Source organism: Adiantum capillus-veneris, chromosome 17, assembly GCF_014529385.1.
Source record: "Adiantum capillus-veneris isolate H3 chromosome 17, ASM1452938v2, whole genome shotgun sequence".
In the NCBI taxonomy this organism is placed as follows: Eukaryota; Viridiplantae; Streptophyta; class Polypodiopsida; order Polypodiales; family Pteridaceae; genus Adiantum; species Adiantum capillus-veneris.
The window spans coordinates 98,229,114-98,373,292 of NC_140947.1; the positions used below are offsets into that span (position 1 = coordinate 98,229,114).

Consider the following 144,179-nt stretch of genomic DNA (forward strand, 5'->3'; position numbering starts at 1 on the left):
AAGCTAGATGGGCAGAAATTCTTCAAAATTTGATTGTAATCTACGATATTGCAAGGGGTGATATAATGTAGTAGCAAATGCACTAAGTCGGATACCTCAGACTAATTCATGTGCTTTCACGAAAATAAAGAGTGGATTTTTGGAGTATTACGTGGCAAGTGTGTACAAGATCAATCATATGTGTGGAGTGCAGTTTTAAAAAGGGACCCCTCACACTCACATGTCTCTGTACAGCCAGATCAACATGTCTCTACACATGCAGATAAAAACTCCAACACACAGAGCTCCATCCCCACTCAGGAAAAGCTTAAGCAATGGAAGAATTTTTCCATTGATGATGGCTACTTACTCCACAAGGGTAGAGTATGTGTGCCAAATGACTGAGACACTAGGTGCCAAATCTTATTTGAGTGTCACGATAGTCCAAGTTCTAGTCATCCAGGTATTCATAAGACGTATGCCTTAGTTCGACGGCAATTTTATTGCCCGGGCTTACATCATGATGTTCAAGAGTACGTACTAAACTTCCAACAGTGCCAAGTTAATAAGGCAGAGCGCCTCAAGGTAGGTGGCCTTTTACATCCTTTAGAGATTCCACAAGGTAAGTGGGAGAGCATCTCTATGGATTTTATAGTAGGACTATCTACTACAAATCGTGGCCATGATGCCATATGGGTAATTGTAGACCGTCTCACAAAGATGGGTCAATTCATTCCCACTAAGACTACAGTTAAGACATTGGAATTAGCACGGCTATTTGCAGAGCATATATATAGACTCTACGGTCTTCCAGCTAGTATCATTAGTGACAGAGATCGAAAGTTTGATAATCACTTCTAGAGAGCTGTGTTTCAAAAGTTGGAAACTAAACTTAATCTAAGTACGGCTGATCATCCAAAAACAGATGGTCGAATCGAAATAGTTAATCGAGTACTAGAGGATATGCTACGAGCGTACGTTAGCAAGAAGCAACCCAATTGGGAAGACTACTTACCTATATTGGAATTTGCTTATAATAATTCAAAGCATGTGACTACAGGGTTTAGTCCATTTATGCTTTTATATGGATTTCAACCGAGATCACCCGTTACAGTGGGGTTGGCTAAGGAGAAGATACAACAAACAAAGGATTTTCTCCAAGACCATTTTGACATTCTTCGAGTTGCTTGACAAAATGTTAAGCAAGCATGCAGATTAGCATCATCGTCTTGCTACTTTTGACGAAGGAGACAAGGTTTTCCTCAAAGTTTCGGAGCATTCAGAAAGTCTGAAGACGTAAAAGGTTGCTAAACTTTCATCACGCTATTGTGGACCATTTACCATTCTAACGTATAGGTCAAGTGGCCTATAGGTTAGCTCTTCTAGAGCACTCACAAGTTCATCCAGTTTTTCATGTTAGTCGTTTACAAAAACAGCTAGGACAGAATGATAATGTGATTGACATAGGTGTGCTAGTTGACCTTATCGAACCGCCAAGCATTCCTCATGAGCCCGAAAGGATTTTGGATTCTCATGAGCTTCGCACCAGACATCATGTTAGACGACAGGTGTTGGTAAAATGGCTAGATAGACCTGAAGAAGGTTCTACATGGGAGAATGTCTCCGCACTTACGAAACATTTTCCTACGTTTTTTTTCGAGGACGAAAACGATTCTCCAAGGGGGGGGGGGGGGGGGGGGCAATTTAAGGACATGGGTCCTACGAGCAAGGCTAACGGCACGGTGTCGAGAAATTTGCGGTCTTGCCAGGAAAGCACCGGGCTTATGGCTGTGAGAGTTTGTGAGAGAACTCAACAAAAACTATATGAAGGAGTTAAACCATGGATGCCATGAAGACTAGGGTTTGGAAAGAAGTGCAATCAAAGAAGACTCACTCTTTCTCTCTTGCACTCACACACACACAAAGAAAGAACGCAAAAGAGAATGTCAAAACAATACGAAGATGAAAACATCAAGGCTATGGTCATATCGTATCATGGGTAATATGAAAGGGTTAATGGATGAGTTAATGGCATTCAATCTTGGCTGACCAAATAGGCTACGAATTGTTCTTTGGAATTGTAGTTTTGTGCTTACCATAATATATATATTTTGCCTAGTGATTGGGATTAATTGTGTGTACAAATCCTCTTGGTTCATAGCAAGATAACTACGCTCACATCAAAAGAAAAATTATAGTCTATGAGAGGTAGTATGATGGGATCCGGTGATAGAAGTATTTCATTGAGCCTTTCATGGCCGAAGAGAAACACTATACGTTGTTGAAAGTGTATTTTACGGCTAATCCATACGTTAATTCTAATAGATCATACAGAGTGAAAGCGATAGAAATGATCATCATATGGGTTATTCATCTAGGATAGTATGTGAGAAATGTAGATACGAGAGAAGTGAAGAGATGAGAAGTTTCCCTCCCAAGCCCTATTCTTGCCCGTAGGCAATAAGGATACTGCGGGGAGAGATGTACCTGTAGCAAAGTGAACCTAGAGAGGATGAATTACTAAGAATGAGAGAGATAGGTTTGGTTAAGGAGATGAGATTAGATACATATATATATGTTGGATTAGAGATGAAAATGAAAACAACAAGAAATCAAGAAAACATCAATGTAGAACACATCTTACTTGAAACCCTTCTGCACCATTATTGATGGGAGAGAGAAGAAGAGGGGAGAATTCAACGTTGATTGATACGCCAAGTACAACACCTTCTTTGATTAGAGTTGATCCTCCAAGGATGGCGTACAAGAATGGCTAGTTTTCCTCTAGGAGAAAGTGTAGGCTTGGGCTTATGTTAATGGGGCTAAGTACAATTAGGCATTACTACTCACTCCCTCAAGAATTCCTCTCATCAATGGCTTGAATGCTTGAGTTTCTTCCAAGGAAGAAGAGGTCCCCTTTTATAGGTGAAGGGAACCCACAAGGGTTTACACAAGAAGAGAGGAGCCAGTGTGAACAGGAATTGGAAAAGTTGGAAATGAGCTGTCCCTGCATGATGTGGGCAGACTGGGGTCCAGTATTTTGATCATATCTCCTCAACCGTAGCTCCAAATAAAAAAGTAAAAATATGGGCAGAAACTTCAGCTCATTAGCTACGATTTTTATTTTAAAATCATTCTCCAATTCGGATTGGAACCTTGTGTAAAAAATTCATCAAAATAGGGTCCATTTCTGGTAGCAAAAGTCTTCATGTGGTCCCCTTAGCCTAAACTTTCATTTGATTCCAAAGGACACCTCATGCCATATGAAATCATGACATTGCTCCTTGACAAAGTTTTGTAATCATGCTTGCAATAATGCATTAAAATAAGTGTATCTTTGAAATCATGCCACCTAGTGTCCCACTAGGATTTGATTCTCTCCTAGTAGCTATTTAAAAAGAAATATAAGAAAAGTATAAAAAATACATAGAATATATATATATTGGAGTTTACCCTAGATATAGGATCTAGCTAGGGTGTGAGATGATAATGAAATAGTAAAAATAAAGAATCAATGCTTTTTTTTCCCAAGTTAAAGAGGCGGATCTATTGACACTTTTCCCATAGTATTTTTTTGATGGTAAAGTAAGAATACATTACCCTTGAGATAAATAATAAGATGAGATAGAAAGCTTATTTTTATACTTGCATATGCATATGTACATTATAGGAAATATAATTATGTATCTAAAAAATTACAAGATAACTCTTGTAGCATGCGTTCCCACTATGTACGTGTCACAACACAACATCCACCCCCTCTAAACCTGCACATCCTCCGGCATGTGCCAACCTCATGGTAACTTGTGAAAGCAATTGTATCCCCTGTCCTCCCATGACCTCCTCCAGGATCATATGGGTAACTCAAAAACTTATATTGTACTAAGCATTGAGATTCTCCGCATCTTTTAATTGCTCTCAGATCAGAAGAAATTGTTATATACATCTGTCTCCAAAACATCTATAACAAATCTCCATTATGCGCAAAATCTTCATGACGTAGAGACATAAGTTCCTCATCCTCCTCTTCAAAAAACACTTCCAGGCTTCCTGTAATATACTTGAAAGATTTTTGAAACTGCACTTCAACCTTCTGACCAACCTGTAAACCCATATGTACCTCTTTCGCATAGAAGTGTGAATCTGCATCTTCATTCTCAAAAGAATCCTCTAGATATCCTTTCTCAACATCGAGAGAAACCTCAGAAATGTGCATGGTAAACCTCTCATCAATTTTCTCACCTTTTACCAAATATCTCTCCAGCTTTATAGCATAAAACTTTGCATACCTCTCAAATATGGTGTCTAATTCCCTTTCCAAATCATCCTGGTAGGTATGCTCCCGGTCACTTGTAACCGACTGCTCAAAAACCTCCTTGGAGTTAGTCTCTGACACAATATCTTCACCCCTTCTTCGTTTTTGACTCATCGCTAAATTATCTTCAATTGAATCATGTCTCCACTCATCTAGGGAGAACCCTTCTTCATTACATGACTCTGGTGTCAGCGTAGAGCTAGCATCCTCTTCTTGCTTCAAGGAATCACCATGTATACCCTTCCTATCCATAGCAGATAGATGCTCACAAACCTGCTTGCAATTTATACCCTGTGACACAAGACCTAAATCCCTTTTATACCTCAGATATTGTTTGCATACCTGCAGGCAACCCTGTATAGTAGGCACTTTATGGCAAGCATCTTTATTTGCATCTTCACACAGATAAGAAATATCACCCCAATCACAGACCATATCCCAAAAGGTTTCTTGCTCTTCTACTCTATCCTCTGATGTCACTTCAACCTGTATAGCATTCCCAAACACTTCTCTATCTTTGATTTGTGAATCTTGAAAATTCATAGCTTCATCTGCAGAACCCCAATCCTCATGCAGAGAATGTGCATCTGTCATTCCTTTTGTTGGCTCTTTCTTCTTTCCTATTGTAGACTCCTCCATGAGTACTTCAGGTGGAGATGCTCCTTTTGTTGAGGGTGTTTGAGAAGGCATTGAGTCGCTTCTTCCCCCACTTCTAGAAGCTCTTTTTGATGGTCCTTCATCAACATTCTCACGTCTACGCTTCTCTTCTACAATTGCCTCATTTTGTTGGCATTTTGTAATGTAGGCATGCACTGACAATGAGTCCGCTGGATCATTCCATCCTGTTTCTAGATGTATGCAATCACCTGCTTCATGTAGAATCTCTTTTGTAAGCTTTCCCTTTCTAGCTAATTGCATGACATTTGGCCAAATTTGACCATGATGGTCACTCACCTCTTCATCACAAAAATGTTCAATTTTTACTCCATAAGTAGCTGCCTCAACTGAAGAGGTGGCATGCTTGGTTGCCATATCTTCAACTAAGGTTTGCATTCCCCCCTTCCCAAAGTTAGTTCTCAAGGGTAGACCTGTCTCTCTTAAGTGGATTTTACCATCCTTAAAAAAGACAACATCTTTTGACAAAGCATCACTAAAATCATCACAATCCCTTCTTACATGGTTTGTACTATCACACCAAATACATCTATTAACAAACCCTTCTTTGGGTTGTTGTCTTTGCCTAGGAAGTGGCCCTGATGGTTGGCCTTTTTCTTCAAGCTTTGCAAACTTCACCTTCAAGTCACGCATCCCTTTCACAAGCTCATCTAGCATGGACTCATCAAACTTAGGAGCGATAAAAGTAGGCTTTACCATTTTGTCAGAAGTTGAGGTGGAAGGACTTGTAGTGTTTACTACCATCTTGTCCCTTCTTCTTTGTCGTTTGGCAAGCAGTGAAACAGCACCTTCAACCTCATTCCAGTCGGTCTTTAGTCCTTGCTCAGCATCTTTATCTTCAAGAAGAAGCTCCAAATTTTCTTGAAACTCTTTACCTGCAGCTTGTAAGAAAAGATCTGTCTTCTCTGCATTTAGTGTGGCCCTTTCTGTCCTAGTGAGTTGTGCATAGCGCCGCTCAAATTCCCTAAGTAGCTCTGTTATTGATAGTCCTTGCTTTGGCTTGACTACCCATTCTAAGAATGTCCTTTTGGTCACTCTCTCCGAGTCCTCCATGAAATATTCCTCCTTTAAAGCTACTTTGAGTTCTTCCCAATTTCTCCCATGCCCATTTTTAATTGCTCTAACATGCTCCCTAATTTCTGGAGCAACAACTAGCTCAAAGCTTTGAATCATCTCACCTTCTGACACGCGATGCAGCTCCATCTCCTTCACATACTCGCGTAAGTACTTGGTTACATCTTTGCCATTGAACTGATCCATTCTGTTGACGACCGCTTGTATGGCCTTTGTTGCTGAAATCTCCCTTCTTTCAGTAGCATGTTGTTGTTGCATGAACATTGCAAATGCTCGAAACATTTGCATTGTTGCTGGGTCAAAATGCATACCCTGTTGCTCAACATGATCACCCATGGTTACCCACAAACTCTCACCCTAGCAGTTTCGCGTCGGGTTCACCAAAAATTATGTCGAGAAATTTGCGGTCTTGCCAGGAAAGCACCGGGCTTATGGCTGTGAGAGTTTGTGAGAGAACTCAACAAAAACTATATGAAGGAGTTAAACCATGGATGCCATGAAGACTAGGGTTTGGAAAGAAGTGCAATCAAAGAAGACTCACTCTTTCTCTCTTGCACTCACACACACACAAAGAAAGAACGCAAAAGAGAATGTCAAAACAATACGAAGATGAAAACATCAAGGCTATGGTCATATCGTATCATGGGTAATATGAAAGGGTTAATGGATGAGTTAATGGCATTCAATCTTGGCTGACCAAATAGGCTACGAATTGTTCTTTGGAATTGTAGTTTTGTGCTTACCATAATATATATATTTTGCCTAGTGATTGGGATTAATTGTGTGTACAAATCCTCTTGGTTCATAGCAAGATAACTACGCTCACATCAAAAGAAAAATTATAGTCTATGAGAGGTAGTATGATGGGATCCGGTGATAGAAGTATTTCATTGAGCCTTTCATGGCCGAAGAGAAACACTATACGTTGTTGAAAGTGTATTTTACGGCTAATCCATACGTTAATTCTAATAGATCGTACAGAGTGAAAGCGATAGAAATGATCATCATATGGGTTATTCATCTAGGATAGTATGTGAGAAATGTAGATACGAGAGAAGTGAAGAGATGAGAAGTTTCCCTCCCAAGCCCTATTCTTGCCCGTAGGCAATAAGGATACTGCGGGGAGAGATGTACCTGTAGCAAAGAGAACCTAGAGAGGATGAATTACTAAGAATGAGAGAGATAGGTTTGGTTAAGGAGATGAGATTAGATACATATATATATGTTGGATTAGAGATGAAAATGAAAACAACAAGAAATCAAGAAAACATCAATGTAGAACACATCTTACTTGAAACCCTTCTGCACCATTATTGATGGGAGAGAGAAGAAGAGGGGAGAATTCAACGTTGATTGATACGCCAAGTACAACACCTTCTTTGATTAGAGTTGATCCTCCAAGGATGGCGTACAAGAATGGCTAGTTTTCCTCTAGGAGAAAGTGTAGGCTTGGGCTTATGTTAATGGGGCTAAGTACAATTAGGCATTACTACTCACTCCCTCAAGAATTCCTCTCATCAATGGCTTGAATGCTTGAGTTTCTTCCAAGGAAGAAGAGGTCCCCTTTTATAGGTGAAGGGAACCCACAAGGGTTTACACAAGAAGAGAGGAGCCAGTGTGAACAGGAATTGGAAAAGTTGGAAATGAGCTGTCCCTGCATGATGTGGGCAGACTGGGGTCCAGTATTTTGATCATATCTCCTCAACCGTAGCTCCAAATAAAAAAGTAAAAATATGGGCAGAAACTTCAGCTCATTAGCTACGATTTTTATTTTAAAATCATTCTCCAATTCGGATTGGAACCTTGTGTAAAAAATTCATCAAAATAGGGTCCATTTCTGGTAGCAAAAGTCTTCATGTGGTCCCCTTAGCCTAAACTTTCATTTGATTCCAAAGGACACCTCATGCCATATGAAATCATGACATTGCTCCTTGACAAAGTTTTGTAATCATGCTTGCAATAATGCATTAAAATAAGTGTATCTTTGAAATCATGCCACCTAGTGTCCCACTAGGATTTGATTCTCTCCTAGTAGCTATTTAAAAAGAAATATAAGAAAAGTATAAAAAATACATAGAATATATATATATTGGAGTTTACCCTAGATATAGGATCTAGCTAGGGTGTGAGATGATAATGAAATAGTAGAAATAAAGAATCAATGCTTTTTTTCCCCAAGTTAAAGAGGCGGATCTATTGACACTTTCCCCATAGTATTTTTTTGATGGTAAAGTAAGAATACATTACCCTTGAGATAAATAATAAGATGAGATAGAAAGCTTATTTTTATACTTGCATATGCATATGTACATTATAGGAAATATAATTATGTATCTAAAAAATTACAAGATAACTCTTGTAGCATGCGTTCCCACTATGTACGTGTCACAACACGACAACGGCCGGACAAAGTGTAAGCTAGGGGGAGGCTATAAGATAGCACTGTCGGGTGGAGACTAGCACACGCATTACCACCGTGCTTTCAAACATGGTTCCAGGCAAATTTTTAGAATTTTTTGTTGATCAAGATCAAGCCAAGCAAGTACGATGCACATACCTTGCAAGTATTTTTTTTGTTTTTGAATACGTTGTATAATTTGACAAGGTTGATTATCTGTGAATGCTCGACAAGGTCGACTTTCTTTAACTATGCCATTGTAAATTGGCAAGACTATCTTTCAGCTATGAGCACCAGAACTCCATGAGTACTTATGTGAAGCAAGGCTTCTCTTTTGGCATTTGGCATCGCGGTTTCCACAGTTTGGAATATGCTATTATCATACGAGCTTGGGGAAACTTGCCAAGATGTCTGCATGTTTTTACATCACATGAGGGCGTATATGATATATACGCTAACTTACTCGAGTAGTGCATATGGCTATGAGCCAAATTCAAGCAAATTACCAAAAACTTGGCCACAAGTGGGCAACAAGTTTAGTAAATTCCAAGTTATACTTGTTTCTTTGGTGATTTAACCTTTTATTGAAAAAGATTTTTCAATTGTGCAAGGCAAAGTGCTTTGCTAGACTTCATGCAAAGCAAGGCTTCTCTTATGTGCCAAGGTATTATCGATTGACTTCAGATCAACAATAATGGCACACATCTTTGGCACTACCTGGATATAAGCTCACAGTTTAAGCAACGATGCAATGTGATGTATCCATGCCAGTGTAATCGTGCAAGGCACGTATACCAGGGGCTCACATGAATGTCATTGAAGCCAAGGGCTTATTACTCCATTTTTTGGTATGTATGCATTGTGTACTAGTACAATTCCATTGTACGACACCCCATCATTGTATATGCTTTCACTATAGCACTAGGTACTCTGTCAGGGACAAGGTCGGTTATTGATGTCTTAAAACATTTTTTTATTTATGTTTATTCATAGGCAAAGTGCCATACTTACGTCACCCTGATACAATCATGATCACATACAAGGTAGGTGGGTCAAGATGTGACTTATGGTACCTCTCTCTACGAGAGCGTTGTGCAAGCACATTGTTGTACACTTATGGGATAAGCTACCACACAACCATTGTCTGCACTAAGGTAGATGCAGGGGGCATATAGTACAATAGTTCCTTAGCCTAGCATTCTCTCTCTCTCTTTCTTACGGGAAAGGTGAATTTAGATATGATTTTACTAAAAACTTTCTAGGTTGATATGGTAACAGGAAGGGCTAAGAGCCATCTGTTTTTGGAAGGGCTAAGAGCCATCTGTTTTTGAAGGACTAAGAGCCACCTATTTTGGAATGGCTAAGAGCCATTTGTTTGTAATCCATCAGTGATTGCTTTCAAGATCAAACAATTCCATCCATTTGAGTACCCCCATCGATTCTAATGGACAAGCAAGAGTCTTGCCATTACTGATTTTTTGGGTGTTATTTTAGCACTACACACCTTAAGTGTGAAGATCACGTCGAATTTTTGAAAGTCCTAAACTCGTAAAACATTGTAGGCAACTATATGAGAAACCAAATGCTGAAAAATGCCATTTCATGGTTCATTGTCATGTATGTCCTCTTCTTTTACTATCGAGGATGTATGCGGTGGGCTCAAAAGGTCGGCCACTCACAAAGCGGGAGATCTTCAAGGTATCAAGCCAGAAATGATTTAATGGAAGGGGAATTTTATACATGATTGGATATATGATATGTTCAACCTTGCACTTCAACATGGTATGCCTTATGATTGGAGTACTAATTGGGTGAAGCCTTTGCATAAAGGAGGGGATGTAAAGAATGTAAATAACTATCAAAGTATAATGATTGGGTCTCTTATGGCAAAGTTGTTTGGGTGCATAAAGGAGATAAAATTGAGTGATTGGGCTAAAGAGAATGGCAAGCGTACAAAAGGACAAGCGGGTTTTTGTCAACGTCATAGCACCATTGTCAACGTCATAGCACCATTGATCATCTTGTCACTCTTTGTATTCTCATGGAGGAAAGTTGATTGAAAGTCAAGTGATTGTATTGTTGCTTTGTGGACTTTAAGAAAGCCTTTGATATGATTCCACCTAACAATTTGTGAAGAAGGATGGAAGAACTCCAAGTGCAAGTGAATTTATACTTGCATTTTCTTGAATCTCTGAGAAGGTGATGTGTCAATTGTGCATGGGAAGAGGAATATCAAAAAAAATTGCAAGCACTATTGGGGTTAAACAAGGATGTCCATCGCCACCAACTCTCTTTGGTCTATGCATCGATCAATGGGAACAAATGATACTTGACTTTATGCAAGAAGAAGGCATTTGAAGAGGTCACTATTTGCAATGCCATAATCATGCTTTTGTTGTGTGCAGATGATGTAGTGCTTCTAGCACACACTTTAGAGGATGCACAAAAGCTTATGGTTGTCCTTGAGAACTTTTGCTTGCATAGTGGGTTGATTGTGAATGAATCCAAAAAGGTTATGCTTGTGAAAACCAACCATAAGGAGAAGCCATGCATTGTGTATAGATGAAGCAAGCATTTTAGACAGCATGGTTGTTCACAAATACCGAAGATTATGGATTTTTAAGTCTAGAAAAGATCCAATTGTGAAATATGATTCCAACTTCAGTGGATCTCCTATTTTATCTATAGCACTAAGAGTGGCTATACAAGTACATTTTTGGGATAAGACCCAGCTTGTGATTACTAAATCACTTATTAAGTATTGATGGTCAATTCTTGAAACCTTCACACTTGCACTTTCAACAAAAGAAGTCCACAAGCTGCCAAGGGGTAGTGGATAATTTCAACGATTAAAGTTGACTTCAAGTGCTATTTAAGCAATTTCTCTGCAAATTTTAACCAAGGGATTTGACAATATAGATTTTAACCAAGGAGTTTGGATTGCAAAGGCAACACCCAGGCTTACATGTGCAATAATACTTGAATTTCACTAAATTTCAATAGTGTTTCTAGGCCTTTATTATAGGCGAGAAATTTGGGCAGGTGCCTTTGACTACAGGTAAGCGAACACTATGTTCAACCTCCAGGTACGCATCTGATTTGGTTTTGTTTCTTTTCTGAATATGTTTTTACTTTTCCAAACAGGATGTATAAACTTATATGTTTTCATCCATTTTCTCTTCAAGAGACATGAAAAGTCATGTAAGCGTGAAGTATTTTGGACCATAGTGTCCACTACACATTCCTGTATTATGTAATTTTGGCACATGTTGTCAAATAGATACAACATGTTCAATTTAGCCAGTGTGGAGCAAGGCTAATGAGGGTCCCTCTCACTCCCGTCGTAGAGTCTTTGCAGTTACCTCCACACACCAGTACATCTCGTACTTGAACGATGTTCTTTTTTTAGACATCCTTAGTTGAGACATATTCCATATGTGGAGAATACGAGTCTCTGAGATTGACACTGGCGCCAGCTATTTCAATTATTTGTCGTGATGAAGTTCCTAGGTGCTGGTTGAATCCGTTATATATACCATTTTCAACACGTCGTATCCGGAACAATTTCAGTGGCAAAAAATTGTTGGATACTCAGAACGACTTGTTAAGGTTACAAGTGTTGTCAAACAACATTAACAGATGGTTGTTTATGCATATAGCAAGGCTATGTGTTGTTAATGAAAAAGTTTCATTGTTTGTACCTAGAAGTGACTTATGTTTCACCTTCTATTATGGTTCAAACGTTTCAGCAAGGATTGCAAATGATTACAATAGAAAGTATTTAATTTATTTTCAAAACTATTTACACTCCCTTTTCATGTGTGCTAGGAGCATCACATTCCCAATAAGCATTGGCAATTATGATCATGAATATGTAGGTTTCACTACAAGACGTGCTTAATAGTAGCGACGCTCGTAGTGCGACACTCAAAAATGAAAAAGCACGACGTCGTTATAGGCGTCGCTATGAGCGTCGCTCATAGCGACGCCTATAGCGACGTCGCTAGGGCTAAAAAAATAAATCGAGAGCGTCCGAAAACTCGGATCTCAGATCTGAGTTTTCGACGTGCGCTCAAGCAAGCAAGGTAACGCTCTCCCTCTCTCTCTTTCTTTCTTCTCCCCACACATACACACACACACACACACACGAGGAGAGGAAGGAGAGCCAGGTATGCTCCTTCCCTCTCCTCACTCTCATGTTCCCTTCCCCTCTTTCTCTCTCCCTCTCTCTCTCTCTCTCTCTCTCTCTCACACACACAAACACACACACACACACACGAGGAGAGGAAGGCGAGCCAGGTATGCTCCTTCCCTCTCCTCACTCTCATGGTCCCTTCCCCTCTTTCTCTCTCTCTCTCCCTCTCTCTCTCTCTCTCTCTCACACACACACACAGTACACACACATTGTGTTTTTGAGAGAGAGAGAGAGAGATAGAACGAGAGAGAGAGAGAGAGAGAGAGCACAAGCAAAAACAAAAAACGCACACACACATGCATAAACAAAGAAAGCACACACATTGAGAGAGGAAAAGAGAGAGAGAGAGAGCGCGCACACACATGTATAATCAAAGAATGCACACACACACATTTAGAGAGAAAGAGAGAGAGAGAGAGAGAGAGAGAGAGAGAGAGAGAGAAAAGAAGACGAAGAAGAGAGTCTTAACATCGTAGGAAACTATCCCAAGAGACCTTAAAGATCTAGTTAACAGGAGTTGAACTCAAGACATGTTATTCATAAGGGAAATGGCATAACCAATCTATCACACTTCGGCGATAGAAAAGTTATACCATTTTTCTCCTTTTTTTATTGGCGTGCACACACACCCACACACACACACCCGAGAAGAAGAGAGTTTAATTTAACGTCGTAGGAAACTAATTAAAGAGACCTAAAAATCTAGCCGACGAGGAGTTGAACTCAAGACTTGTTATTCAAGAGGAAAATGGCATAACCGATCTACCACACTTGGGTGATAGAAAGGTTATACCATTTTTCTTTTTTTATTAGCACACACACACACACACAAGAAGAAGAGAGTTTTAACGTTGTAGGAAACTATCCCAAAAGACGTTAAAGATTAGGTTAGATGTAGATTTACGTTAAATTAGATTTAGGTTTATTTAAGTTAAATTAGATTAGATTTAGGTTTATTTTTAGTTAAATTTACGTTTGATTAAATTTATGTTTATTTATGTTAAATTTAGATTTACGTTATATTAGATTAGATTTAGGTTTATTTATGTTATATTAGATTAGATTTAGGTTATTTAAGGTTAGAAGAAATGGCGAGAAAATTTCCTGCGCTCACAGCCTCGACAGTCCATGCGGACAAGCAATTCCACCTGCATGTTCGACTGCTACTACCATACAATAAGCCGTCATGTTCAGCTGATGGAAGAGCAAATTGAGCCTACATAGAAATTAGTGATGCTAGATGACGATTCCAAGGGTCACACACACACACACACACACACACACACACACAACATCCCGTCAAATCTAGAGTAAGAATTAAGTGCCTTGAGCGGACATCAGCTACATTGCAAGAATGGCGTACTTGCATGCTACAAACAAAGATCTACTGTGAAAAGATGTTAAGATGTTGTGAAATGCTACAGCTAGAGAAGAGGCAAAGGGTTTTTGTCCACTACATGCAGTATCATGTAGACGTGGGTGTGTAGATTTCTTGCCCTAGCATCATGGCATGAGGAGAATAAATCGTCGGATGGTGTGCTACGGATTCCTGCAGATTGTGCAGCCTGCAAACATATAGATGGAACATGGTCGGATTTTTCCAGGGAAGCTCGAAATTTGCACTTAGGCCTGGCTATGGATGGCGTAAATCCATTTGGTCAAAGATCAACATCTTACAGTGTATGGCCCGTTGTCATCGTCAACTACAACATTCCCCCGTGGTTGACTACAAAGAAGGGGCACCTATGGCTAAGCTTGATTGTGCTAGGGCAATATAAAGTGAAGAATATGGATGTGTATCTTCGTCCATTATTGGAAGAGCTACAACAATTGTGGATTGGCATAGAGGTGGTGGATATGAGCCGACACACAGGTCGACGGAATGCTTTGATCAGAGGCATTCTAATGTGGACCATGCATGACTATCCCGGACTAACAGAATGCTCAGGTGATCTATTTACACTCCTCACTAAGACACTGTAAATCTTGATTTTTCTCAAGCTGATCTATTATCATGTGTATACATGTAGGGCTTCAAACAAGCGGATACAGAGCATGTGTCACATGTGGACCTAGACTGAATGCATGTAGGGCGCCCTCACTGAAGAAGCAAATCTACGAAGGTCATCAAGCGTATCTTCCAGAGAATCATGTGTTACGTGATGGCTTTTTGGGAAGACCTAGACTGAATGCATGTAGGGCGCCCTCACTGAAGAAGCAAATCTACGAAGGTCATCAAGCGTATCTTCCAGAGAATCATGTGTTACGTGATGGCTTTTTGGGAAGAGAGCCACCGAGGATGTCTGCACAAGCATGGTTAGAGCAGAAGGAGATGTGTGATGACGGATTGCCCCCAGGGATGAAGAGACTATCTCTATGGTACGAGTTACCATACTGGCCCCGACTCATGATCAATCACTTGCTCGATCCAATGCACATATTCAAGAATGTGGGTAATCTAATATGGGACCATCTGACCGGCAAGAAAGATACTTTGGGAGCCAGAGTTGACCTTAGAAATGTGGATCGTATGGAGCAATATTGGCCGCAAACAATGTTCGATGGATCGTAAAACTCCCTAAAGCACCGTGGATTTTCACAGGAGCCCAAGAACACAAAGTAAAAGAGACCATTCGATCTTTGTGGACCCCCACTGGCGTAATGCACTCGCTCCGAACGTGTTTTACTAACGAAGGAAAGCTTACCGGTTTGAAGTCACACGACTGGCATAAAATATGTCAGGTATGTTCATAGTGGAGTATATCATTGTGAGAATTGTATAACAAATTTGTGTGTGGACTTTAATATCATTGCTGCACGTGTTTTGCAGTTTATTTTACCGGTTTCCATTGAGGGATGTTTGTCTCTTGACGTCCGTAACACAATCTACAAACTTGCGAAGTTGGTGCAATAGATCTCACAAAAGGAGATCAACATAGACTCCATACCATTTGCCAAACTAAAGGCTGCGGAGGTTGTGTGCATGTTTGAGAAATATTTTCCTACTACCATGCTAACCATTCAGGTGCATCTTCTTGTTCACATAGTTGATGAGGTGGAAATAGCTGGCACAGTACATTCCAGATGGATGTTTCTTTTAGAACGTTTCATGAAAACGCTCAAGGGATATGTGCGTCAGAAGGCACGTTTGGAGGGTAGACGGATTTGATAAAGCCCGGGACACGCTATGGCAAACCATAGATGATGAACACATATCTGAAATTGTCATGTGCAATCTCGGTGTTGAGAAGAAGATGACGGAAGATCTAGAGGCTAAAATCAACCGATTTTGCATGCTTCACAATCCAGTCATGCAGAAGTGGATTTCACAATATGAGGATGCAAAGCAAGAGCGACAAAGGGCAAGAATCGAGTGGAGACGGGGAAGACGACCACCGATGCACTATTCGACGGGTCTGGAGAGCCTACCAACATTCATGAGCTTAAGATGGTTGCACAACCAATTGAAAAGAGCACAACACGGCAGTGAAGAAGTGACTGAGGAAGAGTGGGAGTACTCTAGGGGTTGCGCGACCAAGGTAAGTTTGCAATGTACGACTAGTAACTTTCTAGATGTTTGAACGGCCACTCATAATCTTTGTTGGTTGTAGTATAAGTCAAACACAGCAGCATGGTGTAAAGGTCGACATTTTAGGGTGGAACGGATCGACAAAAAACGTTTTACTCAAGATTGTGGAATCATGGCAAAATTTGAACAATCTAGTCGACGACGGTCCTCTGATGCAGATCCTATGGTGGCAGAACTCACTTACTTCGGCACGCTACAAGAGATTTTGAGGATCGATTATAGAGTATTTTTTGTCGACTTGTTCAACGTGCAATGGTTCAAGATAATCATGGAGGGTCGCAACGCTACTGTGCGTAGAGGAGAGTCTGGTTTTCTTGAGATGGATTCAACTAAGAAATGGACTAACCTAAGAGACACTTTCATACTACCCAAGCATTGTGAACAAGTAAGTATCTAAATAGTTAAAGTCCCATTTTAGAATTTATGTGCTTGGAAGCTCTCATGTAAGTTATGTGTCTCTAGCAGGTGATATTTCATCCCACAAAGTCTGCATCAAACTGGTGGTACGTCATAGAGGTAGCCCCTCATAGGGCACGGATGGCTATCATGTGCCAATCACAGCGGCATCAATGGAGGAGATCGAAGAAGATGCTCAGTCAGAAGTCGTGGAGGTGGTGCCAGACGAACATCAAGCTGCTACTCTCTATGGGGTGCATGTAGAGGATCTACATGTAGAGGATCTACAAAATGAAACAGAGGACATCTATTTAAACGGAGAGCTCTATATAGATATAGGAAGTTATGCTGAGCTATGCGAGGATGAGCGAGAGATCTCTTAAAGCCATAAATATTGTATTTGAACAATTTTGCTCCGTTTTGTAAATTCAGAGTTATCCACTTGCCTCTTCCATCACTCAAGTTGAATAGAAGAAGAACGCTTTCTGTTGTTGCTAGCCTTTGAACATTCCAAAGCTACAAGCACATTCAAGTTCTTGTACGATTCTCCGGCTCTTTAAGTATTTGCGTCATTACGTCATTGTATTTATATGCATCATTCCATCATTGTATTTAATGGTCTTTGCGTCCACTCCAGGTACGTATGCTCTAGGTATGTTTCATAAGCAGAGACGACGAGCACCTCCTCTCTCTCTCTCTCTCTCTCTCTCTCTCTCTCTCTCTCTCTACTTGTTCATGTTTTCTACTCCATTCATTCAATATTAAGTTTAAATATTCGTGTGTTTAATGTAGGTATGGATGATGAGGAGTTTCTTTTTTCTTTGTCACCCCAGCAGAGACAGTGGTACGTGGAGCATCATCGCTCTGGCGCACCATCGCGCGTTTCTACTCCATCCGCATCTCCCTCTATTTCGGAGTCCTCAGCGCTCCGAAGCTTCGGTGTCGACGAGACGATCTTCACACTCGTCTAGGCACTGGCGCTCTAGTAGTGGCGGTGGCGGTTGTTGTTGGGGTGGCGCCACCTATGCCTCGACACCGCCTCGTAGCTCTTTGCCCTCCCCTTCTTTGCCCGTCCCGACACCAGCCACGACATCGCCATCGACACTAGGTTTTGCGCGGCTGACTGTCGTTCCCCGCAGCTACACACCACTAGCTACTCCTCCAGGAGTCACTCCAGTGGACACTCCTCGCTTCGGGGCTCAGACTCAAGTGGAGACACTTGGCGTCCGTACCCCCGTTGACACGCCGCTAGAGACCCCTGCCGAGACACCCAGGTTCAAGCGTCAGCGGAGAGAGGGCTTGTCTTACTCCGTCGACTTCAGCGGCGGCATCATCTTGGAGCAAGAAGGTGATTTCGCGCATGCGCGGTCTTTGCTCTCAAGTGTTTAGACACTACATACTAAACACTTGGAGTGAAGTACCGAATGAATTAAAAGACAGAGTCATCAACATACTTCATGACGAGTTTCCTGTTCCAACACGGGATGACCACTTCAATGAAGATGTGATGAAGGTTTGAATGCGCGAATACTGCAAGCATAAGCGTTCCGAAGTGCAAAAAGCAATCAAGCATGGGTGGAGCAGACCAGATTGGCTGGCCAAAGAAGATTGGAAGCATGCAAAGAAAGAAGCGCGCGAGAATCCCGACAAGTGGAAGCAACAAAAGGAGGCAGCCAGAGCGCGAGTAGAGGCAGGGAGCTCGCACCACTTGGGGAGCGGCGAGTGGGCATCATTTGAGGCTGATTTTGTAAGTGTTTTCGCATCTATGTTCGATAGTTTAGGGTTTATGGGATTTGAAATTCTAACATAATGGATTCTTTGTATGTTTTGACAGTGGTCGTTTACAGCACGTGATCCCACACCGTACGACCGTGAGTACGCAGGCAAGAAGGGCTTAAACGCCCTTATAGACATCCTGACTTCTCGCGGTGGCATGGTTAGTATTAGGGTTTATTCTTTTCTATTTATTGTATTGTTTTATAAACGTCGCTATATGTTTATACTCACAAAAAGCTATCTTATTGTTTTTTTTACAGAATCCGACAGATACGGTGCTTCGACGCGATGAGACGACGTCAGTTTAGCCATAGCTAGATAGCATTAGTTTCTTTTTGTCATAGATTATGTATCATGAGACGACTTTTATACGTCTTTTTGAAAACCATGTATATTTTTTAAATAATGACAATGGTTTGTAACTATTACATTTGCAATGATTAACAATCAAGTGATTTTGCTGCTGTGTACAATTGTCATTGATTTACTTTCATCAATTCACGCTTGTCATTTTTGTATCTTTATTTTGCAAACAATACGTATTATGGATGATGGAGTTAATGATTATATTGTCTTGTGGGTGACTATTTTGGGTCTATATTTACCTTTGCACTTTTTTTCAAAGGTAAATAGACAAATGAAACATTCAATATGGTTGATGGGTGGAAGGGCATTCAATGCCCTGCCACCAATTTTTTTTAATCTCGGGCGTCACTATATTAGGTTTTGCAGCGTCGCTATTGATGGCCCTGCAGCGTCGCTATATTCGTCGCTATAAACGTTGCTATATGGCGACGCCTATAGCGATGCTTATAGCGACTGCCATAGCGATGCATATAGCGACATTTCCGTATCGACGCTAATAGCGACGCTCTTAGTGACGCCGGGGGTTATAAAAACCCAGTGTATTTCCGTCGCCAAAAGCGTCAGCAGAGCACACAACCTCTTGTAGTGTTTGGATCTGTTTTTGCTAAATGCATGCACACTAAGTGTTCTAAGCCCTAGTGTTTAGCAAAGGCTGATTTGGAGCGGCATGCATATTCATCACATTAGTTGCTTATGAAGCATTTTGCACTCTATGTGCAATATCTCTATGAGATTACTTTTGGGTCTACCAGTCACCAATAGAGGTCATGGATTGGTTTGGGTGCTTGTGGATCTTTCAAGTTAACCAAGATGGTCATTTAGGACATTGTTGATTCCTCAGCAATGATGTACGACATTGTGATCCCCGTTTACTAATCATTTTGGGTGAGTGTCTGTAAACCGTAGAGAAACAAACCTCAGTACTGACTGTTATCCAAAAAGGATAGGTAGCTTATAAGTGTAATTTTGTGCTAAAGGATATGCAAAGAGCGTAACGTTAGCACCAAACAATCCAATTAGCAAGCATGTATCGCTCTAGTTGGAGGTTTTTTATCATAAGGTAAGTCATGTTTGTGACTAAGTTTAGTCTCTTCATGTTTAAGTCAGGTTCTCAACCTTGAACACTAGTTATGGTGCGGTTGTTTACCGATGCAATAAGATAACAAGTCAAGGAATTATACTTTGCTGATCAGTTAGTCAGCCAGTTACTTTCATGGAAAGTGAAAAGAGGTACTCTTTTGGGTACATCTTCGTTGTGATAACTCGTTTAGCATACTCAAGTGAGTTCTACATGGAGTCTATAAGCTATGTTAAATATAGGCCGGTTACACAAGACGGTTGCAAAGGGACTATTGCACCTCCTCTTGAACTGTGTTCCGGTACAACGAACAACTGGATCCATGCAGGATGCCACTATGGAAACCATTATTGTTCTTAGGAAGATAAAACCACTTTTGGTTTTGAAGACAAAAACGCTTCTCCAAGGGGGGAGTAAAGTCTGGCCAAGGATAAGACTGGGCAGCAGGCCAAGGGACAAGATGAACATGCAGTACAAGGGGGTTCCTACATTTAGCAAGGCAAGGCCTATATAGGGCATGGTTCGGTGGAAGGTGGCATACTCCAGTCCCCTCAGTCTTAGATGGTTCTAGCCAAACACAATGTAGAGAGAGAGAGAGAGAGAGAGAGAGAGAGAGAGAGAGAGAGAGAGAGAGCTCTTGCAAACACACACACACACACACACACACACACACACACACACACACAGATGGAGGCAAAACCATGTTCTTCTTCTTCTTCACAAACTCAAGTTAAGAGGTCTACATAGCATAAAGAACGATAACAACATAAAAGGAAGCCAATACAATGGTGTAGTATGGATCGCTAGTGGAGTGAGGTGAATGGATAAGTGTGCCATCACTTTGGTAGGTAGACCAACTCAGTGTAGTACAATTATAGTATCACTGGCAAAGATGTGTGTATCCACCAAGGAGTGCAAGTGATGATGATTGTTGATGATAGTCATCTAGGAGTCATACACGTTGAGCTTGACATCTCAATCTCAACACCATCTCCCATATCCCAAGCATCACTCAAAATTGTTGTAGCTTCTCCACTCCAAGGGCATTTGTGAAGATATTTGCAACCTGCTCATTCGTCGCCACGTAATCAAGGTCGATGTTTAAAGACCCTCTCTCTAATGAAGTGATAATGCACCTCAATGTGCTTTGTTCTAGCATGAAACAACGGGTTTTGTGCCAATTGTATGATGTTGAGGTTGTCACAATAGATGACAACCAGCCTCTGTACATGTACTCTAAAGTCTTGAAGTAGTAATCCCAACAATGCTACCTCACATGCTGCCACCACTTCAACACCCCTGTACTTTGCCTCTATACTCAAAAGAGCAAGAATAGCTTGCTTCTTATTGCTCCATGTGATAGCAACACTCCCAAGTGAAAACATGAATCCGATGGTAGACTTGCGATCATATGTGCTACCAACCTAATCTGCATTTGTGTAACCATAAAACTTCAACTCTAGATCAGTCCTATAAAAGAGTGCATCATCCAAGATAGCACTCTCATAGTGCAATGTGCACCTCACTGTATCCAAGTGTGGTTTCATGGAGACTGCATAAATTGACTCACCAATCCAACTATGTAACTCAAGTCGAGACGTGAGACACTCAAGTAGATCAAGCTACCCACAATCTTCTAGTACATGGTAGCATTTTTAAGTACTTGACCTACATCATTTTCCAAGGGCATCGTGATTGACTTACAATCATCCATACGATACTTTTTCAACATGTCCAAAGCATATTGTCTTTGTGACAGCCATACACCCTCTTATGTGCAAACAATTTCAATGCCCAAGAAATACCACAAATCTCCCAAGTCGTTCATCTCAAACTCTTGCATAAGTAGAGAGTGTGCATCCTCTACCTCAGCCACATTATCACCTCCAACAACCAAGCCATCCACATAGATGCATATCACCACAATTCTTGCCTCATTCCTCTGCACATAGAATGAATGATTTGCATCAGATATTTAAAGCCCAATGAAATGAGGAATGCTACAATCCTCTCATACCAGGCTCTAAGTGCTTGCTCCAGCCCATACAATGATTTCTTTAACCTACATACAAGGTCACATAGCCTCATATTTGCATAACCTTGTGGCTACTCCATATACACGACTTTCCCCAAGTCTCCATTAAAAAAGGCTCTCTTTACATCCATTTGTTTCAACGCCCATTTTTAAGATGCAACCACTACAATAAACACATGAATGGTATCCATCTTGGCTATGGGGTGAATGTCTCCTCATAATCAATCCCATAAGTCTGTGCATAACCTTTGGCCACAAGCCTAAACTTGTACCTGCTCACACTACCATCAACATTATGCTTTATTTTGCAAACCCACTTACATCCAATTTCCTTCTTTCCCTTTGGTAATGGTACTAACTCCCATGCTCCATTTGCATCAAGGGAATCCATCTCTTCATCCATAACTTGCCGCCATTTTTCATCTTTAACGACATTCTCAAAACACGTGGGTTCCGTCTCCTTTGTAATTTGCCATATATGCACAATGACGAGCTACATAACTATCATAAGTCAATCTTTGCACATAATTTCTTAGCCTTTTAGATTTTCATACTTGTATCCTCCTTGCACCCCGAGTCTTCACGGAGGGTATGCCAAACTCCTCATCTAAACTCTGCTCGAGACCATTGCTATCGCCATCATCATAGACATCACGCAAATTTGGCAGCTTAGGGGCATCATCCACTTTTTCCTTCCCTTTCCTTGATACATTTGAAGAGTTAGCATGACTCACTCTTTCGTCCAACCTGCCACTGCATGGCTTCTCACCATGACCTGCACTAGTTGACCCTTGCGGCCCAATCAAGACCTATGATTGTGCACTTGTATTTTCTGTAGTCACATTCTCTCTGACATTAGCCCCTAAATCATCTTTCACATCAACATACCAACTTGCCATTTCATTAAAAAAAAACATCTTTGCTCACCCTCACTTTACACGTGACAAGATTGTAACACTTGTACCCTTTTTGCTCACGAGAATAGCCAATGAACACACATTTTTTTCTGCTTTCACATCAAGCTTACTTCTTAGCTCATCCGGCACATGCACATAAGCAATACATCCGAACACTTTAAAATGTGACACATCCAATTTTTCACCACAAAACTTCTCTTTCAGTGTCATATCATGTACTGCAGCAGTAGCAGTGTCTTGTCACTTTGCAGGCACAAGATGAAAGACGAGAATTTGTATGTATTTTTGAGTTTTGGCAATCTTATGACCAATGAAAAATTTTGTTATGACTGGAATGTATGCTAATTGTGAGTTCTGGGGCCATTAAATAAGATTTGATGCATGTAGGCCAAGACGTTGAGGTGTTGGCAAAACGTAATTTAGTGGTCCAAAAGCATAGTGCTCGGCACGCTCTCCATGCGTGCCTTTATAGCTCGTCAATCAGAGTTCGGATGCAGAAGCTATGGGCAATTTGAAAATTTTAAGGGGTCGGATCAAGAGTCTTAAGACCAAACTTGAGATACATGCTTGAGTGATCTGCTTCAACTTCATAGGGTTCTAGGTGATAGCATCTAGCATGGCCTAGAGCATGTGCTTTACAGGGCTCAAATCTGGCATTGAATACTCAACTTATGGCAAGTTCAGTTCTCTCCATAGTTTTGAACAACTATGAGCAGGGAAAAATTAAGTGGATGCAATTAAAGATGTGCTCAACACTACTTCGATCAAAATCTTGGGTGCTTGGAAATGTTTGCATCAATATGCAAGCTAAATGCTATGCCTGGTGGTGTTTGGGCTTGATATGTATGCTAAGTGTGGTGCTCTTACAAAAGCACGAGCAAATTTAAAGGGCTTCTCATCCTAACTTGTCATCACTTGGAATGCATTGATTGAGGATATGCCTAATGTAGTTGTGGTATGGAAGCTAAGAGTTGTTCTACCAAATGCAAAGGAAATATATTTCTTCAAATGATCTCGTCTATGCTTGCACCTTAAAGGCAAGTGGCCTCATGCAAATCATTGACGTGGTGTAGAGAATTCACCGTGTGAATGCTAGTTAGGGGGTTGTTGGAGAAAGATGCCATGCTTGGCAGTGCTTTAGCTGAATTGGAATGTCGATCATCTAATGGAGAAACAACGATGTGATTGGTGATACTTTAAAGGCATTTATGCTAAATGGGGTGGGGAGGAAAATGAGGTGACCGCCCAAAAAGCAAAGGGTTGGCCGCCCAATTAATTAGAAGGGGGGGGGGGGGGGGGGGGGGGGGGGGGGGGGGAGACTCGCTATGGAGTGCAATAGTGGGATGGAGAGAAAGGGGGAAGGGGATGAGCATAGACTGTGGGTGGAGCTCTAGAGAGTGGACACTCTCTATTCTCCTTATTGCTCTATATAAGCAAACAATGTAGATGGGTAGTCGGCCATTGCCTGGCGGCCACTTGGCCTAAAACCCAACAATCTTCCACTTGAAGGCCAATGTGGCCCAAGTGGCTAAATAATGTAGGGTCTATTATGTACAACTATACAAAAACATGAAGCATGACTGTAGCTTCACCCTATGCCCATCATCTCTATGCAATGCGCGAGCCGCTCTGAGGCTAAGCTCTTTGTTAGAGCATCCGTTGGGTTTTCATCCGTGTGAACTTTGACTAACTCAATGCATTTGCAAGACAAAATATCCCATACCACATGATACTTGACCTCTATGTGTTTTGACTTGGAGTGAAACATGGGGTTCTTTGCTAACGCAATCACACTCTGACTACACAATGTAGCAATGGAGTCTGGTGTATACCAAGGTCTCCCACTAGATGAGATAACCACACAGCTTCCTTACTGGAACTAGAAACTTCAAGATACTCTGTCTCAGTGGTGGAAGATGAAGTGCAGTTCTAGATACATAATCTCCAAGAAACTCCTGCGAGCAAGAAAATATAGCCAATGTGGATCGCCTAAGTGTCCACACAACCCGCGTAATCCAAATCAGTGTATCCAACTATAGATGCATCATGGTTCCCAATGCATAAGCACTTGCTAGTTGAGTCCTTGATGTATCTCAAGATGCGCTTCACTGTTTCCCAATGCTTTTTAAAGGATAACTTGTTGCACTCCTCTAAAACACATATCTCCCACCCGATCGTCGTCGTCTATGAATTACATGTGCACTTTAAGTAGGGTAGTTTATGGTAAAGTTTACCATTGGGCTTCTTACACACTCAGTCTTCCCACAATTGTGTGATTTCTTCATATAGGTGTGTTCCTGATGAGCATTCTTCACGTCCATCTCTCATATATATCGCTGCAAAGTTGTCTAGCATTTCATAGGGCTATATACAAAATCAGAGAATTTTAAATACCTAACAATAGTAAATAGTACTTAAAAGGTTATATAGCACTTGGAAGATATAAGCTCTAATAAAGCATTGTTTTAGGCAAATACTTTAAATATAATTGTGATAGATTGTATACAGGTCTATGTAGTAGCTCACAACTACATCTAGTACTTCACATTATTAGAAGTTTCTAAAGAAAGGACTCATGAAAAGTACATAAAGTGCTTTGTAGGCATAAATAGTGCTTTTTCCACCCAATCAGCATTTTAGTAATGTCAAATGCAATATGTAGAAGTAAACAATTCTATATAGTGCTAAACATTACTCTACTGATTTGAAAAAGAGTTTTACTCCAAGGGTAATTACACCACTATATGGTTCATGAATGATGAATGCAGGAAACCAACAAGAAGAGAATAAGAAGCAATATTCTAATGTAACAAATCTATGAGATATATACAACATAAAACACTAGAGCACTATATAAAACACAAATCATGAGTACCCACGATCAAATATAGAAAAAAAGATTTATACAATGATTATGTCCATCATAATAGAGTAGTATAAAGGAGATCATAGGAATATAGACAAATAATTCAAATAGATATACTAAATAGTGATAGTATATGACACAACAACATGTCTATAATTACAAAATTCTGCGTAAATAGAGTAACATTATCTCTAAGAGGCAAAAGTTCTACATGTAGAGTACTACAATTATGCTAGTTAAGACTAATCAATATTACATAGTCTCATTGACTGATATATAGCAATACAAAGGAGAAAGAAGGAATAGAACAAAAGATTCCAGTAAGCAAAACAAATGTTGACAACACAAGTACCACTTTCTAAACTCTAATTACACAATAGATTTGAGACTTCTAGTGAAAAGTGCAAAAAGAAAATATGTTGCCATTATTGCAAGGCTAATGATCACTTAATTAAGCAGTGTCCTATATTGAAGGCAAAGGAAGCCAAGAAGAAAGAAGTTGGTTCCGCTACAAATGCAGCTCTTATAGAGTCTTCAGTGAAAGGAGATTGTGATGCTGATGTAGATGCACAGTGGGCATTTAGTGCAGAGTAAACTGATGATCCTTCTGTCCATGATGCATGTATGTTAGTTGTTGCAGATTCTCATGTGTGGTACTTTGACAGTGGTGCTACAAAAGCACATTATCTCTCATTGTGACTTGTTTACCTCTCTCGAGGATGTCCCTCACGGGAATATAGCCACCTGTGCCAACAATGCCTCTTATATGGTCAAGGGAGTTGGAAAGATTGTGCTGATTGCCTGCGAGTGGCAACCCTTTCATGCTTGTTTTTATGTACCTGGGATCAAGAAGAATCGTTTGTATGTATATGTACTTGCTAGATTTGTTTTAGTTGTGAAATTTGTGGATGACAGATGTACAATTCATGATCTCAGTTTTGGTGATGAATTTGTTGCATCTGGCATTTTATGATGTGGACTCACTTTGTATGACAAATGTGGGAAAAATTTGGCAAATGCAGTTGTGGATTCAAAGGCTATTTCAGATGAAAAACTTTGGCGTGCACGTTTTGGGCATCTAAATTTTGCCAACTTGTTGCGTTTGCAAAAATTGTTTGATATTGTTTCTTCTTTGCCACCTCTTGAAGCACTTGTGAAGCATGTTTGTGAAGGCTGTGTTTTGGGTAAGATGTAGTGTTCAAAGTTTCCAAAGGATGGTTTAGTTAGGGCTACATTCAAATTGCAGTTGGTGCATAGTGATGTTTGTAGGCCCATGCAAACTCCGTCCTGGGAAAATTACCTTTACTTTGTGATTTTCATTGATGATTACTCCTAGCATGCATGGGTGTATCCGCTTAAAGCTAATTTTGAAGTGTTTACGTACTTCAAGAAATTTTTGACTATGGCTAAAAATGTCTCAAAATGTACTATGGACACCCTCCATTCAGATCGAAGGGGGGAGTATATGTCTCATGCGTTTAATACATTTCTAGCTAGTCGTGGGATAAAACACAAATGTACAATGCCATATACACCTTAACAAAATGGTCTTGCTGAAAGAAAAAATGGGTCGCTTATGGAGATGGCACAATGTATGGTCAACAGTTAAGCTTTAGTACATTCATTTTGGCTTGAGGCCATCATGTGTGCTACTTATGTACTCAACATGTATCCTATGAAAGCTTTGCAGTCTATGACTCCACCTGAAACATGGCATGACTGAAAGCCTTCTATTGATCACATGCACGTTTTTGGTTGTTTAGCTTATGCTTTGGTGCCACAAACACAACACAAAAAATTGGATGATAAGGCTGTTAAATGCATTTTTGTTGACTATGGTACTGAAAGCAAAGGTTATAGGTTGTCCCATCTGCAGAAAAGTGTATCTTGGTTTCACAAGATGTTGTGTTTGTGGAAGATTTTGTTTAGCCTTTGATGTCATGTACTAGAGACAATGATATAAGCGCACATGACATTTATGACAATTTATTACCTCTTTTAAGTGGTGAAAAATTGAGTGTAAATTTGAATAAGGCAAATGTATAGCCTATGAGGTTTCAAAAAATGCTAGGGATCATGCTATTATTGATGCAGATGTACATGATGTACTTGATGTGGAAAGGGCTGAGAATGAGCAGGCTAGAGGTATGCCAAAATGGTGGGTGCATACTTTGTGTGACAGTAAATTGGACGCATCATTGTCTAGTTGTACTCATTCAAGTTCTCACCATGCATCTTATGCATCAGATTTTTATGCTTTGGTTGTCTCTAGTTTATGTGATGCAGAGGAACCTCTGTCTTTTGAGGAACAACATAATTCTGAAAATAAGATTGCTACCATGCAATCAAAATATGATGCACTTATAGAAAATGACACGTGGACTTTATATGATTTTCCTCTTGGTAAAAAAGCAATTGGTATGAAGTGGGTTTACAAATTGAAACGTAAGCCATATGGTGAGATTGACCGCTCTAAGGCTCGACTTGTTGCAAAAGGTTATGCACAACGAAAATACATAGATTATGAAGAGACTTTTGTTCCCGCTTGTTGTATGACTACTGTGCGTTTTCTACGTGCATGGCAACTCATTTTGGATGGGATATACATCAATGAGATATTGTTACCGCTTTCTTGAATGGTGATATATTTGAGGAAGTTTATGTAACGCAACCTCACGATTTTTTCATTAAAGGGCAGGAAGATAAAGTGTGTAAATGTAAAAAATCTTTGTATGGGTTGAAGCAATCTCCTCGTGCGTGGCATGAGAAATTTGACACTCATTTGGTTAAACAAGGCTTTCATAACCATCCAACAAAAAGCGTGAGGGTGTTGTACTTCTCATCGTCGTTCTTTAAGTTAATGATTTGCTGATCACTGGACCCAATCAGACACATATTGCTGAATTTAAGGTTGATTTGAATGCTAGTTTCAAGATGAAAGATTTGGGGCTATTGCATCATTACTTGGGCATACAGTTTAAGCAGTGTGATGGTGGTATTGCCTTGTGTCAAGAAAGTTACATAGAGACATTGCTATGTAAGTTTGGACTTGAGGACTGCAAACCAATTGCTACTCCCATGGAAAGATGTTTGAAAGTGAGTCTTCATGATTTTGGTGATCATGCCGATGTCACTCTTCACCAAGCTGCTGCTGGATGCCTTATTTATGTATGCAATACAAGGTCGAATGTTTAGTTTGCAGTCTCACATGTTAGCAGGTTTATGCATAGCCCAAGGTCTAAGCATTGGTAGGTTGTCGAGAGGATATTTTGCTACTTGAGTGGCACTTTGCATCTTGGCTTGTTTTATCCCAAGGGGGGATCATTGCCGCCGAATTTACATGCTTTTTTGGACTTAAATTGGGCTGGTTCTTTTGGCACAAGAGTGTCCACGAGTGGTTTTTGTTTCATGATCGGTAGTTCATGCATATCATGGTTGAGAAAGAAGCAACTAGCAACCTACTATGGCCACATCTAGTTTGTGAGGCTGAGTACACGGCAGTCTTCACAGCTACGATTGAGTGTGTCTAGCTCAGACGCCTTATGGATGATTTGGGTGTTAGAAAGGACACTACCAACATCATTTATAGTGACAGTCAGAGCCAATTGGTTGTTACCATGTACATGTGGTAGTGATGTGTGTGAACACACTAGGACCGTCGGGACATTTTTTCCCTCTTTAGGAGGTTTTTTCCCCCGTGCATTGCATATACACCCATCACTCTAGGGCTATCTATCTTCCATTGCACACTAAGTTATACACTCTCTATTGTGTGCCTTGAGCTTCCTTCGTCTTCTCCAAGCTGTGTGCGTTTCTCTGCAACCCTAATTCCAACATTGGTAGTTGCGAGGAACCCATATTTTTCATGCTCGCACAAAGCACATTGAGGTGCATTATCACTATGTCAGGGAGAGACTCTCAGCAGGAGAGATCAACTTGGCTTACGTGCCAACACAGGAAAACCATGCAGACCTGTTCACGAAGGCTTGCCTCATGAGAAGTTCAAAGATTTTCACAAAGCTTTGGGCTTACTCCCCTTTGTGGATTGATCATGCACTCAAGGCATGCCACTTCCCTTTAGATTAAGTGCTAGGTCTTGTTCACCGCATCACTCCCAAGGGGGATTTGTTACTATATACATGTGGTAGTAATGTATGAACACACTTAGGACTGCAGGGGAATTTTTTCCCTCATCAGGACGTTTTTTTGTCTCTCATGTTTTATATACACCCTATTTATGGTGTTTGATACCAGAGGTTTGCCCTTTGGGCATCATTTGCGACAATACTTGATTAAGGTTTTGTCCTTTGAACAATGTAAAAGGTGATTGCTTTTCACTGTTGTCATGCTTTTCTTGTTTTTGTTGAAGGGCATTTCTTTCAGTTTCATAGATATTTGGATATGTGGATTGCAATTACCTTTTTGGATTCCTCTTTCAGGATATTATGATGAGCAATGGGAAGTTCCCTCTGCGTACTTTACTTGATCCAATATATATTGTTTAGATATCTACCTCATCTCCACACAAATTTTGAAGATTCTTAGTTTTTTCTATTTTTCGCAGTTTAGGGCACTGCTTCTCTATTGGGCAGGACTGTTATCACTATTACTACTTTTGGACATTTTATCGAATTTTCTTATGTTTTATTCTCAAAAACCATTCAAAAGAAGCAACGTAAATAGAATTCTCCTTTACCTACTATTCTTAAAGTGTAAATGAAAAGCAACCACTTCTATTTTTGGTGCATGCATGATAGAGAAAGAGAATCTTGAAATCGCGTCTTCGTGCACACTGTACTTTTTCAACAGGAATCAAATTCTTGACTCTTCACAAGGTAGACGAGCGCTCCAAGAGCATCTTGAAGATGTGACTTAAAGTTTTACATCCCTCTTGAATAGAGCCATCAAAATCTCCATCAGGACAAAGCTATAGAAGATACACTTTTGTCCTCTTTTATGTTGATTTTCTCTCTTACACATTGTATATACTCTCTTGATTGTGTAGTTCATGCTCTCTTATTTTTCATATATATAATTGTAATTCATGTTCCATGAGATGAATAAAGAGGTGGAAGGCAAATACTCAATCATATTGATTGAAGAGTATGGTGTCTTTTATTTTGATTCTTGTTTATGTTGCTCGTTTTGTGTATTTTATTCAATCAATTGTTTTACTGAATTTATTTTTATATAATGAATCAAAGTTGTGTTGAAAGTGTTGGAAAAATTTTGAAAATCTGTTGGTAGAGCTAACACTTTTATACATTTTAGGAAAAATTACCAAAATACCTCTCAAATTTCAAAAATTCCCAACATACCCTCAATATTTTGTCATAAATTCCCAAAATGCCCCTCAAATTTTTCAAAATTCCCAAAATACCTCTGGTTGTGAGATTAAATTTCTCCAAAGATATTTTTTTTGTAGCTTTTAATAAGAAGACTGATTGTCTTTCAATACAAGATGCTAAAACTAGAATTTGGGTTGATTATGTAGGCTTTGAAGATGGATTGCTTCATTAATTTTAGACATAATTGCCCTTTTTGCAAGATAATTTGTGACAAATTACATGCTAACCACTGAATCTCAATTGTCAAAAGGGAATAAAATTAGAGGGGTATTTTGGTCTACATTTTAATATAGCCGCCGGCTCATGCATATAGCACTGGTGCTTGGGCACGCTTGTAGTGTGTACACCCCTAAATGATAAATCTATTTGGATTATTGGATGGTGACGTGGAGAGCATTCATTGGCAGAGGTACTCCTTTTTTAATGGTACTTGGTTTTCGTTATACTAAATCTTTGTCGCGCGAGCAGTGAACGCCATCGCTCAGGTCGAGCCAACATCGCCTGAAAGCATCTTCTTGCCAAATGATACATCGTATATAGAGAAAAAGCCTGCAGGAACGTATTTGTATATTATTGCAGGATTGGAATGCGCATTTGACGAACGGATCGTAAAATCAAGCAGCCGCAGCAACATGTGCGCTCCTCCTCCCTCCTTCCCTCAGTATCAAGGTGGTTCCTCCTTCCCCGTCTTCACTGCCCAGGTCTCTCTCTCTCTCTCTCTCTCTCTCTCACACACACACACACACACACACACACACACACACACACACACCCACATCCACACATGACCACACGCATAGGCATTTTTTTCTTATTCACCCCAACTCCATTCCACTGTTGCAGGGCAGCAATCCAGCCTTCAATTGCAAAATATTTGGCAAGTCCGTACATAAGGTAGAGAGAGAGAGAGAGAGAGAGAGAGAGAGAGAGAGAGAGAGAGAGAGGAAGAGAGGCTTTTAAACGTTACATGTATCAAATGTAGATGTCGCATGAAGTGTCAAGTAGTGTACTCATGATAATATTTATGGCCAACTTTTCTTAAATATAGGGAGGATTCAGTATATGATGCTGGGGTGATTACTCCCAGATTTTAATTAGATAAAACCCAGTCCTTGAACCTCTGTATTTTGATTCTTAGAAGTGGGCTTGTTATTCGGCAAGGAAAGGACCTTGGACACACAAGTCGCAACCACTTCAGCATTACATTTAAACCCCCCCCCCCCCCCCCCCCCCCCCCTTCCTTTATCCCCTGCCTCACAACTTCAGCACCTTTTTATTCTGAGTTGTGACACTGCAAAGAGCAGCTGCTCGACCATCATTTGTGTGTTGTCCTTGCTATCCTCCACATTATCCTATCTCATAGAAGGCCGATGGGATATGTCACTTTCATAAGCATGGGTGTAGGCCTGGTGGTGTTTCTTTCGAGTTCTCACCGGTCAGTTTTGAAGATCAAGGGCATCGTTCTGGTGCTCATCATCGGCAACTTTCTATTTTGGGGAGACATGAGCCCTGTTCAGGCTTGTTCTTTTTCGGTAGAAATTCCACCGGTTTCTCTTGATCCCACGGGGCTCTTGGAGTTGATGTACCTTCATGTAGTTTTGATTGAGATCATATTCCTTACTGTATTCATGACACAATAGGAGAGTTTTCCACCTCTCAGACATGTTGTAAATTTATTTGTTACAGGATCTCAGAGATTGAGATCTCTTGGACATGCTGTAAATGTATTTGTTATGAGATCTCAGAGGTTGAGAATCAATAAATATTTTGGTCAGTGTTGTACATTTTATGGACTTTGGAATCATACCTATGTGACGATTGGCATTCTATATTTTTTTTGAGGTTGTACCCTGGAGATGCTTATTTTAATAAGAAGATTCTCTCTCTCTCTCTCTCTCTCTCTCTCTCTCTCTCTCTCTCTCTCGCGTGCGCGCTTTATTTACCTCTTCTAATGGCCGAAGTCAGCCTATGAGATAGAGCGATGCAGATGTGTGTGTCCTCTGGGTTTCCAAAAAAAGGGAAGTGTTGAGAGAGAGAGAGAGAGAGAGAGAGAGAGAGAGAGAGAGAGAGAGAGAGAGAGAGAGAAGAATGTATATGTCAGAGATCTAAGAGACTTTCTTTGAAAATCAAGAAATAGTCTTGGTCATTTATTGTACGTTCTATGAACAATTTTTGGGATCATGTCGAGATATCAAGCTCAACGTATGATATGCTTGGATGGCTTCTTGCCTGCATTTCGCAAGAGCTCAAGCTCTCTACTCTTTACATGGTATTAGAGCTTGCGTGTGGCTAAAGAGATGTGAGCGGCAAGTAGGAGCAGAGGAAGAAGCAATTTTTGGTAAGTTTCATTCTCCTCCCTCGCGTGTTGGTACTACTCACCTGACAATCTTGGGAGGTGTTGGTAGAGATCTTCCATTTTGGCACTTCGGTGTTGTAAGAAGCTTGGTTGGTGTGGCAATTTTTACAACTAGTGTATAGTAGTGTGAAACAATGTATTGGGTGTTTATACACATATTGTGGTCAACTGTTGTGACAAATACATGCTATTTTTGATTTCCGTAGGTTTTGAGTAGATTTTACATACTGAGTGAAAAGTTTAACAAGAACAACTTTCATGCTTAAAAGTTCAAAATAACGATTTTCTGATAGGTAAAGGCTATCGGGAGTAAATTGAAGGTGAACGAGAAGAGGTGCTAGTGTTGCTTGAGGAGAATTCTACTACTCAACATGTGGAAGCTTTTGAAGATTGGAATCAGAGAGCACGGAATGTCATGTATTGGTTATTTGTTAATGCGGAGAATATGATGATTGGGTATATACAGGATTCACATTCCCCCAAGAACGCTTTGAAGAATTTGGTCTCACTAGATGTGACCAACAATAAGGCAAGGAAGCTGCATTTGAAGACAGAGCTCAACACTGTCAACGCTTATCAATTAATGATTACGTGTTGAAGATTAAGGACATATACCATGTCGAAGTACTTCTTTCATAAAGTCATACAGTTGAATACTATCAGCCCATCAATATCCCTGAAATCCAAAGGAAAATCGGCGACTTTATTCCATCACTGTAATGTGTGACAAAGGAGCGGAGTAACTCCCCTCTTGTGTAGTCCCGTCTGCACCAGATTCAACCCTGCTGATCCACGGGATCTCTCATCATAGTCGAAACAAGACCAAAAGCCTCAAGGTAAAGTTCCAATATCTGAGGAGTATCTGCTAGGTCCTTCTCTTTCATCCACTTCGCATCCAATGTCGGATAGTTCTTGAATTTCACTAAGAACTGTCGTATCACTTTCCTTTCCTTGTGAGCCAGTATCCATTATGGAACGAGTATCTCCTCACTCTCTACCACTTCAGGTTGCTTGTAAGGTGCAGCGGCAGTGAATGTTGAACTTTGCTCAAGATGAGTACTCCGAACTGTGCTCAAAGTTCCTTTTACTTATGGAAGGGAGTTATGGAAGGGAGAGCCTTCCGTTCCTTTAGTGAGAGAGTGCAATGGACATAAACAAAGTGGCGAACATTGTGAATGAAGGTGTTGAGAGTGAGAGATAGAGAGAAGAATACGACCCCAGAATGTTGTCAAACCCTCCTCCGAAGGCCCCACTCTCAATGGCGAGAGCGGTCTACTATTGATTGCACAAATCTCTACAATGCTTGGACTTGCCGACGACGTCGACGATGATGAGGAGGACGACGAACGGGCTGAAATCTGAAAATGCTAAGGGCTGAAATCTGCAAATCTTTATCTGCTGAATTCTGACTCTATGTCGATGACGACGAGGCGATGACGACGCGCTGCAAACGCAGATGCTGAAATCTGCGTTTTCCGGGCTGAAACTGCAAACTACGCGGGTTTTGACTGTGCGGCGAGGATCAGCTGCGGGAAGGTGAGATCTGCAAGGTTCAAGGGTTCTATTGCGGAAACTGACTGCTGAAAACTGAAAACGTTGAGTCTAGGGCTGATTCAGTCGCGAAGATCTGCAAAAACGCTGAGGTTGATCTGCAAACCAAAAACGTTAGGGCTGAAAATGGGTCCTGCTGCAAACAGGCTATGAATCTGCTGGTGCAAACCACTCACTCTAGTGCTGATTTGTCCTTTGCTGTCGCCAGGCTGATGCAGATGCAAAAACGCTGGCTGATCTTGGTTCTTGTCCAAAAACGCTAGCTCTTCTGCTGTGATGCAAAAACGCTAGTAAAACTTGGGGTCCTGGTGAGAAGTTGCCTGTGAGCAAGTGCTCCTGCTGCCTCTTCTGCCAGAAAGTGCTAGCGCTAGGTTTCTATTTATACAAACTTAACAAAATTACCCTACCTAGTTTCCAACAAAAGTCACTTAAAAATAAGTGAAAAATGTCAAAAATAGGGAAAATAGGTCTATGCATTGTAAAAATGCTCCTGATGGGTTCTAATAGAAATGTGATCATCATGCTGTGTGCAACCAGAGGATATGTATCTACTCTAAGTGTCTGGACATGCACGGTCTGCGAACACACTCACAAAAGTGCGAGATCCTAAGCTAACTGAACTGAACCCATGTCATGAAGTAGCTTGTCCATGTGCACATAGGGTTAGATGTGCTTGTGACATTGCTTCTTAGGGTCCCTGTCGATTGGCACCTCACCCTTGAAAGGTTTCAAGAGACTCACATGAAAAGCAATGTGAATCTTCTAAGTATCAGGCAACTTCAGTGGGAAGGATATATCATTTAACTTCTCTTAAATCTGGAAAGAGCCATGATATCGCATACTTAGCTTTGGAAAAAGCCTTGTCTTTCCCTTTCGTTTTCTCAGGCGTGCCTTCTCAAACTGTAAGAGCAGCCAATCATCTTCCTTCAGCTACAAGTCGTGTTGATGTTTATCGGCTGCCTTCTTATGCCGTGCTTGAGACTTCTCAAGAACCTTGCAAACCTTGGCAAAAGTAGTTTCCAGATCTCTCGTATACTGATCCGCTTTAAAAATCTTATCTTTGGTGCTTAGAAATGGAGGAACCTTCTTAGCACCCTTGATTACTTCAAAGGGCGCCTTCCCTGTCGATGCATGAACTGTGTTGATGTAGGCAAACTCATGCAAGGGCAAGTACTTTTCCCATTGAGTCTACTGGTCCGAAATATAAGACTTCAATAAATCCAAAACCACTAAATTGGCTATCTTAGATTGCCCGTCTGTCTCTGGGTGGAATGAGGACGAGAACTGCAACCGCGTGTCAATGTTCTCCCAGATTGCCCTCCAAAACAAACTAGTGAATCAAGGGTCACTTTTTGAAACAATGGACTCAGGCATGCCATGTAATCGAAAAATCTGTGAAACAAACAGTGTTGCCAAACGATCAGGCTTAACTGTCTTCTTTTTCGGAATGAAATGTGCCTGCTTACTGAATCTGTCGATGACTGTCCAAATGCCATCACGTCCACTTTGAGTCTTGGGAAGATAAAAAATAAAATGCTTTCCCATGGATGGGAGGGGATGGGTAAAGGTTGTAAAAGTTGTAAAAGTCCTGGTGCCTTATGCCTGTCAAATTTGACCTTTTGGCATACTAAACAACTGCAAACAAACTCGTCCACATCCTTTTTGAGCCTCGGCCAATAGAAGTAATGCTCAACACCCTTCAAGGTAGTATCAATGCCGTGGTGGCCCAAAAAAGGTGGACAATGGCACTCAGTCAAAACCTTTTCCCTCAAAGGCTGTGTAACACACAACATCGTTTTCCACATCAAATAGCCGTCCCGTATGGAATAGTCTACAATTGTCTCCCCACTCTGTATCTGGTGAAAGATGTTTGCAAAATCAGGATTGGTGGCGCATTGATCAACCATATCCTCAAAGCTTCGATGATGTATCGTGGAAATAGCCAGAACCAAGGGCTTGCAAGACAACGCATCTGCCACTAAATTCTTCTATCCCTGAGCATGGACTACTACTCTTCTCTCTCTCTCTCTCTCTCTCTCTCTCTCTCTCTTCTCTCTTTAAGTTTAATTGCAGTTTTTGTTACTATTGATTTCTTGCTTGGGTTTCCAACCTTGTTATAGTGGTATCAAAGCTCAAACGATTCTTTTCATGAACTATCAGATTCTTTTTTGTAGCACACATGGGTTCTAGCGATGAATCCGACAGGGAGGACAACATCCCACCGACTACAACATCCCACTAACTACACGTTTTTGGGAACATGAAGAGCGCTCAACTCCCAATGATGAGCTAGAAAAAATTAACAGAGATTCAAATGGGAGCAAACCTCCTTTCAAGGAATTGGAAGAGGTGTAACAGACTTGGACACTCCAAGTCAAGAATCAATCGCGACAGCACCAAATAACCACTTCAAACAATTCACAGATCACAATAGATTTGCACTGGCCCGACGGAGTTCCGTGCCGAGAGATATTGGCCCCAAAGATTGGCGCCCCTTTCGGTATTTCCTTTTGTATTAAAAATCAATGTCAGAGTACAAGAGCGGTTAGGGTTTCACTCTCAGACTCTGCGTCCAGATGCTCTGAGAAGTGAGGCCCTCACCACCAATTTAAAGGTTACAAGGGATGCCCAAAAGCAGAGCCCCAAAAGCTTGAAAGCAAAAGCAGATTCTCTCTCTCTCACTCTATCTCAAGAGAGCCAACAAAAATAAAAGCAAATAGTCTTTTCTCTCTCCGCTTGACCAATAGCATAGAGAAAAAGCATCTGCTGAAAATTCTGCCGCAAAAAGCAGCCAACGCAATTTTCGGGACTGCCGTACTGCCACGTCAGCAGGCCAGCGCATTTTCCGGAATTTTTTTCTCTTGCTGCCCTAGGGTTAGGGTTTGCTGAAAATTAGGGTTTCTGGCAGATTTTAGGGTTTGCAGGAAATTAGGGTTTTCTGGCAGAAGTTAGGGTTTCTGATGCCGGTAGCCACGTGATCACTTTGTGACATACCCCCCTCTTGAAAGCATTGTAATCGCACGATTACGCCTGCAAAACCGACAAAAGCCATAAACCATCTTTGCAGACACTGACTGTTAGTACCTATGTACTAGGAACACACATCTAGCACATGTACCAAATCGATAGACACATCACACGACATCACAAGATATCACCAGACATCACAGGACATCACATGACATTCAACATTCATTCGGATCTTAGACCATGATTTATCGCCAATGTAGCTAGCAATCACATCTAGGTCCAATCGGGACCTCCTCGATGTCCGATTGACTAACCCCTATTGCAACCATGTCTATTCGAGATCAATCAGACCAAAATGGTGCAATCATTTCGTCTATCAGTTCTTGCACTCAAAAGAAGTCAAGAACAAATCAGTATCATAATGAGGAATTCCATTTCATAAAGTCATACAGCAGAATACTGTCAGCTTTCAGTATCCCTGAAGCTCAAAGAGACATAAGTGACTTTAGTATCTAAATCAAGGCATCTGTTCAAAAAGGAGCGGAGCGACTCCCCTCTTGTGCATCCCACTGCACCAAATCTGCGGCCAAGCTGAATTCTGGGTTCCGTTTGGAATAGACTATGCTAAACCAAAAGCATCGAGGTAAAGTTTCACAATCTGAGGAGTATTTGCTAGGTCCTCATCCTCCATCCACTTCGCATCCAATGCAGGATAGTTCTTGAACTTAACCAAGAACCGCCTTCGGACTTTACCTTTATTCTTTGTATCCTTATGTGCCAAAATCTGTTCAGGAACAAGGATCTCCTCGCTTCCGATACAAAGCATCTGCCACCACATTCTTCTGTCCCTGAACATGGACAATTTGGAAGTGAACTGTGACAAGATGTTTGCCCATCGCATCTGCTTTTCCGAAAGGTGCTTCTGTGACAAGAAGTAGCTCAATCTGTTCTCTGAACGTGATCTTCTTGAATGAAGAGGCGGGTAGAAAAGAGCTCCAGAATCTTTCGCAATAAGCATTGATTGTATCTTTCTTGGTCATCCGAAGATGGTTCCAAGCAGCTCGTATATCTCGTTCATATTCTTGCGTCAACCAAGAAGAAATAAAAAGCTTTTTAAATTTCAGCCATTTAATTGACGCAGCCTTGTTTAAAAGAAGCGTGGACCACCAAGTAAGAGCATTCCCCTTAAGGTAAGAGGTAGCTCTTCGAATCTTGAAGTGCTCTGAATAGCGTCCTCCCGCGAAAGCGATGTCAAACTGCTGTACAAAAGACAAAGCCTTCGAAGCATCTGAGTATCCTGAAAAAGTATCAAACTTGATTGAGTGGCCACCTTCCTTAAACTCTCAGACTTTCTTGCTTTTATCTTCGAGAAAGTCATACTGGTTGGCTTTGTAAAAATTCTTCTTGTTCGCATAGAAATTTCCATCATCAGAATCTGAGCTGTTTGTAGACGAGTCCTCAGTAGAACTATAAGGCTCTGAGCAAGATTTAGCCTTCTTTGCCTTTTTCTTGCACTTTCCGAAGCTTTGTTTCTTGCTTCGCTTTTTACCTTTTTTGTCTTCTTCGCTCGAATCTGAAGAGCTAGAAGAACTGTCAGAGGAAGAAGAAGAAGAAGAACTGGGTACTCCTTCAAATCGAACACGCTTCTTTTGTTTCTTTGCCTTGTCAAAAGTCGAATGATGACCCAAATATCCCGGGAAGTCAGTGCTTTTCTTCTGCTTTTTGCCGTGCTTTTTGGCTTTCTTTTGCGTGTCAAAAAGCTGAGCAATCCGTGCATTAACCACCTCTTGTAATTCCTTCTTTGACTACTGTTTGTGATTAGAAGGTTTCTTGAGAGCGGGTTTCAGGGGTGATGTAGCGGTTTTCTGCCACTGTGCATGCACTTCCTGAAAAGAAGTCTCGCTCATATATTTCGCCAATTTCGGATCCTTCGCAAAACTGAGCATCATCTTTGTTGCATCGCCTATCAATTGACGATGCCTCATCTCTCTTTGCTCCACCTGAGTAGGCCGAGGCGGGCCATACTCTCTGCCGGAATCTTCGTTGTGATCCCTGCCCGCATCTCCAGATGGAGAGGGAGTCGACTGATCCTTGCGTGAAGCCATAGGTGCCGCGGAAAAAAATATTTGGGGATCGGATTTCCTGTAGAAGAGAAATCGGCCGTGCTCTGATACCACTGTAACAGACTTGGACACTCCAAGTCAAGAATCAATCGCGACAGCACCAAATAACCTCTTCAAACAAGTCACAGATCACAATAGATTTGCACTGGCCTGGCGGAGTTCCGTGCCTAGAGATATTGGCCCCAAAGACTGGCGCCCCTTTCGGTATTTCTTTTTGTATTAAAAATCAATGTCAGAGTACAAGAGCGGTTAGGGTTTCACTCTCAGATTCTGCATCCAGATGCTCTGAGAAGTGATGCCCTCACCACCAATTTAAAGGTTACAAGGGATGCCCAAAAGCAGAGCCCCAAAAGCTTGAAAGCAAAAGCAGATTCTCTCTCTCTCTCTCTCTCTCTCTATCTCAAGAGAGCCAACAAAAAGAAAAGCAAATAGTTTTTTCTCTCTCCCCTTGACCATTAGCGTAGAGAAAAAGCATTTGCTGAAAATTCTGCCGCAAAAAGCAGCCAGCACAATTTTCGAGACTGCCGTATTGCCACGTCAGCAAGCCAGCGCATTTTCCGGATTTTTTTTTTCCTGCTGCCCTAGGGTTAGGGTTTCCAGGGATTAGGGTTTGCTGAAAATTAGGGTTTTTGGCAGATTTTAGGGTTTGCAGGAAATTAGGTTTTTTGGCAGAAATTAGGGTTTTTGCTGCCGGTAGCCATGTCATCACTTTGTGACAAGAGGAGAATGACAAGTTTTCGATAGGGGATCTCGACAGAGCAATATATGCCAGCTTTAGATCGACACATGTGCCAAGCGCATAATGAAATATTCCATGGACCTGAAAAGTGAACTATGTGAAGTACCTGAAGAATCACCGGCTTGATGAGGTTCACCCCTGATGGTAGAAGTCCATCCACTCTCCTATCAAGTCGGCCATGGACACCAAAGCAAAGTCGGGTGCAGAGAAGTAGAAAGTGTACTCGCAAGTTGTCCCGTGCACATCTAACTATGTGCATGTGGACAAGCTATACCTACTTCTAGGGTTTTGGTAGCCTTGGATGTGTTCTGGCACCCTTGTGAGCCTATACGGGGGATTGCACATGTCCAGGCACTTAAGAGTAGTTGCATACCCTCTGATTGCACAACCCATGATCACTAGCATTATCATCAGTACCCAGCATGAGCATTTTCCACCGCATGAACCCTTTTTTGCCAAAGTGCATATGAAACACCTCTTGCACTTATTATTTAATAAGTGACTTTTGGCTTTTAATTAGTTGTGGTTTCAGACTGATGCTGCTCGACCCAGACTCAAGCACCTATATATGTGACCCATTGGGCGCCATGAAGAAGCAAAAGACATAGGGTAAGAAGACCAAGGAGCACATACAAGCAGTTCACGGTAGGACCCAACACCCTTGCGTTTTCTCATCAGATCTAGCGTTTTGCTAGCAGAGAGTCAGCGTTTTCAGCATCAGCCCTTGGCGTTTTTGCATCAGCAAATCAGCCCTTAGCCTTGCAGCACAGTACCCTTTCCGCACCAGATCGTCCTTGGAAATCAGCCATTGCCATCAGATTCAGCTAGCGTTTTCAGATTTCAGCCACCAGTGTTTTGCATAGCCTCGTCTCGTTGCCGTCGTCGCCGACACATTTGCAAATTCAGCCCTAGAGACCAGTGATCGGTTTTCAGCCAAGCTTCAGCCCTCGCGTTTTTCATTTTCAGCCCTCAGCCTTCGTCATCGTCGTCAACATCATCATCGTCGTCGTCAAGTACCACATCATTTAGAAGCATTGTACCAGACCTTGTGCAATCTAAAGCAAGTACCTTTCTAGCAATAGAGAGGGGGGCTCTTGGAGGGGGTGAGGACCCCATCTGGTGTCGTCTCTTCTCTCTCTCTCTCTCTCTAGCATTGTAAGGTGCAGTGGAAGTGAATGTTGAACTTTGCTCAAGATGAGTGCTCCGAACTGTGCTCAAGGGTTCCTTTTACTTATGGAAGGGAGAGCCTTCCGTTCCTTTAGTGAGAGAGTGCAAATGACCACAGACAAAGTGAATGCCATTGTGAATGAAGGTGCTGAGATTGAGAGATAGAGAGAGAAGAATACGACACCAAATGAGTTGTCAAACCCTCCTCCGAAGGCCCCACTCTCGCTGGCGAGAGCGGTCTATGCTATTGATTGCACATATCTCTACAATGCTTGGACTTGTCGACGATGTTGACGACGATGAGACAAGCTGAAATCTGAAAATGCTAATGGCTGAAATCTGCAAATCTTTATCTGCTGAATTCTGACTCTATGTCAGTGACGATGTCGATGACGACGATTTGACAACGACGCGCTGAAAACGCAGATGCTGAAATCTGCGTTTTTTGGGCTGAAATTGTAAACCTTGATGGATCTCACCGTGCGGCGCGGAGCTGCGAGGTTCGAGACTTTTTCTGTTGTAACTGATTGCTGAAAATTGAAAACGCTGAGTCTAGGGCTGATTCTGTCGCGAAGATCTGCAAAAACGTTGAGGTTGATCTGCAAACCAAAAACGCTAGGGATTGAAATTTGTCTTTGCTGAGGAAACTGCTAATGCTAGGGCTGATCTGCTGTTGCTGGGGAATTCGCTATCGCTAGGGCTGCTTATTGTGTCTTGTGGTCGCCGAGGTTGATTTGCCATGCAAAAACGCCGAGGGCTAAACGCTAGGTCCTTGTTGCCGTGTTGCAAAAACGCTAGGCCTGTTGGGGTCCTGCTGAGAAGGTGCCTGTTGAACTGGAGTTCCTGCTGCCTCTACTGCTGTGAAATGCTTACGCTAGGTTTGCTTATATACTCACTTGGTCAAACTGCCCTACCCAGTTCCCAACAAACGTCACTTAAAAATAATAAGTGAAAACATGTCAAAAATAGGAAAAATAGGTTTTGTGCACTGGAAAATGCTCCTAATGGAAATCTGATGATCATGCTGTGTGCAAGCGGAGGATATGCATCTAATCTAAGTGTCTGGACATGCACGGTCTGCTAACAGACTCACAAAAGTGCCAGATCACATCCTAATCTAACTGAACTGAACCCATGTCATGAAGTAGCTTGTCCACGTACACATAGTGTTAGATGTGCACGTGACATCCCCTCCTTTTCAAAGTGAGATACTGGTACCGAACTGTATGGCGTCGAGGGAGATCGCCAACAATGTCTGGATGAATCCTGGGAAGGACTCTTCGCCGGCCCACTCTGATGCGTGGGTCATGTGATACTTGAACTTCATAAAGGTCTGCAACGCTTGCTTCTTTGGGCCGCTTCGAAAGCGACACAAAGTCATTTGTAGCTCCTTCCATGCTTCAACTTTGTCTAGAGTCATGCGTCTACCGTCTTCAAGAATCTCCGAGGATGAAAATTCCTGAAACCACTTTCAACACAAAACATGAGCATACCCATTCCATGTAAAGTGACTGGAAAAATTCTAGTCTTCCTAAACAACTGTGCATGCAATGTAGATGAATTTATAGACGGAGTGCCAAACCGTTCATCAAACACATGCAAACAATGAGATCGAATCTTTTCTTTTTGATCTAAATCAATCAACTGTGGCAAATCATAATGGAAATGCCGATGCTTGATGCTAAATCCTTCTTGTGCTCTTTCTACGAGTGTTATTCCTTGAATGCAAACATTTCATCTTTTCATGAGTAATTTGCATACATCCGTGCTCATTCATGAGTGAATCGTGCTCAACGTACAATATAGCATGCCTAGGAAAAGGGATCTCATAAGGCGGTGACTAAAATACAAGAAAGCATCACGAATGAAACACTCGAACCATGCGTGCTGACTAATCGTGCGAACACATAAAACTTCTTGGGGAGGTTCTATGGACCTAGGCTCGAGAGCCAAGATCGGTTCTTCGTGATTGATTGTTTCTGCAATGAGGTTGTATCAACTAACACATCATTCTTGTGAACAATCACATCATCTCATGCAAATCATCATGCTTGTCATTATCATGCAATTCATCATGCTTGTCATTATCATTCAAATCATCATGCTTATCATTGTCATTCAAATCATCATGCTTATCATAATCATGCAAATCATGTGTGTCATGCTTGGGTGTCACAAAGTGATGACGTGACTGAAAACCCTAATTTTTGAAAACCCTAATCTGCAGAATCCGAAAAACCCGCAGACATGATGATGTGGCACCGTACGACAGAATCCGAAAAACGCAGCGCGTTTCACCTTGGTTTTTAGGCAGAATTTTCGCTTTTTGCGCTGGGAAGAGCAGTTGGAAGTTCTACGCAATTTTTGGGCAGCTTTTGAACTTTGCTTTAATTTTCAAGCGAGTCTTATGAGACAAATTGCTTTATTTTTAAAAGGATGGCAGCTTTTGGGGCTCTGCTTTTGGCATCCCTTGTAAACAAATAAATAAGTGGTTTGTGCTTCCACTTTGCAGAGCATCTGGACGCAGAGTTTGAGAGTGAGACCCAACCGCACTCTTATACTTTGAACTCAGATTAATACAAAAAGAAATACCGAAAGGGGCGCCAGTCTCTGGGGCCAATACTCTAGGCACGGTCCGCTGTGCCAATGAAAATCAATTGTACACTATGAACTGTTTTGAAGTGGTTATTTGGTGCTGTCGCGGTAGATTTTTGACTTGGAGTGTCCAAGTCTGTTACAGTGGTATCAGAGCATTGCCGATTTCTCTTCTACGAGAAATCCGATCCCAGATTTTTTTTCCGCGGCACCTATGGCTTCACACAAGGATCAGTCGACTCCCTCTGCATCCGAAGATGTGGCAAGGGATCACAACGAAGATTCCGGCAAGAGTATGGCCTGCCTCAGCCTACTCAAGCGGAGCGTCGAGAGATGGAGCGTCGTCAATTGATCGGCGATGCAACAAAGATGATGCTCAATTTTGCGAAGGACCTAAAATTTGCAAAATATATGAGCGAGACTTCTTTTCAAGAAGTGCACGTGCAGTGTGGCAGAAAACCACAACACCACCCCCGAATCCCGCTCTCAAGAAACCTTCTCCTCACAAGAATTATTCAGAGAAGGAATTAGAAGAGGCGGTTGATGCATGGATTGCTTAGCTTTTTGACGCACAAAACAAAGCCCAAAAGCACCGCAAAAAGCAGAAGAAAGGCACTAACTTCCCGGGTTATTTGGGTCGTCAGTCGACATTTGAAAAGGCAAAGAAACAGAAGAAGCGTGTTCGATTTGAAGAAGTACCCAGTTCTTCTTCTTCTTCTTCTTCTGACAGTTCTTCTAGCTCATTTGACTCGAGCGAAGAAGACCGCAAAGGCAAAAAGCGAAGCAAGAAACAACGCTTCAGAAAGGGCAAGAAAAAGGCAAAGAATTCTAAATCTCGCCTAGTGAGTGAATGTTCTACAGAGGACTCGTCTACAGACAGTTCAGACTCTGACGACGGTAACTTTAATGCAAAGAAGAAGAATTTTTATAAAGCCAACCAATATGACTTTCTGGAAGATAAAAGCAAGAAGGTCCGAGAGTTTAAGGAAGGTGGACAATCAATTAAATTTGACACGTTTTTGGGATACAGAGATCAAGGTTGCATCTGTACGTACGTACTTATTTATCCGTACCGTACATCCCTATCGTACGGTTCAATACGTACGGATAGGTTCCGTACACGTTTTTTTTTGTTGTTTTGTTTTGTTTTGTTTTTTGGGTAGCCTTGTGGGTCCTTCAATCCTATTTCAACCGATTTCAGTCATCTTTAGTCCTATTTCAGCCCTGTTTCAGCTGAGTGTGCGGTTTTTAGTGCTTACTAGTTATTAGAGTTGGGACTCCAGACTTCAGTCTTGGATTTATCATTTTCATGATTCATTATGTATTTATTTTGATGCTCTTAATTTTATGTGACCATGATAGCAGACATCTGATACTATTTGTTTGTAGACATTGATCAATGGTTAGCTAATCTCAGCTTTGCCTTTTCATTGTTCAATTAGAGTTGTGGACTCCATTTTTGGTATTTGTAACGGTGTATTTTTGATTTGCTAGTCGTTATTTGAAGCCTTGGTGAATACATAAGTAAATGTACGAAGTACTCTCAGTTTTAGGCTTTGTGGAAAAAAGGACGAATTTTTACGTACCTAAAAACTCAATCTCTGTACTACTTACCTTACGTACCAAATTTGTACCATCTTTTGTACAACAGTTTCACATCGCTTTCGCGGGAGGACGCTACTCAGAGCACTCTAAGATTCGGAGAGCTGCCTCTTACTTTAAAGGGAATGCTCGAACTTGTGGTCCATGCTTCTTTTAAACAAGATTGCGCCAGTTAAATGATTGAAATTTAAGAAGCTTTTTATTTCTTCTTGGCTGACTCAAGAGTATGAACGCGATATACGAGCTGCTTGGAACCATCTTCGGATGACCAAGAAAGATACAGTGGATGCTTATTGCAAGAGATTTTGGAGCTCTTTTCTACCCGCCTCTTCATTTAAGAAGATCTCGTTCAAAGAACAGATTGAGCGGTTTACCTTGGGTCTACATACAGAGATCCGAGATCACTGCTTGGAATAGAAGTCAGCTTCTATTTAGGAGTTGATGAGTCATGCGAAACGGGGTTTTTCCATTCACTCTGGCAGTCTGACCTACCCCACCGATGAGGTCATGACACAACGAGCCGAACAGACTTCAGCAAATGAAAGTAGAAAGAGAAAGAGCAACCCAGAAAAGAAGGACACACGACCCAAGCTTACTCCTCAGGAGAGAGCTCGCTCCATCAGGGAGAGGAAGTGCTTTGGATGCGGGGAACACGGACATATCTCCGCGAAGTGCCCTAAAAAGACACAGAAAGAACAGAATGACAAGGACGACGAAAGGCCTGAGAGTTTGAGAGCAGCCGAGGAACGTGGAATAAAAGGCAAGATGAAAACAGGACTGGTTCCAGATTGTGTGGATACCGATCCCAACACAATGAACGAGAGTACAAAACTTTGCCGAGCTTGGGGCAAAGTGAAAGATCAAGAGGCCTTGATTTTCTTTGATGGAGGAGCCAAGGCAAACTTCATTTCACCGGAATTGGCGGCGCGGCTCAAGATCACTTCACTCCCCATTGGATGGGACCACTTGCGGAGGCAGTTCTAGCGGCACCCGGCAGGGACGTAGCCATTACACCTGTCATTGGCAAACTTCGGTTGCATTGTCAGGGGTATTTGGGGCATGAGGACTTCTTCATAATGCCTTTGGAAGGTTGTGATGTTCTCTTGGGAATTCCGTGGTACCACAAGAACAACGCCGTGGTCGACTATCGGGCGAGGAAAGCGACATTGACTACAGAGAAGGGCAGAACCATTGTACTTGATATTAAACTGAAGGGCGAGTTTGTCCCTATCGTATCGGCTTCGGCCATTTCAAAATTAATGAAATCCAGTCTATTTGTTTACTCGATCTTTATGAAAGAATTGAGTGATGAGGATAGGAGAAATATGTCTAAACTTGATAAAAAACGCCAAGATTTTCTCCACTCTCACGCCGATTGCTTCTCAGAGGGCCTACCAGGCGAGTTACCACCTGCTCATCCTGAAGATCATACCGTTGATCTAATACCTGGAAGCACACCACCGATTTGACCACCTTACCGTGTGAGCCGAGCACAGAATGAAGAGATTATGAACCAAGTGAAAGACCTCTTGGAAAAGGGTCTTGTCTTGTCGAGTCTAGTACTTCGCCGAATTGCTCTCCAGTGTTGTTGGTTGTGAAGAAAGACGGATCCTGGAGAATGTGCATCGATTATAGAGCTCTCAACAAAATCACCATCAAGAACCGACTTCCGATTTCTAGGATCGATGATATACTCGACAAATTACAGGGATCCTCGTGCTTTAGTAGGATTGATTTCAAGAGTGGATATCATCAGATCAGAATCGCGCCGAGAGACGTCTACAAGACAACTTTTCAGAGGACTTTTGGGTTATTTGAGTTTTTGGTGATGCCTTTTTGCTTAACCAATGCTCCTGCGACATTTAACCGGATAATGGACAATATTTTTTGAGAGTACAGGCTATTTGTTAGCACTTTCTTTGACGATATCATTGTTTTCTCCAGAATGAGGCAGAACATAGAGATCATCTGCTTCAGGTCTTTCAGGCATTACGAGATCACAAGTCAGTGATTAATGCGAAAAAAAGTTAATTTTTTCCTACTAGAGATACACTTTTTGAGACACATTGTGTTAGTAGCAGGAGTGCAAATGAATCCGGCCAAGATAGAGACTATCCGTGATTGGCCCAATTTGAAGAACGTCCATGAAGTTAGAAGCTTCTTGGGACTATGTTCGTACTACAGGCGGTTCATTCGAAAGTTTGCAAAGGTTGCTTCCCCTTTGCATAACTCGACACAGAAAGGAGTCCCTTTGTAACAAACTGCTGACGTGTCAAAGCCTAAAGAATGGAGCCAACTTACAGATGCCGACCGAGGTGCCTAAACCCTAAGAAGAACAAGCAACAGAAGAAGTGTCACAGAGTGATGACATGGTTGCCCGAGTGCAAAAAACCCTAACCCTAATTTCTGCCAGAAACCCTAATTGCTGAAACCCTAATTTTGGAAACCCTAATTGCTGAAACCCTAATTCTGGAAACCCTAACTGCTGAAACCCTAATTCCAGAAACCCTAACTGCTGAAACCCTAATTCTGAAAACCCTAACCCTAAAACCTGCAAACCCTAATTTCTGCCAAAAACCCTAACCCTAACCCTAAGGCAAAAGACAAATTCCGAAAATTGCGCTGACATGATGACGTGGTAGGTAGTACGGATTTCCGCGTTTTGCACTAGCTGATGACGTGGCAGGTTGTACGGATTTCGGTAAATTGCCCTGGCAGCTTTTTGGCTTTGCTTTTGAACCAGAAGCTTTTGAGTTTTAAAGGCTTTTTACTATAACTGCTTTTCAGGCCAAGGGCCTTTAAATATGAGGCTAGGGCTCATTCTCCGGCATGCTTCAGTACGAAGGTGCAGAGTCTGGAGTACCGGCTTGTACTGTGTTGATGCAATATAAAGAAATACCGAAAGGGGCGCCAAGGTTTGGGGCCAATACTCTCTGGGGTGGAATTCCGCCACTCCGTGTCGCATGTCGTCTCTCTCTCCATTTCAGTTCAGTTGTTATTTGAAGTGCTTAAAGTTGTTCAGTCTGTTCTTTTCTATTGGCACGTGGTGCCCGCCTTGTGACAGTGGTATCAGAGCATCAGGCGTGTGCTTTTCTAAAAGCATACCGGTCCTACAAAAGAGTAGACAGAGCTATTGGAATTTGATCGGAGGTATCTTCGCCCTCCAACCCCGGACGTATTAGCCACTCCCACCCTTACTTCATCGCGCATCGGGACGCTCCCGTCTTCACCGCAGTGTCTTACAGGGCATAAGCCAATTAAGATCACTTGCAAGAGAAGGATCCAGATTTGTTTCAAGTCACTGTTTTTCTCAGAAGCAGTGCCATGCAGATGTTGATGTCTACAGCTACAAAGCAGCATACTGCAAGTACTTGGCAAGCTTTCAAGAAAATTTTTGCCCGAAGTTATATGGTTTCTGACATCTTCCTTCGGAGTGCAACTTCTGGCAGAGTGGGGTATCCTGAAATGCTTGCCATGGAAACCCTAGCAGATTATAACTTGAAGTTTCTCGACATCTCCCAATAGATGTCTCTTCACGAGCAGATGAACTTGGAGACCGAGTGCGATTGCTATCTTGGGACTACCATCGTCGCCAAAGAAACACTGTTTGTCCAAGAGCTGATGGACCATGCCGTGCTCGGCTACGACCTTATGGAAGAAACCTAACCCTAATTTTTGGTGCAGGTTTTAGGATGGAAAGTCAGTCGACTTTTCGAGCTCGATTGATATGGAGATTGCTTTTTAAGTTTGAGTTCTGTTTGAGCTTGTTTCGTGACCCTGTTTGAAATTTGTTTGAAATGGATGGTATTTGTTTTGAACCTGTTTTGGTGCCGATTTGAATTGTTTGACTCTGGTTTGATACTGGTTTCAATGATTGGTGATTTTACTCCCGGGTGGAGAAGTGAGAAATACTGTTTTGGTATCGTTTGAACCTCGGAACGACGCAGACTGATGCCTGGGGAGCGTTTCGTTGTATGTTTGAAAACCTCCGAACGACGCAGGCCGATGCCTGGGGAGCGTTTGGTTGTATGCTTGTAAAATAATTGTTGTTGTGACTCCCGGCCCGGACCTGGATGGTTATGCGGGAAGAGTATTTAGAAGTCTGAGCAGTGGTTACTCTCAGCACCTCCAAACAACGTAGGCTGCGGTCTGGGGGGCGTTTGGTTGTAAAAGGCCTCTATATCTCCCGGCCCGGACCTTTTTAGGTTATGCGGGAGGAGTGATGAGGGAGTCGTTGAATATCTCCCGGCCCGGACCTTGTTAGGTTATGCGGGAGGAGTGTTCATCGGCGGCTTTATGTTTCTATGTCTTGTAACATGCATATGTGAGTATTTGTGTTGCATTGTGATGTGCCAACTAGTGAATATTCCTAATTGGATGAGATTGCCTGGGTATGTAATTTTAGTGCATCAAGACACCCGAGGAAGATCAATACGGTCTGGGTGTGATGGCTAATTTTATTACGCGGGAATATCAAGAGTTCCGATTTGGACGAAAGGAGAAGCTAACTCCTTGATCAAAACAGCCGATAGGAGCAGCTAACTCCTTGATCAAAAGAGCAGAAAGGAGAAGGTAACTCCTTAATAAAAAGAGCAAATTGATTGTCCCTCGGAATGTCCCTTGGAAATTTTTGAGCTAACTTGAGTTGTTTTGCAGATATGCTGTAATCGCGGACGATTACTCTCTTTCAAGAAGGGGAGATGTAACAAACTGCTGACGTGTCAAAGCCTAAAGAATGGAGCCAACTTACAGATGCCAACCGAGGGGCCTAAACCCTAAGAAGAACAAGCAACAGAAGAAGTGTCACAGAGTGATGACATGGTTGCCCGAGTGCAAAAAACCCTAACCCTAATTTTTGCCAGAAACCCTAATTGCTGAAACCCTAATTTTGGAAACCCTAATTGCTGAAACCCTAATTCTGAAAACCCTAACCCTAAAACTTGCAAACCCTAATTTTTGCCAAAAACCCTAACCCTAACCCTAAGGCAGCAGACAAATTCCGAAAATTGCGCTGACATGATGATATGGCAGGATGTACGGATTTCCGCGTTTTGCGTTGGCTGATGACGTGGCAGGCTGTACGGATTTTCGTAAACTGCGCTGGCAGCTTTTTGGCTTTAATTTTGAACCAGAAGCTTTTGAGTTTTAAAGGCTTTTTACTATAACTGCTTTTCAGGCCAAGGGCCTTTAAATATGAGGCTAGGGCTCATTCTCCGGCATGCTTCAGTACGAAGGTGCAGAGTCTGGAGTACCGGCTTGTACTGTGTTGATGCAATATAAAGAAATACCGAAAGGGGCGCCAAGGTTTGGGGCCAATACTCTCTGGGGTGGAATTCCGCCACTCCGTGTCGCGTGTCGTCTCTCTCTCCATTTCAGTTCAGTTGTTATTTGAAGTGCTTAAAGTTGTTCAGTCTGTTCTTTTCTATTGGCACGTGGTGCCCGCCTTGTGACACCCTTTCTCGTGGGGACCCACGGAGGTGACTGCCTTTCAGACTTTAAAAGAGAAATTGACTACGGGACCAGTCTTGACTCTGCCGGACTTGCAGAAGTCTTTTGAAGTATATTGTGATGCTTGTGGTCGTAGTTTGGGTGCGGTCTTAATGCAAGAAGGCCATGTCATTGCTTACGAGAGCCGACTGTTCTCAAGGCCGGAAATGAAAGCACAGATTTATGAGAGAGCTTTTGGCAGTTATCCATGCTCTTACTCAGTGGCGGCATTAACTACTCGGAGCGGATTTCACTGTCTTCACAGACCATCAGAGTTTGCGCTACTTCTTATCATAGAAGCAGCTATCGGAAAAGCAGATGCGGTGGGCGAACATCTTGTCACAATTTCACTTCCAGATTGTCCATGTGCAGGGAGAGAAGAATGCAGTGGCAGATACTTTGTCTCGAAAGCTGTTGGTTCTGGCTATTTCCGCGATATATCATAGGAGCTTCGAGAATATGGTCGATGAGTATGCCTGAGATACAGATTTTGCAGACGTTTTACACGGATACGGGATGGGGAGATAGTAGCGGTATATTCCATTCGGGATGGCTACTTGATGAGAAAAACCATGTTGTGCGTTACACAGCCGTTGAGGGAAAAGGTTATGACTGAATGCCACTGTCCACCTTTTACGGGTCACCGCGGCATCGCTACCACCATGAAAGGGGTAGAGAGATACTTCTTTTGGCCGAGACTCAAGAAGGATGTGGAAGAGTTTGTGCGCAGTTGCTTGGTATGCCAGAGGTCAAGTTTGACAGGAATAAAGCATAGGGATTGTTACAGCCTTTGCCCATACCCACCCGCCCCTGGGAAAGTATTGCAATGGATTTCATTTTTAATCTCCCGAGAACACAGAGTGGTCACGATGGTATCTGGACTGCTATTGACAGATTTAACAAACAGGCTCATTTCATTTTAGTGAAGAAAACAATCAAGCCGGATCACTTAGCGAGATTGTTTGTGGCCCAGATTTTTAAATTACATGGCATGCCTGAGACGATTGTCTTCGATAGAGATCCCAGATTTACGAGTTTGTTTTGGAAGGCAATTTGGGAGAACATTGGCACGCGGTTGCAATTCTCGTCATCGTTCCACCCGCAGACCGACGGGCAATCTGAGATTGCCAATTCAGTGGTTTTAGATTTATTGAAGTCTTATAATTCGGATCAGAAGACTCAATGGGAAAAGTACTTACCTTTGGTGGAATTTGCCTACAATAACATGATACACTCTTCGACGGGGAATGCGCCATTTGAGATTGTTGAAGGTGTTGCGAAGGTTCCACCCTTCCTAAGTACGAAAGATTAGATTTTTGAAGCAGATGAGTATACGCGCGACTTAGACACGGCTTTTGCCAAGGTTCGCGAGGCTTTGCAGAAATCTCAAGAACTACAAACAAAGGCAGGGGATCGCCATCGTCGCGATTTGAAGCTGAAGAAGGATGATTGGGTGCTCTTATGTTTTGAGAAGGCACGCCTGAGAAAGAAGAAGGGAAAGGAGAGGCTTTTTCCAAAGCTTAGTATGCTACCCTACGGACCTTTCCAGATCTCTGAAAAGATCAATGATGTCTCCTTCTTGAAACTGCCTGACACTTGGAGGATTCACAATGCATTTCATGTGAGTCTCTTGAAACCTTTTAAAGGTGATGTGCCTGATGATGGGGAGCCTGATGAGCAACTTGAAGTGGAAGAAAACGAGGAGATCCTTGTTCCTGAACAGATTTTGGCGCATAAGGATACGGAGAATATAGGTAAAGTCCGAAGGCAGTTCTTGGTTAAGTTCAAGAACTATCTTGCATTGGATGCGAAGTGGATGGAGGAGGAGGACCTAGTAGAATCTCCTCAGATTGTGGAACTTTACCTCGAAGCTTTTGGTTTAGCATAGTCTACTCCAAATGGAATCTAGAATTCAGCTTGGCCAGAGATTTGGTGCAGTGGGATGCACAAGAGGGGAGTTACTCCGCTCCTTTGTCAACAGATGCCTCGATTTTGATATTAGAGTCACTGATGTCTCTTTGAGCTTCAAGGATACTGAGAGCTGACAGTATTCTGCTGTATGACTTTATAAAATGGAATTCCTGAATATGAAACTGATTTGTTCTTGACTTGTTTTTAAGTGCAGGAATTGATAGATGAAATGACTGTAGCATTTTGGTCTACTTGATCTCGAATGGACATGGTTGCATAGGGGTCAGTCAATCGGACATCGATGAGGTCCCGACTGGATCTAGATGCGATTGCTAGCTACATTGCCGATAAATCATGGTCTAAGATCTGAATGAATGTTGAATGTCATGTGATGTCCTGTGATGTCGTGTGATGTGATTGTTGATTGGTACATGTGCTAGAAGTGTGTTCCTAGTACGTAGGTACTAAGAGTCACTGTCTGCTAAGATGGTTTATGGCCTTTGTCTGTTTTGCAGGCGTAATCGAGGGCGATTATAATGCTTTCAAGAGGGGGGTATGTCATAAAGGGATGACGTGGATGAAAACCCTAATTTTTGAAAACCCTAATCTGCAAAATCTCAAAAAACCCGCAGACATGATGACGTGGCACCGTAGGGCAGAATCTGGAAAACGCGGCACGTTTCACGTTGGGCTGTACGGCAGAACTTCCGCTTTTTGCGCTGGGAAAGGCAATTCATCATGCTTATCATTATCATTCAAATCATCATGCTTATCATTGTCATTCAAATCATCATGCTTACCATAATCATGCAAATCATGTGTGTCATGCTTGGGTGTCACAAAGTGATGACGTGACTGAAAACCCTAATTTTTGAAAACCCTAATCTGAAGAATCCCGGAAAACCCGCAGACATGATGACGTGGCACCGTACGGCAGAATCCGAAAAACGCAGCGCGTTTCACCTTGGATTGTACGGCAGAATTTTCGCTTTTTGCGCTGGGAAGAGCAGTTGGAAATTCTACGCAATTTTTGGGTAGCTTTTGAACTTTGCTTTAATTTTCAAGCAAGTCTTATGAGACAAATTGCTTTATTTTTAAAAGGATGGCAGCTTTTGGGGCTCTGCTTTTGGCATCCCTTGTAAACAAATAAATAAGTGGTTTGGGCTCCCACTCTGCAGAGCATCTGGACGCAGAGTTTGAGAGAGACTCAACCGCACTCTTGTACTTTGAACTCAGATTAATACAAAAAGAAATACCAAAAGGGGCGCCAGTCTTTGGGGCCAATATCTCTAGGCACGGAACTTCGCCGGGCCAGTGTAAATCAATTGTGAACTGTGAACTGTTTTGAAGTGGTTATTTGGTGCTGTCGCGGTAGATTCTTGACTTGGAGTGTTCAAGTCTTTTACATTGGGAGAAGAAGAGACTGTAAGAGTCTCCTTTTCCCAATTCTGTGCAAACTGCGCCTGCACAATAGAAAAAAGTTGCCACAACTCTTTTATGTGTTGGTCTCCCTTCTCATGTCTTGCTTTGTTCTCGCGTTCAAATTTTGCTTCTCTTTCATCGCGCTCATGCGCTATGGCTGCCATTCTGTCTTGGTATTTACGCTCTATGGCTTCCATTATTTCATCGCTTTCTAACTTCTTGTCCATCATCATCATGTCGAAAGCTGCCAAAGGATCTGGTGCAATCTTTGGCGTAGATGGAGAAGGGGGAGGGTCGGAAAAACCTCCTGGTGGGGAAAACTCTTCTTCGTCACTCCCATGCTCACCACCTCCATGCGAAGTATCCATTCCGCTTCGGGTAATGACCATCCACTGAAGTCTTGGGTTTTTAAGCTCACGAGGAACTTGGGTTCTTGTGAATCTTAGTTCTTGAGTTCTTGAGGTTCTTGAGGGTCTCGAGGTTCTTGAGGTTTTTCTTTAGCTTGCAATCTCTGTTAGAGAAGGATCTTCTCTTTGCCCGAGTTCTGCTCTTTTCCGCGGGTGCACCCCTTGGCGGCCTTGCGCTCACACCAAGGTTGCTTTTTCCCACCTCACGTCGATTGGCAGGCCGCTAAGTGCACGGTCCGCTCTCAATGAGTGAAAAGAGGCACAAGGGGAAGCTGGACAAGCCCTTTTTTCTTGGGTTACCTGACACTCTTCAAAAACACGATTAGGAATCGACACGCCCAAGAGGACTTGGGTTACGTGCGACTGCAACAAGCAATTTGTTTTTTCTGTGGTTCTTTCCTTTAGTGATACAGAACATTGCCAAAGCTTTGATACCAATGTAAGGTGCAGCGGAAGTGAATGTTGAACTTTGCTCAAGATGAGTGCTCCGAACTGTGCTCAAGGGTTCCTTTTATTTACGGAAGGGAGAGCCTTCCGTTCCTTTAGTGAGGGAGTGCAAATGATCACAAACAAAGTCAATGACACTGTGAATGAAGGTGTTGAGAGTGAGAGATAGAGAGAGAAGAATACGACACCAAACGAGTTGTCAAACCCTCCTCCGAAGGCCCCACTCTCGATGGCGAGAGCGGTCTATGCTATTGATTGCACAAATCTCTACAATGCTTGGAGACTTATTGACGATGAGGACGATGACGAGACGGGCTGAAATTTGAAAATGCTAATGGATGAAATTTGCAAATCTTTATCTGCTGAATTTTGACTCTATGTCGGTGACGATGTCGATGACGACGATGTGACGACGACGCGCTGAAAACGCAGATGCTGAAATCTCAGCATCTGCGTTTTCCGGGCTGAAACTGTAAACCTTGATGGATCTCACCGTGCGGCAGGATCTGCGAGGTTCGGGACTTCTTGTGTTGTAACTGACTGCTGAAAACTGAAAACGCTGAGTCTAGGGCTGATCCCGTCGCGAAGATATGCAAAAACGCTGAGGTTGATTTGCAAACCAAAATCGCTAGGGATTGAAATCTGTCTTTGCTGAGGAAACTGCTAACACTAGGGCTGATCTGCTGTCACTGGGGAATCTGCTATTGCTAGGGCTGATCTGCTGTGTCTTGTGACGTCGCCGAGGCTGATTTGCCATGCAAAAACGCCAAGGGCTGATCTGTGGTTGCAAAACGCTAGGTCCTTGCTGCTGTGTTGCAAAAACGCTAGGCGTGCTGGGGCCCTGCTGAGAATGTGCCTCTTGAACTGGAGTTCTTGCTGCCTCTTCTGCTGTGGAATGCTAGCGCTAGGTTTGCTTATATACTCACTTGGTCAAATTGCCATCAACTTTAGGTTTTACATTATAATATCCCTTTACATAAACATTAGTTTTACATGAACAAGTAATTAAAGCACAAAGTAGATCAAATTTAGGTTTTACATCCCAACAAAAGTCACTTAAAAATAATAAGTGAAAAATGTCAAAAATAGGTAAAATAGGTTCTGTGCACTGAAAAATGCTCCTGATGGGTTCTGATGGAAAATTGATGATCATGCTGTGTGCAACCAGAGGATATGCATCTAATCTAAGTGTCTGGACATGCACGGTCTGCGAACGGACTCATAAAAGTGCCAGATCACTTCCTAATGTAACTGAACTGAACCCATGTCATGAGGTAGCTTGTCCACGTACACATAGGGTTAGATGTGCACGTGACAAGCACTCTCATGCACTTTGCACTCATAGTTTTCCGCTCTCTTGGCTTTGGTCATTTTACATTCTCTCTCTAAGTAAGGAAGGCTCTTCCTTCCGCTAAGTAAAAGGAACCTTGAGCACTCACTGATTACTCATCTTGAGCTTACACCATCATTCACTTCCGCTACACATTACATTGGTATCAGAGCTCTCTGGCAGTGTTCAGTAACATCACTCAAGGAAAGTAGCACAAAGAACCACATAATTTTTTTATGCTTGTTGTGGTCGCACGTACCCCAAGACCACTTGGGCGTGTCGATCCCTAATCTGTGTTTTTGAAGAGTGGCAGGTAACCCAAGAAAGATGGGCTTGTCCAGCTTCCCCTCGTTCCTCTTTTCCTATCATTGAGAGCGGACCTTGCACGTAGCGGCACGCGAGGTGGGAAAAAGCAACCTTGGTGTGAGCTCAAGGCTGCCAAGAGGTGCACACGCAGGAAGGAGTTGAGCTTGGGTAAGAGAAAAGCCTTCTTAAACGGAGATTGCAAGTCAAGAACCTCAAGAACCCAAGAACCTCAAGAACCCAAAAACCTCAAGAACCTCAAGAACTCAAGAACTTCACGACCTTCAAGAACTCAAGAACCTCAAGAACTCAAGAATCCCAAGTACCCAAGAACTCAGTGCATGGTCATCACCTGAAGCGGAATGGATACTTTGCGTGAAGGTGATGAGAGTGGAGTTGGAGAAGACGAAGGTTCTACACCAGGAGGATTGTTCCCTGATCCTCCCCCATCCCCATCTACACCACGGATTGCACCAAACCCTATGGAGGCTTTGGTCAAATGGTTGATGCGGATTACTCCTCGTATGTGTTGGTGAACGAGACATGTATTGTGATTGTATTGCTTCTATGTGGATGATTTGATTGTTGGTGGCATTTATGAGGCTGAGCTAAGCATATGAAGGGCTTACAACCAAGAGTTTGACATGAATGATTTGGGAGCGCTACGTTACTTTTGGGCATTGAGATTATACGAATGGCAGAGGGCATATTGTTGTCACAAAGGCAATCTGCAGTGGATATGTTGTCAAAGTACGGTATGACTGATTGTAAGACATTGCTATACCCTTGGATCAGAATTGAAAGATGCGAGGTGATGTGCTTGAGAATGCCCCACCATGTATAGGAAGATTGTGGGTAGCTTGATTTACTTGACAATTGGGATTGGAGTTACACGGTTGAGTTTGAGAGTCAGTTTATTAGGAAGCCACACTTATATGTAGTGAGGCGTACATTGAGCTATGAAAGTGCCACTTTGGATTATGCACTCTTGTATGAGGTTGGCACGGAGGTGCAACTCTATTGTTACACATGTGCGGATGGTAGTCTATATGATTGGTGATCTACCAACGGGTTTGTGTTTTCACCTTGGGAGTATTGTTGTTACTTGGAGCAGCAAGAAGCAATCCAAGTTGCTTTGTCAAGTACAGAGCCAGAGTATAGGGGTGCTACAGTGGCAGCATGTGAGGTAGCATGGCTAGAGATGCTACTTGGAGAGTTGGGCATACAAGTCTAGAGGCTGGTTTTCATCTACTGCAATAGGTTTAGTAGCATACAGTTGGCGCCGAATCCAACGCTTAATGTGAGGACAAAGCACATTGAGGTGCACTGCCACTTTATCAGAGACAAAGTCTTGGCTAGCGACATCGACGTTAGGTATGTAAGAGACGAATGAGCAGATTGTAGACATCTTCATGAAGGCCCTGGGAGCAGAGAAGACGAGGTGATTTTGAGTTATGTTTGGAGAATGCTATTGTGCCGTTTTGCAGACACGGGGTGAAAGACCGGCATCTGGATGCACTTTAGTGTTTTTGGTTATCTTATGATTATGCCAGAATGTCAGAGCAAGTATGCAAGCCCAATTGCTAGGATTTGATGCTTACAAAAAAAGGGTTTGTATGGGAAAAGCCTCTAATAAAACCACACAAGGCAAGTTGGGTATCTGAAGGCCATACGGTCATTGATAGAGAGGAAAGTGGGCGAGAGACCAACGCTACTGAGTGAGGGAGGCCGAAAAGTGCTATTCTGTAAAATTTTTACCAAACATGTTTTCTGTAAGCCCGTGCCTAGCGGGAGAAGAAAAGGGCTGTTTTGAACACTTTTCCGTCACATGCACATAGGTTAATTCTGCAGGAGTTGGGAGATTTTCAAGTTTTCGTACTCTGCCGTTTTTTGCAAGCCTGCAGGAAGAAAGAGGAGAAGAAGGGGGAAGGCTTTCTCAGGGGTTCTCGCTCCCTCAACGAAGGAGAAGAGCGGAAAAAGAAGGAGAAGGTTTATATGGCTCTCTCAACGAAGGGGAAGAGGGGAAGAGGGGAAGAAGAGGCTTCTCTCAGGGTCGGGTTGAAGTTTGTTGCGGGGTTTTGACTGTTTGGGTGGTGCAACTTTAGCAGAGCTGGATCAAAGAGGATTTGGGGATTGTGTTTAAGGACAGTTGATCGACTATTGGTGATTTCTCCTTGGAGATTGTGTAGTTCGAGTATAAACCGACAGATCGTGTTTATGGCTGTTTGTACTGTTTGGGTGTGTGAAAATCACTAATCGACATTGTTTGTTGGCTTCACTCTTGATCTATATCTTTCAAATTGTGTCTGGTGGGCTCTAGAAGCTTGGTCAATCTCCCCTCAATTATCATTGTCTATTGCTATTAATCATATTTTATTCATTAAATCTTTGTTATCTCTTGCAATTACCCTCTAACGGTACTTATATTATCATATTAACTCTCTAGTATCCTTGCAATACTCAATACACTTATTTGTGTTTCTGCTCCTCTCTCAACTCTCTCCACGCTAGAGGCCCGACCCTTTCCCGGTCAACCTCGGAGAACCGTGCACTCCAACATTGTGAGATGGCGTTGAGCTCGAGGGGATGTATTGAGATATTGAGCTCAACACATGGTACACCTGGATGACTGTTTGCCTACATTTATCATTGGTGCGAGGTGGCGGACACGGGATCATCGTTAGTGGTACTACAACTCGACTTCACCAACATGGTCTACCCACCGAGATTGATGGCCATTTATCTTCCAACTCGCTCACTAGCGGTTTCACATTGATTGTTGTACATGAGTGCAACTCGACTTCACCAACATGATCTACCTACGGAGATTGATGGCCATTTATCAGCCAACTCACTTGTTACCGGTTTCACATTGATTGTTGTACATAGTCTCTTATTTTTCTACTTATGTTTTGTAGACTTTATCATCGTCTTGGTTGGTGAAGAAGAAGAAGAAGCAACTTTCAGCCACCATCTCCAATGTGTGCTTTCTTGGTTGTGCGCGTGTGCTTGCAAGAGCTGAAGCTCCCTCCTCCTCTCTCTCTTTGCAGATCACACCTTTGTGGTGATTGGCCTTTTACATTTATCTTGAGACTGTGCCCTTGAGATGTTTATTTTAATAGAAGATTTTCGAGAGCGTGCATGAGAGAGAGAGAGAGAGAGAGAGAGAGAGAGAGAGAGAGAGAGAGAGAGAGAGAGAGAGAGAGAGAGAGAGAGAGGGGGGGGGGGGGGGGGGGGGGGGAGGGTTGCTTTACCACGATTTATTCTCCACATCTTTTATCTTGTAGGGTCAAGGTTTGGATTTTGAATGCTCTTTAACAGTGCAAACTGCTAGCATTGAGTATTCACCTTAAAAGTTTGACCTGAGTTTGCAGGTTTATGATAAAATGGTGAAAGGGTACATCTATAATTGTTTGGGAGGGATGTCATCCAAAATTCAGTTTCCCAAGGATGAAAAAACAGGTGGCTATCATTTTCTGCTTCTGAAAATTTGTTGGCCTACTGGAAACTGCTTGGCTTTTTTAAAAAAGTGTCACTGAAGCTGCTATTGGCAGGGCTTCAATTGGTACAACCATATTTGGTGCTGCAGATTTTTGTACCCAAAGGTCAACATTTTGCGTTGGAGCTGAGGTAAAGTTACATTTTATGTTTTTCAGACAACCTCTGTGTTTACGGATTGCAGCATCTTCACAGATAAGGGATGTACAGGGCAGCTGATACACAAGGTACAAGGAGAAAAATGTATTTCTCAACATCATTCAGTGAACTAAAAGCCAACCCACTTCATTGCCAAATCCCTTTGTCAATGGTAAGCTGAAAAAGTGTCATTTCCTTATAGCAACATCATATGACACCAGCCTTAGTGCTTTGTTTTGAATATTGGAGGACATACCTGATAGTGATGTATATCAAACTAGCGATTTCACACCAAATGTTTTGGGAAGGATGTATGTTTAAGTTTGTAGAAAAGACATGACTGAGGGGAAGTCAAATTGGCATTTTAAATCCCTGAAGGATGACCATGGAATGTAAACTTATTATCTCAAGACATGTGCTTACTTTCATATCACCTCTGTCGGTCTCTCCTTTCTCATTGTGTTTGTGGAGACACATTTTATTCAAAGCTTTCACATTATCTTGATTTAGTAGTCTATTGTGAGTGGAAAGATCTCCCATTATTGTGTACGTTTGTGCGAGGGGGTCCTTGGTTGTGGTCTGGCCACCCAATGTGGGCACCTCTTTGATGGGGGGTGATCCCTCATCTTCCTCACAGGCATCCCCTTATGTTTTTTGGCTTGAGGATTCTTATATATGCTGTGGGAACTGCCCTTCCTATCTGTAACCCGTAGATATGCAGGTATACACCTAGCTGTAGGTATGTATTGTTAGAGTTTCACCTCCTGTATGGTGGTGGCTTTGATATCTCCCAGGACTAGATAGGGAGTAAAAGCCTTGCCATACGTGATGTAGATTTTTCACTTGAGGCCTGATATGCCATAACCCCTGTTTATGTATGTCGTGCGGTGGCCTATGTTAAAGCCTAAGAGGGGTCCTACACACAGGACCCCTGCCCTCCCCTTTTGTATACATTGCATCTGCTAAATAGGACCAATGTTTGGGTTAATAATTGCATCTTATGGGACACACCTATTGGCATTAGGCAGTGCACACAGCATGGCTATTTTTAATGGTCTCTCATGCTGGCCGGGAACAAACGCACTAACATGCTGGAACATAAATGGGGGGCAAGTACAGTACACTACTTGTGGGCTCAACATGGCTAATACCAGACATTAAGAGCTTTAAGATATTTGGGATCTATTGATGTAGTAGCAGACCAAGCTATTTTGACATTGTGGTTGTATGAGAGAGGCAGTACACTGTGGATATATGAGAGAGGTAGTACCATGTATCCCTAAGTATCCTAGATACCACTCTATAGAGGCCATCTCACATGTTAATGGAAGCTCGGTGCAGGAAAGGCTGCAAAAATTTGACTTGAGCAAGCCATTGGATGAGTGCATGAGAAACCTGGTAAAGGCACATCATATCTCGGCCACTATGCTTTCCCCCATACCCCACTCTCATTCAGACTTCGCCGCTCGTCTGCACCCAGAATGGTTGGTATGATAATGAGTGCAGGAACACCCGCATCAAGCCACGCAAGAAGGTAGATTTGGGCACTCGGACACAGGCACTCGGACACATAGCCAAGCAAGGACACTCTTTAGACGCCTTGTGCGAAAGAAGAAGCAGAACTACTTGGCAAAAATGGAAGTGGAAATTTACCATCTATTCTTAGAGGCCTACACTAAAGCAAACAGGGATTTTTCTTGGGAGATGATCTTACATTGTCTCAACTAGCACACATGAAAGAATGCATGCCCGAGATCCTGGCTGCCAGAGAGAAGGGAAAACTCGCCTTCTATAGAGGAGGCAAGTGTGACAAGCGCACCACATGACGGTGTGAGACCTATGAGACCAACCTAAAGCTTGCGGTATGGAATTGCAACAGCTCGTTACGATTGGATGTTGGAGCCTTCGAGGATTTCTTCAGAGGGAGAGACATCATTTTCTATTTAGAGACACATCAGAGCCCAGAGAGCACACTCCAGAGGGTGACTGGATATAGAGCCTTCGAGGATTTCTTCAGAGGGAGAGACATCATTTTCTATTTAGAGACACATCAGAGCCCAGAGAGCACACTCCAGAGGGTGACTGGATATAGATGGGAGAGCACATATAGACAAGTGGCTCGGAATGAGTACAATAGCATAGGATCAAGAAGAGTAGCAGTGTTTTTAGGGAGGAGTTACATCCTATCATCCAAGTGGCTCGCAGAAATGAGAGTGGCCGTTATATGTGGGTCAGAGTTAGAGCTGAGGAGGGCATAGCTCTTACATTGCCATATTGTACTTCCCTCCTAGCCCATCTCGTTATGCTTCGCCTAAGGGGCATTCACCATACATAATACTAGATGAGATTATTTGGGAGTTTTCGAGGGATGGAGATGTCATCCTACTTGGGGATTTCAATGCTAGGACAACATGTCATCCGGCATCTTTTTTTGACACTTCCGAGGAGATGTTGAGAGAGCTAGACCCCAGAGAGATGGGGCTCTCCAGGACCTAGAGGATGCTGAGGAGTTTATAGAATATGGGCAATATCTGATTGAGATGGGTACAACACATGGATTGGCTATTTTGAATGGCCTTGATAGATACTCCGGTTCAGGCAGCTTCACTTGCTTCCCTCGCAGACATGGTGCTAGCACTGTGGATTATGTTCTAACTCCCACATCACTTATACCATGCATTCAGGACTTATGAGTCTCGCCTAAACTTGTTGGAGTGGCTATAGATTATGCCCAAATATCTTTTGCAGTAGATTTTACTTACACTATTGGTGGATTTCATCATGCAGCACATAGCCATCTGAGATACCACTTCTGCAAAGAGACAGATGGACTGTATGTAGAAGAGATGTATAGTCTTCTATCAGGGGAGAATCCCCATAGACCCTTGTCAGAGCTCACCCAGATATTGACAGAGATGATACACACAGCATCGGTCACAGCTTTTCCCCACTCGCAGCCTAGTGGGAGACCACGGTCTGGGAGAACGCCTCATAATAGTTGGTATGACGATGAATGTCGAAAGACCAGAGCCCGACTACATAGAGAGGTTGCTTTGGGAGAGATCACACATAGGGAGTCAAAGCATACTCTTCTGCCGGCTTGTACGACGAAAGAAGAGATCTTTCTTAGCTCAGCTTGAGAGAGATATTTATCAGATACTCTTGAGCCAGGACTCTAGGGAGGCTTGGCAACTCTTTAGAGAGCAGTCACCCTCTCCAGTCATTACTTCTACAGAGACATGGACACAATATGCATCCTCTCTATACACAGTAGCGGAGCAGATACCATTGCCAGACCCACCGGAGCCGTGTCCTCCCACCTCTACTTTCTTCACGGCAGAGATGGGGAGACGAGCCATTGACAGATTGCACACAGGGAGGGCACATGATCATGATGGTATAGTAGCAGATCATTTCATACATGCTAGGGATCATATTGATGGTTTGTTGGCCTTCATGTTCAACAGGGCCATGTGTGAGGGGTTTCCTGAGACTTGGAGTACATCTACAATTGTGCCACTTCTCAAGTATGGAGATCCAACCCGGCCAACTAACTATCGCACTATCATGATTGGCCACTCATTGGCCAAACTATATGCATCTATACTTGAGCATGAGTTGAGCAGATGGGTAGAGAGAGAGAGAGAGAGTGTGTACGCGCTTCATGGCAGACTGGATTTAGGAGGGGATTCTCTACGATCATATCTTCACGCTTAGAGCGATCATTGAGGAAGGCAGAGCACATGGGAGAAGGATTTATTATAGCTTTGTGGATTTCCGCAAAGCCTTTGACACAGTCTAGAGAGCTAGGTTGATACAATGATTACATGACTTGGGAGTCCCACATGAGCTAGTATGGGATCATGGCACTATATGAGACTGTTATAGGGAGAGTGCGAACAACACAGGGTCTTTCAGACCCTGTTCACTCCACTATTGGGGTGAAGCAGGGATGCCCACTTTCTCCGACTTTGTTTGGATTGTATATTGATGAGATTGCTGACTATATTGAGACTGTAGGGGATAGAGGAGCACAACTGTCAGGTACATGGATACCTCTATTGCTTTATGCTGATGATATTGTGCTTATTTCGGACTCTCCAGAGGGTATGCAAAGACATCTAGATGCTTTATATGCTTATGCACATGATAGTGGGCTCTCCATCAACCTTGTTAAAACCAAGGTGATGGTATTCAATACTACAATGCAGTGGGTCAGGAGATCAACACCTATTTTTACATATGGACAGGAGATGGTAGAGTATGTAAACTTTTATACACATCTTGGTGTTGTATTTAGTGGACCTACTCTCTCTATGAGAGGTGCTGCAAAGGCGAGATTGACGAGGGGATATTCAGCGTTAGGAGGACTAGAGAGGATATGTTCACACATGCAATTTCAGGAGCCATGCACTAAGTTGTGGCTATTTGACACATTGGTCACTTCCACCATGCTTTATGGAGTGCGGATATGGGGGACCTAGCGTGGATCATCATAGTAGATCAGGCTGCACGTATGATGGATGGAGGTCCATGGAGAGACCACTTATATCCATGATCTCTAGGTTGATCCGGGCGAAAGCCTCAGTGCCACATGAGATTATCAGAGCTGAGATGAGCGCACCACCAATTGTAGTGGAGGCTCTTGCTAGATCAGTGTCTTTTATTCATAGCACATGGGAGCTACCATGCAACAGATATGCATGACTAGTGCTAGAGCCATCGCAACAACTTGCCAGTGATGGATACTTTATGTTGGTTTGTGTAACAGACTTGGACACTCCAAGTCGAGAATCTACCGCGACAGCACAAATAAACACTTCAAAACAGTTCACAGTTCACTCTTGATTCGACACTGGCCCGATGGAGTTCCGTGCCTAGAGATATTGGCCCCAAAGACTGGCGCCCCTTTCCGTATTTCCTTTTGTATTAATCTGTGTTCAAAGTACAAGAGTGCGGGCAGGCGCTCACACTCAGACTCTACGTCCAGATGCTATGAGTTGTGAGTGGCCTACCCACTTATTTAAAGAGTACAAGGGATGCCAAAAGCAGAGCCCCAAAAGCTGGTAAACTCAAAAACCCTTTAAAAATAAAGCAGCTTCCAATTTTTTTCCCTCACAAACCATTAGAGGAAATTAAAGTAATGCCCAAAAGCTTAAAAGCTTAGCGTGGGATTTTTCCTGCGTAGACAAAAACAGCCAGCCAAAAAGCAAAAGGAAGCTGCCGTAATTTCCTGCTTTTCTGCTGTGGGCGTTCGTACAACGTGCCACGTGTCAGCTGGGGTGTCCGTACGGCAGACAGTGCCACGTCAGCATTCCGCGTTTTTGCAATTCCCCGGGTGGGCAGAGAGTGTGTGTGTGATGGGCAGCCACGTCATCACAGTCAAGCCAGCCAGCCAAGCAAAAGTGTGTGTACCAGGGGCAGCCATGTATCCAGATTGTGACATACCCCCCTCTTGAAAGCATTGTAATCGCCCTCGAATACGCCTGCAAAACAGATAGAAGCCATAAACTGTCTTAGCAGAGATTGACTGTTAGTACCGACGCACTGGAACACACATCTAGCACATGTACCAATCGACAGTCACATCACACGACATCACAGGACATTACTAGACATCGTAGGATATCACATGACAAATCACATTCAACATTCATTCGGATCTTAGACCATGATTTATCGGCAATGCAGTTATCAATCGCATCTAGATCCACTCAGGACCTCATAGATGCCCGATTGACTAACCCCTATTGCAACCATGTCTATTCAAGATCAGTCAGACCAAAATGCTACAATCATTTCGTCTATCAGTTCGTGCACTTAAAACAAGTCAAGAACAAATCAGTTTCATATTCAGGAATTCCATTTCATAAAGTCATATAGCAGAATACTGTTAGCTCTCAGTATCCTTGAAGCTCAAAGAGACAACAGTGACTCTAGTATTCAAAAATCAAGGCATTTGTTGACAAAGGAGCGGAGTAACTCCCCTCTTGTGCAACCCACTGCACCAGATCTCCGGCCAAGCTGAATTCGGGGTTCGATTTGGAGTAGACTATGCTAAACCAAAAGCTTTAAGGTAAAGGTTCACAATCTGAGGAGTATCTGCTAGGTCCTCCTCCGCCATCCACTTCGCATCCAATGTAGGATAGTTTTTGAATTTAACCAAGAACCGCCTTCTGACTTTACCCTTATTCTTTTTGTCGTTATGTGGCAAGATCTATTCAGGAACAAGGATCTCCTCGTTTTCTTCCACTTCGGGTTGCCCATCAGGCTCCCCATCTTCGGGCACATCACCTTTAAAAGGTTTCAAGAGACTCACATGAAATGCATTGTGAATCCTCCAAGTGTCAGGCAGTTTCAGTCGGAAGGAGACATCGTTGATCTTTTCGAAGATCTGGAAAGGTCCGTAGTATCTCATACTAAGCTTTGGAAAAAGCCTCTCCTTTTCCTTCTTCTTTCTCAGGTGTGCCTTCTCAAAACGTAAGAGCATCCAATCATCCTCCTTCAATTTGAAATCGCGACGATGGCGATCCGCTGCCTTTTTTTGTCTTTCTTGAGATTTTTGCAAATCCTCGCGGACCTTGGCAAAAGCCGTGTCTAAGTCGCGCGTATACTCATCCACTTCAAAAATCTTATCTTTCGTGCTTAGGAAGGGTGGAAATTCCACCAAAGGTAGATACTTTTCCCATTGAGTCTTCTGATCCGAGATATAAGACTTCAATAAATCTAAAACCACTGAATTGGCAATGTCAGATTGCCCGTCAGTCTGCGAGTGGAAAGATGATGAGAACTACAACTGCGTGCCAATGTTCTCCCAAATTGCCTTCCAAAACAAACTCGTAAATTTGGGGTCCCTGTCGGAGACAATCGTCTCAGGCATGCCATGTAATCTGAAAATCCGGCTTGACTTTTTTCTTCACTGGAATGAAATGAGCCTGCTTGCTAAATCTGTCAATAACAGTGTAGATACCATTGTGACCATTGTCTGTTTTCGGGAGATCAAAAATGAAATCCATTGCAATACTTTCCTAGGGGCGGGTGGGTATGGGCAAAGGCTGTAACAATCTCTGTGCTTTATGCCTGTCAAACTTGACCTTCTGGCATACTAAGCAACTACGCACAAACTCGTCAACATCCTTCTTGAGTCTCGGCCAAAAGAAGTATCTCTCTACCCCTTTCATGGTGGTAGCAATGCCGCGGTGACTGGTAAAAGGCGGACAGTGGCATTCAATCATAACCTTTTCCCTCAATGGCTGTGTAACGCACGATATGGTTTTCCTTATCAAGTAGCCATCTCGAATGGAATATCCCGCTGCTGTCTCCCCATCCCGTATCTGTGTGAAAACGTTTGCAAAATCCGGATCTGTGGCATATTGGTCAACCATATCCTCGAAGCTCCTATGATGTATCGCGGAAATAGCCAGAACCAACTGCTTCCGAGACAAAGCATCTGTCACCAAATTCTTCTGTCCCTGCACATGGACAATCTGGAAGTGAAACTGTGACAAGATGTTCGCCCACCGCCTCTGTTTTTCCAATAACAGCTTGTGTGACAAGAAGTAGCGTAAACTCTGATGGTATGTAAAGACAGTAAGATCCTCTCCGAGTAGGTAGTGCCACCACTAAGGAAGAGCATGGATAACTGCCAAAAGCTCTTTCTCATAAATCTGTGCTGTCAATTCCGGCCTTGAGAACAATCGGCTCTCGTAAGCGATGACATGGCCTTCTTGCATTAAAACCGCACCCAGACTACGACCACAAGCATCACAATATACTTCAAATGACTTTTGCAAGTCCGGCAAAGTCAAAACTGGTCCCGTAGTCAATTTCTCTTTCAATGTCTGAAAGGCAATCACCTCTGTGGGTCCCCACGAGAAAGGGACTCCTTTCTGTGTCAAGATATGCAAAGGAGAAGCAACCTCTGCAAAATTTTGAATAAACCCCCTATAGTACGAACACAATCCCAAGAAGCTTCTAACTTCATGGACATTCTTTAAATCGGGCCAATCGCAGATAGTCTCTATCTTGGCCGGATCCATTTGCACTCCTGCTACTGACACAATGTGTCCCAAAAAGTGCATCTCTGGTAAGAAAAATTTACTTTTTTTTTGCATTAATCACTAGTGATCTCTTAATGCCTGAAAGACTTGAAGTAGATGATCTCTATGTTTTGCCTCATCCTTGGAGAATACAATGATATCGTCGAAGAAAGTGCCAAAAAATAGTCTGAACTCTCAAAAAATTATGCCCATCATCCGGTTAGATGTCGCAAGAGCATTGGTTAGGCCAAAAGGCATCACCAAAAACTCAAATAACCCAAAAGTCGTCCGAAAGGCTGTGTTGTAGACGTCTCCCGGCGCGACTCGAATCTGATGATAGCCACTCTTCAAGTCAATCCTACTAAAACACGAGGATCCCTGTAATTTGTCGAGTATATCATCGATCCTAGGAATCGGAAGTCTGTTCTTGATGGTGATTTTGTTGAGAGCTCTATAATCGATGCACATTCTCCAAGATCGGTCTTTCTTCAATACCAACAACACTGGAGAGCAATACGATGAAGTACTTGCTGGACAAGACCCTTTTCCGAGAGGTCTTTCACTTGGTTCATAATCTCTTCGTATGCTCGGCTCACACGGTAATGTGGCCGGTTCGGTGGCGTGCTTCCAGGTATCAGATCAATGGTAGTATGATCTTCAGGACGAGCAGGTGGTAACTCGCTTGGCAGGCCATGAGAGTGGAGAAAATCTTGGCGTTCTTTATCATGTTTAGACACATATGTCTTATCTTCATCACTCAACTCTTTCAAAAAGATCGAGTAAACAAACAGACTGGATTTCATTAACTTTGAAATGGCCGAAGCCGATACAATAGGGACAGACTCGCCCTTAAGTTTAATGTCAAGTACAATGGTTCTGCTCTTCTCTGTGGTCAATGTCGCTTTCCTCTCCCTATAGTCGACCACGACGTTGTCCTTGTGGTACCAGGGAATTCCAAGAGGACATCACAACCTTCCAAAGGCATTATGTAAAAGTCCTCATGCCCTAAATACCCCTGACAATGCAACCGAAGTTTGCCAATGACATGTGTAATGGCTACATCCCTTTTGAGTGCCGCTAGAACAGCCTTCGCAAGTGATCCCATCCGATCGGGAGTAATCTCGAGCCACGCCGCCAATTCCGGTGGCCTTGGCTCCTCCATCAAAGAAGATCAGGGCTTCTTGGTCTTTCACTTTGGCCCAAGCTCGACAAAGTTGCGTACTCTCGTCCAACGTGCTGGGATCGATGCCCACGCAATTTGGAACCAGTCTTGTTTTCATCTTGCCTTTTCTTCCACGTTCCTTAGCTGCTCTCGAACTCTCAAGCCTTTCGTCGTCCTTGTCGTTCTGTTCTTTCTGTGCCTTTTTAGGGCACTTCGCGGAGATATGTCCAGTTTCCCCGCATCCAAAGCACTTCCCTTCCGTGATGTAGCGAGCTCTCTTCTGAGGAGTGAGTTTGGGTCGTGCATCTTTCTTTTCTGGATTGCTCTTCCTCTTTCTACTTTCATTTGTCGAAGTCTGTTCAGCTCTTTGTGTCATGATCTCATCGGTGGGATAGGTCAAACTGCCAGAGTGAATGACAACCTGTTTCGCATGACTCATCAACTCCTGAATGGAAGCGGACTTTTGTTCCAAGCAGTGATCTCGGATCTCTGTAGGTAGACCCAAGGTAAACCGCTCAATCTATTCCTTGAACGAGATCTTCTTAAATGAAGAGGCGGGTAGAAAAGAGCTCCAGAATCTCTCGCAAGAAGCGTCCACTGTATCTTTCTTGGTCATCCGAAGATGGTTCCAAGCAGTTCGTATATTGCGTTCATACTCTCGAGTTAACCAAGATAAAAAGCCTTTTGAATTTCAGCCATTTAACTGGCGCAATCTTGTTTGATAGAAGCGTGGACTACCAAGTTCGAGCATTCCCTTTTAAGTAAGAGGCAGCTCTCCGAATCTTGAGTGCTCTGAGTAACGCCCTCCCGCGAAAGCGATGTCAAACTGCTGTACAAAAGACAAAGCCTTCGAAGCATCTCTATAACTAGAAAACGTATTTTATTGACTGTCGACCTTCCTTAAACTCTCGGACTTTCTTGGTTTTGTCTTCCAGAAAGTCATACTGGTTGGCTTTGTAAAAATTTTTCTTCTTTGCGTAAAAGTTGCAGTCATCAAAGACCGAACTGTCTGTAGACGAGTCCTCTGTAGAACTGTCACTCACGGGGCGAGAATTAGACTACTTTGCCTTTTTCTTGCCTTTTCCGAAGCGTTGCTTTTTGCTTCGCTTTTTGCCTTTTCAGTCTCCTTCGCTCGAGTCAAATGAGCTAGAAGAACTCGAAGAAGAAGAAGAAGAAGAAGAAGAAGAAGAAGAAGAATTGGGTACTCCTTCAAATCGAACACGCTTCTTTTGCTTTCTTGCCTTTTCAAAGATAGACTGACGACCCAAATAATCCGAGAAGTCTGTGCCTTTCTTCTGGTTTTTGTCACAAAGTGATGACGTGGCGGACAACAGAAACCCTAAAATTCGTGCAAACCCTAATTTCTGCGCGAAACCCTAATTTTCAGAAATCGCGGAGGCTTAATGTAAAAATAAAATAAAAAAAATGATGAGCGATGCGAATTTCGCTTTTTACTCTACTCAAGAGAAAAGGAAGAGAATGCTTTTTTTTAACAAAAAAAGGAGAGCTTGAGAGAGAAGAGCTTTAGAGCTCTTATGCTTTTAACTGGAAAGCTTTTGGGGCTCTGCTTTTGGGCATCCCTTGTATCTTTAAATAAGTGGTGAGGGCTTCACTTCTGAGGGCATCTGGACGCAGAGTCTGAGAGTGAAACCCTAGCCACTCTCTTGTACTTTGATGATTGATTAATACAAAAAGAAATACCGAAAGGGGCGCCAGTCTTTGGGGCCAATATCTCTAGGCACGGAACTCCGCCGGGCCAGTGCAAATTTATTGTGATCTGTGAATTGTTTGAAGTGGTTATTTGGTGCTGTCGTGATTGATTCTTGACTTGGAGTGTCCAAGTCTGTTACAGTGGTATTATAGCATGGCCGATTTCTCCTCTACGGGAAATCCGATCTCCAATTTTTTTCCGCGGCACCTATGGCTTCAGGCAATGATCAGTCGACTCCCTCTGCATCTGGAGATGCGGGCAGGGATCACAACGAAGATTCCGGCACGGAGTATGGCCCGCCTAGGCCTACTCAGGCGGAGCAGCAAGAGATGGAGCGTCGTCAATTGATTGGTGATGCAACAAAGATGATGCTCAATTTTGCCAAGGACCCGAAGATGGCAAAATATATGAACCAGACCTCTTTGGAAGAGGTACAGACGGTGTGGGAGAGAACCACAACACCACTCCTGAAACCCACTCTCAAGAAACCTTCTGCCTCCAAGAAATATACGGAGAAGAAACTGGAGAATGTGGTTGATGCTCGGATTGCTCAGCTTTTCGACGTGCAAAAGAAAGACAAAAAGCATGACAAAAAACAGAAGAAAGGCACTGACTTCCCGGGATAATTGGGTTGTCGGTCGACATTGAACAAGGCAAAGAAATTGAAGAAGCGCGTCAAGTTTGAAGGCCTACCCAGTTCTTCTTCTTCTTCTTTTGATAGTTCTTCTAGCTCTTCAGACTCGAGCGAAGAAGATAGGAAAAGCAAAAAGCGAAGCAAGAAACAACGCTTCGGAAAGGGCAATAAAAAGGCAAGAAAGTCTAAGTCTTGCCCAGTGAGTGACACTTCTACAGAGGACTCGTCTACGGACAGTTTAGACTCTGACAAAGGAAACTTTTATGCGAACAAGAAGAATTTTTACAAAGTCAACCAGTATGACTTTCTCGAAGATAAAAGCAAGAAAGTCAGAGAGTTTAAGGAAGGTGGCCAAGCACTTAAGTTTGATACTTTTTCGAGATACTCCGATGCTTCGAAGGCTTTGTCTTTTATACAGTAGTTTGACATTGCTTTTGCGGGAGGATGCTATTCAGAGCACTCCAAGATTCGGAGAGCTGCCTCTTATTTTAAGGGGAATGCTCGCACTTGGTGGTCCACGCTTCTATTAAGCAAGACTGTGCTAGTTACCATAGTCACAAGGGACGCATTCCGGGACGGGGAACAGGGGACGGGGCTCAAATGGATTTTTAGTGTAAAAAAGAGGACAGGACGGCAAGTGGGGACGGGAAGCCCGAAAAAGGGCGTCCCCTGTTACTATGCCAGTTACATGGCTGAAATTCAAGAGGCTTTTTATTTCTTCTTGGTTGACTCAGAGTTTGAGCGAGATATACGAGCTGCTTAGAACCATCTCCGGATGACCAAGAGCGATACAGTGAATTCTTACTGTGAAAGATTCTGGAGCTCTTTTCTACCCGCCTCTTTATTCAAGAAGATCTCATTCAGAGAACAGATTGAGCGGTTTACCTTGGGTCTACCTACAGAGATCCGAGACCACTGCTTGGAACAGAAGTCAGCTTCTATTCAAGAGTTGATGAGTCATGCGAAGCGGGGCTTTGCAATTCACTCTGGCAGTCTGACCTACCCCACAGATGAGGTCACGACACAACGAACCGGACAGACTTCTAGGAATGAAAGTAGAAAAGAAAGAGCAACCCAGAGAAAAAGGACACACGACCCAGGCTTACTCCTCAGGAGCGGACTCGCTTCATCAGGGAGGGGAAGTGCTTTGGATGCGGGGAAACTGGACATATCTCCGCGAAGTGCCCTAAAAAGGCACAGAAAGAACATAATGACAAGGACGACGAAAGGCTTGAGAGTTCGAGAGCAGCTGAGGACCGTGTACGAAAAGGCAAGATGAAAACAGGACTGGTTTCAGATTGTGTGGGTACTGATCCCGACACCATGGATGAGAGTACAGAACTTTGCCGAGCTTGGGGCAAAGTGAAAGATCAAGAGGCCCTGATTTTCTTTGATGGAGGATCCACGGCCAACTTCATTTCACCGAAATTGGCGGCGCGGCTCGAGATTATTCCGGATCGGATGGGACCACTTTGCAGAGGCAGTTCTAGCGGCACCTTGCAGGGACGTAGCCATTACATCTGTCATTGGCAAACTTCGGTTGCATTGTCAGGGGTAGTTGGGGCATGAGGACTTCTTCATAATGCCTCTGGAGGGTTGTGATGTTCTCTTAGGGATTCCTTGGTACCACAAGAACAACGCCGCGGTTGATTATCGGGCGAGAAAAGCGACTTTGACTACAGAGAAGGGCAGAACCATTGTACTTGATATTAAACTAAAGGGCGAGTCTGTCCCTATCGTATCGGCTTCTGCCATTTCAAAATTAATGAAATCCAGTCTGTTTGTTTACTCGATCTTTATGAAAGAGTTGAGTGATGATGATAGGACAAATATGTCTAAACTTGATAAAGAACGCCAAGATTTTCTACACACTCACGTCGATTCCTTCTCAGAAGGCTTGCCAGGAGAGTTACCACCTGCTCGTCCTGAAGATCATACCATTGATCTGATACCTGGTAGTACACCACCGAACCGGCCACCCTACCGTGTGAGCCGAGCACAGAATGAAGAGATTATGAACCAAGTGAAAGACCTCTTCTTGTCCAGCCTAGTACTTCACCGTATTGCTCTCCAGTGTTGTTGGTTTTGAAGAAAGACGGATCTTGGAGAATGTGCATCGATTATAGAGCTCTCAACAAAATCACCATCAAGAACATATTTTCAATTCCTAGCATCGATGATATACTTGGCAGGTTACAGGGATCCTCGTACTTTAGCAGGATTGACTTGAAGAGTGGATATCATCAGATCCGAATTGCGTCGGAAGACGTCTACAACACAGCTTTTCGGACGACTTTTGGGTTATTTGAGTTTTTTTTGGTGATGGCTTTTGGTTTAACCAATGCTCCTACGACATTTAACCGGATGATGGACAAGATTTTTCGAGAGCACAGTCTATTTCTTGGCACTTTCTTTGATGATGTCATTGTTTTCTCCAAGAATGAGGTAGAACACTGAGATCATCTGCTTCAGAGATACACTTTTTGGGACACTTTGTCTCAGCAGCAGGAGTGCAAGTGGATTCGGCCAAGATAGAGACTATACCCGATTGGCCCGATTGGAAGATTGTCCATGAAGTTGGAAGCTTCTTGGGACTGTGTTCGTACTACAGGCGGTTCATACGAAAGTTTGCAGAGGTTGCTTCCCCTTTGCATATCTTGACAGAGAAAGGAGTCCCTTTCTCGTGGGGATCCACAGAAGTGAGTGCCTTTCAGACATTGAAAGAGAAATTGACTACAGGACCAGATTTGACTTTGTCGGACTTGCAGAAGTCATTTGAAGTATTTTGTGATGCTTATGGTCGTAGTCTGGGTGCGGTCTTGATGCAAGAAGGCCATGTCATTGCTTACGAGAGCCAATTGTTCTCTAGGTCGGAGATGACAGTACAGATTTATGAGAAAGAGCTTTTGGGGTGGTTATCCATGCTCTTACTCAGTGGCGGCATTACCTACTCGGAGCGGATTTTACTCTCTTTACAGATCATCAGAGTTTGCTCTACTTCTTGCCACAGAAGCAGCTTTTGGAAAAGCAGATGCGGTGGGCGAACATCTTGTCATAGTTTCACTTCCAGATTGTCCATGTGCAGGGACAGAAGAATGTGGTGGCAAATGCTTTGTCTCAGAAGCCGTTGGTTCTGGCTATTTCCGCAATACATCATAGGAGCTTTGAGGATATGGTCGATCAGTATGCCACAGATAAAGATTTTGCAGATATTTTCACACGGATACGGGATGGGGAGACAGTAGCTGGATACTCCCTTCGGGAAGGCTACTTGATGAGAAAGACTATGTTGTGCGTTACACAGCCGTTGCGGGAAAAGGTTATGACTGAATGCCACTGTCCACCTTTTACGGTCACCGCGGCATTGCTACCACCATGAAGGGGTAGAGAGATACTTCTTTTGGCCGAGACTCAAAAAGGATCTGGAAGAGTTTGTGCGCAGTATGCCAGAAGGTCAAGTTTGACAGGTATAAGGCACAGGAATTGTTACAGCCTTTACCATACCCACCCGCCCCTCGGAAAATATTGAAATGGATTTCATTTTTGATCTCTCGAGAACACAGAATGATCACGATGATTTTCTGATTACATGGCACGTCTGAGACGATTGTGTCCGACAAAGACCCCAGATTTATGAGTTTGTTTTGGAAGGCAATTTGGGAGAACATTGGCACGCGGTTGCAGTTCTCGTCATCGTTCCACTCGCAGACTGACGGGCAATGTGAGATTGCCAATTCAGTGATTTTAGATTTATTGAAGTCTTGTATCTCGGATCAGAAGACTCAATGGGAAAAGAACTTACCTTTGGTGGAATTTGCCTACAATAACACGATACACTCTTCGACCGGGAAGACGCCATTTGAGATTGTTGAAAGTGTTGCGAAGGTTCCATCCTTCCTGAGCACGAAAGATTAGATATTTGAAGCGGATGAATATTTGCGAGATTTGGATACGGCTTTTGCCAAGGTTCGCGAGACTTTGCAGAAGTCTCAAGAACGACAGAAAAAGGCAGCGGATCGCCATCGTCGCGACTTGAAACTGAAGGAGGATGATTGGGTGCTCTTACTCTTTGAGAAGGCACGCCTAAGAAAGAAAAAGGGAACGGAGAGGCTTTTTTTTCCAAAGCTTAGTATGCGATACTACGGACCTTTCCAGATTACTGAAAAGATAAATGATGTCTCCTTCCGATTGAAACTGCTAGATACTTGGAGGATCCACAATGCATTGCATGTGAGTCTCTTGAAACCTGTTAAGGGTGATGTGCTTGATGATGGGGACCCTGATGAGCAACCCGCAGTGGAAGAAAACGAGGAGACCCTTGTTCCTGAACATATTTTGGCACATACGGATACGAAGAAAGGTAAAGTCCGAAGGCGGTTCTTGGTTAAATTCAAGAACTTTCCTGCATTTGATGCGAAGTGGAGCCTCGCAGCCAAACTCTCTCAAATGATCATAAGAGGCAGGTTTGCCAGACCAAACCTCCTGTGGAATGTCATTTTTCAGCGTACTGTTAGGAGAGCGATTGCATACATGAACTGCAGTTTTCAAAGCCTCTCCCCAAAACCCATGAGGGGGATTAGCCGTGAACAACATGCAACGCACTCTCACATAAAGTACGATTATACCTCTCAGCCACACCATTAGAAGATGGATTATAAGGGGCTGTCAACTCCCTTTTAATCCCATATTCTTCACAATAACGCTGAAATTCAGCAGACGTTGTAAGCGGGATGGAAACACACAGAACGCCTCTATAACGATCCGACACACACTCTTGGAATGATACACACACACACTATGGGGCACCACTTGGCTTATACAACTCACCTGGCTGAGACAGGGAACACACCTATGGAGTGAGAGGAGAGAGACTACCCTTTTACCCACTCCACAGAGAGAGAGAGAGAGAGAGAGAGAGAGAGAGAGAGAGAGAGAGAGAGAGAGAGAGAGAGAGAGACACACACACACACACCCAACTCAGCTCAAAAGACGAGAATTTTTGATGTTTAGATACAATAGAGCTTGGGCCAACACCAATGGGGCAAATAGCTCACACAATATGGGTAAAATATACCAGATATAATCACAAACTGGAGCAGAAGCTTCGCTCATAGGAGAACCTTACACAGCAAAAACAGCAGAAAAGGAGTGAGGAATTTGGCAAAATGGACAGCGCCATCGCGTCCGGAACGGCCCAAAACCCGAGTCTACAATGTCAAAGTGCTCAAATCCGACCTCGGATGAGCAGTTTACGGCCAAAACAGGCTCCAAAAACCCCAAAAACACATCTGCGGCTGTTCCTCCTCTCTTCTCCATGTTTTTTCTGGTCTTCTCTCTGTTTTTTCAGTTCCCACACTTAGCTTTATTAGTTGGGCACCCTTGGCCTTTTAGATGACCTCAAACGGACCCCGAACAGGCCAAAAATTGACCTCGCAGTGCATAGTTGTCACCCTGCTGCATCCATGCGCACACCTGGCACTCAGCTTTTCCCAATAATGCATCCCGCAACCACGTGAAGTAGGCCCAAAAAGTGGTCCTCATGATGACCTTTCTGCATAAGTATCACAAGAAAACACCCACGTCGTGTCTGTACTCATCCGCGTGTAAGTATTGACCCCATTCGACGTCCTGACGCCACTAGATGCCATCTGACGCACCTGCTGACCTCATGTCGTCGGCCCGCGGATAGCTTCCTCGAGAAGTTTTACGCACTACCAACTCCTCCTTATTGTAGAAAAAACACGTTGGTACTGGTAATAGTGAAAATCGCTGCACTATGTACACCTTGTCCTACCTGTACACATGTGGGCCCCACTTAACCACCTGGCTCTGGAAAATGGGCAATCCTTTATTCGATGCACCATGCATGGATATGTACATATGCGCAATTCCTTGCTCCAAAAAACTCATGACAACATGTACTCCCCCCCATTGTTAGATCTCAGACATTTAAGCTTACTACCCTTTTGCGTGCTCACAAAAGCATGAAACCTCTTAAATGCATTAAATGTCTCACTCTTATTCTATAACAAATATGCCGAGCATTTCCTAGTGCAATCATCAATGAATGTAACAAAGTATAATGCACCACCAAAAGATTTAACAGGCATTGTACATATATTGGAGTGAATTAAATCAAGAGCATTAGCTTTGCACGAGACACCAAAATAATAAGAAGACTTCTTTTGTTTACCATACAAACAGTCATTACAGAAATCTAACTTGGTGCCCTTTACATCAACCCTCTTCAAAGAGGAGAGCACATCAAGTCCCTTCTGGCTCATATGTCCAAGTCTTTTGTGCCACAACTCCAAATGAGAAGCAACTTCAGCCACTGCAAGAAAATTGCCAGGCAAAACTTTGCCATGTAAATAGTACAATGTACCACTCTTGCATCCCTTAAGCAACTTCCATGGACCCCCAGCAAAAATGGTTGTATAACCCTGTGCATCCATCTGGCCAACAGACAATAGACTCTTCTTGATGCCTGGTACATACCTGACATCTTAAGCATAAACTCTTGGCCATTGTTTAATGCCAAGCGCACAGTGCCCATTCCTTCAATGTCACAAGCATGGTTATCCCCAAGGTAAACCTTGCCATACTTGCGTGCATGATAAGATGCAAAACACTCCACAGATGGAGTCACATGAAATGAGGCACTCGAGTCTACTATCCAAGACTGTGTAAGGCCATCATTTGCACTTAGCAATGCATCAATGCCATCTCTATGTGAGATAAGCATGTCTTCTGCATTTGCTACAACAAAATCTGAGGGGCATGAAGCTGCAACCAAGATCTCTTCACTGTTGGATAACTCTGTGATAACCACACTAGAGGATACATTGACAGTCTCCGAATCCTTGGAGGAGGTACCTGCTGATTTTTCCCCTTTCTTATCCTCTGTCTTCTTCTTCTCCAGTGATTCCTTCTTTCTTTCCTGCTCTTTCTTGAAATACCTACAATCTGGCTTCTTATGGCCTTTTCTGCCACACTGATAACAAGTAACATCCTTATCCCTAGACTTGCTTTTGCTCCTGTTTTGAGTCTTGGTACCTATATTTTGCTTTTGACTTCTGCCTCTCGCATTGTAAGCAAAACTGTCACCTTCCCCACCACTAGACTTGCGTCTAATTTCCTCATTTAAGATGGAGCCTCGCACTCCATCATATGTGAGGTTGGGGCTATTACTCAAAGAAACCACAAGCGTTTCCCAAGAGTCTGGCAAAGTCATCAACAAAAATATGGCTTTCAACTTGTCATCAAAAGGTTGAAGCCCAGTATCATGTAGCTGACTCATAACACTGGTGAAAGCACTTAAGTGCTCAGAAACCGACTTGGCTTCATCAAGCATCATGTTCACCAGTTTGCGCATCAAATGCACCTGATTCACAGGGGTGGCATTCGATTAAGTGGCCTTCAACTTATGCCAAATTGCATGTGCACTGTCCAAGCCCTTTATGTCCACCAGAATGTTATCGGTCACAGCCATTTTGATATAGGCCTTTGCCCTCTTGTTGGGCTTGGCCCAATCCTCATCCGGCATATCCACAAGCTTTACGGCCAAAAGGGTGTCCTCACAATCCTTGAGGAACAAAATCCCCTGCATCCTGTCCTGCCATAGGTCGAAACCTATACCGTCAAATCGCTTGATTTCCATCAAGCTCTTGGCATCAGACGACGAGGAAGTAGAGGCCATTTGCACGGAAAAAAATGCAGCAGAAAGCGTCTACACAAAATCTGAAAATTTCCAGTGATCACAATGTACCACACGTTGCATACAATGTGCTGAAAATTTTAGCAATTAACAAGTATCCCCAATGCGTACTTGCATAAACCCACAAAAGGCGTACATAAACTTCAATTTGTGTACATAAAAACAGTCAAGTTCTGAATTTTCTGCAAATTTACTGTTTTGGCACAGCAATTTGCATCAAATGGACCTGTTTTGAGTGGGAAAAGCAAGGGGCATTCATGGGAATCGATTTAGAACACCTGCATTTTACTGTTTTGACCTGTAATTTTCTGGTTTTTACCTGTTTTGACCTAATTTCAGCCTGATTTAGGTTGTTTTGGGAACCCTAATCACCCTAGGTGACACCGAAAGCAAGGGGCTTCCCGATGAAAGCAGAAATTTGACGTGAGAGAAGCCTTTTGTCTGCTGTCCAACCACCTGCGCAAAGCTTCTGAAACCCTAATCTGGCTCTGATACCAGTTGATGAGCACGCGAAGATGTGCAGGCCTTGAGGCTTGAAGCGGAGACACTGTGCTACAGAAGGGAAGCGCTAGCAGAATGAAGAGGGAGAGAGAGAGAGCTCACGTTTTTGGGAAAAACTCAATAATTGAGTTTTGGGTTTTCCCACTTTTATTATAAGTGACCTTTAAAAAATGTGTCAACCTGGACAAGGTATAAAAATGTACAAAAAGGGGTTATTTAGGCCTATAACCCAACAAGGCCATCTTCCCCCTTCCTCCATAGCTCTCCCTCCCGTGAGCTCTGATACCAATGTTGGACCAAAGGGTAGACAGACATGCGAATAACCACCCAACCATCCTATATATAGGCCCTTGGCCCTCTTCCATATAACGACCCCTTTACTGCATGTGTGTCCGGCACTTTGCCAGGGCCGTGTCCGCCTAGTCCTACCCTTGGCATGACATTTCGGCTTTGTTCTGTGTGTCAAAAAGCTGAGCAATTCTTACATCAACCACCTCTTCTAATTCTTTCTCTATATACTTCTTGGGAGTAGGCGGTTTCTTGAGAGTGGGTTTGGGGGGTGGTTTTGTGGTCTTCTGTCACTGCGTGTGCACCTCTTCGAAAGAAGTCTTGCTCATATATTTAGTCAATTTCGGGTCCTTGGCAAAATTAAGCATCATCTTTGTTGCATCGCCGATCAATTGTCGGTGTTCCATCTCTTGACACTCCGCTTGAGTAGGCTGAGGCGGGCCATACTCGCGTGAATCTTCGTTGTGATCCCTTCTTGCATCTTCGGATGCAGAGGGAGTCGACTGATCTTTTCTTGAAGCCATAGGTGCCGCGGAAAAAAAATAAAATTTGGGATCGGATTTCCCGTAGAAGAGAAATCGTCCGTGCTCTGATACCATTGTAACAGACTTGGACACTCTAAGTCGAGAATCTACCGCAACATCACAAATAAACACTTCAAAACAGTTCATAATTCAGTGTTCACAATATCTCTAGGCACGGAACTCTGCCCGGCCAGTGTCGATTCTATTGTGAATTGTGAACTGTTTTGAAGTGTTTATTTGTGCTGTCGCGGTAGATTCTCGACTTGGAGTGTCCAAGTCGGTTATAGTTTGCATTGGTATCATCTTGGTTGAGCTACATGGATTTAGTATGGATAGGCTGCCCCCTTTTCAGTATTCCCTGGATGCACCCTCCCTCAGCCTCACACATTCAGAGATAAGCAAGATTATTAGACATGATCTCATTCAGCTGGATACTAGAAGGACTTGGCTGTCTCTATCAAATGAGTTGGGGATGAAAATGGCTTTTTTATCGAGACCATCTTCTCTGAACGACAGATGATGGGTTCATCTCATGCCCCAAGTATATGGACACCCATCTATCTCATGGCATTAGATGTGTTATTGGTCAGCTACTCACCTCATCTCACCAGTTGGAGATAGAGACTGGCCGATACAGAGGTATACCTTCAAAGGAGAGATAATGCCAGGTTTGCCAGAGAGAGCCAGAGACAGAGGAGCACTATATTTGCCAATGCACAACATACTACAAGATCCGCGGGCGTTTTCATTGCTTATGCAGAGAGGGATTTGGCCCCTTATCCCGCATCATGGATTACTATGATTAGAGGTGCCTAGGTCTCTTCTTGATGGAGATCCGTAGAGACTCTTATGAGCAAAAGGCCTACACATAGAGGATCCATACAGAGCCAAATCACTACTTTTTACAGAGGGACTACTTTGGATGGCCCACCGCAAGTTACCCAGTCACACCCTCATCAAGGCATTCTTCTTGATTGAGTCATCCAGCTTGGCCGCTCACGACATCCGAGGATGCGAGGATCTTCACACTGTAGACGAGGTCTATATCGAAGGTTACGGAGCATCATTGAGCGACATTGAGCATGCTTGCCCCCCTGAGAGCTGATCATGGAGGACATTGAGGCCATACTACAGAGACCCATGAGGAGAGCTCACGGGATGATCACCATTGTCTACTTCCCCCACTGTGCACCTGATTAGCCCTCATGTGAATGTACCCAACCCCATTTGTTTTGAGCTGATGTACTATTTTTATCTTTAGGTTCCCTGGACATTGTACTAGAGTCACACATGGTTGTAACCTTTTGGTCTCATAGGTCATTTTGGCCTTTTGAAGACGTTAATATAACATTTCATCTCATTTCATTTTCTCTCTTTATGGTATGTGTATTGATGAAGTACCAGTTCATATTGATGGAGAGGGAGATAGAGGTGCAGAGTCATGAGTCACTTGGATACCCTTGTTGCTTTATGTAGATGTATTGATCCATTGGAATCAGGATCATATGACAGTAAAGTAAGATTCTAGTGTTCTAGGCCTTTTAGGCCTTTCACAAATGAATATTTCATTTCATTTCTTCCCCTTACTTTGTGCCCAAGTGCTTGCCTGAATTTTGCAGCCTCTGATAGTCATTTCAATGAAAATTTTTCGATGGATTGATTGTGTGTAGAAGGGTTTGCAAATGGCATAATTTATCCCATGACATGTTAAGTCTCCAAGCTGGGGTTGACTTGTGGAAGGTTATTGCATGGAGACTGGTATGGACTGAATGAATATCATTGACGTCCTTCAATCAGGGGTAATGCTTAATCGTGATGTCATTAGACTCAGAGACGATAAATCATTATCCACCAGAAACTGTGTATCCAATACCTTCAGCAATGAAAATCTGACATTAGGAAGGATGCTAGCAAAAGAGGCCTTAAAGGATAATTTTGAGGCCGCCACATAATTTGGTATGTTCAGGATGGAAAATGAGAAGAAATGTGGTCAAAGCACTATCAAACTAGGAGAGGTTTGAAAAGTGAGACCGGCCCGTAGGGCGGTAGACTTTGGCTTTCACCCGAATCTTTACTTCATAAACTTTACATGAACTTTACGACACAAAGGAACTTCATGTATAAGCGTGTGATGGGAATTCAACACTTCAAAACAAAACATGGCTTGGAAGCTAGAGCCCTTCTAAGCATACAACGACACCTTGTAGGCTTAGGCCCCAAAGATTGGCGCCCCTTTCGGCATTTCTTTATTCTTATTACACTTGAGAAAAACCTGTAAACTTTTACAAGCTGTCCTACTTTTATCGGGCTGAAATTCCCCTACTCTAACCTGATTTCAGCAGTATAACCACGGTAGAAGTCTCCACGGACAAAATCCCAAGTAAACAGTGACTTTCCACGCACTTTACAAAACTTGGCGAGAAATTACAGCACGCTTGATTCTCTGTGTTTGGCCTCTAATTTGCACCAAAACTCCTGTTCAGTGATTCCCTAGCTTCCCTGAAGCTCTTGGGACCTGTAGGCATCAAGATTGGCCAAAACCCTAAACCTGCAAAAAATTACAGCAAGCTGTAATTCTCTGTTTTGCGCTCGGATTTGCGTGTTGATCACTCCTATGGGTAGCCCTCGAGCTCCCGCACCTGTAGGGTCACTTGCCCTTTAAATTAGACAAGATTCATCGCAGGAAATCTCTCTAAATTGTCTTGTACAGGCTGTAATCTCCTGTTTTGCATCATTTTGAGCGGAGCAAACACGTCTACGTATGTGTCAAAAGCGGCCGCACGCAATAAGATAGTTCCCGAGTAAATCGGACGAGTTTTCACGCGGGAAAACTCTCCATTTTCGCATTCCTTTGCGATGGACTTGTGCATACTTGAATGGATTAGCAATTAGCTAATGTGGTTCCTGTACAGAAGGCTCTTGCCTCGGCAAATGCACGTAAAACCCCCAGAATTGTACATGGTCATCTGAGAAGCCCAACTAGAGGGGCAATACCATATGTGCAAAGAGGAGAGAGATGCGCGAAAGCAAATCGTCGTGCTACACAGAGCAAGGGAGAAAAGGCAAGCTTTCCATTAAAGTTGTGATCACCTGCACCCACTACTCACACACACATTGCAGTCACTTAATATCCAAAAATCAGTCCCCCTCTCAATTTTGGGTGCTCCCAGCTGGGATAAGAGACTTTGGAGTGTGTGTTGACCTGTAGGTTGCTCTCCTACTGCCATGTGTCCAGTTTGCTCCTTTTGGTTAAATTCCTAGTACCCACCAACTTATAAAGTCGTGGCGAGGGGTCCAAATGACTCTAACTGAGCCTAGTCACTTCTTTACTAGTCGGATTCCAGTGCCGATCTGCCCAACCATCTTGTGGCTGCCTGGCCTTGACCCCTGCGGGTGAAACTCTCACCGTTTCACACTAGCCATGCAATGTCCGAGCATTTGTGATTTTAACAAGAGGGTCCCAAAAATTAAATAAAAATCAAGGGAAATAAACCAACAAATATATATAGTGGTTGTCACAGTCTTGTGACAAGAAGACTATGGGAAAACACGAACCAAGGTTGGTGCATGTAAACTAAAGATGGAACAGCCAATAAGATGTTCTTGGTAGAAGGTATAGCTGGTAGGACATGTCAGCAACATAGGGAAATGTGAATTGCCTATCATGGTGATGAAACTCAGTCGTGTTGAAAAATTCTCCTATGCAGTTGCTTTTCTGTCGATGAGATGCTTGGTGAGGGATGGGCTGACATTACTTGTTGATTTATTGAGTTTTGCACTGTAAAACGTGAAACAACAGGGAACTGAATCCTTTCACATCTTAGAGTGCAATAAAATCCTGTTTATGTGTGTCTTTGATGGTGTCAACTGCGAGTTACAGAGCAAAAGCCTAGTTATTTGGTCTTGAAATTGAAATGGAGTGCATTTCAATTTAAGGAGACCAACCTCAAAGAAATTATGTGAAGTTTTTGAAACATGAATGCAGTAATACTACACACATTGTTGTTTTGAGTAAACATATCCCACAATACACAGCATGTTGCTGCAGATAATGCGAAATACATGGATAACCCTTGCTTTAAATGTTCCTGATCTATTTCAAAGCTGTTTCCGAGTGCTCAATTATCGGTGGGTAATTTAATTAGCAGCTCCACTTTCAAACACAAGCAAATGCTTATTTGGATTCATAAAGTGTACCTGTTGTTTTTGTCACTGTGTTTTATTGTTACTTGTATTGTTAGTTTCAGGGAGCACTGTAGGCATGCATACAAGCTTCCTATAAGTCTTTGCCCCCTCATGTCTAAAAGTTTAGCAATTTGAAGAGACAGCCCGAGCAGTATTTGCAGCTCATTACCATGTCCACTCTGACCATTTTTTTCTCTGGATGATATAGGAAAAGACAGGAGGGTTAGCTGTTACCTTAGTAAAGTAAATTTGAGTGTTGTAAAGTAAATTCACCTGGACGTGCTTTTTATTGATATATTGATTTCACTTCTCATTTAATCTTTTCTCGTAGATCACTTGATGTGATCATATTAGGTCCAGTCTGCAAATTGAGAAAGATTTTTACAATGAGAAATCGCTTAGCTCAATCAGTATTGGAAGCGAAGGACAATGAAGAATGTCTCCCTTTAGAGCATGCATATGCAGCTGGTGTAGAAGCAACTATCCAGGTCATTGATACACAAAAGATACAAAACCTTTTGGGAATATCTTCGGGTGTTGAAGGTACCATGTTATCATACTTGTGACATGCCTCTTTGTCATAGTACAAGTAACATCTGAAGTAGTTGTTCTTTGTTGATTGCAGGTAGGCAAGGCATAGGGACACCTCCGATGTCTGCTTCTCAGAAGAAATACCGTAATAAGATTGATAGACATGTGAATGTTGTGTTTGGCTCCAGAATGCCTTTACCCTTATCGACAGTCCAAATAAATACAAACTTTCATCATGATGTGGATATTTCGGCCGCTCATAACCCACATGCATCCCGTCTTACCAATGTTACTGAGACCCAAGCAACATTTGAGACTCTTAAGGTCTCAGAACCTAAGGCTTTCCCACCACAAACAAAAGTCTTCTCATCTGGCACCGGAAAACAGCCTAATTTGAAGGCCTTGAATCCAAAGATTTTCCACAACATGGCGTCACAAAACTTATCTGATAGTGCAAGTTTTCCTGTCCAGGAAGAGCCGCAAGTAAACAATCTTGATTCAAATCCAGTTGTTATTGATGGGTGCTTGGATCTGACAAGCAAGCATGGTCGAAAACTGCAAAAGCTTACCAGAAGAAAGGAGGTGAAGATACGCAAACAGCATCAATTTATCAGGCATGCACAGAAAGAAAACTGTTCTCAAAACAAATTGAGGGAGCAAAAGGAATTGGACATGAAGGAATCACCACCAGGAAGCCCACCGTCTGGTTGGCACAACAACTCAGACGAAGGCTCAGATAGCTTTCTTTTCCAGCAACATTTTGAGGAGTTACCAAAGATTAGCAGAGGGACTTTACCAAATACTTACCCTATTACCCATCCCTTTGGTAATGATAGCAATCACAATCAAGGTTCTCAAACGTTGTCTGAAAACAGATGTATGATAAGTGAAGGAGACTCGTATTTTGAAAAAAAGATTTCTTGTGGAGGTAAAGTTGGGTTGCCATCTTTATTGCATTGGCAAGATCATTCTCGTATTCAGCAATCATTAAACAACACTATGGGAATTGAAAAGGCTTGCCCACAAGAAATACAAAAGGAATTTTCCAATGACCAAGATCTTGGATCTGAAGCTTTTAAGAGCTATTGTTTTGGTAACGCTGATGGATTGAAGTTTGAAAATGCAAAACCAGCCGAACAGAAATTGGCCTCACAGCTACTGGAGGCTGGTGGCTTGCTTGAACAAAATGGCCCTTTTGGCAGCACTGAAGAACTTTGGATTGTACATGAGGAGGCAAGCATATTTATTTTTTCTGTTTGTCAAGCCTTATCCTTTTGTGGTTGTATGTGCATGCGTGCAATACATGCTTGTTGCTTGCATTATCAGGTAGCAGCATTATCAAAGGTGTGATTGATAATAAAGATTTTTTTCTGTCTTTTCCTTGAGCATGTGCATAAAATGTATACATACATCCTGTGAGATGCAATGCCCACAGCCGAGAGAAGCCCTTATTGGGTTGTTCATATGCTTGTTGGGAGCAAGCTTTAACAATTTGTCTGTGTCTGCATCTCTTTTGGTTCCTACAGCTGGGATACAATGTCTCATAAACTGGACAGGCAGTTAGTAGTTACAGCTCCTCTTGGTTCACACTTGGGCGGTCACATGGCTGATGGATCAGGGTCATCAACGTTCTAGTGGACCAGAAATGCTTAGCGGGACACAGAAAAGTGGTAGCTGAGTTGACACCGTGGCTAGCCCATCACTTTCCGCTACAGTTCAGGCAAGTATAGCTGTCTCTCAGAGATATTTCTTATTAGATATGGATGTGATGTAGCCGTTGTATATACCGTGGGTCGGGATCTCTGGGGGAGTTATTCTTGTGTGGTCTAGCGGCACTAGCCTTTGGTCTAGAGTCGAGTCATTGTCACAGCACCCCCTCCTTGCACGGTTTCATCCTCAACACCCCCATTGTATCTTGTGAGCACTTGGTCTCGAGCTGTGTGCGTTGCCAGCTAGCCTGCAGTTAATACATTGAGAGCAGTTGGGCTAATACCAAGTTGGGGGTCTGATCTTGTCGTATCTACTTCTAATTTGTAGTCTTGCTAGATTTCATGTTAGTTATGCCATCATGTCTTATAATTGTCTTGCTGTATGCCATTTAGTGATATTTTTGTATATAATGCACTGAGGAGCACCCACTCTAGAAAGCACGACATAGTTTTCTTGCAATCAATTGCTGACGTGTCAAGCCACGAAAGACCAAGAGGGTTAGGGCTCCGCGAGCCTAGCCTTAGCCAACCTGTAGATCCTGGCTGATGGGCCTAAACCCTAACAAAATTAGAAGAAGCAGAATGACTTACCAACTTCCAGAGTCTTTCGGATGGGGCCCAAAAATAACAAGAGGGTTATGATTTTAATCTTAACACCTCCCAACTTATGGTACCCTGTTTGATGGGGCCCAAATTAATAAAGTAAAGTAGGACACTACAGACACAAAGACTTGCGTAAAAACCGATTATGTGGCAGTTGTACGCATGCCTGTGTTTTACGCTGGCTGATGACGTGGTAGGCTGTACGGGTTTTCCCAAGTTGCGCTGACAGATTTTAGTGCTAGTTTTTGGAGACGAGATGCTTTTAGATTCGATGCTTTTCATGTAAATTGCTTTTGGTAGGCCAAGGTCTCAAAATATGAATTGTGGGTTCTCTCTCTGGCATTCTACCGCGTGCAGATGCAGAGCAGAGCCACTTGTGTTGTACCGTGTTGAAGCAATATAAAGAAATATAAAAAAGGGTGCCACAATTTGGGGCTAGCGCTCTCTTGGGGTGGAACTCCGCCACTTCGTGTTTCCATTCAGTTTTTTTTGAAGCATTTAAAGTCTGTTCAATTTGTTCTTTTTCGTCGGCACGTGGTGCCCTCCTCTCACAGTTGTATCAGAGCTCCAGTCGTGTGATTTTCTGAAATCATACCGGTCCTACCAAGAACAAGCAGAGCACCATGGTGTTTCTGGATTCTACAGAGTACCTGTAGTTTCTCCTCGACGAGCTTCACGACATACTTTTGCGGCATCCTCAACAGAATCTCCCGATGCTGTAAAGTTTTCAACAATTCCTGAATTACATGTTGCCCCCTCTGATGCCCCATGTGGTACCACCTCCTCTGACACCAAAAAGTACAAGAGCCTCCATCCGACAACCTACTCAGCATTCTGTTCCAATTGGGGGAGTTTTTAGGAACATGGCACAACCGTCTGACCTTGATTTAGTGCGACCGCCTTTGCCACCGTCGTTGCCACCACCTCCCCCACCACCACCGCCACTTGGATACAATGGTTGGAGCCCTTATGGATATCCCTACTATCTACATCCGGGGTCTGCCCGGAACCAACCAAAAGATTTAAAGTATGGTGGGACGACAATAAAATTTCACACTTTTTTTGGAATGAAGGATTGGAGGAAAGCCTTGTAGTTTCTCCCACAATCTGACATCTATGCTTTGGGGAACTACACTGAAGAGAAAGATTTCTCGACCTGTGGGATTTCTCAAAGATAATTCTATGCAATGGTGGAATTCAATTGCTACCCTACCGTGTGCTCCAAGGACTTGGTAGGCTTTCAAGACCACCTTTGCACGCAGTTACATGACCTCCCTATTCGAAGTCGAGATTCTGTCAGAATGGAGAAATGCTTGCCACGAAGACCATGGAATACTACAACCAAAGGTTTCTCGACGTCTACCTTCTGGTGTCTTTCTCCAAGTTGATTTCCTTGAGAGGACCAATGCAAGCCTTATACCATTGAACTGCCATCACCTTTACAAGAATACCGTCTTTCTAAACAAGCATCGACAATGCAAGAGCTTATGGACCATGTTGCGGTCGAATACAAGCTTATGAAAGAGAAGTTGGAGTTTACTACAGAAGAAACCCTGGCAACCAATCAAAATCCTCGACCACAATGAACAACTTCTTGGGATACTCGTGAAAGTCAACCACAAAGGTCTCATTTGACGCCTCATCAGCGAGAAACTTTACTACAAGAAGGCGGATGCTTTGGATGTTTTCAACCATGGCATAATGTCTTTAATTGTCCCCTATGAACAGATAGACCCACTGACCCCACCTGTGCTCCGATACTTGACACATCACCTCCAACTAAGCACTTGCGAGCTAGACTCGCAAGTGGGCTTGTACTTGATATTTATGGCATCAATCTCAAAAGTTCTAATGAATTGTGCAGAGCTTATAGAAAAATTTTCTTTGACCTTGGAGCCTGAGAATTTCATCCATCCCCACTTCCCCAAGCAAATGGACTTTGACTACGATTCACAAGGTGGAGAACTTGTAGCCAAGCTAGCCACTAGGCAAACTCAGAAGGTGGTACCTCTCATTGATGCTCTTCCAATAACCATCCACGAATACCATGGAAAGACAGATTTTCACATCATGAAGTTGGGCAATTGTGACGCTCTCTTGGGCATGCCTTGGAATGACAAGAATGACTCGACACTCCGGATATGGGGAACCCTACGATCATTTTGATGCAGAAGAAGGACAAGCCAGTCATCCTTAAAGTTCGACTTTCCGAACAAAACCCCGAATGAATTTTCTAATTGATTTGTATTTAAATACTTTTTGAACTTTGTTTGAAGATACTGTTTGGAAATGTGTTTGTACCGGATGTTATCTGTTTTGAACTTGTCTTGGTGTCGATTTGAGAATCGCTCGATTCTAGTTTTACTACTGGTTTCAATGTTTTTGGGAACACTTTTGATACTCATGGCTTGGGCTTTCCTCGGAGGAGTATTCAAAGAATGTTTGATGCTTTATAAGGTTTGACTATATCCATAGCTCGGACCCTTGTGGTTATTCGCCGGGGGAGTATTCAATGATTGAAAAGTGGTATTTTTACTCATGGCTCGGACCTGGATGGTTATTTACGGGGGTAGTATTGAGACAGAAATAGTCTTAGTAGTGTTTACTCAGTACCTCTAAGCGACGCAGGCTGCGGTCTGGGAGCAGTTGGTTGTTAAAGGCCTCTATATCTCATGGCTCGGACCTCTTTAGGTATTTGCAAGAGGAGTGATGAGGGAGTAGTTGAACAACTCATGGCCGGGATCGGAATGCTTATTTGCCCCGGGGGCCCAGGAGGGGGGGGGGGGGGGGGGGGGGGGGTTTCATCGGCGACTACATGTTTTTGTGTCTTGTAACATGCATATGTAAGCATATGTGTTGCATTGTGATGTGCCAACCACTGAATATTCCTAATTGGGTGAGATTGTGTGAGTACGTAATTTTAGTGCATCAAGATAGTATGTTAAAGATCAGCGCGGTCTGGGTGTGATGGCTAATTTTGCTACGTCGGAATATTAGAAGACTGAATGAGCCTCGTATATTTTTGAGCTACCTTGAGTTGTTTTGCAGATATAATGTAATGGTGGACGATTACTCTTCTTCCAAGAAGGGGGGATGCCACAAACTGCTGACGTGTCAAAGTCATTGATGACTCACTGGGTTAGGGCTCCCCGAGCCTAACCCTAGCCAACCTGCAAATCGCGGCAGAGGGGCCTAAACCCTAGCAGAAGAAGAAGAAGAAAGAAAAAGAAGAAGAAGAAGAAGAAGAAGTCTTACCAACTTACATGTAAGGTGCCAGCGGAAGTGAATGTTGAACTTTACTCAAGATGAGTGCTCCGAACTGTGCTCAAGGTTCCTTTTACTTACGGAAGGGAGAGCCTTCCATTCCCTTAGTGAGAGAGTGCAATGAACTGCAACTCCTCCCTGTATAATACTGCTACACCTCCTGATCCTTGTCCATTATGTACTGATTTCAGTCCCTCTCTACAAGTAGATTCCCAATGGTATCTTGTCACACTTGGTAGTATGCTGCTGGGTGTCTGATATGTTTCTAAGTAGAAAATAATGTCTCTTTCTTTGAAGCTCTCTTCAAATGCTCCCACGATGTAACTTTAGGGAGCCATTGCAATTCCACACTGCTAGTTTGAGGCTGGTCCCATAGGTCTTGCACTGTCATGTGGTGCGTTTCTCCAAGATCACCACTCCCCTTCTTGTGTAAAAAGCAATCTTGCCCTCCTCTCTGGCTGCCTTGATGTGTGTGTGTGTGTGTGTGTGAGAGAGAGAGAGAGAGAGAGAGAGAGAGAGAGAGAGAGTTGTTGTCCACGGAGGTCAGATATGACCCATGGGACCGAAGACAAAACCATTATAATGATTGCTTTCAGATGAAGTATAAGTACATATCAGTTAATGACTTGAGGGTCCATTGGGAGAGCGATGGAAGAGAAAAGGGATAAAATTTAAGGGGGGTCGGGTGAAGGGGAAGCCGGTTTGGGAGTTAGGAACTCTTGGATGATGACTTTACCACCTTGGTAGACTGCCCATTTACCTTGTTTGCGGGCTTCATGCATCTTCTTGATTTCACTTGCTTTGGCCTTGAGTTGATTTGGTGTCAATTCTTCGGCAATCCAAAACTTTTTTCTCTTGAGGAGATGAGACTTGGGTACTAACTTCCACCGCTCTTCCTTGTCCTTGAAAGTGAGGATACAATGCTTGGGTGTTACATTTCTATGCGTGTCATTGATCCAAGAGACGGTCTCTGACTTGATATTTATTGGTTGGAGAATATCGTTGAGCTTGGAGATTGCTTCTTCGAAACTCTTGGATGACAGCTTTACCACCTCAGTAGACTGCCCCTTTACCTTGTTTGCGGGCTTCCTGCATGTTCTTGAGCTCACTTGCTTTGGCCTTGAGTTGATTCGGGGTCAATTCTTCGGCAATCCAAAACTTTTTTCCCTTGAGGAGATGAGATCGACGTAGTAACTTCCACCGCTCTTCCTTGTCCTTGAAAGTGAGGATACAATTCTTGGGTGGTACATTTCTATGCGTGTCATTGATCCAAGAGACAATCTTTGGCTTGATATTTATTGTAATATCGTTGAGCTTGGAAATTGCTTCTTCGAACTCTTGGATGACGGCTTTACCACCTCGGTAGAACGCCCATTTACCTTGTTTGCGGGCTTCATGCATCTTCTTGAGCTCACTTTCTTTGGCCTTGAGTCGATTCGGGGTCAATTCTTCGGCAATCCAATTTTTTTTTTACCTCGAGGAGATGAGACTGGCGTAGTAACTTTCACAACTCTTCCTTGTCCTTGAAAGTGAGGATACAATGCTTGGGTGGTACATTTCTATGCGTGTCATTGATCCAAGAGACAGCCTCTGGCTTGATATTTACTGGTTGGAGAATATCGTTGAGCTTGGAGATTGCTTCTTCAAGAGTGTCCTCATCTGTGCACCCTGGTGCGTGGAGCCCCCCAATCGTGACCTTGAGGCCCAGGGATTCTTGTAGCCGATTTTCTTGTTGTGCTGCTCGAGTTTCGTTGTGAATCGTTTTATGTATTGCCTCCTGACTCCTTTCTGGACTGCTTTGACAGATTCAGTGAGCGAGGTTTCGGAACTCGTGTGCTTTCGCAAGTAAAGCTTGGCTCTCCACTTCTTTTGTTTCCTCAAGCTTGTACAAGCGTTGCTTGAGTTGAGCATTCTCCTCGATGAGGTCTTGAATCTAAGCCTCGAGGGCTGCAATCCTCGCATCTTGATGGGCCACGGGGCCCTTCTTTGGAGCAGCTGCCACTGCAAGAAAGGTCTTGCGGGTGCGGGATATGGGTGTAGATGTCATCCTGTTGTAGGGTGGGATAGCACCCTTAAATTTTTCAGGGTTGTGACTTAGCAGGGCCGCAGAGGGTGCTCGACTTGGTGTTGCTGCAGAGGTGATACTGCGCTGGAGGGTGTTCGACCTGGTGGGGCCGCAGAGGGTGCTCGACTCGGTGTTGCTACAGAGCCAAGATATTCGACCTGGTTGATTCCGAAGCAGAGCAGTGAAGAACAGAGGGTCATTGGGACATTGAAGTGTTGCAGAGCTGGGCAATGAGGAGTGGAGCTTGTTGTAGGCCGGGGATGTACCCTAAGGCCCCCCCACAGGGCCGCCCTCGCCCGGGGGGAGGCAGTAGAAGAGAGAAATTTAGGGTTCAAACTTGCGCACGCGTGAGAGAGAGAGAGAGAGAGAGAGAGAGAGAGATGAAACGAGAGAGAAATGAAATGTTATATTAACATTTTCTAAAGGACAAAATGACCTGTGAGACCGAAAAGTTACAATGTGGTGAATCTGATACAATGTCTTAGTACCAAAAAGTACCAAAAATAAAAGGTACTGAAAAAAAGGGGGTACTAAAGAATCCTAAACTGCTAGATGCGGACCAAGCAGGATATGAGTTAGGGGGTGAGGGTAGTGAATGAGGGCTAGTACAACACAATGTGGGTGTATCCTCAAAAAGAGCTAAATCACAGGAGATCCATCATCGATTGTTGGCGGATCTCATCAATCTCCTCCATGGTCAGGAGTCTGACTGGGCGTTCTGCATGTTGGGCCAAAGTGATCTGAATCCTATGATGCAACCTCCGTCGATGCTGTGTTGTCCTCCACAGTCGTGGGCGTCCGGATCTCCCTAGCTCAGTTGCTCGATTGATCAGAGAGAGAGAGAGAGAGAGAGAGAGAGAGAGAGAGAGAGAGAGAGAGATTCTGTCTGGTTTTGATACAGGGCGATTTAGGAGATCCTGTTGTACCTTCTTCATTAAGCAATGGACTGAATGAACATGTGCTTCAACTAGAGGGAAGCCACATGGCAGAATCTGAGGCCCAGCAATTGCCTTCTGGGCCCTTTGCCTCTCATGTGACATCAAATTTTGCTGTTTCCAATAGAACAGGACAGTCAAATTCTTGCTGCATTACCAAGTAAATGTTCTCCTAAGTTTAAAAAAATGTAGCTTTTGAAAAGGGAAGGTATTATTTCAAAAAGTTTACAGAAAATTGTTTTCCTTTTACTGATGTCTTACAATCTATAGTAGCTAACTTCTAGGGGCTACCCACATTCCATAGCTGATAGAAAGTCCTTGTTCAGAAACTGTTAAATGTGAGTAATAACTGGAGGGCTTCGATGTGTTGTGTGCTTAAATGGTCACCTTCACCTACATTTTATTGTGGTCCAATTTGAAATATTCAAGGCCTGAGCTGATTCTTGCCTCTTTCATGCTCTGCAAGTTCTTGAGTTAGAGAGCTCCATCTGCATGTATGCCGGGAAACAAGTAATCTATTACCTGTGTAGCAATCATTTTCCACATCAATCTGTAAACCGGCATAAGCGTAATAGGCCGCCAATTAGAAAGGATTCACAGAGTGCTTGTTTAGGCAAGAGTTTCACCAGGCCTTCTTTCCACGATGGTGGCAAAGATTGCGGAGTCCATGCATGGTCCATCATGAAAAGTAGAGGCTCTTCACAGTCTACTGTCTTCCCCTACATCGGCCACTTTGACAGCTATTTGGACTGAGCTGCTGCTTAATCTTCGCAGCCAATGGGATACTTTAGCTGGCTTCTCAATGGCAGCGGAGAGGCGTAGATACTCTTTTCTTTGGACATGGGCGAGATCTTCAGTCCTATTAAGTCTGGACCATGGACACATCACATGGCACTACGCACCTCCCCGGTGGTTCATATTGCATTCTTCATACAGGCCACTTTGATATACACATAGCCCTCACATTGTACTCCCCTCCCTGTCCTGAACATCTTTTGGTTGATAGGCATTAAGCATCCCCAGCAGTCTCTTTGTGAGAGAGAGAGAGAGAGAGAGAGAGAGAGAGAGAGAGAGAGAGAGAGAGAGAGAGAGAGAGAGATTTTTGTGCAGCTTATCTAAAGGGGGTCCTGCTTCAAGCAAGTTACCAGAGAATAATGTACATAGCTTGCAGACAAGCAATTATGCAACGAAGCCTGTGCCTTCCAAGTTTGAAGGTAAAAGCAATACCCATCAGCACTGTGGAATCAGAAGTTGTGTATTCTTATCAATCTTCAACTTGGGCATTGCAGATAAGGAGCTGGATTTGTTGTATGATCCTATTCTTGATTGCTATTATGATCCCAAGACAAATCGTTACTACGAACTAAAGTGACAACATTGTTGAATGGCCGCTGTCTTAATTGTGAAAGGCTTGAAAGATGGTTCTTTCTGTCAAACTTGTACTGCAAGCACTTGCAAACATTTTGTGGTGTTTAGTTGATGCTTTCATGAGTGTATTTTTTTGAGCTGTTCTACTGTTTAAGATGATTTGAGCGTCTTCTCAATTTCAGTCGTACGCAGTAGGTACCCTAGGCTTGTTCTCTGGCCAGGTAAGCTTCAAAACAGCTTGATTTGTAAGGAGCTGTTGAGTATCTTGTAGCCACATCTTCATGTCAATGTTGATATATCCTACATCTTGTAGCTCCCGCATTTCTGGTCACAGTGACAGAATATATAGGCTATTCCACCTCATAATTATGGCATTTGTTGGTGGTGCCTCTCAAGGAGTGCAGGAGTGTGGCCTATCATCGAGCAACCACACACAATTCCAGCACGTTATAGAGAGTACATGGAGGCTTGAGCTATCACACTTATTGTGCTTGTGTTGGTGAGACTATCTTGAAGTTATGTGATGTGCAAGCCTTGTATAGAGCTTTTCAATGGGGAGTGCCAGGAGTCTGTCTACATATATACCTGATATAATCATGCATTGTTGCTATGGAGAAATTTTTTTTAACAAGATTTAAGAATCCGCATGCAAGGAACCTTTGTAGATGATTCAAACGAGGCTTTTGCTCTCTTGGCACGCATCAACATTGTCGTTACGGTGTTTACAAATCATGATTTTTGTTTCCAGTCCATATGCTGGCATCACTGTACTATGCTGGAGACTTTGACAGATGTTCACCACAATGCTGTAGAGCAGGATTTCTACTTTACTTTGCATTCCAACTCTCTTATATAGAATGTAAATCATAAGTAATTGTCCACAATTATTTGAAACCAAGGCATTGAGTATCTATTGATGAGTTAGAAGCTTGGTGTTCTTAAGTTAAAAACATGATACTTTCTCCTTAAAGCTATTGAAAAGATGGTGGTGTTTTTTGTAGGCTCAAATTTTGAACATCAGTTCGATTATATAAAGCTCCTCTTAGACTCCCTATTTGCCAAATCTAGATGTGACCATGTGCGATAATTAAAGCATTGTTGGTGCTCAAATTTGATCACATCAATAATATATTGTAGAGTGGCAAGATGGGCCTATTTTTTATTTTCTATATCCTTTTTGCGCTCTACAATTTGCTCGCTCACCTCATATCCATGTTGAACATCATTTATACTCTTTATTTGGCAATCGACAGTTTTTGGAGAATTCTAAGTTCAAAGACCTATTTGACTTTATCATTAAAATTTTGGTCACACTTTCTTACTGTTTAAGAGTAGTATCATGAAGCAAATCAACCGAAAGGTTTGAGAAATTGTTTCCAGATTGAAGCTCAATAAGTCTTTGCATTCTAGTATAAAATGGTGCATTTTGTGTTGTCAAATTTAGTGAGGATGACAAGAGACATACTTCCAAAAGCTTTAAACTTAATGAGGTTGGTTATAAAGAGCCATTATCTCTTGTTCTTTAACTCCCATTTTATATGTTGTATGAATTTGTGAAACTCCACCTTAAACATGACAATGGGAATTAGTGAACAAGACGGGGCTCCAACTTCAACTTAGGAAGCCAAAACATAGTGGATTAAATGCAACAAGAAAGTGTGCCCAATTATTCAGCTTGCTTCATGCGGTGAGACTCTTTGGTGTAAAGCTGGACTTAAAATTCTTCCAAAAACTTGAACACTTATTGGGTACTTTGACACTGAGATGTTTTGAGGACATTATTATGTCATGTGGCTAGAGAGAATCATTTGGGTTTTAAAAAAAAGAAAACTAACCAATCAAATTTTGTATCCAAGAACATGGACAACAATGAAAACCATCAAGTAGATTTTTATTTTAGTTCAGAAGGTATTTTTTGGAAGTCTTATAAGAAAAAGGACATCAGAACGTCCTCTTTTTCTAGTCAAACTCACATGTACTTGAGGAGATTTCATAAGAGTGCATTGAAAAGGAGAAAGAGACTCTTTGAGACTAGGGAGGTCCTTATACAATCGTGAATCTTTCAATCTCTACTACATATGCATAGAGGCAGTGCATGCAAGCTCTACATTTATCAACCACACATATGCTGTTCTACAATCACACCCACATCAAAAAGAGAGAATTCACATCAATATGACCACAAAGATTAATGCAAACACTTTAATTAGTTTATATACATCTATAAAACAAAGCATGAAGTTAGAAAATAAACACAAACTGAAAATAAACTCAAACGGTTGGATACCTTGAAACGTGACAAATGTACATATTAGCAACTCATCATATAGTGGTTTAAATAAAGAGAATCCTATTGTTTTGAGATAGATGGCCTTGAGGGCATACACTCAAGGAAGAAATAGTGCATCTGTCCTAAATCTTTCATGTCAAATTCTTACTTCAAAAAGCTCCTTACATACTCAACTTATGTCTCATGGTTGCCATCAAGAATCAAATCATCCATGTGTATATATATTGTGAGAGGGGGGGAACTGGCACATGCACTTCTCCACCCAGCTGTCCTATATATAGACCCTTGACCTAATATATATATAGATCCCTTAATTGCATCTGAGTCCTAGCCCTTGGCCTAAGATTACCTCCCTTCCCGAGAAGCCTTTTTGTTTTCAAAAACAAAAGTGGTGATAGATATCTTTGTAAGAACACTAATGTTTTCCACAGTGGCAACCCTCACAAGTCCAATTTTTCATTTGACCAATACATGGGTCAATAGTAAGTTCTGTGAAACCTAGAGAAACATCTTGATTTTCAACATCGTTCTCCCTTTGTAGTTGTTTGCGTAATTGGTTTATATCTAGCATATTATGTAGAATCTTATTTATAAGTCACTTGAGGTTTTTAATTGAGTTACTACAACTAAGAGGTGTTTATATGAATAACCAGGTTTTAGACTTTCAGAAGGTGTTGGAATATGTAAGAATATCTCTTCTCAACTTTCCTTGAAAGTGACATGCTGGCATAAGTCATCAGCAAATATTAATTCCTACCAGAATTGGTGATCAAGGTTGATAACCTGACCTAAATATGAAGGAACTAAACCTAGTCGCAACATGCTTTGCATCATACTTTGCATCATGATAAGCAAACTCCAAACTAGAGATAGAAACTTTTTAATTGGATTGCTTCTTGCTAACATACACTCTTAGCATATCCTTTAGCACAAAATTAACATTTGGAAACTGTCTATCCGACTATGGATTTCTGGCAGTATTATTACAAAGTTGTTTCTCTCCCCAACCATTTACAGACAGTTCTCTAGAAAGGACTAGTAAACGTGGATCACAATTACTCCAAATATTGCATAGTCAATTAAATAATCAAGAGATTATGAACAACCAATTTGATTAACTTTAGAGATTGAATAGTGAATTGAATAACTTTACAAAGTTTTATCACCTTATCTACAAGCACCCATACCAAATCATGATCTTGTATGGTGATTGATAGACCCATAAGAATTTCCATAAAGATACTGCACCTTTGGTGCAAAATGCTTCATAAGCTATCAATTTCATGAGTTTGCATGGCGCTCCAAATTTGCCTTTGCTAAACACTAGGACCCATAATACCTAGTGTGTAAGCATTTAGCAAAGGTGATCCGAACTTGCATTTTCATGACTATAGTTGCCAATACTTATGGGATATGTTATGCTCATATCACCCCCAGAAGAGGATAATAAACAATGGGTAAATAGTTCTACAAAAAGAAACTAAATACAAGCTTCCAGTGTAATTGCTTGAATACCTTGCTGAAATAGTTGAACCAAATCATATGCTTACTAGGAGATGAAAAATGTTTCATTTTTGGTACCTAGATGTGATTAATTTCTAGTAAGATAAAAGCATATTCAGAAGTGAAACTAAACCAAATCATATGCTTACTAGGAGATGAAAAATATCTTACACTGACCCGGAGGTCAAGGGTAATTTTCAACCTCAAAGATTAAATACCAAAATTCCTTTGACTTGTTAAACACTAAAAGTAGAGATTATTAATAATATCTAAATATTTGACAACTCTTGGTGTTACCTTGGCAATCCTAATCCCCTGGTAAGATTCTTATCTACTACCCCTTGGTAGATGGAGGATTTCTTTCCTTGAAAGCGAAGAGGCCAATCTGTGACCCTCAAACCCAAGGAGTTATTTTTAAGTAGCTGTGATTTTTCTTTGGCTGGGTCATAGCATTGAAAATACCACTACAATAGACACAATTAGTGCTAGAAACTAAACAGGAGATCCTTGCAAGTTGGAATCTTATTCAGAACAGGATCAAACTAAGAAACAGATTCAACAACTGGATCTTAAACAATCATATCTCTCCATGAAAAGAAGAGAAAGATTTCCAACACCAAAAACAAGATAGTCATACTAGATTTTCTTTGGTTTTTTGAACAAGAGATTACCTGCCTTGAGGCTCTCTTAGTAGATTCAGAAGACCCCCATGAACTAGTTGCTTAATAGTGAGGCCATGCATGCATGTTACATCGAAAACCATCATTTGTAGTGCACGCATCTTGGATATATAACTAATAATATGCAATACCTGCCGTTGCATTTGTATACAATGAACATAAGAAAATATACCATCCTCGATCGTTATTCTGCAGAGGGTTACAACTATGTGTAACTACTGCAATCACATCAATAGAAGAATCGTGAATGAAAATCATTTGAAAAAAACAAAATCGTACTTCGTCCGTGAGACAGAGTAGCTGTTGTGATAGCAGAAGCATAAACAATTATGAGGTGGAATGAATTCCGCCTAACTCACATGCCATGCATGCCAATTTGAAAAATAAAGTGATAAGCATATGGCTACAATGAGGCCTCAACAGTGAGCCGATACCATGTAGGCCTTGCACAATATGTAATAGCATGGATTCGTTACAATACGACATTGCCAAACATAAAATGGAGTTTATATCCTCTTATTGCCAATGCCCCTTTGAGCTTGCTCCTAAGTCGAGGTAGTAAAAAAGACGACTGAAGAAAATCAAGCGAGGATAAAACATCGAGCACACAACGTTAACTTGTGAGAATGTTTTGAGCCATAAAAACCTAATGTATATCACTATAGGCTACTTGATGCAAAATATAACACGTCTATTTAGTTGCGGGCTAGCTTAGATTTGAGGAGGAAAGCAGAGACCCCGTGCAAGGTGGTTTGATTACATGATTGCAGTACTATATTCTTATTGAATATTTTTTGCTTTCTTGATGGCTCTTTTAGGTAGTTGTTAAATCCCCAAAAGCTTTAGAGCCATGATTGTGTGTCTTGCATGAGAAGTTACGCACCTTCCTTGATCATTTTTTGATTACAAGAGATTCTAGGGAATGATATCATTCAAAGTTTTAGCATTTCACAATGTTTGTCATTGAGAATATACTATAATATAATTTTAGTCCCACCTTGATGTAAACCTTCTCTCTTGTTGTATAAAAAATTTTATACTGTGAAGGTGAATATTTGAGGTCAATTGCATTACCTTCATGGTTATACTTTGTGAAAAGAAGATCGATACTGTTAAAATATGCCGTTGAGAAACAAACCCTTGTCAAACCATTGTGAACGCATATTGCAGAAAGATGAATACTAACTCTCCTAAAGATACAAATCACCACCCGTCACCATAATAGTTTAAAGATACTTTTATTTTACAGCAGGCTTAGGAAACACAGATCAAAGAGATGTAGATTTTGATCGATGAACAGAAGTGTTGGAGACTGAAGTTAACTTTGTCAATGTCCTAGCATGAATATTGCATTAAAAAAGGCAAGACTTGATGCGGTAACAAAGACAACACCATATAGTGCTAAAAAGGCAAGGCCTTTCCTTCATCTCTCTCTCTCTCTCTATCACTCTCTGTCTCTGTCTCTATCTCTGTCTCTCTCTCTCTCTCTAGACATTTATTTGTGTGTGAATAAGAAGATGAAACTCTAATAGCCTTTCTATCACCCAAGTGTGGTAGATCACTGTAGATTGGTTATCCTAGTTTAGTCTTGAGAAATAGGTCTTGAGTGAATTAAAGATTCGTGGGAAATATCTTTGAGGTCTCATGGAATCGTTCCTATGATGTTAAAAGTTTTCTAGGTCTTCTTCCTCTATGTGTGTGTGTGTGTGTGTGTGTGTGGACAAAACCTGACATTTAGTTTGGGACAAGGGAAGATCTGTACAACCTTCTTTTGATGGGTAATAATATCCTTGAGATCAATTATGCTTCTTCCTCAGGATTGATTGAACCAAGTCCTCTCTCTCTCTCTCTCTCTCTCTCTCTCTCTCTCTCACTCTCATAAAATTTGGGCTTAAGAAAATGTTCTTGGTAGCACACATGTCTAATATAAAATGTAAGAAGCCTACGTAAGATAGCTCTCTCCTTCGTCGTCATCCTCCATTAAAAATTGAAGTATCTCAAGTTGTACACATTTGTGTCCTTGTTAGAAGCAATGTCTTAGAGCCAATCCCTAACGTTGTGCTTTATTTCTTGAAAAGATTGTTTGAATTCCGTTTTTCCCTCTTAGAAGTAATGCTATTAACATCGTTGAGAACATCCATCATGGCCCCAACCCTAATACAATATCGTAGGAACTTCTCAAAAGAGGTGATGCCCATAATCTTGTCCTCGATGGGATTTTCATAGTCGATGGTTAAGATGAGCTTCTTTGGCCATGGAGCTGTTGCTTTGTGTTTATGAATGTTTTATTAAAGTGCTCTTTATGAGTTATGGTCATTGTACGTCTGGATGGACATTCTGTAATCATTTTTGAGAATTGATCAGTCTATAAATAAATACGTGCAAGAGGAAAATGCTCACTCTTGCACAGGGGGAGATTGCACCTAGTATCTATGTATTTCTTCTCTCTTCTCTCCTCTCTCCTCTCCTCTCTGGCCATGCCTGTGTAGCACTGTGCTCTTAGACTAGGAGGTGCACTTGCGCGTGCTCTTTTACTCTCTCACTTTCAGTCACTTTCAGTTCGTGTACAACATTGATTATGTGCTTGTGGGATTTACTTAGTATGTAGATCTGTTGTTTTATGGCTTGTAGCATGTTATTTTCAGTATTTTGCAGGGCCCTCTGTGTTTTCGTCTGTAGTAGTGGTATCAGAGCGAGGTGAAAAATGCTCTTGATGAATGTCGTGTGATAAACATATTTGAGAACTAAATTTGTTTATCTCTTAAATTCCATCGGTCTTATGCCATTAGTGTCATTGAATGTATCTTGTACATTTGTTTGATCATTGCGTGATTTTTTTAAAAACAAAATTACCATGACTAGGGACTGTAGAGAAGGCCACCTTGTCTAAGAGCTAAATTATGATGACTTAGAGGGTAGAAATTATTCAAAGGAGTCACATGTGACATTCTCAAGCATGAGAAGAAGAAGATAGAATTTATTAGTGATCGTAACATCATCCTGGTTTCAAAACTTCAAATCATTATAATAGAATAATATGTAAGCTTAGGAGATGTATATAAGCATAAATTTGATTTTAGATGTCTAATCGAAATCCAAAGGAAGAGAAATATTAGAGAAAATTTAATGATGTAGGAATATTTTGAGTTTGTAAAAAAAAAAAGATTTTAGGGCCGGAGGAAAGAAGTCTCAAGATTCCTCTATTGAGGATTGCTTCCTTGGGGCAAAAAAAGCTTTTAGGAGCGTGACTAGAAGAAGAAGAAGAATATGGTATGGGATGGTATGCTAGATATTAAAGAGGAGATGAGTAGAGGAAGAAAACATTTTTTTTTTGTCTCTCAACCTAGGAACCTACCCAAGGTAATCTTCATAACCTCCCCTCCTTTGAATTTTTAAGAAGGAAGGTCGATTAGGCTTTGTAGAAGGTGCATTAGCATGATGCTAAGTTGAAAGAAGAGGGACAACCCACAATGTGCATGTGATGCCAAATCTGCACTCATTAGGGCCATCATGTCACCTCGTTTAAGGCAACACCCCAAAAACCCAACACATGAGCTTTTTGGGGCGGCTTCAGATTAATAGCAACATCAACTACTAGACAACCTGTCATTCATCCAATAAAATCAATTGTATGCATCTCTCTGACAGCAGGTCACCTAGCTGTAGAGGGAGCATAACACCGTTGTAGCGTGTCAATGCTTACATGACATCTCTCACACAACGCCCTCCTTTGTTCACTATCCATCTCAACAACTACTGCCCCTTTCGAGAGAGAGGGGGGGGGGGGGGGGGATTCACTACAACAAAAAAATGCATATAATGTGGGTTCAATCGTAGAGATTATTCTATTCTATATTTTCTCACATTTTCACATACAAAAGGGTGTTGAAAAAATGATTTTGAAAAGAAAACTACAGATTGATTTGGGTGTTGGACAAGACACTGCCAACACTATCTACACTGATAGTCAGAGCGCATTGGCAGTTGCGAGGAGCCGAGTTTTTCATGCTTGCACAAAGCACATTGAGGCGCATTACCACTATGTCAGGGAGAGAGGCTCTTAGCAAGAGGGATGAGCTTGGCTTATGTGCCAACACACGAAAACCTTGCAGATCTTTTCACAAAGGCATTGTCTCATGAGAAGTTTGAAGCTTTTTGCAAAGCTTTGGGATTACTCCCCTTTGTGGATTGATCATGTCCTCAGGGCATGGCACTTTCCTTTACTCTATGTGTCAGCTCTCATTCACCACATTACTCTAGGGAGGATTGGTTACCATATACATGTGGTAGTGATGTGTGTGAACACACTTAGGACTATCGAGGCATTTTTTTCCTCACTAGGAGGTTTTGTCCCCCGTGCATTGTATATACGCCCATCATTCTAGGGCTATCTATCTTTCCATTGCACACTAAGTAAAACACTCTCTATTGTGAGCCTTGAGCTTCCTTCATCTTCTCCAAGCTGTGTGTGTTTTCTTGCAACCCTAATTCCAACATTTCACTGTTTGAAAAACCACGTTTGATAGGCGCCATAGCATATTACTCTGGCCCCAAAAACCACATAAAGCATACACATATGCTGCCGCTTGACCTTTGTATCTATCTTACCACTTCAACATGTTCTTGCAATTTCACTCCTCATAGTATTGAAGAACTTTAGCTACCCCATCACTTCACAACCCCCTTGTTGAACAATCATGTTCAACCAGAAGCATGCTTGTTGAACTCCAAAACTAGGAAACATCGTGAGCTAAGAAAATTCACTACCATATGTACAAAGTCTTAATCCTACTTCATGTCACCTCTTCTCAAGCGGGTTGCCCAACCCCCTTCATAGTCTAACCACCTAGATCAAACACCTACCATTGAGAACATCCATCCGTCTGCAAAAACTTCATGTAGTGTTGCACCCAAGTACATAGCCAACCATGCACACAAGATTCCCATAGCATACCTTCACTGCTCTAGGCATCACCTTGCATCCATCCAACTCTAAATAGGACACCATAGTTCCCATCGTCCTCCTCCGTACACATACTTGACTCTCCCTCCCAACCATGTAAGTTGATTCCTCCTCAAGAGAACCCTGTACTTGATGTATAAACCACTTCATAGCTGCACTCATAAACATACCATTCAACCATGAAACACATATCTCTTTTGAAATCTTAGACGAGGACACAACTTGGGATTCCTCTTCATTCACAATAGAACAAACTTGGTACATTGGCCAATTGTCTACCATAGGTTCGTCCACCATGAGCTTCATGCTTGACACCATGCTTATAGCACCTTCAATCCTAGCATCATCAAGCCCTTCCATACAGGTTAGGTCAGATGGATCAACCTTCATTGCTCCTTGCCTATCGACTTCACTCTCTTGCTCTTCTGGATTCCACATCCTCATATAAGGAAGAAAGAAAATCATTCCATTCTGCATTATCCACATAACCTACTTCCACCTCCACTTCTGTCTCGACATCCAGAATCTCTTCTATTTCCACCTCTTCAACCTCATCTACAAACTTCACTTTTGGATCTCTAGCATAAACTAATGGAACTTGATTAACAATACCTGATCTTGATCGTACATCTTTGATAGGCACCATAGTAGAGCACTCTGGTCTAGAAAACCACATAAAGCGTACACATCTACTGCCCCTTGCCTTCCCTTGACCTTTATATTTGTCTTACCATTTCAACATGTGCCTATAAGCACCCATAACCTTGCATTGCACTCCTCATAGCATCAACCAACTTTGGTTGCACCAACATAGTGCAAAGAAAAAAGAACCACACCACGATCATTCATACTTTTGATTTTTATTTTGTGCAGATTCACAGGTCATTTTTTTGTGTAATGTATGTAGAATTCTCCCAAGTGTACAATTTCAACTTCAAATCTTGTTTGCGAGTGTGATTTACGTGTGTATGTAAGGAGAGAGAGAGAGAGAGAGAGAGAGAGAGAGAGAGAGAGAGAGAGAGAGAGAGAGAGAGAGAGAGAGAGAGAGAGAGAGAGAGAACCTTGTGTAAGTAGGTAGAGAGCGAGAGAGAGCCTTGTGTAAGAATAGAAAGAGAGACATAGCCTTGTGTAAGTATAGAGAGAGAAAGAGAGAGATAGAAAGAGCCTTCTCATCTTATATATAACAAATGGTCAAGAGCTAAGTTCACGACTCCCAATGTCGCAAAAAATTTGATATAGTGTCGCTTAAGCGAAGTCTTTTATTTGTGTGTCACTCAAGCAACGCATGCAGACAATAAAATTTTCCATCTCTTAAGCGAAGCTTTCTCATCGCATAAGTGAAGCAAATCCATTGCTAAGGACATTGCTTAAGCGACATTCCTATAGCAACATCTTTACCAATGCAATTTTCATCACTCAAGTGTCCTTAGCAAATGAAGCGACCTAGTAGTGACTAGTGGCAAGCAACTCACGTTGAATCTCCTTGTGAGAAAATCACTAATAGCATCATAAAAAACAAGCTTTTTTTAAATCCATTTTCCTGATAGCTCGCTGCTATTGCACGCTCCCCCCCCCCCTTGCACCATCGCTCCCCCTCACCCCCCTTCTCCTTCTAACCCTCGCGCTGCCCTCAGCCACCCCCGCGCTGCCCCCCCTCGCCCTCGCGCTGCACCCCCTCCCTCCTCTTGCCTTCGCGCTGTTTCCCCCACCCTGCCCAGCCCGCCACCTCTTGCCCCCTGCCCCGCCCCCCCCCCCCCCCCCCCCCCCCCCCCCCCCCCCCCCCCCCCCCCCCCCCGCCCCCCGCCCCCTGCACCCCCCCTCCTTGGCTGTTTTCTCCCCCCCCCCCCCTCTCAGCCTTCTGTACCCGTGCTCGCCTCCTTTTCCTTCCCTCCTTCCCCCCCCCTTTTTTTGTCCGCATTATCTCCGAAGGGTTTTCTGCGCCTGGCTCGGCAACACCTTTTCTTCGGACAAGTGTTCGGCGTTCTCGAATGCAGATTGTTCTTCTCCGTCCGCTTCTTCGACTCAGCAGTAGACACAGATGGAGGCTCCAGCTCCGCCACAGAGGGACTCGTCTGAAGCCCCCTCGCCCGACCCCGCTGAGCCCACCATTCGACTTGATCTCTCGCCGACAGAGCAAGCGAGCCTTGCTGCAGAGGTAGAGCGCTTGCAGGCGACTTCTGTCATCTGCAAGGTTCTCGGCACCCGTCCTAGCAGAGGAGAGCTACGAGACCTTCTCCAGGCCCGCCTTCTCGCAGAGGTGGGCAATATTTTGGATGTCCAGATCCTCGGACGGGGGTACTACCAGATCGAGTTCGAGACTTCCGAGATGGCCTCCAAGGTCATAGCTATGAGTCCACTGGCTATCCGAGCATCACGCGCCCACTTTCGACAGTGGCGACACAGTTTTGACCCGACTTCGGATGTGCTAGTAGAGGAGGCAGACATCCCCATCTCAGTCTGCTTTCTGGGTTTACGGAGGGAGTACCTTCCACTGCTCTCCAGGATTGGCTCTGCCATCGGGACTGTTCTGGAGACACCTCGTACGACAACATCAGTAGCTGCCAAGGCGGCCGGCATCCCTTAAGTTCGAGTTTTGGTCAGAGATACCCACACGCTCCCGAAGGTAATCCTTCTGCCTCGGGTGAGTGGGGGTTGGTTTAGGCAGAGTGTGGAGTACTCGGGTCTCCCGAACCAGTGCTTCATTTGCAGACAGATGGGCCACCTAGCGAAGGCCTGTCCACGGAGGAGGCCTCGACCTGCACCTCAGCCTCAGCCCCAGCCTGCCAAGGCTGGGCCGCAGCCTCAGCCAGTGACACAACGCACAGATTTTGAGCCACCCTTCGAGCCTGGGGCTCCAGCAGAGGAGGGGTGACAGCAGGCCCGTGGTCGTCGACGCCAGGGGCCACAGCGACAGCCTGGCACTCAGAGTGGCCCTCAGGTGCCTACTCAGCAGCAGTGGGTTCCCACGGGGAACCGCTTTGGTCCTCTTGAGCAGGAGGAGCCCCCTACGCCAGCCTCCTCTTTCGCTTCACCCTCGCCAGCCCCCCCACCTTCAGATTTCCCCTCTTCCTCCTCATCCCCTCCCCCGCCCTTTGCTCCCGCCCACTCCTCACCTCGCCCCCCTGTCTCTGTCGCCCCGCCCCGCTTCTCTTCTCCTCCGCCCCCCCCAGCTCCTTCTCCCCCTCCTCCTGCTTCGGTACCACAGTTGACTCAGGAGACTGGTCCCTCGCCGGCGGCTAGGAGATCTCTTGGCAGCGCTTTTGCCACGAGTCGCCTAGCGAGAGAGGGCCAGCCCTTCTTGCGGCCCCCTTTGCAGATTCAGACATCTTCCCTTGCAGCTATCCCTCGTGGTCTGACGAGCATTGACCTCCGACGTCACTGGGACTTTTTCGATTACGGATTCACTCGCTTTCTCGGCGATTCCACAGCAGACCACGAGGTAGCCTGCTTCAGGGTCCACGCTCTGTTCCTCGCCGCTAGGGGAACATAGGCCTTGTACTCAGCAGTTGGTTTCTCCTTTCCCCTCTGTGGTAGGACCAAGACAGAGTGGTCCCTCGACTTTGTGGTGGGATGGTTGCATACACAGGTTCTCGAGTTCTCTCACCACATGGGAGAACTTGGAGTTACAGATTTGCTGCAGACTTTGTGGCCACTGGCCAAGTTTGCGGTGACACCCCCAGACTTAGCAGGATGTAGGCACATTGTGGTGTACTTTTTTGTTGATACAGAGTGTTTGCCTTGCTATGTATACATACATGAGGACTCCTGGACAGAGGAGGTTGCTTTACGCACGGCTCGCTCTGCTTGGGCTTGGGCCAGGCACTCACTACAGGCTCGCCTATCTAGAGGACGCTCGGATGCGGATTACTCCCCATCCAAGCCTGCCTCGAAGATAGCCCGTCTTGCTGCTGCGGTAGCATCTGTTCTCTCTCGCTCCCCATGAGGATCGTCTCGTGGAACGTGCAAGGATTAGGTGGGCCCCAATTTCAGTGACAGCGGGGCCGATTGCGTCAAGAGCTTCAGCGTTGCCTTGTGGGAGGAGAGATTGATCTCGTTATGCTTCAGAAGCACCATTTGTCTGAGATCTGCATTCGGCGATGTGGTCAGATTTTGCGTGGACGTTATGATACCTTTTGGTCAGTTGCTTTTGGACCTGGAGGCATCCAGGGTGGGGTATGTATGACTATTGCGGACTCATTGCAGCAGGCGATTGTGGGCAGATGGATTATTGTGCCAGGCAGGGCTCAATGGATTACTATGCAGGTTCAGGGTGGCCTTGTGGGCTTCCTGAACATCTATGCGCCCAATGTGGCGAGTGCTCATGCAGAGTTTTGGTCACAGATTGTTGAGTCTTTGCCACAGGTTGACCATTGGTGTGTAGGAGGGGACTTCAACATGTTGGAGGACCCCTCTGACAGGATTGGAGGCAGCCATGCTACTGTGCATGGAGTCGAGTTAGCAGCTTGGGAGAGGTTGTGTATGACTTTGAGGGTCTCAGATACATGGCAGCATTCTGGCTTTGTGAGGCCTCCAGAGAGTCTTGCCTTCTCTAGATCAGACCGCAGAGTGGGAGGAGTGAATCTATCGCGGATAGATCGCTTCTACACTAGTGACCACTTCAGTGACTTGGGGGGATCAGTGGGCATCCTGGCATGGACATCCTTCTCGGACCATGCACCAGTGATCCTCACAGTGGCAGACAGGCAGAGGAGTGGGAGCACGATGCTTCGCATCCCAGAGCGGGTCTTGTTGGACACAGCACTCAGAGAGAGGGTAGAGGCTCTTTGGACAGAGGGCATGGACAGTCAGGCTCTACTAGCAGACATAGTGGCCTTAGGACTAGGTCAGCTTAGCCACTTTTTTCTCCAGGAGTCTTTGGCTCGACGGGCTACAACGAGAGAGGTGGAGCAGCGTCTCATACGAGGCATTGCTTCACTACAGAGGATGCAGGAGCAGCATCCAGACAATCCATGGTTGGAGGAGCAGTTACAGCAGGCTCGACAGGAGCTTGCTTGCACAGAGGAGAGGTGCCATGAGTTTGCCTTTCATCGACAGGCATCTCAGTGGACTCACGTAGGTGATAGAGTGACAGGTGATTTTTTTGAGACAGTAGGACCTCGGCACTCGCATGCCAAGGTCAATCAGCTGAGGAGACCCGATGGGTCAGTTGCTTGTGAGCCTGAGGATATGCGTGCAGTTGCTACTGATTTTTATCGTGAGCTACTGTCGGCTGAGCCCCAGTCAGAGAGACAGGATGCATGCAGGGAGCAGGTTTGGGCGCAGATGCCTTGTCTTGTGACTGAGGAGATGCGCCAGAGGCTGGAGATACCTCTTCAGCTTTAGGAGCTGCACACGGCTCTTAGGGCCCTTCCTCGTGGTAGCTGTCCAGGTGAGGATGGGCTGACTCCCAGCTTCTTCTTGGAGTACTGGGACTTGCTTGGCCCAGATCTTTGTAGTGCCTTTCAGTACATGCACACAGGAGTGATGCCGGATAGCATGAGTGAGGGCCTGATTTACCTCATTCCAAAGCAGGGTGGCTCCTTGGATGAGATTCGACAGTGGTGCCCCATCACCATCCTCAACTCAGCCTACAAAATTCTTGCCAAGGCTCTGAGTTTGAGGATTCAGCCACTTTTGGAGAGACTTATACATGGGACTCAGACAGGTTTTGTCAAGGAGCGCAGTATCCTTGACAACATCTTCACTTTCTGGGAGGCTTCTGCGCTGGCACGTCTCCGTGGGGAGGACCTTGTGATTATTCTTCTCGATTTTGAGAAGGCATACGACAGAGTTGACTGGGACTTTCTAGAGGGCACGCTTCACAGGATGGGCTTTTCAGATGCTTGGATCAGAGGGGTGTCAGCTTTGTACAGACAGGCTCACAGTCAGGTGCTTTTGGCGGGAGGTAGAGGTGAGCGCTTCATGCTCACACGATCGGTCAGACAGGGTTGTCCTCTTGCCCCCTTTCTCTTTCTATTCTATGCGGAGGCGATGAGCAAATTTTTGGTGTCACAGCAGGTTGGTTTGAGGGGCTTAGCACTCCCTATACGGGGAGATGAGCTTCTGGACGCTGAGTTTGCCGACGACTCAGCCTTGTACTTAGAGGGCCAGGAGGCCAATTTACACAGGTGTGGGCAGGCTCTAGAGACCTTCTGCTGTGCATCGGGCGCACTGATCAACTGGAGAAAGACAGTGGATTTCTCGGTTGGCAGTGCTCCTGTGCCAGAGTGGATGCCAGGAGAGGGTTTCAGGTGGATTCCTCTAGGGACTGCAGTTCGATACTTGGGTTGTCAGGTTGGTTTGGATTTGTCCCCCGAGCAGCAGATTGCTCCTCTTCTCCTGTCCATCAGGAGAAAGCTGTTACACTGGAGCTCAGCACGACTTTCGCTGGCTGGTAGAGTAGTAGTTGCCAACCAGGTGTTGTTGGCAACTATGTGGTACATCACTTCTTGCTGGATCTTCTCGAGTTCTTGTATCAGCCAGGTAGAGAGGCTGATCAGGAACTTCCTTTGGTCAGGTCGCGACACTCAGGTTGCCCGAGCCAAGGTGGCTTGGTCGGTCATCACACTCCCTTGTTCTCAGGGAGGGCTTGGGATCATTGATCCAGCACAGCAGAGCAGAGCCCTTCTTGGGAAGTTCGTCGTTAGAGGACTTCTTCCAGGCGAGGAGCCCTGGAAAGAGTTCTTGCTGTAGAGGCTTCGTGCCAGGGTGCCTCAGGCAGGAGGCCCTTGGCAACCTTCGACCAGATGGATCTTTACAGAGTTGCACCGAGTTGGTTTGAGCAGGAGACTGGAGGACCTATTCGCTGTGAGTTTGCTTCGCTCTTGGGAGCTCTTACGGCGTGGCCTAGAGCAGAGACAACCGACATGCACCGAGGAGCGCCTACGACAGCCCCTCGTCTGGAACCCCATGGTTAGCACTCAGAGAGTCCACTTGGTTGGGAGTAGGCTCATGTTTCTTGGGGTCCCATGGCAGCAGGTCTAGTGCGCTCTCTAGGTGACTGGCTAGAGTTCACAGGTTTGTCAGAGGAGGTGCAGGGTGTCCAGCTACAGGGCATGAGAGGGGTTCAGAGCATGTGTCAGGACATCTCAGAGTCAGTTCTAGCTGAGTGGCTCACGCCTCTCGAGCCAGTAGCACCCTGATGGATGGGAGCCTTCACACGACTGGAGGTTCTCATCTCAGTCAGGGCTTGTTCAGAGACTGTCCCAGCCCTGTTCTTCGAGCTTCAGAGATGGGGACGATTACAGCGAGTTATAGTAGAGGCCCCGCAGGTAGCAGAGTGCTGTTTCCAAAGGATCCGAGTTGTGGGAATCTATGGGAGGACTTGCGTCACAGACCCTGACCCAGCAGCTTTCGAGACAGGACACTGGAGGCTATGGGCTTGGGAGTGCTGTCCACTGGCACGAGTACAGTGGGATCCTAGTGAGTGGCTTTGGAGGGACCCCTTCTCTTTTGCAGACCGCCCAAGAGTCTCTTTCTTTCAGTACACTCTTCGGCTTGGACGTCATATACTTGCAGCGCAGAGAGAGGCCCGCCCCGCTGCAGCACGGCATTGGCAGGAGGAGGGTCTCACAGTTGAGTTTTTGGCAGCTTTTTGGCAGAGGCTGTGGGACTCCAGACAGCCGAGGCGCGTCACTTTGTTCCAGTGGTTGGTTGCACACAGAGCCACAGCAGTAGGGAGCTCTCTTGTGCATAGTGGTCTCTCGGCCGCATGTGCAGCCTGTGACCAGTTGGTGGAGAGTCAGCGACACTGTCTTTGGGACTGTCCCTCGGCCCAACAGGTGTGGCTACGAGTTTTTCGGCTGATGCCTGCCCTCTCCACGGCTCGACAGTACACTTGGGGGGCAGCGGCTTGGTCCACCCTCACGGGCCCGACACTACAGTTTGAGCTATCTTCCACCAGCAGGATGATAGTGATACAGGGGGGGCGACCTACACTCCAGCCTACTACAGACCTTACTCCACAGGAGTGGTGCAGTGAGAGAGAGGAGTGTTGGGAGCTCATCAGCAGCCTAGCTCTTTGGTTCATCTGGCGGGCCCGTTGTTTCCGCATCTTTGAGGCTCGCCCTGTGCCACCAGCAGAGACTGTTCGTGACTTTTGGCTAGAGCTGATCCATACTCTCAGAGGATAGCTTGAGGGACTACAGGGCAGCTCCGACCGCATGCGGGAGCGCCACGAGGCTTTCCTTCGACTCTGGCGCCCTGGGCCTTTCTACACCATGGTCCAGGGGGTGCTCAGATGGCACTACTGTCCACCTGTGTGGCTCTTCCCTCCTCCCATCTCTTGATTTAGCCCCATTGTATATATGCCGTTTTTTCATTGGGAGAGTCTCCCCATCATGCTTGTTGTAGCCCTTTCTAGCAGAGGTGGATGTAGCCCTATGGGAAATTTTCATTAACTAATAGAAGGATCTTTTTCTCGGAAAAAAAAAACAAGCTTTTCCTTAGGGGCGATGTTACTTACGACAGTGTTAAACGTATCCCATGATGCAGGCAAAGAACATAGCAAGATGATGGCTTTCATTTCATCATCAAAATTAAGCCCCTTGGATGTCAACTCAATAAACGCATTGTTAAACTCATTCACGTGTGAATAAATACTATTACCTTCTTTCATGTTAGGATGCATAAGTTTCATCACCAAACACTTTCTTTAATATAATCTGACCATCCCATGCTGAGCATAAAGACTCCCACAATTTTTGAACATTGGTCTTCTCCATAATTGTGAAGAATTCTTCTTACCATCCCATGCTAAGCATAAAGACTCCCGCAACTCTTTAGCATTGTTCTTCTCCATAATTATGTAGAATTTAGACTCACCAAGATACATTCTAATAGTTTCTATGTCACAATCATCAAGCTCCTCCCATTGATCATCAGCGTAAAAATCCTCTCCATTCACTTTGAATGGAACTGCAAGTCCCATTCTGATTAGGACATTGAGCATTCTTTGCTTTCATATGGTGAAATTTGTGCCATCAAACTTCTTAATGTAGTAATCCTCTTTCTCAAAGATCCAGCCATGCTGACAAGAGCTAAGTGCACAAGAGAGTAATGCTAAGAACTTATGGTAATATTTTTGCAAAAAGTTCAGCAGAATATCCTATGCACAGAGATCAAAATCTCAACTAAAGACTGAACAAAAAAAAACTACAAAGGTCAATCCAAAAGAGTATTGTAAGCAAACTAGAGGACTCACGGGTAAATTTTGACAGATTCCTTTCTGTATAGAGATAAAAATCTCGAGCAAAACTCGAAAAAAAAGCAATGTATTAAACCAACCAAGAGTGTCAACATGAGGGCATCAATTGAGATAAACCACTCAAAGAAATTGTCGAGCAACTACCAACTTCACATCAAAGAACCTATACCCATTTATACATGTCCTATGGCAAGACCATGAACGGGACTCTCTAGCAACCTAATCCACCTCACACTGGGTTAGACTAGTGAGTTTGGCAAACTGATAAAAACTAGTAATTTTTGAGCTATCAATGGCTAAGTATCACATGATCAAACCATAGTAGGCATAAAAATATGTGCAAAATAGATCACTAAGAAGACAAGCAATAACTCAAAACTACTCTATCTAAAAATGCTATGAAAATTGTTGTGTCAATTTCAAATCTAGTGCTAATGTTGATGCCAAATCAAGTGTTGATGTCAATGCTCAAGAAGTCAATCGTTGATTCTCAATGCACACTCACACACCATTGCACCTTAACACATCACAAGGAGTTTCCTTGATTTCCTTGTCTCACACACAACCACTCAAAATCTCAATGAACCCCCCGCCCCCCCCCCCCCCCCCCCCCCCCCCCCCCCCCCCCCCCCACAAAACTCAATTCAAGCTCCAAACTTCTTGAACTACAAGCCCTTGCCTACCTACAGACACTATGTAGTGAATTGAGGTGATCAAGGCTTTGGAATCATACTTGATGGTGACCAAAAGACACAAGAAATACCCTCAAAACTTCAAAAAATCAAGCCACTTCCTCTCTCAAACCATTGTAAAATCTTCTCCAAATTCCACTCTATTAAATTTTTTTTGGTGTAGCCTCAACCATAATGGCACTGGTACAAGTTCAAATAGTCGTGCAGTAAGCCGCACCTTCTTCCCTCAATTTCTGGCACACACACATCCATGGAGATCTCAGAGCTTCCATAGACTCTCCCAAGTCAAAACTGGAAGAGAAGAACCCCGCATTCACTCCTCCATGTACTAAAAAATAAGACACAAACAAGTCATGACTGCATAGGGCCACCTGTAGAAACCTAGCTTTCTCTTCCACACAAAGAGGAAAAAGTGCTCATATTTGATCACTCACACACTCTTCCAACTTGGAAACGCATGGAACCATGAGTGATGTGGCAAAGTTCAATATTATCATACTATTTTGGACCATATTTTGACCTTTTTAAATTCATTTTTGGCTAGTTTTGACCCCCTCGATGGACATTTTTGTGGTAAAAATGCAAACAAGTCACATTTTCACAAATTCTGTAGTAGGCATGATCGGATTGGGTGTCACAATTTACTATTATACCCAAGAAAACTGGAAAATTATGAGTTTGTGTGAACCTCAAAAATGTGAATGCTTCTACCATTAGGGTGATTATCTTGTTCCAATCACATAGAAATTCTTAGAAAGGTCGCTAGAAAAGAAGCATATAGATTTTTGGATGGATTCTTGGGGTATAACCAATTGGATATGTACACTAAGGACCAACATAAAACATTTCTTGCAATCAAATTGGGAATTATTTATTATAAAGTCATGCCATTTGTATTGCCCAATACTCATTAGGAAAAAAATGGACTCTCAAAGTGGCCCTATAAGGAGGTTTGAGTTTGCCTCTCTTGTCCAAAGTAAGCAACCCGATGAAGTATATAAACGCTTTGTCAAACCCCTATCAACCATCATATCATTGGAAAGATCTTGAAAATTAGGTTCTAAATCTTCAAACTCCGACAAATTTGGAGTTGATTTGTAGGAGTTATGACCTCCCCACTGAACCTGAAATGTGGGGAGAGATTCCATTTATAAGACGGAGTTGTCACATACAAAAATGAAATCTTATAGAATATAGGGAATCTGATGGCATGTTCTATATCAATGGATAGATCGTAATGAGTACATTCTAAATCCAAAATCTCCGACAAGTTTTGATTTTATGTGTAAAGTTCTACCATGCACCTGTTTTGGACAAGAGGAGAAAGTAAAAGTCCTTATAGGGCCCATTTGAGAGTCCAAAAGGCTAGTTAGTCTTGCTTTTCAAGAATGTCTAACAATTCTCTTTGTAGTTTATATGGCTGACCGCTGTGTCCATTCTTCTTTGTCAAGTGGATCATTTTGTTCATAGTAAAGAAGATCTTCGAAAAAGTACTACTTATATAATATTTGTTTGAATCCTAAGATGTGCATATTTATGGTACAAAATGGAAAGCTTTTGGGACATATAGTGTCCAAGAATGGGATATCAACCAATCTAGAAAAGATAAAAGTCTTAAAATTTTTGATAAGACCAACAATAACTCAAGAAGAACATGCATTCATGGAACATTTCAAATACTATGCCATAGTCACAAAGCCTCTCTATGCTTTGATTTCAATTGGATTGATGAATAAAAGTAGTCATTTCAAAAGTTGAAGGACACATTGTGGTATCAGTACCAGTTTTTAAAGACATCTGATTGGAATAACATTTTTTATGTGCAAGTGAAGGGCACAATGGATTTTTCAATCTATTATGTAAGTAGGTAGTTGAATACTACAAAGACTATACCATGATTAAGAGGGAAGGCTCAGTTGGGGATGACATATGTTGTTAAGAGATTTTGTCTTTATAGGTTGGCTAGCAAGTTTATATTTTTTGTCGACCACCAAGCTCCACTCTATGAAGTGAAGAAGTATTGTGACATGGGTAGAACAGTGAGGTGGTTCATAATATTATTGGAGTTTGACTTTTGTATTGTGGTAAAGAAGGGTACCGCACATGTTAGATTGAGAAAATTTCTATGGTTACATCGGAAGATGTACCAAAAGGGGTGTATGATGATCTACTAGATGCTTACCTTTCCTCTGTAGGAATGATACCAAGATGGTATGAAGAAATTGTAAGGTTGATGACCATAGAACAATTTGACACAAAAAGCCTATTTGGTTAAACCCTAAGATAATTGAACAATAAGCAATGTACAAGCTACTTACAAGGATATTGAATAGTAAAGTCTTGTCAACATCATGAATCTAAAAATAGAACCTCACATATAGAAGTTCCTTTTAATCCAAGCTCACAAGACCATAACAGGTTTGCAATTGCAAAGAGCCCGATAGTTAAGAGGCTCAAATGGCTAGGTGTTTGCTAGCCATCAATGAAAGTATATGTCCATAAGTATGTCAAAAATTGTGAACAATGATGTGAGGTATCTCCCATACCTTCTACCACATCATGCAAGATTATGGTTGTACTAAAATGGGGGCAATATCTTGTAGAGTATCTCTAGCTAAAGACTTTTCTTGAGACTACGAGTAAAAAGTGACCAAGGTCTATTAACATTGGGGCTCAATATTATGATCTTATTGTAAAATATCCATAAAGGTGAGGTAAAGGTCAATGAGGAATCCCAAACACTGAGCAAACTTTTTAAGCGATGACTAAATCTAGCAAGTTAATGAGAGGCATTTTATCAAAATACACATAGCCAAGAGTTCACGTAAGTCACTTATTTCTTCACTTGAGAGACTACATAAATTTTCCCTAGCCCTCCTAAAGATGGGGATAAGTGTTCTTGTGAGCTGACTCGAGAAGGCACAGGGCCTCTAGCTATGGGAGATTCTAGAAAGAAGAAGAATAGAAACAACTAGATAAATGCCAACAAGAACCCAAAATAGGCATGATACCATTAAATCTAGAATAAATTGTACAAGGTATGGTTGACTTAGTCTCTAATAATCACTTAGATGACAGAAAACCTCGATGAACTTGTTAGCTCCAGCATTGGCAGTCCCTCGAGAACCACTACGCTAGTTCCAATCCCTTTGTTGCCATGATACCTCTATTTTGATGCCATAGAATCCCTTCAAAATTGAGAGTTAAAGCTCTTGCTTATGAAGGCGAGAGAGAGAGAGAGAGAGAGGAGAGAGAGAGAGAGAGAGAGAGAGAGAGAGAGAGAGAGAGAGAGAGAGAGAGAGATAGTTCTATTATTGTCCTTGGAGGTCAAATATGACCTATGGGACTAAATGAACATGTCACGTGGTGTGAGTGGAGGTCATAAGTGACTCTCGATGCTCAAAAATGGCTGAAATGAGCGTCGCAATAGAGAGTCCACATCGTGGTTGGGAGAGGAAGGTATGTAGGGAGAGCTCATGCTGAATATATGGGGAAAAGAGGACCTAATGTGGTCAAAAGCTGAGCACTCAAGTAGTGTGTGGTACTCACTCTCTCGCACTTGACGAGGGCATAAGGTGCAAAGTCGATGACACTCCCAACGTAGAGAATGGGAGCTAAGACGAATGGAGGCAATGGTGCGGATCGCACTCAACGGGATGGGCTCAAGGATGTAGGGATGGGTTCGGTTACCTCGTTCGGAGAAGAAGAGAGATTTGTAGTTTGGGGCAATGTGTGTGGTGTAATGGCTGAAGCGAGAACCTCCGGATTTCTCCCAAGCCGTGATACATTGGCGTTGTAAGAGAGAGAGAGAGAGAGAGAGAGAGAGAGAGAGAGAGAGAGAGAGAGAGAGAGAGAGAGAGAGAGAGAGAGAGAGAGAGAGAGAGTTTGAGCCTCCTTTTATTGCTTCCATAGATCAATTGAGAGAGATTGTGGCCTTCCTCAATCCCTCCTTGATGGTGTACTTCCTCCAAAAGAGAGAGAGAGAGAGAGAGAGAGAGAGAGAGAGAGAGAGAGAGAGAGAGAGAGAGAGAGAGAGAGAGAGAGAGAGAGATAGCAAGATTCCTTGCTATGAAGCTCCCTCCTCCCCTTTGTAACCTTCACACCTCCTCTCCTTTTATACGATATCCTCCTTCCTTATGCTCTAAATCCCCTTTTTACCCTCTTTCCCATTAGTCATGATGTCATGTGTGAATGATGTGGCATATGAAACCATGTGATGACATGGTTCCCAATTAGAGAGGTAGGTGATAGCATGCTTGACATTGGATTACTCTTAATCTTGTTCTTTCTTGTGTTTTTGTCTAGCAAGTAAAAGAAACCTTGTAGCTATACAAGGATGAGAGTGAGGCAGGGAGATGCCTCTGTTTAGGGTTCATCTCTATAATGCAAGGGGGAGTGAGTCCAGGAGATGCCTTTGCTATAGAGGTGCTCCTAGGGGGAGCCCTGACTAGGTAGATTCTTTGCCTTCGTGCTACTGGTTTGCACCCTAAATTTTTACATGCAAGGCGCCTTGGGGGGCCCTGGCCTTGCCCAAGGAACGTTAGCGCTTTGTCATTTGAGAGGGATCTTGGGAGTGCTGGATGGTGCTCATCATGAATGGGAATACTTGCAGTGGGGAGCAGGAAAAGTTTATGGAGTTCAGGGGCTTCCACTCTTGGTATTTCTTTTTGTGTCTGTTGTAGCCAGCTTGGCAGGATGGAGGGCTTGCTATATTTTGTTGAAGGGCTTCTGCCCTAGCTTGGTAAGATTTTTTGTGTATGTCAAAGGTTCTTTTTGTCATTCATCAATGCGGCTCTGTGTTGTGGTTTGGTGCTACTATTGGGATACATGGTCAACTGGTGGTTTTGAGGTGTGTGGATTGTGGGGAGTTCTCTACGGTTAGCAGGCTATGGTACTACATGGTTGGTTCACTTGCACCATGGTGTTCCCACACGTAGTGGTGATCTGATACAACTCCAATGGATCTGGTTTGTTCCTCGGACTAAGCTCCAATTGCTCGTTGGGCATGCAAGGGTGGGGTGGTAGTTCGCTCTGCATGGTGGCCCCCCTGGGAAACTCTCTCACTTCAAGATCTTCTAGTCTACGGCTTTATGGTCCCTATGCTAGGTAAGAACCCCTGTATTTCCCGATTTTGGGTTATGGTTTTCTCTCAGCTTATGGTGATTTCTTTGTATGGGAGGATTCCAAGCTTGTGGCAGGGGTTTGGTGTCCTATGGCAACTATGTAGGATAATTTTGGTGATTTCTAAATGTAATTGTGTTGTAGATCCCTTTAAAACCATCTATCTTGTAACTTGGTTTGTCTCTTTGTAATTATTTTTGAATGAATCCATGATACATGTTGAGCATGGAGTCCTTGTACGTACTATTTTGTTAATATATTTCAACTCTCTCTCCAGTTGAAGAGAGTACTGCTAGAAAAAAAGAAAGAATTTGTGTAGCTTTTCCATTGCCCAAGGAATTTTGTAAGTTTGTAAAAATCATCTACATATTTTGTAAGTTTGTAAAAATCATCTACATATGCATCTACATATGCATGTGATCAACAACAACATGTGATTATGGTGATAATTTTATATTCATATAAATCAACATGATGGTAAAGCCACCTATAGAGAGCTAAAGAATTTAAGTCTAGTATCCTTCTGCTAGTGGGAAAAGGGAGCCATTCTCTCTCTCTCTCTCTCTCTCTCATCAAAATCTACTTTCTCCCTAAATTTACCAGCCAAATGTTATCATACACATTGCAATACAAGGACATGCAACTACTAACCAAACTATGACACATGTCTAATCTAGTTTGAAGAACGTCCACGGTCTTGGACAAAGGGGAAACCCAGGTCGCATGTCTATCATATAAAAGCACAACAACTCTCCTCATACACAAGATACACAAAAGGGCACCCCATGGAGCAAGTTCTACTGATGCCGATGGGGTGGATTGCACCTAGGGCCATCACATCCATCCATGCGGTTTACTCCCTCAATTCACCTCTTACCTTGTTTTCCCTACAGACTAAATAAAAAAAGGTGCCAATTGGCCTTGGACTTTCTCCTCTTTTTGCCTCTTTCCAACCAAGTAACAAGCCATTTTGAAGAGGATCCCAACTAGTGGAGATGATTCCATATGTGATACCCAATGCAGCTAAGTCATACACAATCTCAACTTATCGCTCCCCCCCCCCAAATCCCCATGTCCCATACATCAATGCGAGGGGTGAGGCAATTCTTTATTCAAAATGGGGAGGGTGGGCAGTTTCCCATAGATCCCTACAATGACTCTCTCTCTCTCTCTCTCTCTCTCTCTCTAGTTAAAAACAAGAACACCCTTTAATGAAATTTATATTTTAAAATACATTTGTCAAAAAAAGGCATACCCTTTGTGTAGTTTTCTATAGTAAAAACCAAATCTCCCTCAAAGGGTCTATGTCGGCACACCGCATCGGCATAGACCCTTTGAGGGAGTTTTTTTAAAATTACATTGAAGACTTTTAAAAGAAAAGTCTCACTTTTGCATTTGGGAGAGAGAGAGAGAGAGAGAGAGAGAGAGAGAGAGAGAGAGAGAGATTAAAAAGAAAAGTTTATTGACTTTTGTATCTTTTTTTTTTGAGTTCTCAAATAATAATAGGTTAGTTGGAAATAAATAAAACATCAATAAACTTACAAGATAATCGTATGCACATCATGTGCCATGAGAGCCAAAAAGACCATAGATGCATCAAATACATGGGACAACCATAAGACAAACCGAGACATCATCAAAACATACACAATCTTGAATCTCCAAAATTAGTGGCCAAACAGGGGAGGCTATCGTCAATAACACAAACACTCCTAGATATATCCAATAAAGTTGATAGGGTGGGGCCCGAGTGTGAGGTCCCCACCCCGTTACCATAACCTTTTGGAAATTGGAGGGTACCTGGCATGTTGCTAGGCCCTAATCGCTTGAGAAAACATAGTTAAGAAAGAATTGATTTCCAATGGACAACCTCTTGTCACCAAATGACTTGAGTTCGCCAAACCATTGAAGAGGGTTCCTAGCCCTGCCTCGCAGGGAAAGCATGAACTAGCACAAGAATTTTATTTGTCCCTAATTCTCACCTTCCAAAAGAGAGAAAACCCAAATATCATTTTCCCCATAACTTTCAGAGGCACATATATTTGGGACTTCTTGACTCTAGCACAATGAGTCTCTAAATTTTCTTCTTTTAACAAGAGGGAGTGGAGAGTTTCTCATAGAATCTTTTCTAACCCCGCGTTTCTTTTCTAAATTATTTTTAAGTATAGGTAATATCAAACTGGCATTATCAATGTGTTAAGCAAGGAAAACCGAAGATAGATTAACTTTCAGAGTTACAGAAAATTAAATGAAGTGCATTTGAGACCTTTTGATAGCCTACCTAACCCCTAGACAAAAGGGCAACCAGGGTCCGCACCTAAAGTCGACAGGCGCTTGCTAAAAGAAGAATATGGACCACCCATCCTTGACTGGCAACCTGAGCCAATCCCCACTTCTCACCCCTGCACTCACACTTTATTCTTGTTTTCTAATTACTACCACATGATTGTTCATACACAAAAGTCCTTTTTAAGATTTCCATCACAATTTCGTTAAGACATCCCTTCAAACATTATCAAATCGTCACCAAAACAATCTTTCCTGGATAAAAACTCGCCATATAAAATTACTTCATTATATTTCAATACTCCAAAATTGTAGAAGCTTCTTTCGCTGGATGTTTACTCCATTTGTTGTCATTGGCTACCCATACAACAAATAGTGGACTACGCCTCTTGGAGTAACTCTCTAGTATGCCACTTTATATGTGTATTGAAATAAACCAAGTTGTATCATAGAAATAAATCAACTTTATGCATAGAAATGTAAGGTTGAGAGAGTTCTTCCTAGGCAAATATTTATATCCTACTTCAGGTAGTATATCATCAAAAAATTCCTTCACTTTAATTCAAACTTAGAAGAAAATAGCAAGTTTAGATTATGTAGTTTCCAATTGGGAATGAGCCAATGTTTAGGTAAATTATTATTTTTCTTCCTAATTACCCATGATGCAATAAACATAAAAAACATTTTCCTACCTTCCCTTGGCCAATAACATTGTTTCGTGAGATGGCTGACACTTCCTCTATCATAGGGGCCTTTTCCTTTCCTTTTCCATCACTGGTTGGGGCCTCATGATTGCACCAAAGTGCGTTCTCTTGGGTGCCATTCTCACTAGTAGTTACTAAATTAACTTGGGAAGTTGTAAGCTTAGTAAGTAAAGAACCCAATGGAAGAAAGGGTGATTGCTTTTAAGTGTTTTAATACCAACATTTTATGGTTATGACATACATTACTCTAGGCATATGATGTGCTTAATTTTGACATAGTTTAATGATAACACATTATGACTCATGGGTGGATGCATGAATAGGTGGACCAAAAACCTTATCCCGGACAGAGGTTTTATAACCGGTACATAAAACCATCTATATTGATTCAATTTGATATATTATTTTGAACAGATTTTTAATTAAATATAGAATTTCCATAGCTTTTTTTTAAATATAGAAGACGGCTCTGTACCTCTTAACTATGCACGTCAGCCAACTCTTTACACCATTACTATTTCCACACCTCTTTTTCAAATATAGAAGGCGGCTGTGTAGCTCTTAACTATGCACGTCAGCCAACTCTTTGTCTTCCCGCTCTCTCGTTTTCCTGTCTCTCTCTAACTTTCTGTGTAGGAGCACAGATTGCTGTTTTACTTTGTAGGCCTATCACACATCTATTGCTGTCATATACTGCTCTTGCTCTTTGTAGGCCTATCACCTCGCTCAATCTCTCCCTCTCTAGCATGGAGCAAGAATCTCACACTGTATGTGACTGCTCTCAGCCTCACTGTGAACTGTGTGCTAGGTATGCTGTTGATGCGGTCAAGGAATATCATGCTAGGAGAAAGAGGGAGCAGCGTGCTAAGAACAAGCTTGAGCAGGTAGCACGTGAGGAAGATAATGATCAAAATGGTGCTGATGATGCAAAGCGTCAAACACTTTACAATGACCTTGTTATGCTCTTCAATCGGTGTACAAAGGCCCTCGATGTTTCATCACACTCAGATATTTTGTGTAAGTTTGTCAATCATCCTTCTCTTGGAGACCTTGAAATGCCCAGGGCACAAACAACCTTCGTTGAAGCCATACGCAACACAATAGATGCAATCAAATTACCCAAGAGCGGACATGAGCTCTTTCTTAAAAGGTTCATCACCACAATGCTTATGAATGTTGAGTGTACATCTACCTCAAAAGTGAATGTTTTAGTTGCATCTAAATTGCTAAATTTGCACAAGAGGAACTTCATAGCTGCAAAGAATCGGTTGAGGGTAGCAGGTGATGGCAATGTAGACGCATACTTTCACACGCGTATGATATGTATAAACAAACGGGACTAAAATTAAAAGCCCCAAATTTCCTAGTGATTGTACTCTGCGAGTCTGCTCCTGCCTGCATAGCGTTCATAGTATGCCCTTCCTTGCTTCACAGCCTTGCCTCATCTCTTCCACATGGTAGTTGCTCCCCAATATTCACAGGTCTGAGTCAGCACTAGTAGAGAATTCAGTTTACAGGTTTGTGCTAGGTTCTCTGTGCTAGGTTAACCTAACCAGTTATGTAATAACTAACACCGAGTTTAAATGAAAAAACTGGTTTACATTGCCAGTAGATTAATTTTAGTTGGTTAACACTTTTTTCCCACTAGTATAGAACTTGGTCAAGTGTATATATGTGGTATGTGAAAGATGTACTAGTTAACCCGACCAATTATGCACTTACTAATACTGGTTTGAAATGAAAAGACCGGTTATATAATGAGTAAATTAATTTCAATTGGTTAACACGTTTTCACAGTAGTTTACAGCTCGGTCCTGAGTGTATATGTATGTGGTATGTAGTAGACATACTACATAACCAGGTATATAAAAACTAATAGCGGTTTGATATTATAATACCGGTTTACATAACCAGTAAAATAAAATTTAACAATACGTTTAACAACATTTTTACTGCCGAGTAACAATTTTTTAAACATCTTGGTCGAGTGTTCACAGATGTACTGTTTGTCATACCCATTAGGTAAAAAAAACTAGTTTACATAATACTAGTTTACATATCCAGTAATTTTTTTTAACACTTATTTCTCACTGGTATACATCGTGGTTAAGTGCTCACATGTACTGGTTAGGTAAATAACATACCGGTTTTAAATAAAAAGACTGGTTTACATCAGCAGTAAGAACATTTGAATTGGTTGACAAGTACTTATATACCACTGGTACGTACCAAGGACACGTGTTCATTTTTTTAAACACTTATTTCTCACTGGTATACATCGTGGTTAAGTGCTCACATGTACTGGTTAGGTAAATAACATACCGGTTTTAAATAAAAAGACTGGTTTACATCAGCAGTAAGAACATTTGAACTGGTTGACACTTATATACCACTGGTACGTACCAAGGACATGTGTTCATTTTTTTTAACACTTATTTCTCACTGGTATACATCGTGGTTAAGTGCTCACATGTACCGGTTAGGTAAATAACATACCGGTTTTAAATGAAAAGACTGGTTTACATCAGCAATAAGAACATTTGAACTGGTTGACACTTATATACCACTGGTACGTACCAAGGACATGTGTTCATATGTACTGGTTTGCCTAACCAATTAAGTGAAAAAATATACTGATTTGAAATAAAAATACTGGTTTATAGTAATGTAACAGTTTTCTTCAAAGATAATAAAAACCTGCAGTTTTCTTCAATGTTCTTTAACCATATATGTTTTTCATTGTAGGTGGAGCTCTTTCTCAACTTCAAAGAACAATACCCTGAAATTGTAATAAGGCTTCAAAGAAAATACCCTAAATTGTAAAAGGCAGTGTGCTTATACATGAGAGCCATATTTGTGCGAAATTGAGAGACCGATATACTTGCTGCTGCATTTCACATGTTCAAATGTCCTTCCTAAAGGATGCCATAATCACATGCGAAGTTCTGTATTCGGTCTGCATGGAAAATCTTGCCAATGTCAATGCAACATATGCAAAGACAATGGTGGATGCAAGGCACCAAAAAACCCTATCAAGAGTGTAATATCCTTATTGGACTCTATACTATGTCCAAAATCAGATACGTCCACTTTCCATGCCCTTGCCTGCTTGAGTGGTCAATGTAAAAGGTGTGGCCCGGATAAGTTAGATTTTTGTGCTGCAGAGGCTGCATTTATTGCTAAAAAGATTGTGGTGAAGATTTTTGAGGACCTAGAAGTAGGAACTGCGCGTGACGGTCAGAAGAAGAAAAGGAAAGTCTTGTCGGATAAGGAAATATCATGCCAGGATCTCTCAATCATGTTCAAAGACCATCTTAAGAAATACATAATGCATAATTTTGTGTATAGATGGCAAGCAGAACAATATAAGGAATGTATACAAAGCTTTCCAGACGATGTTGTTGTGTCAGTTGTTGACTTTGCTGAAAATTATAGTTTGAAAGAACAAAATGAGATTCAGTCCATGCACTAGTATTCAAATCAAGTAACTATTTTTGTGCACATAACATATTTCCGAATTGCAAGTAACGACATCACCCTAGATCAATATTATTTCTTTTGTATTAAGCCTTCAATAATTTATGATTTTTATATTATGCAGGTGACATCCACAAGACAATTCACTTCTTCATTTCAGATGACAAGCAACATGACACACATTTTGTTCAACACTGTTTTCTGAAACATGTAGAATGGCTAAAGCAATTTGGTCTAAGCATAAGGCGTCATTGGGTACGGTCTGATGGAGCAGCTTCACAATTCAAAGCAAGAAGACCATTCTATTTCCTTGCCAGGTATACCATGTTCTAACAAACATTATCTGAAGGTGGTTTTAATATAGAGACCTATAATATTGGCATTAAAGTTGTAATAAAATGCTTGTCTAACATCAGTAATATTATAATAAGTGTTTTTTTTGGTAATTTTATCGTGCCAAGAGTATATTAATCTTCTTCTTTCCGTTGAATAAAATGCAGATACAGTGTTTTTACGGGATGTAAAATGTCTTGGAACTTTTTTGGGTCTGGCCATGGTAAGGGAGAACACGACTGTGCGGGAGCAGTGATAAAAAGGTCTTTAACTCAATACCAATTTCAGCCAAACTGCCCAAAGATAGACTGTGCTGCTGATGTTGTGGCATTATTGAGACAGACCTTGTCAGATGGTGCTACAGCCACCTATGCATCGCATGCCCGTTATGTAAACAAGATTTTTTGGGTGATTGAATTGGGGGATGTCGAAAGGGGAAAAATTTGGGATGTGAAGGCTGTAAAAAATACCCGCTCAATGCACTCTGTTTCTGCATATTCAGAGCATGATACAACTTCTTTGAGAACACGTTCACTGTCTTGTTTCTGTAGTGCATGTAAATAGGAAAAGTGGAGGAGATGTGTGAGCAAGTCACACGTTCCTTTCTGGACATACCTTATTTTGGAGCCTACAGAAAAAGGCGAAGATGATGACGAACAAAATAAATGAGGATGCAGCGTATGAAGGACACTATGACACCCTCAGTCAAGCTCTTATTGTTGGTGATAATTTTGTTGTTCCCGCACCAAATGACAATGAAGAAAAAGTGGATTTCTATATAGTGAAATGCACTGCAGCTATTGAGGAGTTTCATTCAGACGCTGAAGATGACTGGGGCAATATCATTGGGCGAGGATCCTATGCTATCAAAGGGTTTTACTATCGTATGATAAATGAGCAGACCTATGAGCTTTTGGACAAAAAGCTAGAGGTGTTCATATATTCACATCTTGTTCGCGCAATCAAAATCCCCATGATACCCCATCCCAGCAACTCAAAACTATATACAATATCACTTGATGTCAGTGAGTCTATCTACAATAGTATGCCTTTTGAGCTGTAACCATCTTAAGAAATACATAATGCATAATTTTGTGTATATCTGCCTTTAACTGTAAACTAAACTATGTTTGAAACCAGTCACTTCTCAGTATCATACTGGTATCATACAAGTCCCTCTCCCTCTCCTCTCTCTCTCTCTCTCCTCTCTCTCTCTCTCCTCTCTCTCTCTCTCTCCTCTCTCTCTCTCTCTCTCTCTCTCTCTCTCTCTCTCACTTCTCAGTATCATACCGGTACCATACCGGTATCATACCAGTCATTTCTCAGTATCATACCGGTATCATACATTCCCTCTCTCTCTCTCTCTCTCTCTCTTTTTGTCTTTGTCACTTCTCAGTATCATACCAGTCACTTCTCAGTATCATACCCGTATCATACCAGTCACTCCTCATTATCATACCGGTATCATACAAGCCCCGCTCCCCCCCCCCCCCCCCCCCCCCCCCCCCTCTCTCTCTCTCTCTCTCTCTCTCTCTCTCTCTCTCTTCTCAGTCACTTCTCAGTATCATACCGGTATCATACCAGTCACTTCTCAGTATCATACTAGTATGATACCGGTATCATACTAGTATGATACCGGTATCATACCAGTCATTTCTCAGTATCATACCGGTATCATACATTCCCTCTCTCTCTCTCTCTCTCTCTTTGTATTTGTCACTGCTCAGTATCATACTAGTCACTTCTCAGTATCGTACCGGTATCATACCAGTCACTCCTCAGTATCATACCGGTATCATACAAGTCCCTCTCCCTCTCCCTCTCCCTCTCTCTCTCTCTCTCTCTCTCTCTCTCTCTCTCTCTCTCTCTCTCTCTCTCTCTCTCTCTCTCTCTCTCTGTGTGTCACTTCTCAGTATCATACCGGTCACTTCTCAGTATCATACCGGTATCATACCAGTCACTTCTCAGTATCAGACTCTCTCTCTCTCTCTCTCTCTCTCTCTCACTTCTCACTATCATACCGGTCACTTCTCAGTATCATACCAGTCACTTCTCAGTATCAGACTCTCTCTCTCTCTCTCTCTCTCTCTCTCTCTCTCTCTCTCTTTGTCCCTCTCCCTCTCTCCTTTTATTTGCAAGATACTTCAAATATAGAATACAACATATTTCCGTGCAACTTGCTTGTGAACGTATTATACATGAATTCTGTTACATTGATTGACAAGAAGGCTGAGTAATTCTCCATTTACATCCATCGACAAAAAAATACATCGACAAAAGTCGCCCACTTCACAGACTTTATGAAGCTTTTTTTTAATAAAAAAAATATGTTCCTTTCTTCTGGAAAAAGTCAATCCGCCATTTCCAATAAAAATGACGCACATAGGTGTCATCAGGTTGTCTGTCTTCACAAATTACAGTCCTCTTTGTATACTCAATTTTGCCCTTAGAGATAAACCAGTGTGCCAGCCAGTTTATGACAGTGGTTGACAGAAAATAGGCGCGCACTTCTTTAGACTGCTTTTCTAGCTTGGGAAAAACAAGAAATGACCCCAATGATTAAACATTAGCTTATATCCAGAATCATCAAAGATAAGTGTGTCAGGTGGTAGGCCAGGAAAATTTTTGAGATTCTTGTGGAACACCGGTTTATCTGTCGCGCCCAATTTAAAAGGGGCCCTTGTGCACTGCGCCTGACTTACCACTCTATTGAATCTTTTGTGGTGGTCAGGGAACACTGTCGCTAGCGTGCGTTTGAGCTTCTCAAACTCAAAGCAACTCCATATCCACACTTCGAACCATCCGAAACAAAAATTCAGAAACACTTCTGCATCGGGCCTTACCCAAAACTGTGTATCCCCTTCAACAACATATCGCATTTTTGGCCAGTAGGGCAATTCTTCACCATATTTTTCATCAAATTTCTTGAGCAGTAATCCATTAAGGTCCAAAATGAGAACCTTACGTTGGACGCTCAACGGAGGTGGTGGCCTTGGCCATATCAGTGGGATTCTTTTAATTAGTCTATACCATAGAGGAAACACGAGCACTGCAGGAGACAACATGCAATTCCATATTGCACGAATGTCAGCCCTGTCATTCTGCTTGTCAGCCCTGAACCTATCTGCAAGGCGCCATTCTTCAACTGAAAACATATCTGCAGATGCAAAATTACACAAGACTCAAATTTAAATATGCAATTAGGACATATCTACAGATTGAAATCATACAATAAAAATACACAATGTTCAAAAATTAGGCACAAGATGAAAGAGACGTCGAATGGGAAAGAAAGTTATATTAATTTCAGAAGTGGTTACATAAAAAGAAACATAGGGGAGGCAAACTATAATCTTTTGCAGGCTCTGGGTTTAGGGTCAGAACTTGTGCCGGTATTCTGCATCTCCTTAGTGTCTTCATGTCCATCTCCTCTTCTGGCTGCCCCTGGGTCTCTTCCTCTTCCTTGATTTTTTGCTCCATTTCAGGCTTCTCATCTACAGTCTTCTCGATTTTTTTTTTTTGCCTTCCTTATATGCTGAGCAAGGGTCTCCTTGCGACTTCCCTCCAGCCTGACATCTATACGACCATTAGCTTTAGAAAGCTGTGCAGCAAAAGATCACTTATTAGAGCCTTAATCAATGAAAAAACTTACTCTTGCCACGTTGGCCTCGTTTTCTCGGGGTCTTTGATCTTGTCACCCGCACGCTAGTGTCTAGCAACACATCGTCTTCCTCATTCTGGGTTTTCCCTTCAGCACCAGTTGTACTCTGCTCCTTTACCTCAAAGTTTTGTTCTTCTTCTGTTGTTTCCGAAACAGGTTTCTCAGCATTACCAGGGACACTTTCATCAAGCAAAACCTCCATAGGTGTCTTGTATGCAGGCATCACTGCATTGTTCCCTGTGTCTTTAACCGCAGTAGTTCTGAAGCAGCTTGACTCTGAAAAAACATTAGAGAAGACAAAAATCAACCACCTGATTAAAACAATGGTGTGTTTTTTACCCATTGAAACAATTTTCTCACCTGTTTTTGGGCATGGTTCAACTGGCTTCTTCTTTAGAAGGGAGTGGTCTTCTGTAGAAATAACTCCGGGGCAATCCTTAAGCAGACACTTTCCTTTCTCAGCCAAGTGAGCATAGCAGAATGCATGGTATGCATGTGAACAAGGCAATAGAACAACATGGCTTAAGCGATTGTGATCATGAATTTTTACACCACAAGCATTGCACACATCAATGAGAACAACACTATGTCTAGAAGCTGAAACTCGTGCAGGCAAGACTACGGTTTCAAGTAGCATTGGTTGACTAATCATGTGTGTCACAAACGTGACAGAGAGACCAAAGGTTTCCTCACGCTCCAAGAATTTGGATAATTCTTCCTGTAGGAAAGAGACCTCTGTTATCAAACAATGTCAAACAGGTATAAAATCGGTATGAATGCTTGAAGATCGGTATAATAATGTTATCATAACGGTATGATTACATCCTACCGGTATGATGTTATCCCACCGGTATGATGTTATTATACTGGATAGTATAACATCATACCGGTAAGATAACATCCGGTAACATCATACCGGTAGGATAACATTATACTGGAAGCATAACATCAAACCGGTTGGATTTTATCATACTGGTCGGATCTAACCATACCGGTTGGATGTAACCATACCGGTAGGATATAATCATACCGGTAGGATATAACCATACCGGTAAGATGTAATCATACCGGTAGGATATAATTATACCGGTAGGATGTAATCATACCGGTAGGATATAATCCTACCGTTATGATAACATCCTACCGGTATTGTCATCTACCCTTACCGAATTGATGTTATTGTCATACTATTATGTTTTTTTGTTATTCGGTTTTGTGGTACCACATTCTACCCATCCCGGTATGATAGAGCCATAATACCGGTATTGTAAAACTTATAATACCATTTTCACTATTAGAGTTTCAGTACAGTATGGTTATTATAATCATACCGTATGGTACTTTGCACGTATTATACTACAGTCAGATGGAGTTAAAAGCATACTTGTGCCTACTGTAGGGTGGCTTTTGCTTGGTCAAATTTTTCTTGGAGGCTGTCAAGCAAGCCTGTTGGTACATTGGCATCGTCAGGGAAGTGCATCCGGATGGTGTCAAGGGCACCCTCGCAATGGTGCACATCAGCAACAGATTTGACCACAGAATCCTTAGCCTTCTGACACTCGGCTGATACATTGTCATGAGATTTTTCAACCTCAACAAGTAGTTCTTGCAAGGAAGTGGATACTTCAACACTAAATGCAGACCGAGTAGTCGCAAAAAGCCCACTTCCGGATGGGGTATTTACTAAGAAGATGGCAGAACCACTTGGGGTTCTTGTGGATACTTGGGAAGTCTCTAACTTCCATTGTTCTCTTTTCCTATCCAAGTGACCTTCATTGGTCACATTCTTCACCACCTCAGATGCAAACTCAGCCCACTTTACCGGACCTGTGCATACGAAATAAACATATCCGCGTGCAAACTTGACTCCTAGCAGATAGTTTGGTGGTTTGGATTGGTACACCTGCTTGTAGAGCTGGTAGAGTGCCTTGTAGTGATCCGAACTTGCTGTTTTTATCGGCATTTTTCTCCTTCACTAGAAGACACGTGAAAACTTTCATCCAGTCGGATATGGGCATATCTTCATCTGTCAACTTCCTAACATCTTTTCCCTCAAGACTTAACCCATATTCCCTATGAAAATCCTCCTTTATCATGCAGAATGCCTTTAATGGCACCTCCACATCCTTGGGGTGAACAAAGCGGCTGATTTTGGGAGGAGGCTGTAACTTCTGTCTCTGAAAATAATAAATCCATATTCATTACTCAATGTATCCACACCTCAATACTCTACTACACATACAGGTCCGCTGTACACAACACAGAGAGAGACAGAGAGAGGTGACATACCTTCGTGGGAGAATGTCGGGTCTTTGTGGGGGAGACCTGTTGGGTTGCATTCCTTGGGCTCTTTCTTAGGTTGCTATCCATAGTGAAGGATAAGAAGCGTGCACAGGGGACTGTAGAGTGAGCTGAGAAAGGCGCAGAAGGAGAAAGGCACAAAGACATGGAGAAGTACAGTCATGAAAAAATTCGACTGAACATTCGTCTGACGTGGGCTCCACACGTGTTTTTGAATCCTCCACACGATTATTAAGATTTTGTATCCTCCACACGATTATTTAATTCAAACAATTCTTGCCTATAACACCAGTTTCATACCCCCTAAATTTTAAGTCTTCAAAAGCAACTTTCAACCGGTTAAAACTGGGCCACCTATTCATGCATCCACCCTCATACCCTAATCTCATTTTCATGCATTCACAGATAACCATAATACAACTTCAGCAAGCTTAATGCATACCAAATTTAGGCTATGCACCTCACTATCACAAAGTAATTGATGCTTGATTTTTAGCTTCCTTTCTCTCATTTTTAGTGCAAATTTGAACAAGGGCTTGTGTATTTTAACAAAATTGAATGTGTAACAAGCAACACGACCATGATTGCACAACACAACACTTGCTTTGATTTGATACCATTGGTGCAGCCAAAGCGGATTGGTGCTACAAAGAGTGCAAAGTAGGATTGTACGAGCTCTCAAGGGCTTGCCAAAGTGATGAGGAAATTGTAAAGATCAAGGGCAGGCAAGGAGCAGCGGCTGTGTATGTCTTATATGGTTTTCAAGGAGAGGATACTATGCTATGGTGCCTACCAAAGGTGTATTCGTGAAGTGTTGAAAGTGCAAAAAAGCAAGTGCCAAAGGTGGCCCTCAGTATACTCTACAATTTGGTCTAGACTGCTTGTCAAACAGAGCTACGGGGTGAAAGATATATCAAGTGAAAGTTGGAGTGCTTTGCAGATCCAAGACGGACATGGTAAATGTAGATAGGGGATCCAAGACGGACATGGTAGATGTAGATAGGGGATCAAAGATGATGTGTATGCTTGGGACAAAATTGCTCATCATGTGGAGCATGTTGGTCTTTTCAGATCATCATTTGGAGTCTTGGATGTCGAGATATTCCTAGTTGAAGTTTCACTAGGGGGCAGTTTTGTGCCAGTTGGGCCGCTTCGAAAAACGTTCCATTTGGGGATTTTGGCACCTCACAAGGGTTTGTATTTCTTTTATGCAGCAAGTGAAGGCCACAAGAAGTGAGGGATTGCTCCCTTTAGTCTACACACACTCTCTCTCCCTCTCTCTTGCAACAATGAACAATTAGTGTGCTTATCAAATATGCTAGTATGAATGCTATGCTTGCTAATCTCCCCTAATTCTTTCAACTGGTATCAGAGACATGCTATGTGATTAGCATCTCTTGATCAATATCTTGATCCTATTAATTATTCACTTCATCTCTCTCTCCCTATCAAATGTGAGTAACAATAAGCTACACAATCATGTTTTGATTCTTATAGAGTTTGGGCACGTTCATTGTGAGCCACTACCCTCATCTATCAGAGGAGCATATGTAAGGTTTCCAGTTTTTGAAACATTAAAGGTTATATAAAGCTTAATCAAATTGATATGATTATTGAAAAAGCAATGTAGAATTGTCCGACCATGGCAAATATTGATATTTTTGGAATCTTAAGCACAACAAACCCCGGGCTAGAAATTTTCAGATTTAAATTCGGACAAAAACTGACACCACTAGTCCTTCCGGAAGATTTAATGTAAAATAAATTATTAAGAAAAATTGAAGGGTTACAGTAATCATTTAAGCATAGAATTTATTAAAGGTCTCCCAGATATTTACAAGATATTTACCAATTAAGCAAAAATAGGTCAAATTATAGCAGAATTGACATTTTAAAAGCTGGTAGGTAATGGGAGGGTCATCACTGACCTGCTAGGGACTCGTTTAGCAGCAAGGGGCGTCATCTGGAGCTGTAGGGCTGCTTGAGATGCAAGCAACTGCCTTTTCCAGCCTGTGAAGAGATTGTGAGTACAAGAAAACTATAAATAGGACCCCTTGCTTCATAATTTGACAGACTCGGAACCTTGACACTCTCTCTCTCATCTAGAGAGAACGCTACACAGAAATCACTAGAGATTAAGCTCTAGTTGATTAACCTAAATGGTAATTAGCATAATCCTTCTTAATTACCAAGGATAAATTAATCTATTTTGTTAATAAATTAAAGATTAGGTCTATGTATACTCATAAATCCTCTCTTAATTAAATATTCTCTGTTGATTGTTGTAATTAAGCTTGGAAATGTTAAGCTAATTAATTATCCTATCATATTAGGACTGAAATTAGCCAAATTAACCATAAATAAAGGGAAAATATATTAATTAATCCTAGATTAAGTTGAGGTAATTTTCAAAGCTGTATTAGATAGTCATTAATCTAGCAAAATTATCCTATAATTTTTTGAGTAATTTTCCTAATTAATTAGGCAAAATTACACTGTTTTTTAGAGAAAATTAAAGGGGGAAATAATCAAATTGATTCAAATGATTTGAGTTATTTATCAGTGGTAAATTATATGTTAGCAAACCCGTGATAATTATCTCAAGCTCAGATGATTAATTTATCTAATTAATTTAGCAGAAATACTCTATATTTAAGACAAATTTAAATAGGGGAAATTAGCAAATTGATTCCAAATGCTTTGAATTATTTATCAGTGGTTAATTATATGTTAGGGAACCCGTGATAATTATCTCAAGCTCAGATGATTAATTTACCTAATTACTTTAGCAGAAATACTCTATTTTTAAGACAAATTAAATAGGGGAAATTAGTAAATTGATTCAAAATGCTTTGAGTTATTTATCAGTGGTTAATTATATGTTAGGAAACCCATGATAATTAGGTCAAGCTCAGATAATTAATTTATCTAATTACTTTAGCAAAAATACTCTATTTTGAGGACAAATTAAATAAAGGAAATTAACAATATTGATTCAAAAGGCTTTGAGTTATTTATTAGTGGTTAATTATATGTTAGAAAACTCATGATGATTAAGACAAGATCAGATCATTAATTTACCTAATTACTTTAGCAGAAATACACTGTTTTTAAGACAAAATAAATAGGGAAAATTAGTAAATTGTTTCAAAATGCTTTGAGTTATTTATCACTGGGTTAATTATATGTTAAGGAACTCGCAATAATTAGTTCAAGCTCAGATAGTTAATTTATCTAATTACTTTAGCAGAAATACGATGTTTGGAGGACAAATTAAATAGGGGAAATTAACAAATGAATTCAAATTGATTTGAGTTATTTATCAAAATTTAATTACATGTTAGGAAACTTGTGATAATTAGGTCAAGCTCAGATAATTAATTTATCTAATTACTTTAGCAAAAATACACTATTATTAGGATAAATTAAATAGGGAAAATTAATAAATAGATTCAAAATGACTTGAGTTATTTATTAGAGGTTAATTAGATGTTAGGAAACCCGTGATAGTTATGTGAAGCTCAGAAAATTAATTTACTTAAATTACTTTAGCAGAAGTACTCTGTTTTTAGGACAAATTAAATAGGGGAAACTAGCAAATGGATTCAAATTGATTTGATTTATTTATAAGAGGTTTATTACATGTTAGCAAATTTGTAATAATTAGGTCAAGCTCAGATATTTAATTTATCTAATTACTTTAGCAGAAATACTTAGTTTGTAGGACAAATTAAACAGAGGAAATTAGTAATTAGACTTAAAATGGCTTGAGTTATTTATTAGAGGTTAATTATATGTTAGGAAACCTATGATAATTATGTGAAGCTCAGATAACTAATTTACTTAATTACTTTAGCAGAATTACTTGGGTTTTAGGACAAATTAAAAGGGTGAAATTATCAATTAGATTCAAAATGACTTGAGTTATTTATCAGAGGTTAATTATATATTAGGGAACCCATGATGATTATGTGAAGCTCAGATAATTAATTTACCTAGTTACTTTATCAGAATTACTCTATTTTTTGGACAAATTAAAAGGGGTAAATTATCAAATGGATTCAAAATGTCTTGAATTATTTATCAAAGGTTAATTCTATCTTAGGAAACCCATGATAATTATGCTATCCTCAGATAATTAGTTTACCTAATTATCCCAGTAACATCACATTATGTTTAGGAAAAAATAAAAGGAGGAATATAGTAAATTAATTAAAAAACCTTTGATATAAATATCAGAGGTAGAACACACCTTGAGGAATCCATGATAAATAGCCCAACCTCAGATAGATAGTTTAGATATTTATCTTCAATAGAAGTAATCGATTCTGCTATAAAATAGACAAGGGAAATTAGTAAACAAATTTATCTAATTACCAAATAAATACCTGAGGTCCAAAATCACTATTGAAGGGTGGAAAAATTACCTCAGCATAAATGGTTAGTATAACAAATTACTATCAGTAAAATTTTGCCTAAATTAGACCATAAGTATAGGAGGAAAAGGTTATAAATCAAATTTATGAAAATTCGTAAAGATAGAACATATTCAATTACAATTTAGGACGAGTAATCCATTAGCCGATAGAAATTTATAATTTACTAAGGCTAAAATGGAATATAGACTAAGGATAAATCTAGTTAAAGGGCTGCCCAAATTAAAAGTTAATTATGGGAAATTACTTATAGAATAAAGAAGTTACAGGAGGAATATCTCATTAAAATTAACTATCAAGGATACCTACTTACTCCAAAAATCCTTATTTTTGGGTAAAAAAGAAAAAAGAAGATTATTCAATTAAACTTCTAATCGATTAAGTCTTTTTATAAGGCTACCTACATGGCTCCAAAGAGAACCAGGGGAAATCCTCTTACCTAGGAAGAAAATGTTAGCAACAAAAGAAACAGGGCCACTAATGACCATGAGGCTAGGCCTAGCCATAGGCCAACAGAGGAAAATCTACGGGCTCTCGCCCCACAGCACATGGATGAGCAATCCCCGGTGGATTTCTATTTTGTTCATTTCAAATCTTTTAAAGTTCATTTTTAAGTTAGCATTGCATACATAGGGTTAGGAAGGATAAACTGGCTGAAAACAGAAGGTAATTTCCAACGTGTATTTGTTTATAAAGTAGGAAAGAATTGTTTGGGTTAAAACTGGTTGAATTAGGAAAGATATGATTGATCATCCTTAAGACAGTTTGTCTCAAGACACCTCCGACTCCTTGGTATATTTTAATGTATAATGATTGGCTTTCTAGCCACGGATAAGTCAGTTACCCCCATTAACGATGAGTTTCTACTCCGTTTCATGTCTTGATGTTTCTACATAAGTTAGGATACCGTTTTTTATCTTAGGGGAGCGGCCCGGTTGTATGAGCAACTGGTTTGGTGTATGGGTGTGCGCTCCTTGCCGCACTGTCGAAGCAAGGGACTTGCCAATACACCGTATGCGAGCCACAAACGGCTCCAAGCACACAACAAGCCTAAACTAGCAAGCTCAAGAAAACAAAGGGTGTGTCACTCACCGCTCTACGCTCGCCTTCGTGGTGGATTCCTCGCCGCGATGAAGAAGAAGCTGCAGTCGTGCCGCGCTCAACCGCTTCGCCGCCGTCGTGCCTTCGTAATGCTCGATCGCACACACACTCTCCCTCTCTCTCTCTCTCACACACACACACACACAAGGAGGTGAAGAAGAAGAAGATGGAGATGGAGCAAGAGCACTCTTCAATTGCACAAATGAGAGAATGAGTAAAAATTAGGTTTAGTTGGCTTTTATAGGAGCTCACCCCATTCACACTTGGGCGCCCATGCTTAACCAACTAATCCCTTGAATGTCCAAGTTAAAATGCGCCTCTCATCGGCGATCACTCTACCTTTCCCTATTGGTCCGACAAGCCCGGTACCTGACTCTACCAATTACATAATACGCGTCCATCGTAGGTGATAGGGTGTCCGTGTGCCGTGAGGGTTAACATGCCCCCCTTCCTGATGTAGATTCCGTCCTCGGAAGCTATTGAGTTGAAGCTGGTTCGTCGAGGTGGAAGAGCATTTGAGATGAATGTCCTTAGCCTTCTTCAGTCACTGCAAAATCAAACAACATTGGCACAGTAATTGCATTCTCTTAAAAAGCATATGCAGTTTTAGGTAGAAAAATTGATTGGTCAAAGAATTTCAAACAATTTGTTAGCAATGAACATTAAATTGCAATGTAATCAAATGCATAAACAGATGTAAAGGTAGAAAATTAAACAAGTCTGGGGTCGCTAATTTGACGGTCGAAAGGCACTAGAGATCGAATATTAATACCATGGGTAAGCTTCTTAATTTTCTGTGGTCAATTAAGTTGTTTAATCGCGAGAGCCAAGTATTCATGTTCAAGGGCTGACTAGAGGCTATATCTAGAAAACCTTGTAGTTAAGCTACCATAAAAGGAATTTCTCATGAAATCATCGCCTGACTGATTACTTTTTCTTTGACTCCCCAAAGTCTTTTCACATTGATTCAATTATGATGTGTGTGCTTATTTTGTATGCCTTGGGTTTTTTGCTTTTCAAGGAAAAGCGCCCACACTGGGAACCTCTAGGGCTCTAGTACCATAGGCTATACATGTGAGTGAAGTACCAAATCAAGCCGAGATTTCTCTTCCAGCTTAAAATTTTACATTGTGGCACTTTGATTTTTTGTTTGTTCATTTTCATCATTTTAATTTTGTAACTTTGGGGGGTCATATAACATTGTTACATTCCCCAGGCTCATCACATTAGTAAACTCCCTTTATAATACTTAAGCTAAAGGTCAATAGGGTTAAGCCCACTAGAAAGCCCTAGTACATTTCACACAATGCTGCCTAAATCGGATTAAGAACCTAAGTAACCATTGCTTATTAGGAAGGCATTCCCCATGGTATTAAGAGAAGATCTCTAATACCTAGCTTGGTCAAACTAGCTTAGTCGGACTGCTTGATTTTTACCCCTAAACAAGTGATTATGACAAAACATTACATTGAATTAAATGTTTGATACTAAGCAAATGCACTGAATATTATGCTACCAATCACAATCAAAGCAGACAATCATAGATGCAAAAAGATAACGGCAATGCTAATGGACAAGAAACACCTGTTTGTGTTGATGGTCGCGCTTGATTTGAAGGTTCCATGAAGATCCAAATCCTATCAATAGCAACACGCTCCTGTACACACTAGGAAACAAAAGGAATACCTTCAGGAGGCACATCAGTGGGAAAAGAGAACTTTGCTAATCTCTCAACTCTAAACAGAAACACTCCTATCGTACTAATCTTACCTACCCTCCATCACTCAAGTGATGAGGATCAAAGGTGTTTTATGGCATAGGTTTCTGCTTCACTGTACCAGATGTGACATGTGTAGGTCTGAGTCAATGTTTTGACTTTTATTGTGCATACTCGTTTGCTAATTGCTCTTGCTCTTTTTTTTTGTTTTTTGTGAGTATAAAGCTTTATATGTACATTCCCTAAGATTGGTGATTGAGAGGTCAGGGAAAAAGGTTGAGAGGGAAACAAATGAATGATGACTGTCAGCAAACACTCCCCCCTTCCTTAGGTAGATCATACCGTTTGAAATGAGCTTGTCACCCGTTGAAACCAATTGTTCCAGTTGGTAATAGGTGAGGATTTTTGCCAGTAGTTTGCTATTACCCTAGGTGCCTTGTCAAGTTGCAACGGTGGTAAGGTACTCTCCCAGGATCGAACTTGAAGTGGTTCATTAGGTGATTCTTGAACACTGGGAGGTGTGGATTCTTTTGTAGCTTCATGGAGGTCCACTACTATAGATGGAGGCTGTGTAGAAGCTTTTACCTCTATGGATGTATTACATGAGGAGCTAGAATCTTCATGGGACTCCCCCCTTCCTGAGCTAGGTGGAACAAATCGTTCTTTCTTTGGCACCCAAACTAGCTCGGGAGCGGGTGTGTAACATTCTCTGATTTTTTTCTTTTCACTATCATTGATTCGTTTTGGAGCTACGGCATTGGGCTCACCTGGGCCAGGTGATAGGTAAGAGCACAATCTACGTTTTGGCACCCAGATTTGATCATTTCCTTGATAGTATCCTTGGGCTTCCAATAGTCGTTTAGGAATCCAACGCAGCGTTTTCTTACTTTTCTTGGAGCGAGTGGTACGGTTCTTACTAGGTTCCCGTTTTTTAGCACTAGCTATGGTCACTAAAGAAGTTTTAGGGACCCACTTGTATGTTTTCTTCGTTACATTAGGATGAGTCTTGTCAGAAGCGATATGCATTTCTTGTAGCATATTTAAGGGTATAGGCATTTCATCCCCCTCAGGTGTTACCCAGGTCGTCCCCCTATTTCCCCAAGTGTCTATGGTTGATGCTAGGTGGACCCAATCCACATTGTCTGATTCCGTCATACCCGGTAACACATCCATGTAAGGAGAATCTTGGCCAATGTCTGTATCCTTCTTACAAGTGTAACAATATTGTAGTGGGGCCGAGTGAACTGTGGTGTCAGAGCGATGATCAATAATGGTTTTACTCCCTAAGGGGTGTACCTTACCAGTCACCAAATCCACTCTAAGGACAGAGTCTTGGAATTGCAGATAGACATGATTTTTAGACCAATCATGAACCATTTGTGCTTCCCTCATGAATGGTCGTCCTAAAATCATTTCATATGACATAAGGTGTTTAGAGAAATCCATTACAATGAACGTATGTCGTACCTTGTGTCCTAGAACTTTGATCTTAAGATCCTTGAGCATCCCCATAGGTTTGGCTATGGTACCATTTGCCATCTTTACCACAATGTTAGTAACACTGAGGCGGGGTTTTCCCATGGATTCCCAACAATCTTTTGTAACGATGCTAACTCCCGCACCACCATCAAGAATTCCCTTTATAGTTAATCCCTTGGTAGTGATGGGTAGGGTCGCATTAGACTCGTCGCCTTCAAAATACTGCCCAAATTCGTTAATGGGTACCTCGATCACAGACTCGTGTCCATCTAAGTCAAGTGATTGCACATGATTTTCCTCATCAATCATAATCGAGTCAGGCCTATTTGGTTGCGCAAACTGCGGTAATCCCGTTCGTAGCTCTCCGTTAAGGAATGCTCGAAGTGCAAGGAATAACTCAGGATCTCCATACAGCTTTGCTATGATCGTGGTTCGGACCTCAGAAGACATGAAGTCCACTAGTTTGGCAACATTCATTGGCGTTTTGCAGGGTGTAGGTCCTTGACTAGGAACTGGTGAGGATGGAATCTCATATTCCTCAATGGGATCAGGTATTCCTTCGTTAAACATCCTTTCCAACAAGAAGGGTGTATGCTCACTTTCTGATGTCCTGTCCTCACTCCCTTCTTGGATGATACTAGATATGGCTAACGGTCTATGGTTCATGTGGGGTGGATGAACTTGCGTGGGAAACACTGTGTCATGAATTTTGATATGCATGGGTTCTGGTTCTAGTTTCCTTTGTGTCTCCTCCGCTAAACCTCTTAGATGTTTCACCTGCTCAATCTCGTCTACTGGGTTTGGATACGTCCCAATCTTCTTTTTACGATTTTTTCCTTTTTGCCCCTGCGGTTTATCTTGGGGGTCTTGGATTGGATTTGGAAACACTTGTGGTGTTTTCAGAGGCTCTTTATGGTTTTCTCTCATTCGGTTTTCATTTGGTTCCATGTTACGGTTTTCTTTGTCGGTCTTTCTCTTTGTGGTATTGGTTCTAGTCTCCATTGTCTCGACTGAATCTGAATCATCCTCGAGGTCATTCATATACACGGGGTCATCTCCTGTTCCTATGTTTGTTTTGGAACTTGGCTTTGAATTTTCCGTATTCTGCGACTTCTTCCTTCGTGTCTTCTTTTTCTTTGCTTGGATAACTGACGCGGTATCTCTCTCTTCGAGGATATGTCCTGGCCCTTGAAGCATGGACCGTGTAATCGCATAAGCGGGTGCAACGGGTGGTATTGGCGATGTCACACTAGCAATTTCGACCAAATTCAGGGGTGTGATTTTAGGCGCATTTGGGTTATAGGGGCATTGGGCAATCAAGTGATCTATGCCACAACGATTACATGTGAGTATTGGCATTGCAGACGTGCTCCCTTGATTCATTTGCATCTGTGCAGCATTCTTTTGCAGCCTAATAGGGCACTCCGCTACTCGATGTGGTCCACCACACTCGTAGCATTGAAGAGGTGGCCTCCTAGCCTGGGTGTTGATATTTTGACCTCTGGGTGCGAGAGCAGCAGCTTGATAAACCGGCTTGACTTGTCCCCAACAATCTTCCATGTAGTATATAGGACACTCTTCCAATGTATCAAGTCCGTAGGCAATACTAGTGTCTATTTCCTCCTCACAACCATCTGCATAAGCATTAGATGGCTCGCAACCCACTTGGTTCATAGGGGCGACTCTTGGATGCGAGGGCTGCGGTCCTAGCACAGGAGGTGGTAACGGTGTAGCTTGTACAACATTTTGAGATCTAGGGACCATGTGTTGCGGTAGTTGCTCAACAGGTGGAGTAGGCATCAATACAGGAGCTCGAGGTGCATCCGTCCAGGCTACAGGTGGTCTATTTGCCATCATACGTTTGATCATTAAACAATCCTTAGCTTGGTGACCATACCTACCACATGCGTTGCAAGTTCCATTAAATTTTACTCTAAACGT

At 42.4% G+C, this 144,179-nt stretch overlaps 1 protein-coding gene across 5 annotated transcripts; it reads left to right on the forward strand.

Moving 5' to 3' along the window:
* Positions 1-31,460: 31,460 nt before the first annotated feature.
* On the forward strand, positions 31,461-96,431 carry LOC147437761 (uncharacterized). Of its 5 annotated transcripts, none has more exons than XR_015184903.1 (11): positions 31,461-31,708; positions 31,851-31,901; positions 60,792-60,879; positions 60,972-61,047; positions 61,126-61,225; positions 85,678-85,757; positions 86,146-86,357; positions 86,440-87,578; positions 87,872-88,065; positions 94,888-95,081; positions 96,032-96,130. XR_015184903.1 is itself a non-coding variant. In XM_086487234.1 (11 exons), the coding sequence occupies exons 1-11, from the start codon at positions 31,640-31,642 to the stop codon at positions 96,291-96,293; spliced, it is 2,196 nt and encodes a 731-aa protein (XP_086343360.1). In that variant the 5' UTR covers positions 31,461-31,639; the 3' UTR covers positions 96,294-96,431. The 5 variants fall into 5 exon arrangements, 4 of the variants coding, with proteins under 4 accessions (XP_086343360.1, XP_086343357.1, XP_086343358.1 ...); XM_086487234.1 differs by lacking the exon at positions 87,872-88,065 and adding an exon at positions 96,211-96,431 and having other exon boundaries at positions 96,032-96,135; XM_086487232.1 differs by lacking the exon at positions 87,872-88,065 and adding an exon at positions 96,211-96,431 and having other exon boundaries at positions 31,527-31,676; positions 96,032-96,135.
* Positions 96,432-144,179: the final 47,748 nt, after the last annotated feature.

Excerpts from the sequence above, each read along its gene's own strand:
- LOC147437761 (XM_086487234.1), top strand. The coding sequence starts at position 31,640 with ATGTGCGCTCCTCCTCCCTCCTTCCCTCAGTATCAAGGTGGTTCCTCC. Across the intron at positions 31,709-31,850 it reads TCCCCGTCTTCACTGCCCAG|GGCAGCAATCCAGCCTTCAA; the intron begins GTCTCTCTCTCT and ends CCACTGTTGCAG. Across the intron at positions 61,048-61,125 it reads CATTTTGCGTTGGAGCTGAG|GGCAGCTGATACACAAGGTA; the intron begins GTAAAGTTACAT and ends AGGGATGTACAG.